The 143,786-nt window shown below is 52.0% G+C and overlaps 2 protein-coding genes and 1 long non-coding RNA gene across 5 annotated transcripts in view; all 3 read left to right on the top strand.

Annotated features, from left to right (window-relative positions):
• The window catches only part of LOC140393616 (coagulation factor X-like), a 31,851-nt gene extending 1,233 nt beyond the window's left edge, over nt 1-30,618 (top strand). Inside the window, exons 2-6 of one of the 3 annotated variants that reach the window (XR_011935696.1) lie at nt 2,907-3,067; nt 3,946-4,041; nt 26,401-26,529; nt 28,804-28,834; nt 30,330-30,618. Coding sequence is in view for 2 of the 3 variants with exons in the window: in XM_072479887.1 (XP_072335988.1) it covers nt 2,907-3,067; nt 26,401-26,529; nt 28,804-28,834; nt 30,330-30,478 (470 nt within the window). In the remaining variant the exon portion in view is untranslated. The remainder of the gene's footprint in view (nt 1-2,906; nt 3,068-3,945; nt 4,042-26,400; nt 26,530-28,803; nt 28,835-30,329) is intronic. The other 2 variants (XM_072479887.1, XM_072479888.1) reach the window with 2 other exon arrangements.
• A 15,162-nt stretch (nt 30,619-45,780) lies between these two features.
• Nucleotides 45,781-116,932, top strand: LOC140394546 (uncharacterized). Its single transcript, XM_072481904.1, has 7 exons — nt 45,781-45,989; nt 56,708-56,871; nt 58,057-58,217; nt 61,497-61,521; nt 78,632-78,769; nt 105,653-105,688; nt 116,591-116,932. The coding sequence occupies exons 1-7, from the start codon at nt 45,781-45,783 to the stop codon at nt 116,776-116,778; spliced, it is 921 nt and encodes a 306-aa protein (XP_072338005.1). The 3' UTR covers nt 116,779-116,932.
• A 16,500-nt stretch (nt 116,933-133,432) lies between these two features.
• Nucleotides 133,433-140,885, top strand: LOC140393497 (uncharacterized). The gene is made up of 3 exons (XR_011935625.1): nt 133,433-133,610; nt 137,488-137,648; nt 140,855-140,885. It is a non-coding gene; the product is annotated as an uncharacterized lncRNA (long non-coding RNA).
• The last annotated feature ends 2,901 nt before the right edge of the window (nt 140,886-143,786 follow it).

Below are 143,786 nucleotides of genomic sequence, written 5' to 3'. Positions count from 1 at the left end.
AAAAAGAATAAAGTGAAAATTCCGAACATTCAGCAAATATTACCATGCAGCATAAAATGGAAAAAATGGGTCACAAACCAAACGTCAGAGCTTTATAACAAAGCTTGTATTATAGTTGAACAGATTTAATGAGAGTGGGGATAATTGGCAGGATTGTGAGGGACATAGTTGCTTTGGTCTTTTTTTAATTTGAAACTGTCTCCAAGCTCAGCAAACCGAGAGGAAGGCGCAGAAGGGTGGGTGAGTAAATTTGCAGACGACACTAAAGTCGGTGGTGTTGTCGACAGTGTGGCAGGATGTAGCAGGTTACAGAGGGACATAGATAAGCTGCAGAGCTGGGCTGAGAGGTGGCAAATGGAGTTTAATGTAGAGAAGTGTGAGGTGATTCACTTTGGAAGGAATAACAGGAATGCGGAATATTTGGCTAATGGTAAAGTTCTTGGAAGTGTGGATGAACAGAGGGATCTAGGTGTCCATGTACATAGTACGAAGTCTTACAACACCAGGTTAAAGTCCAACAGGTTTGTTTCGATGTCACTAGCTTTCGGAGCGCTGCTCCTTCCTCAGGTGAATGAAGAGGTCTGTTCCAGAAACACATATGTCCATGTACATAGATCCCTGAAAGTTGCCACCCAGGTTGATAGGGTTGTGAAGAAGGCCTATGGAGTGTTGGCCTTTATTGGTAGAGGGATTGAGTTCCGGAGTCAGGAGGTCATGTTGCAGCTGTACAAAACTCTGGTTCGGCCGCATTTGGAGTATTGCGTACAGTTCTGGTCACCGCATTATAGGAAGGACGTGGAGGCTTTGGAGCGGGTGCAGAGGAGATTTACCAGGATGTTGCCTGATATGGAGGGAAAATCTTATGAGGAAAGGCTGATGGACTTGAGGATGTTTTCGTTGGAGAGAAGAAGGTTAAGAGGAGACTTAATAGAGGCATACAAAATGATCAGGGGGTTAGATAGGGTGGACAGTGAGAGCCTTCTCCCGCGGATGGAAATGGCTGGCACGAGGGGACATAGCTTTAAACTGAGGGTAATAGATATAGGACAGAGGGCAGAGGTAGGTTCTTTACGCAAAGAGTAGTGAGGCCGTGGAATGCCCTACCTGCTACAGTAGTGAACTCGCCAACATTGAGGGCATTTAAAAGTTTATTGGATAAGCATATGGATGATAATGGCATAGTGTAGGTTAGATGGCTTTTGTTTCGGTGCAACATCGTGGGCTGAAGGGCCTGTACTGCGCTGTATTGTTCTATGGTCTATGTTCTATGTAAAGCTGAATCACTAAATAACAACGGGTTTAGTCTGTTTTGCTACGTGAGGCCAAAGTACTCTTGCACCAAAATAACCTTTGAAAGGGACTTTGTACAATTCTTCCCTCGATACTTTGATAGGTTTCCAATGCCAGCCCTACAAATCCAGCTAAATTTACAATGCAGTGTCAGTAAATACAGCGAAATTTAAAATCCATGAGCTGGATTCTCCGATTTTGAGACTATGTGCTGACACCAGCGTGGAAATGGTGGCGTTTTACGACAAAGAATCGGCGCAAACAGCCCCCGACCCTCCCTCTGGTGGAGGGCGAGCAGGCTGGCAGCGCAGAGCCACCGGCATTAGTTGCCGATACGGCCGAAGAATTGCCTGGTCCGTGGTCGCGCATGTGCACTGCGGCGGCCGGGCGTGGCCTGGCCTGCCAAATAGTGCCCCCCCTTTGGCTAGGCCTGCCCGGACCACCCCCAGCAGTCCCCCCCAGCTCATGCCAAAGCCCCCCCTGCCCGCAGATCGGCTCTCTCATGACTGGCGCTGCTGGAATCAGTCCGCACCCGTCACCGAGTTCCTGGAATAGAATGATAGACCCACGCCGCCGGGAACCTGGCCCGTCGGGGGCGGAGCATCGGGGGGTGGGCCGTCCATATTGTGTGCGGCAGACTCCTAGAGTACGCTGTTTTGGAGGGGGCGGAGCATCGCAAAAGCAGCGCCGCCCCCAATTTTGACGCCAACGTGGATTCTTCGGCTGATTGCCGAACGTGATTTCGGCGTCAGAGACCGGAGAGTCCCATCCACATTGGCAGCAAATCCGGTAAAATTTAAAATCCCAGTGTCCGCAAATCCAGTGAAATCCAGGGGCAGCACGGTAGCATTGTGGATAGCACAATTGCTTCACAGCTCCAGGGTCCCAGGTTCGATTCTGGCTTGGGTCATTGTCTGTGCGGAGTCTGCACATCCTCCCCGTGTGTGCGTGGGTTTCCTCCGGGTGCTCCGGTTTCCTCCCACAGTCCAAAGATGTGCGGGTTAGGTGGATTGGCCATGATAAATTGCCCCTTAGTGTCCAAAATTGCTCTTAGTGTTGGGTGTAGTTGCTGGGTTAGGATGGAGGTGTGGATCTTGGGTGGGGTGCTCTTTCTAAGAGCCGGTGCAGACTCGATGGGCCGAATGGCCTCCTTCTGCACTGTAAATTCTATGAAGATTCCAGCCTGCAATCCTGATCTTTCACATACTTTGAAGTAAAGAAAGAATTTTCATTTATATAGCACCTTCCACAACTTCACGATATCACAGAACACCTGACAGTCAATAGTATTACCATCTTACAATATCTGCACATAGGCAAGTGATTTATAATAATATGGATGCATCTTGAGTATTTTTACAGAAAGCAGAGGCTGTGAGCTTCCTGTCTCAATCTCAATTCCACAGATTCTTATGGGCTTGATAGAAGGGAATCTGAGAAAAGAATGTCAGGAAACAACAGTGCTAACTTACTTTGAAGCAAAGTAAGAATTTTCATTTATATAGCGCCTTCCAAAACGTCAGGATACCACAGAACGATTGACAGTTAATAGTATTACCATCTTACAATATATGTACCCAGGCAAGTGATTAATAATAATATGGATGCATCTTGAGTATTTTTACAGAAACCGGAGGCTGTAAGGTTCCTGTCTCGATTCCGCAGAGCTAACTATTTCGCAGAGGAATTTAAAGCTGGCAATCTGGAAAGAGAGTGCTTGGAAGAAACTTGTTCCGAAGAAGAGGTCCAAGAGATTTTTGAAAATGATGTTCAAGCAGTAAGTCCGAAGCTTTAAGACTCATTTTAGTCTTTTATCATTTTCACTGTTTCTTTCTCATTTTCCTTCTTTCTCTGATCACATGACTGAGAGGGTTTCAGCTGCTCAGAATAGTGAGGTGGTTGCAACATGAAACTTGTTGTTGACATTTTTTGTTGTAATGTGAGGCTGTCCCCCCTTATCTTGGCTGGATTGGGAAGATCCCTGAGCTACTGATGAGCTCCCATTTGGCGATTGGTAGAGGTGTCGTTGCTCTGTTTGCACCATCGCCTGGGGATATTTGTCTTCCCACAGTGCCTGGAAGCAGCTCCCTCCTTTACTCATTTGGACAATAAACCCTCTACACCAGGCATTTTCAAAGTGGGGGTCGCGATCTACGGATGGGTCGTGGATGGGCGTCGCTACGGTCGCAGAGCCAGCCATCGCAGCATTCCCGATTACAGGAATTCACGCGCAAGAGCCGCAGCCGGCTTTTAACAATGTCGGCTGCGAGCAGCTTTGAAAATGGCGGCTGCGGCCAGCTAAAAATATGCGGCGCATGCGTGCCCGCTCATCAGTGTGCATGCGACCCAGGAGTGTTGGGACCTGAACCCGAGGTCAAAGTGCGATCACAGCATGGCAGCTGCTGACTGCGTGGTGATCATCGATGATGAACAAGGCTATGATCTCGATCTTTTTTGCATCTCTAAACATTACTGTAATGATCTGGAAAGAGTGTCTTTTCCTCATGGTTTAATCATGGACAGAACTGAACATTTGGCAAGGGGTATAATGAAAGCCACGGGGAATCATCACATCGTCGCCCTCTGTCTACTGAAGGGTGGGTTTAAGTTTTTCGCTGACCTTTTAAACTATATTAAAGCATTGAATCAAAACAGTGACCAGGCAATCCCAATGACGGTGGACTTCATCCGCTTGAAGAGTTACTGTGATGATCAGTCAACAGGGGAGATACTCGGAGTTTACAAACTGAGGTACGAAATCCACCCTCTCCTCCTGTGAATCTGCTGATTTGTTATGTTGTAGGTGTAACATAAGCGGCTTCCTTGTGGTGCACTTGACAAAGGAAGGTTCAGACGTGGAGATAACTTCAACACGTTTATTAAACTATTTACACTTCTATTACTCGGGTTCGACACTACTGCTAATCCTACTATAGCTACCCAGACTGACTAACCAGTTGCTGCAATCCACGTGGTGGGAGTGATATTGAATCAACCCTGTGTCTGTACTCACTGACTGTCTCCACTGGAAAGAGGCAGATCATGTGTGTGGTGTCCTTTATATATGGGTTGGTGTAATGCCCCCTTGTGGTCGTGTCACCTCTGTGTGTATCGTGAATGTCCATTGGTCGTCTCCTATCTAACTGATCTATTGGTTGAGCGTGTGTTTCTGGTGCTCCCTCTAGTGTCTAACTAGCCTACATGTATTTACATTGATGCACATCACCACATCCCCCTTTTTTACATGTTACATATTTTCTGTACACTTTAAGAAAATTGAACAAAAAACAGGTACATAAGTCAAGGTATATACAAGTCATGGGAACAGTGATTAAACAATACGTCCAAATCATTCCAAAAACCATCAATCATCATGGTCAAGTGTCTCTCTTGGTTATGAACGCCATCAACGTCCCTGTGCCACAGGAACCAAAAAGTGGTCAAATCACTTCGCTGTCTGATTTGGAGTCTTTTTCTTTTCCGATGTTTGTGATGGTGCTGTTGGATGGCATCTTGTAGCTGATAAGATGTTGACGTTGAAGAGGTACCATCAACAGTATCATTCGAGGTCATGGATGTGCCATATGTTGAAGTTGGATAAGACTGTACAGACTGGTTCTGGCCACGTGCTGTGCTGGAAGGGTGATCCTGCTGAGAACCGTTGAAGCTTGTCGAATTGGAAACAGAATTGCTGCTCGCATAAATACCTGGTGATGGTGTGAAACTAGAACCTTGCATCTGATAGGAATATGCCGTCTGGCCAGGCTGGGGTGCAGTAAATCCTGGGCTGTAACTAAGGCATTCAGTCTGTAGTGCAGATTGCACTTGCGGTAGTCCTCCTTCGGTCTTGATTCCATTAGTCCGTAGTGCTGGCCTGTTTGAGAATATGCTGCATAGGCTGCTGGCTGCTGCATGCCTGAATACTGGGTTTGTCCAGCATGAGCTGTCATTGGCCGCACTGTCGGTGTGGAAAACATGTGTGGACATAGCTGTGGTGAATACTGGTGTATTCCTCTTGGACTGTAGCCGCTGCTTGTTATTACTGACCCAGTGTAATTGTAAAGTGATCCATCTCCTGTCGTTGTGGCATCTGCTGTCACCCTGAGCATGCCATCACTGAGGGTGCGGCACTCACTATCTGGAGTAAAGTCCGGCTTACGTGAATCAGAGTCGGCGTTTGGTTGCTCCCCATCTGGAGTCTGGTCTGTTTTAACTGAGTCAGTGTTGGTTTGTTGATGCTCCCCGTCCGGAGTCTTAGCAGGTTCACTGGAGTCAGCTGAGATTTCTTGAAGCTGCACGTCTGGAGTCAGAACATGCAGGAATGAATTGACTTGTGGAGAGGTTCGAGCGAATGAGGGTGGAAGTATCATGGTGTCACCGGAGTCACCAGTGGTCTCAGTGATCGTCGAGTGCCTCTGAACACTAGCTGAGGTCTGTCACATTGCACATCTTGCATGGGAAGTGGGATGCTGTCGTCACTCATCTCACATACCGTGGGTAGATCCTCAGTAGCTGCTTGTTGTTCACTTGGGTTGGGTAAATTGTCAGAGTTTTCATCTGGTGGCGCAAACAATGTGGGTGGACTGTCATTGTCTTGCTGTTGTCCTTCCTTTGGGATTGGACTGTCATCGTCGTTTTGTTCTTCACTGTAGCATGATAGACCGTCATGGTCGTCCTGCTGTGCACTGGAGCGTGGTCGACTGTCATAGTCTTCTTGCTGTTTACTTGAGCATGGCAGACTTGCATCGTCTGCCGCTAGTTGGTCAGAGGAGGTTGCTAGACCCTCATGGTCTTGTTCCTGCAAGGACTGCGGGTCGGAGTCTTGCGTTGCTTCTATCGTGGAGTCTGTCCACGAGCTCGCTGTGGCAGCTTGTGACACTGGAGTCGCTTCTTGTTCATGCAAGGACTGCGGTGTGGAATCTTGCGTGTCTTCTTTCTTAGAGTCGGGAACCCGGAGCGGTGCGTGGACCACGCTCTGTGTGGCAGCAGGCCGCTCTCTGTGGGCTTGTACCGCTCTCTGTCTCTTGGTTTCAGGCCGCAGCATAATCCTGCACTCACGAGTCGGGATGTCATATCTGCTGGACTGAAGATCCTCAAATCCGAAGAACTCGTCGTCGGGGTCGTCACTGTGCAACACATCTAGTTGCGGTTCGGATTTGGTAACGGGGTAGCCTCCCAAGGTGAAAGGTTCGTCTGAGTCGGTGTCTTCTAGGACCATATCATCACTGTTTGCGTCGGAGCTGGCATTCGGCTTGCGAGGTCCAGAGAAAATGTAAAGGTCGGTATCGAAGTATTCAAGGTCAGAATCATCGGTTTGGGCGTAGGTAACTGCTTGTTGCAGGGTTCTTCGGAGGTTAACTTCATTTCCTGTTCAATTTGAGGCATTGCTGTCATTCCAGGTGAAGGAAGGTTGCTTTACGGCTTTAAAAGATTTTTTCTTTGATTTGGGACGTTTCCCCTTTAAATGGGCGTGGTCCGGGGCCTCTGACATCATGACACACGTGACGTGGCGCGTAGGAAACAATTGCGCAGATCGCTGTTCCTTTACTTTGGGCCTTTTTCTCATTTGCTTCTCGTGCATGCGCAAACGGACCTTCCCATTCTGTGCGTTTCTCGCGCAACTGCGCAAGTGCAGTCCCTTTAGAAAGATGGCCACCATCAAAACTGTTCTCTGCTCCGGGGTCTCGTGGTGAGTACCGGCGCTTCTCTTACCTTTTCTTGCTGGTTGGATTGTGTTTTCCTCACAGTATTTGCCGAATTTGTCCGGGACTGCCTGGAAGTCGCTCCTGTTTTGCTCTTTGGAGAACTTGAATTTTAAAAAGATTTCTTCTGCTCTGGCACCGGCGATGGTGAGGAGAAGCTCTGTCTTTTCAGCATCGGCCACGTCTTCTAGTTTGGCTGCCAGCAGGAAGATTTCAAACATTTGCCGGAATACCCGCCAGTTCTCGCGGAGATCGCCGTGTCACTGGAGCCGCTGTGGAACCCGGATCTCGAACATCTTGCCTGGGTATCGTTGCTGGTGATCACTGTACGCTGAGGTATGGCTATATGGATTGAAACAGTTCATTTTGGTACCATGATTTGGTATGTTGTAGGTGTAACATAAGCAGCTTCCTTGTGGTGCACTTGACAAAGGAAGGTTCAGACGTGGAGATAACTTCAACACGTTTATTAAACTATTTACACTTCTATTACTCGGGTTCGACACTACTGCTAATCCTACTAAAGCTACCCAGACTGACTAACCAGTCACTGCAATCCACGTGGTGGGTGTAATATTGAATCAACCCTGTGTCTGTACTCACTGACTGTCTCCACTGAAAAGAGGCAGATCATGGGCGCGATTCTCTGTTTCCGCGACTAAGTGCCCACGCCGTCGTGAACGCCGTCGAGGTTCACAACGGCGCGAAACGGCCCCGATCTTGACCGATTCAGGGCCCGAAAATGGGCTAGGATCGGGGCCGCTAGAAACTCGGGGGGCGTGTCGCTAAAGCACGGCAGGCATTGGCGTCGCGTAAAAGTGGCACCGGCACCTAACTGGCATCACCCGCGCATGCGTGGTTGCCGTCCGCCCCGAGGCCGCCCCGCAAGAAGATGTCGGATGGATCTTGCGGGGCGCGGAGGAAAGGAGGTCCTCCTTCAGAGAGGCCGGCCCGCCGATCGGTGGGCACCGATCACGGGCCAGACCCCTTTTGAGCCCTACCCCGGTGAAAGAAACCCCTCGCCCCCCCCCCCACAGGCCGCTCCCCCAGCGTTCCCGCACTATTCCCGCCGGCAGCGACCAAGTGTGGATGGCGCCGGCGGGAAGCAGTCATTTTGGGCAGGCCGCTCGGCCCATCTGGGCCTGAGAATAGCGGGGGTGACGGAGAATCGCCATTTTGGGTGTCTCGGGCGATTCACCGGACTATGCCGCGCAGAACTACAGAGTGCCGATCTCGCAGGTTGGGTGCATCGCGGGAGGGCGTCGGACTGGCGTCGCGGGAAAAAGTGGCGCCCCAGGCGATTCTCCCAAACGGCGCGGCATCGGAGAATCGCGCCCCATGTGTGCAGTGTCCTGATATATGGGTTGGTGTAATGCCCCCCTGTGATATTGCCACCTCTGTGTGTATCATGAATGTCCATTGGTCGTATCCTATCTAACTGATCTATTGGTTGAGTGTGCGTGTGTGATGTTTCTGGTGCTCCCTCTAGTGTCTAGCTAGCCTACATGTATTTACATTGATGCACATCACCACACCTGATTGGAGTGAGATCGTGAGGACCAAGCAGGCTCACTTCTCACATTAAAGGTAACAGAAAATAGCGGATCGCGAAGGTCGGCCGATGTGGGTTGCGAAGGTCGGCCGATGTGGGTTGCGAAGGTCGGCCGATGTGGGTTGCGAAGGTCGGCCGAGGGTTGCGAAGGTCGGCCGAGGGTTGCGAAGGTCGGCCGATGTGGGTTGCGAAGGTCGGCCGATGTGGGTTGCGAAGGTCGGCCGTGGGTTGCGAAGGTCGGCCGAGGGTTGCGAAGGTCGGCCGTGGGTTGCGAAGGTCGGCCGATGTGGGTTGCGAAGGTCGGCCGATGTGGGTTGCGAAGGTCAGCCGAGGGTTGCGAAGGTCGGCCGAGGGTTGCGAAGGTCGGCCGATGTGGGTTGCGAAGGTCGGCCGATGTGGGTTGCGAAGGTCAGCCGAGGGTTGCGAAGGTCGGCCGAGGGTTGCGAAGGTCGGCCGATGTGGGTTGCGAAGGTCGGCCGAGGGTTGCGAAGGTCGGCTGATGTGGGTTGCGAAGGTCAGCCGAGGGTTGCGAAGGTCGGCCGAGGGTTGCGAAGGTCGGCCGATGTGGGTTGCGAAGGTCGGCCGATGTGGGTTGCGAAGGTCGGCCGGCGTGGGTTGCAAAGGTCGGCCGAGGGTTGCGAAGGTCGGCCGAGGGTTGCGAAGGTCGGCCGAGGGTTGCGAAGGTCGGCCGTGGGTTGCGAAGGTCGGCCGAGGGTTGCGAAGGTCGGCCGTGGGTTGCGAAGGTCGGCCGACGTGGGTTGCGAAGGTCGGCCGAGGGTTGCGAAGGTCGGCCGATGTGGGTTGCGAAGGTCGGCCGATGTGGGTTGCGAAGGTCGGCCGGCGTGGGTTGCGAAGGTCGGCCGAGGGTTGCGAAGGTCGGCCGGCGTGGGTTGCGAAGGTCGGCCGATGTGGGTTGCGAAGGTCGGCCGATGTGGGTTGCGAAGGTCGGCGTGGGTTGCGAAGGTCGGCGTGGGTTGCGAAGGTCGGCCGAGGGTTGCGAAGGTCGGCCGATGTGGGTTGCGAAGGTCGGCCGAGGGTTGCGAAGGTCGGCCGATGTGGGTTGCGAAGGTCGGCCGAGGGTTGCGAAGGTCGGCCGATGTGGGTTGCGAAGGTCGGCCGATGTGGGTTGCGAAGGTCGGCCGAGGGTTGCGAAGGTCGGCCGATGTGGGTTGCGAAGGTCGGCCGAGGGTTGCGAAGGTCGGCCGATGTGGGTTGCGAAGGTCGGCCGAGGGTTGCGAAGGTCGGCCGATGTGGGTTGCGAAGGTCGGCCGTGGGTTGCGAAGGTCGGCGTGGGTTGCGAAGGTCGGCCGTGGGTTGCGAAGGTCGGCCGTGGGTTGCGAAGGTCGGCCGAGGGTTGCGAAGGTCGGCCGTGGGTTGCGAAGTTCGGCCGATGTGGGTTGCGAAGGTCGGCCGATGTGGGTTGCGAAGGTCGGCGTGGGTTGCGAAGGTCGGCGTGGGTTGCGAAGGTCGGCCGATGTGGGTTGCGAAGGTCGGCGTGGGTTGCGGAGGTCGGCCGTGGGTTGCGAAGGTCGGCCGATGTGGATTGCGAAGGTCGGCGTGGGTTGCGAAGGTCGGCCGTGGGTTGCGAAGGTCGGCCGATGTGGATTGCGAAGGTCGGCGTGGGTTGCGAAGGTCGGCCGTGGGTTGCGAAGGTCGGCCGTGGGTTGCGAAGGTCGGCCGAGGGTTGCGAAGGTCGGCCGTGGGTTGCGAAGGTCGGCCGATGTGGGTTGCGAAGGTCGGTGTGGGTTGCGAAGGTCGGCCGAGGGTTGCGAAGGTCGGCCGTGGGTTGCGAAGGTCGGCCGAGGGTTGCGAAGGTCGGCCGATGTGGGTTGCGAAGGTCGGCCGATGTGGGTTGCGAAGGTCGGCCGATGTGGGTTGCGAAGGTCGGCCGATGTGGGTTGCGAAGGTCGGTGTGGGTTGCGAAGGTCGGCCGAGGGTTGCGAAGGTCGGCCGATGTGGGTTGCGAAGGTCGGCCGAGGGTTGCGAAGGTCGGCCGATGTGGGTTGCGAAGGTCGGTGTGGGTTGCGAAGGTCGGCCGAGGGTTGCGAAGGTCGGCCGATGTGGGTTGCGAAGGTCGGCCGAGGGTTGCGAAGGTCGGCCGATGTGGGTTGCGAAGGTCGGCCGAGGGTTGCGAAGGTCGGCCGATGTGGGTTGCGAAGGTCGGCCGATGTGGGTTGCGAAGGTCGGCCGATGTGGGTTGCGAAGGTCGGCCGAGGGTTGCGAAGGTCGGCCGATGTGGGTTGCGAAGGTCGGCCGATGTGGGTTGCGAAGGTCGGCCGAGGGTTGCGAAGGTCGGCTGATGTGGGTTGCGAAGGTCGGCCGAGGGTTGCGAAGGTCGGCCGAGGGTTGCGAAGGTCGGCCGATGTGGGTTGCGAAGGTCGGCCGATGTGGGTTGCGAAGGTCGGCCGTGGGTTGCGAAGGTCGGCCGTGGGTTGCGAAGGTCGGCCGATGTGGGTTGCGAAGGTCGGCCGGTGTGGGTTGCGAAGGTCGGCCGAGGGTTGCGAAGGTCGGCCGATGTGGGTTGCGAAGGTCGGTGTGGGTTGCGAAGGTCGGCCGAGGGTTGCGAAGGTCGGCCGATGTGGGTTGCGAAGGTCGGCCGATGTGGGTTGCGAAGGTCGGCCGATGTGGGTTGCGAAGGTCGGCTGATGTGGGTTGCGAAGGTCGGCCGTGGGTTGCGAAGGTCGGCCGAGGGTTGCGAAGGTCGGCCGTGGGTTGCGAAGGTCGGCCGATGTGGGTTGCGAAGGTCGGCCGATGTGGGTTGCGAAGGTCGGCCGAGGGTTGCGAAGGTCGGCCGATGTGGGTTGCGAAGGTCGGCCGGCGTGGGTTGCAAAGGTCGGCCGAGGGTTGCGAAGGTCGGCCGTGGGTTGCGAAGGTCGGCCGAGGGTTGCGAAGGTCGGCCGTGGGTTGCGAAGGTCGGCCGACGTGGGTTGCGAAGGTCGGCCGAGGGTTGCGAAGGTCGGCCGATGTGGGTTCAGAAGGTCGGCCGATGTGGGTTGCGAAGGTCGGCCGAGGGTTGCGAAGGTCGGCCGGCGTGGGTTGCGAAGGTCGGCCGATGTGGGTTGCGAAGGTCGGCCGGCGTGGGTTGCGAAGGTCGGCCGAGGGTTGCGAAGGTCGGCCGGCGTGGGTTGCGAAGGTCGGCCGAGGGTTGCGAAGGTCGGCCGATGTGGGTTGCGAAGGTCGGCCGATGTGGGTTGCGGAGGTCGGCGTGGGTTGCGAAGGTCGGCCGATGTGGGTTGCGAAGGTCGGCCGAGGGTTGCGAAGGTCGGCCGATGTGGGTTGCGGAGGTCGGCCGAGGGTTGCGAAGGTCGGCCGATGTGGGTTGCGAAGGTCGGCCGAGGGTTGCGAAGGTCGGCCGATGTGGGTTCAGAAGGTCGGCCGATGTGGGTTGCGAAGGTCGGCCGAGGGTTGCGAAGGTCGGCCGGCGTGGGTTGCGAAGGTCGGCCGATGTGGGTTGCGAAGGTCGGCCGGCGTGGGTTGCGAAGGTCGGCCGAGGGTTGCGAAGGTCGGCCGGCGTGGGTTGCGAAGGTCGGCCGAGGGTTGCGAAGGTCGGCCGATGTGGGTTGCGAAGGTCGGCCGATGTGGGTTGCGAAGGTCGGCCGATGTGGGTTGCGGAGGTCGGCGTGGGTTGCGAAGGTCGGCCGATGTGGGTTGCGAAGGTCGGCCGAGGGTTGCGAAGGTCGGCCGATGTGGGTTGCGGAGGTCGGCCGAGGGTTGCGAAGGTCGGCCGATGTGGGTTGCGAAGGTCGGCCGAGGGTTGCGAAGGTCGGCCGATGTGGGTTGCGGAGGTCGGCCGAGGGTTGCGAAGGTCGGCCGATGTGGGTTGCGAAGGTCGGCCGATGTGGGTTGCGGAGGTCGGCCGAGGGTTGCGAAGGTCGGCCGATGTGGGTTGCGAAGGTCGGCCGATGTGGGTTGCGAAGGTCGGCGTGGGTTGCGAAGGTCGGCGTGGGTTGCGAAGGTCGGCCGGCGTGGGTTGCGGAGGTCGGCCGATGTGGGTTGCGAAGGTCGGCGTGGGTTGCGAAGGTCGGCCGAGGGTTGCGAAGGTCGGCCGTGGGTTGCGAAGGTCGGCCGATGTGGGTTGCGAAGGTCGGCCGTGGGTTGCGAAGGTCGGCCGATGTGGGTTGCGAAGGTCGGTGTGGGTTGCGAAGGTCGGCCGATGTGGGTTGCGAAGGTCGGCCGATGTGGGTTGCGAAGGTCGGCCGAGGGTTGCGAAGGTCGGCCGATGTGGGTTGCGAAGGTCGGCCGATGTGGGTTGCGAAGGTCGGCCGAGGGTTGCGAAGGTCGGCCGATGTGGGTTGCGAAGGTCGGCCGATGTGGGTTGCGAAGGTCGGCGTGGATTGCGAAGGTCGGCAGGCGTGGGTTGCGAAGGTCGGCGTGGATTGCGAAGGTCGGCCGATGTGGGTTGCGAAGGTCGGCCGATGTGGGTTGCGAAGGTCGGCCGATGTGGGTCGCGAAGGTCGGCCGATGTGGGTTGCGAAGGTCGGCGTGGATTGCGAAGGTCGGCAGGCGTGGGTTGCGAAGGTCGGCCGAGGGTTGCGAAGGTCGGCCGATGTGGGTTGCGAAGGTCGGCCGATGTGGGTTGCGAAGGTCGGCCGAGGGTTGCGAAGGTCGGCCGATGTGGGTTGCGAAGGTCGGCCGATGTGGGTTGCGAAGGTCGGCCATGGGTTGCGAAGGTCGGCCGGGGGTTGCGAAGGTCGGCCGATGTGGGTTCAGAAGGTCGGCCGATGTGGGTTGCGAAGGTCGGCCGAGGGTTGCGAAGGTCGGCCGGCGTGGGTTGCGAAGGTCGGCCGAGGGTTGCGAAGGTCGGCCGAGGGTTGCGAAGGTCGGCCGAGGGTTGCGAAGGTCGGCCGGTGTGGGTTGCGAAGGTCGGCTGATATGGGTTGCGGAGGTCGGCTGGCGTGGATTGCGAAGGTCGTCCGATGTGGGTTGCGAAGGTCGGCCGATGTGGGTTGCGAAGGTCGGCCGAGGGTTGCGAAGGTCGGCCGAGGGTTGCGAAGGTCGGCCGAGGGTTGCGAAGGTCGGCCGAGGGTTGCGAAGGTCGGCCGGTGTGGGTTGCGAAGGTCGGCTGATATGGGTTGCGGAGGTCGGCTGGCGTGGATTGCGAAGGTCGTCCGATGTGGGTTGCGAAGGTCGGCCGATGTGGGTTGCGAAGGTCGGCCGAGGGTTGCGAAGGTCGGCCGAGGGTTGCGAAGGTCGGCCGAGGGTTGCGAAGGTCGGCCGGTGTGGGTTGCGGAGGTCGGCTGGCGTGGATTGCGAAGGTCGGCCGTGGGTTGCGAAGGTCGGCCGTGGGTTGCGAAGGTCGGCCGGCGTGGGTTGCGAAGGTCGGCCGTGGGTTGCGAAGGTCGGTTGGGTCGCTGGAAGGTTTGAAAAACACTGCCCTCCGCTGAATTCCGAAAGCTTCCTGTTCCATTACAACACTGATAGTGTTGCTCACCGTTTTTAAGGTAACCCACCTCTTCAATGAGCTGAAGCAGTTTCCTGAGGCAAGCCCCCAATGATAGTCATAGCAAAGTCCTGCAGATGCTGCAAATCTGAAATAAAAATAGAAAGTGCTGCCAATATTCAGCGCGTGGGACAGCACGCTGAGAGGAAATGCGGATTAATGTCCGGAATCTGCCCCTCATTTTGGACGTAAGTGATGTTCAGCTGGTGGCCCTGACTTGATCCTGAATTCGAGGTGAGTGTGATATCCAAAACCACTCAGAACGCCAGTGAGACATGACACTGATGAGAGTATAGGTCAGACCTGCTCGCTGTCTTCTCCCATACTCTGAGAGAGCTGGAGGTGAAACACCAACACGGTGACTGGGGGATTGTTAAGGAAGACAGAGTCACGGGGTAAAATGGACAGTGGGGTTAGAGGGTGGGGGTGAGGGGGGAGAAGGAGGAAGGAAACAGGAGCAGTTGGTGGGGGTTGGAGGCAAACATGGTTGAATGGAATGGAAGCACAGTAGGGGGTGTAAGTGAATGAAACTGTATGAATGGGAGGAGATTCATATAGACTCTGGAATACGATGGGGTTTATGTGCGGCAAAAGAATCACGTGTTGCACAAAGACTCATGGAGGTGAGGTAGAGGGACACCGATGTGGCCAGGAGTAAAATCATCAAGAAGGCTACTGGAATGTTCGCCTTTATCATAGAATCCCTGAAGTGCAGAAGGAGGCCATTCAGCCTATTGAGTCCACTCTGACCTCGAAAAGAGCACTTTACCCATGTGCGCTCCGCCCTATCCCCCAAACCCCATGACCTAACCTGCACATCCCAGGACACTTAAGTGCAATCCACCTAACCTGCACATCTTTCGGGACTGTGGTAGGAAACCGGAGCACCCGGAGGAAACCCACGCAGACACGAGAAAGTGCAAACTCCACACAGTCACGCGAGGCTGGAGTCGAAGCCTCGGAAAGGGAGCCCTGGAGCTGTGAGGCAGCAGTGCTAACCACTGTGCCACCATGTCGCTCTATATCTAGAGAACTGGAGTATAAACACACCGGGGTTATGCTGCAGCTTTACAAAACCCTGGCTAGGCCCCACTCGGAGTCACGGGGAGCCGTTCTGGGCACCACACCTTGGGAAGGATATTTTGGCCTTGGAGGGATGACGTAGGTTTATAAAAATGAGACCTGAATTACAGGAGGTAAGTCACGAGGAGAGATGACACAAATTACACCTGTTTTCACTATGATTTAGAAAGTTAAGGGATGATCTGATCAAAGTATTCAAGATATGAACAGAGGCGGGATTCCCCGTTGGCTGACACCGAAATCACGGGACGCGATTGGGCGGAGAATCGGTTCCAACGGCAAAATCGCGGCGGGCACCGATTTGACGCCAAATCATAATTCTCCGTCACCTCAAGCAGTAGCGTCAATGTGTTCTGGAATGCACATACAGTAAACACGTTTGCGTGTCATTAGTGGGCCTGACCCTGTATTCTCCGGGGCCTCCGCGATTCTCCCCCTCCTGGGGCGCGTTCCCCACGCCGCAGTTCATTTCTGATTTTAAAATTCGTGAAACTGGTGTCGTGGCTGCTGAAGGAGAGAGAGATCCAACATCACCACAGTGTTCTGCCAGTCATGCCGCTGGCCGGGGGGGGGGGGGGGGGGGGGGGGGGGGGGGGGGCTTCTGCCAGGGCCTGGGGCGGGGGCGGAGGGGGGGGAGTAGCAGGGGGTAACGAGGAGGTGGGCTGTGGGGTCGGGGTGGATGGGTATGGAACACCATTGCCGCAGCCGGCAAGGCATCATGAGGCTGCACACCCCGCTAACAGCCCGCTGGGAACTGAGGGCCTCAGGTGTCCACTCCAGACCACACACCCCTCCCCCAGGCCACCCCCCAGGTGCCTTCTGGCCCCAGCTTACCCATCAGCTGTATGGGCGCACTCCAGCGCACCCAGTGCCATTGTGTTGTCAGGGATGAGTGTGTGTGGGGAGTGGAGCCGGGGGGAGTGTGTGTGGGGAGTGGAGCCGGGGGGAGTGTGTGTGGGGAGTGGAGCCGGGGGGAGTGTGTGTGGGGAGTGGAGCCGGGGGGAGTGTGTGTGGGGAGTGGAGCCGGGGGGAGTGTGTGTGGGGAGTGGAGCCGGGGGGAGTGTGTGTGGGGAGTGGAGCCGGGGGGAGTGTGTGTGGGGAGTGGAGCCGGGGGGAGTGTGTGTGGGGAGTGTAATGTGTTTGTGCGGCTGCAGCTTGTCAGCCTCCCGAGTGTCAATCACGGACCCGGCGAATCCGGCCCCGTGGGTGGGATTCTCTGTTGCCCGCATCGTAATCTGCGATCGGGCGGAGAACCGATTCCGATGCTGGATTTGGGTCCGGCGCCAGTTTGACGCGGGTTTGCGATTCCCCGGCCCCTCCGGTGTCATCGCAATGCTGTTGACGCGTCCTCGTCCAGCGCACCCACGATACTCCGCCCTGATGGGCCCAGTTCCCGACGGTGCGGGACTTGTGGTCTGAGCCGGCGTGCCAGCTACAGACTGTGTCCAGCACCGCCCGCACTGGCCAGGAGCCGTGCTGCTGACTGGGGCAACTTCTGCTCGGGCCGGGGGGACTGGTGGGGGCTGGCCAGGGGGCTGCACGGGGGTCGTGGATTGCGGGTTGGGTTCGCGCACGGCCGGCGCCATAACCTCTGCAGGTCACCAGACTGTGGGCAGACCGGGACCCGGCCACTCTCCGGCCCTCACTGCTAGCCCCTAACCGGCCCCGGAATCGGTGAGGGTTTCACGCCAATTGTTCGGTCGTAAAAGACCACACGCTCCGCTGGTACCGGCACATAGCCGCTGGAACGGAGAATTTTTTTAAGAGAAGGTGTTGTGGGATACGGACTGAAGCAGATATATGGAGCGGGATTCCCCGTCGGTCGACGGTGAAATCGGGAAACGAGATTGGCCGGCGAATAGCCTCCGATGCCAATATCGCAGTTGGCGCCAAATCGTGATTTTCTGGCACCCCGAAAATGTCTTCAATGAGACGTGTGCTGCGTGGTGTTTAAACGCCGTTTGCATATCATTAGTGGGACTGACCCTGTATTCCCCGGGGCGTCCGCGGTTCACCGCCTCCAGTGGGCCGAGTTCCCGACAGCGCGCTTCACTTGTGGTTTCTGGCTGCAGAGCGAGAGAGTGGAGGTGGGAAATGGAGTGGACTGGCTGCTGGCCTGGACACCGGCCATGCTGACTGGGATGGGGAGGTGGGAGGGGAACCGGACATGTGGCCGGGGTGACCACCCCATGATACTGGGGTGATGATCAGACACCGAATGTCATTACGGCGGCATCTTGCTGAGCACCCACTGATCACCCGGCCCCTGGTTCTACAGAGTGACACCTGCCGTATGGGTACGATCACCACCCACCCCCCCCATACCCTCCGACCCCAAACACACCGCCCAACCAGCTGCCACCCACCGGGGGACCACCCGGGGTCACACCCATGGCAGGCCCCAGTAAGTGCAGTCCCTGCCCAGTGCCCCTGGCAGCAGGGACGGGCGCCCCCACAGTGCCAGATACCGACAGGGCAGGGGTGAGTGTGTGTGGGGGGGAGCATGCCTGGTCAGAGCCCGCAGTGCCAATGGGGCCACCGTGTGGCCCAGGAAACCTTGCTGGGCACAGGGGTATGCGTCATGCTAACATGTTGGCCTTCCAACCTCTGCAGTGAATGGCGTTTGTTGTTCAACCAGCAACGGTGGCCAGCGTGGCAATGGTCGCAGCTCTGCGAGATGTCCTGTAGCCCCGTGAGCGGGGGCCACTCGGAGAGGGGGGGAAGCTGTAGCAGTGGAGCGGGCAGCAGCGGAACGGCCAACAGAGGACCGGGCTGCAGAGGACCGGGCCGCAGAAGCGTAGGCGGCAGCCGCACAGGCTGGAGGGCCGGCCGCCCAACAGGCCGAGGAGGAGGAGGTGCCAAGGAGGTGCCGCACGAGGCCTCGTGTGTACTGGTGCCACCTGTCACTCGAGGACCTGCTGGACCGGGCATGCCGTCGAAGACTCCGAGCAGGTGGACAGTGTGACAGATGGCACACCTGTCACCGCGGGGGAATGGGGGAGGTCACCCGCTCCCGGTGGCCGTCAAGGTGACGGTCGCCCTGAACGTTTACGCGACAGGGTCCTTCCAGGCACTGAGTGGGGACCTGTCCGGGATCTCACAGACCTCGGTGCACAGGTACATCCGCGCCGTCACGGAGGCCCGAGATGCCCAGGCGGCTCAATACATCCAGTTCCATGTGGACCGAGCCCACCTGGCTGCCCGGGCAGTGGGTTCGCCGCCATCGCCGGGATGTCCCGAGTCCAAGGGGGTGATTGACGGGATTCATGTCCCCCTATGGGCACCTGTAGATGACAGGCCGCTCTACACAAACCGAAAGGGGTTCCACTCGATGAACATGCAGCTGGGGTGTGACCATCAGCTGCACATCGTGCACGTCTGCGCCTGATACCCGGGCAGTGTGCACGACACCTTCACCCCAGCACACACAACGGTCCCTGACATGTTCGAGGGGTACCCCCCTCCCGGCTGAGGGGTTGGCTATTGGGTGACAGGGGTTACCCGCTGTGGTGGTTGCTGGTGACGCCTATGCGAAGGCCACAGACCAACGCAGAGACCTGCTACAACGTCGCCCATACAGAGACCAGGAGTGTGATCGGGCGGAGCTTCGGCCTCCTGAAGATGTGGTTCAGGTGCCAGGACCGCTCTGGAGGGGCCTCCAGTGTGATGCTGAGAGGGTCGCCCGCGTTGTGGTGGCCTGCTGCGTCCTCCACAACATCGCGCAGCAGAGGGGCGACGTGCTGGAGGAGGAGGAGGAGGAAGGGCAGGCCTCATCCGACGAGGAGGATATGGGGGAGGGTTGAGGGCGGGACATGGGGCCCGGGCAGGCACAGGAGGCCGCATTTCGCCATTGCCAGGGTCAGCACGCATGAGACGTTCTGATCGCGCCACGGTTCACCGACAAGGGGGGTGGGGCTGGGGCGGCGCGTTGATGACAACCCGCTCTGCGATGAGCTCTGGTGCTCTGTATCGTTTGACAATGTCTGATTCATGGCAACTGTGGCACTTTCCCACCGTCCACCTGGGCGATCCCTGCTTGCGAGCTGGCCAGTCCATCACACGGTCCCTGAGAATCCCTGGGGTGGGGGTTCTGCGGACGGTCTGGGGAGGAGGGGGCTGCACGGTCCTCCCACAGGGCCTGCAACATTCCACCTCACTCCCCCGGCCAACCCTGACCAGCCCACCCCCACACACAGCAGACAGAGCACAGAGGCAATTTCTTACGGTGTTAACGGGTATTTATTGTGCAGAACGAGATGAAAATGAAATGAAATGAAAATCGCTTCTTGTCACAAGTAGGCTTCAAATGAAGTTACTGTGAAAAGCCCCTAGTCGCCACATTCCGGCGCCTGTTCGGGGAGGCTGTTACGGGAATTGAACCGTGCTGCTGGCCTGCCAGGGTCTGCTTTCAAAGCCAGCGATTTAGCCCTGTGCTAAACAGCCCCTATATGCACAGTCTGTGCCCTAATCCCTATAACTAAACTGTGCCACGGGCCCTGACACCACATCTCTGTGCTTTCCCAGACATACAGCAGGAGTGCAGGCGGCCGGCTGCGATTCCTGCCCTGCGACGAGGGTGCCCGTTGGCGCGCGTCTCCTGGGGCGACCTGGCCTGAATGGGCTCGGCTGCTGCCCGGGCGTATCGGGTGGTGTGGTGCTGTCCTGTTCTGCCCGCTGCCCACCAGATGCACCAGGGACAGGAGGGGGGAGTCGCTGGCATGGGCCCCATCACCTCCTCCTCCCTCAGTGTGATGGTTACTGCCTTATCATCATGTAAGGTGATGTCCCCTTTAAGACCAGGCTTGGAACCCTGGGGACTCCGCCTCTGGCTCCGCCCATCTGGGAGCGATACATAAAGGCCTGCCTCATGGTCTGTATAGCAGTCAGCTCTCGTCCAAATCTGTAGCATAGTTATTAGCCTAATAAAGCCTTCTTTACAGTTTAATCTCTAAGCATCATTATTGAGGGTACCTCAATTTATTAGGCTAAACTAGATTCAGGATGGACGCAGGCCTAAAACCAGAGAAGCTCAATCTGGAAGCACGAACGCCGGAGGCAAAGGAAATTTTTAAATACTGGCTGCGGTGCTTCGAGGCCTACCTGGACTCCGCAGAGACTCCCATCCTGGGGCCACGCAAGCTGCGTCTACTCCACGCCCGGGTGAGTCACAGAATCTCCGCCACGCTCGAAAAGGCAATGACTTATGAGGAAGCGATTGAGTTGCTCCGCAAGCGGTTTGTCAGACCCGTCAGTGAGGTGCACGCCCGGCATCTGCTCTCTACCTGCCGGCAGCGCTCGGGGGAATCGCTCGACGAGTTTGTTGAGAAACTCACCGCGCTGGCCAGGGACTGTGACCATCAGGATGTGACAGGGGAAGTCCATATGAACCTGCACATCAGAGATTCTTTCGTGTCCGGCATCCGCTCGACCTACATCCGGCAGCGACTACTCGAAAACGGGGCAAAAGACCTCCAGGAGACGCTAACGCTCGCCTCCTCGCTGGAGGTGGCCCGACACAACTTGGGTACGTATCCCGCGGACTCTGCCAGCCCCCCCGGACTTCCTCAGACTCGCCCGTATTACAGGCCTGCGCCACGCGGCGACCCGCTCACCATGGGGGCACACCTTGCTACTTCTGCGGGCAGGGCCAGCACCCACACCCACGCTGCCCAGCCCGCTCCACGATCTGCAGCGACTGCGGGAAGAAAGGGCACTTTGCGAGGGTCTGCCTGGCCAGACCCAGGGGCCAGAAAAACAAAGAACAGCCGGCCTGAAAATCAGGCTTCAGGCCCGCAGGCCTCGCAATGCTGCTGCGCACCGACCCGACACGTCCTCTTCTGATGCGTCATCAGCCTCGTGCGAATCATGGGAGCGGCCATCTGGTCGGCGGCCATCTTCTCGACCCAACACGTGCGACCAACGGCAGCAGCCATTTTACGACTCCGACTACCCGCGACTGGGTGCGATCACCCTCGATCAAACTCGGCCAAAACATCTGCAGAACTCCATGATGCAGGTCCAGGTCAACGGGCACGACACTGCATGCCTCTTCGACTCCGGGAGCACGGAGAGCTTTATCCACCCTGAAACGGTAAGGCGCTGCTCCCTACGCACCCATCCCGCATCCCAAACCATAGCCCTCGCATCCGGGTCCCACTCGGTACAAATCACGGGGTACTGTATGGCGGATCTCTCGATCCAGGGTGCCAAATACACCCGTTTCAAATTTTATATCCTCCCTCACCTCTGTGCCCCCCTGCTGCTCGGACTGGATTTCCAGTGCAGCCACCGAAGCCTGACACTGAAGTTCGGCGGACCCTTGCCCCCCCTCACGGTGTGCTGCCTTGCGACACTGAAAGTCGCACCCCCCTCGCTATTCGCTAACCTCACTCCCGACTGTAAGCCCGTCGCCACCAGGAGCCGGCGCTACAGTGCCCAAGATATGGCTTTTATCAAGTCAGAGGTCCAGCGTTTACTGGGAGAGGGGGTCATCGAGGCTAGCAACAGCCCTTGGAGAGCGCAAGTGGTGGTAGTCCGGTCCGGGGAGAAGAAAAGGATGGTCGTGGATTATAGCCAGACCATAAACCGATTCACGCAGCTTGATGCGTACCCCCTTCCTCGCATCGCGGAAATGGTAAATCGGATCGCCCAATACCGAGTCTTTTCCACGGTCGACCTCAAATCTGCCTACCACCAGCTCCCCATCCGACCAAAAGACCGCCCCTATACTGCCTTCGAAGCAGCCGGCCGGCTCTTCCACTTCCTCAGGGTCCCCTTTGGTGTCACAAATGGGGTCTCCGTCTTTCAAAGGGCGATGGACCAAATGGTGGACCAGTACGGTTTGCGGGCTACATACCCGTACTTGGACAATGTCACCATCTGCGGCCATGATCAGCAGGACCATGACGCTAACCTCAAAAAGTTCCTCCAGACCGCCCGAGCCCTTAACCTGACCTATAACGAGGGCAAATGCGTTTTCCACACCACCCGGCTGGCCATCCTCGGCTATGTCGTGGAAGACGGGGTCCTAGGTCCCTTAAGGAACTCCCTCTCCCCCGCAGCCTCAAGGCCCTCAAACGGTGCTTGGGGCTTTTCTCCTATTACGCCCAGTGGGTCCCCAAGTATGCGGACAAAGCCCGCCCACTCCTAAAGACCACCACTTTTCCCCTCTCGGCTGAGGCTCAATTGGCCTTCAACCGCATTAAGGCCGATATCATCAAGGCCGCCATGCACGCGGTGGACGAAACCATCCCTTTCCAGGTAGAGAGCGATGCATCAGACATCGCCCTGGCTGCTACCCTCAATCAAGGAGGCAGACCAGTAGCGTTCTTCTCCCGAACCCTCACCGCCTCCGAGATTCGACACTCTGCAGTCGAAAAGGAGGCACAAGCCATTGTGGAGGCTGTGCGGCGCTAGAGACACTACCTAGCCGGTAGGAGGTTTACCCTCGCCTATATGTTCGATAACACGCAACGGGGCAAAATAAAAAACGATAAAATTTTGAGGTGGAGGATCGAACTCTCCACCTACTCGTACGATATCAAGTATCGTCCAGGGGAGCTCAACGAGCCCCCAGATGCCCTGTCCCGCGGCATATGCGCCAACGCGCAGGAGGACCGCCTGCAAGCCATCCACAATGACCTCTGCCACCTGGGGGTTACCCGGCTTGTCCATTTCATCAAGTCCCGCAACCTACCTTACTCAACCAAGGAGGTCAAGGCCATGGTCAGGGCCTGCCAGGTCTGTGCGGTGATTAAGGCACTGCACAGCATCTTCACCCTGTTCGGTTTCCCTGCTTATATCCACAGCGACCGGGGTACATCGTTCATGAGCGATGAACTGCGTCAGTATCTGCTCAGCAAAGGCATCGCCTCGAGCAGAACGACCAGTTATAACCAGCAGGGAAACGGGCAGGTGGAGAGGGAGAACGCGACCGTGTGGAAGGCTGTCCTTCTGGCCCTGCGGTCGAGAAATCTCCCAACCACCCGCTGGCAGGAGGTCCTACCCGATGCCCTACACTCCATTAGGTCACTCCTCTGCACGGCCACAAATGAGACCCCTCATGACCGATTGTTTCTCTTCCCCAGGAGGTCTACCTCCGGGGTCTCGCTTCCACCTTGGCTGACGGCTCCGGGACCTGTTCTTCTCCGGAGGCACGCGAAGAGCCATAAAACGGACCCCCTAGTTGAAAAGGTCCGACTGCTCCACGCCAACCCCAGTTACGCCTACGTGGAGTACTCCGACGGCAGGCAAGATACGGTTTCCCTCCGGGATCTGGCACCCGCTGGATCCCCCACCACAGACGCCCCTTCCCGTGCCGCTCCCCTGCAGGACCCGTCGCCCCCTAAAACACCCCCCCTTCTGGCCCTACCACGCGTTGGTGAGCTCCTACTGTGCGCCCCCTTTACACACCCCTTTACACACCCCGCCGGCGCCGGCTCCGCTACCCCCGGCCCTGCCTAGTTCCTCTGCCCCGACCCGGACCGAAGCTCCGACCGCTGTGCTCCCGGATGTGCCCTCAACCGGGACGTCCGTGTCCGCCGCACCACCGCCCGAATTGAGGAGATCGAGGAGGATGATCCGGCCGCCGAGACGGATGGACCTATGATGGCACTTCACCCCCGCCGGACTCCTTTTTAAACAGGGGGTGAATGTGATGAACGGTTACTGCCTTATCATCATTTAAGGTGATGTCCCTTTTAAGAACAGGCTTGGAACCCTGGGGACTCCGCCTCTGGCTCCGCCTATCTGGGAGCCATACATAAAGGCCTGCCTCATGGTCTGTATACCAGTCAGCTCTCGTCCATAGCTGTAGCATAGTTATTAGCCTAATAAAGCCTTCTTTACAGTTTAATCTCTAAGCATCATTATTGAGGGTACCTTACTCAGGGTGCCCGGTAGCCCCCGGGACACTCCATGGGACGGCGGTGCAAGTGGAGCCACCCGCTGAGGCTCCAGTCCTGGAGGGTTGCTCTGGTCTCGCCCAGGGTCTGCACGCTCGAGGCCATGGAGCACAGAGAGTGGACCATCTCCGTCTGCATCTGTGTCACATCGGCCAGTGATTGGGACACCTCCCTCAGCGTCTGGACCACGCCAGCCATAGCCTGGGCAATGCCGCCGCCGCTCTCAGCCATGGCCTGCTGTGACTGGGCCACACTGAGGGGCACCGCTGCGATGTCCAGGTGGTTCTGGCACGTGGCTGCCTGTGAGAAGGGAGCCTTGTCCCCGGCCTCGGACCCCCCCTACACAGAGTGCTCCAGGCCTGGGACACTCAGAAACCGTATCTGAAACCGGCGCCCACAATTCCCCAGTCTGGGCGGCAGCTGGTTCCTGGGGCCGGGCTGCCCTCTGACCGTCAGACCCCTCGGCTGCTCCTACCTCCACCTGCTATACCGAACCGACTGTGTGGTGCTCACAAGATAGTGTCCCAGGAGCCTCTTCAATAATTTGCCCAACCGAGGTGATAGTCTCTGAGATGGGGGAGAATGTTGGAGACAGCTGTGATGAAAAGCCCATGTCCTCCTCTCACCTGAGCTCCGGGGTGTCCGGAGTCTCGGGCGGGAGGGCTGGTGTTCCGGCTGCTCCCCCCGTCAGTGCTCGGCTGCCTGGAGGGCACCGGCTGTGGAACTAGCTGGGGGCGGGGGCTCCGGATGGACCAGCCCCATCTCCGGCAGGTCCTGTTAGACACAAGACAACATGACTAGACTGTGGGCTGGGAGGAGTGGGGGTGGGCATGGGGGTGGGGGTGGGGGGGGGGGGAGTTGCGGTGGAGGTTGAGGGAGGTGTGGGGGTGGGGGTGGGGTGAGGGTGGGGTGGGGTGAGGGAGGTGTGGGGGTGGGGTGGGGTGAGGGTGGGTGGGGAGTGGAGCCGGGGTGAGTGTAGCCTGGGTGCCACGCAGTGTTGGCATCCTCTCCTGAGCCTGAATCCTTTGGGGCTCCTCCAATCGGCTGCGCAGTCACAGGAATATCACTGATGTCCCCTCCTGGATCTCACTGCTCTGTGTTAACAGCCTGGGCTCGCGCACGGTCAATTCCTGCCCCACTCATCCCGGAGACACAAAACAAGTGAATTAACCAATAATTCTTATAAAAACACCCAAAGTCTTTAGCCCTTGTCTGCCCAATAATTACAGTCACCTGATTTGTAAATTTAAACACAATTACTGTTTATTTATAATTAGAACAAATATGTAATACCCAGTAATTACCGCTGCTTACCAAAACACTAACACCTGACCCCCCTGTTAACTTCCCCACCCTTTACCCACACACAAGACAGACAAACACTGAGAGGGGGGGAGGGATAATAATAAGGAATCAAGTCAAAAGATAAGAATCCTTGATTTCAGATGATGAGTTCTTCAGTGCTCTTCCTTCACAGTATGAGTATGGTTCACAGTTTCTGGTTTACACTCTGTAACAATCTTCCTCTCAGTTAGCAACATCTTACTCACAGCTTTTCCAGGAGAGACCCCTGGCTTCACATCAGCCTGTTCTGCAGAGAGAGCTGGTTCCCATTGATGTGTTGGGTGTTCTGGATCGCAAACAGGTCACCAACACTGGAAGTGGTGCAACTCTATTTTATTATAAGGTTAACTATATTAACATACTTGAACTGTGGGTAAATGCAATACCAGCTTTAACTGTTGCCCCTTGCCTAGTCCTAACCAGGTGATGCACTCAGCACATGGTGAATGTCTGTGTTGCAGGCTGTGAGCTCTGTGCTCCGAGATGGCTGCTACTAGAAGCCGCGGGAACTCTCCTGTCCCCTGTCTTTATAGTGCGTGTGCTCTCACTGGTGGTTGGCTGTGGTGTTGTGTGTGTTGATTGGTCCCACTGTGTGTCCATCAGTGTGTGTGTCTGCACCATGATATACTGGTGTATATTATGACACTCATGGTGGTGTTTTGGTGAGAATCAGCTGGTGGGAAGAGAGAGGTTTTCTGTCTTAGCTGCCAAAGCGAAACTGAAAGCTCCTTCGGTCTCTGAACCGTTTCAGTGAGAACAGAACCAATCACCAGCTGTTACCGGGCAGAACACAGCCTTTTTGGCCAATTCACTGGCCATCAGCCAAATCAATCAAACCGAGACTCAGCCAATCTCTGTCCTTGGTGCTGGTAACTGCAGTCCAAACCAGCACAGGCATCTGCTTGAATTAAAGGCACAGGCCACTGCTTCCTCCTGTTTGAAGTAAAGATATGGGCAACCTTAAAGACACAACTCCATTAATCATTCATGGTTCAAAAATGTAATTGCAAAAATAAAAGAAAGGGGGGAAAATGGGATAAACAGGAAGGATCCTTATATCTGGTCTATCATCTGCATCCGCTCTAGGGAGAACCTTGTCCAGAGGCTCAATATCTGGATGGGACCCTGCTGAGTCCTGGATCCAGCAGACCCCTGATTGCTGTCTCCCTTGGATGCTCTGCCTCAGAAACCTGTCTGCTAATTTTACCCACCAAGGTGTGTGTCTCTGAGATGGTGGAGGGTGCAGGTGATAACTGTGATACATTGTCAATGTTCTCCTTGGAGCTCTCTTCTGAGGTTGTCTCTTGGGTGGCAGGGGAGAGCAGCGACTCCAGGTGGCCTGGCCTCATCAGATGGTGATCCTGAAAGACAATGGGCATGGGTTCAGTGAAAGGGAAGGACAATTGTCTGGATATCAACAACGTATTTGAGACATTATCTGGATGAAGGGGCAGTGGCTTCTATGGCACAGGTCAACCTCGCTGTTGATCACTACTCTCTCCTCGGGCAACCTCGCGATCTCCAGGGCTAGTTCCTCATTGGGAGTGAGGACTTACAACTCTGGAATTCTGACCCCGATTCTCTCCCTTTCCTTCTTATTATGGGCTATCTTCTCCTGTGGGGACAAAGAGAGGAGATTGGGAGCCAAATGTCTTATGGGTCAGGTGGTCTATAGCAGGTAGCATGTGTGGGCACCTCATGTGGATATTAACGTGCTGATGTGTGTTGAGAATTCTGAGGAACAAGCTTGGAGATTGAATGTTGGGAGGGTGCGAGGTGCCAGCCAGTTGATTGGGAGGGGGGGGGAGGGTTTGGGAATTGAAAGCTGGTAAACAGGACTGGTGCCAGGAGAGAGGTGGTGACTTACTCTGGCAGCTCAGAAGGAGGTAATTCACCTTCATCCTACATTGGGTGGCGATCTACCTGGTCATGCTGCCCGCACTCACTGCAGCTGCCACTGCCTCCCAAGCGGCATTGATCACCGTGTTGCTGGTCCTCTGACTCCCTCGGGGGTACAGGGTGCCCCGCCTCTCACCCACAGTGTCCAGAAGCCTTGTGTGGTCGGCATCCACAAATCGAGGAAAAGTTCTCCACGCCGCTCTTCTGGGAATGACTGCTGAGGGACCATTTAAATGCTGCCCCCTTGTTAACTGGAACAGCTGAGGTGTGAGTCAGGGAAACAGAGTCTGGGGCCTCGGGTACTGTGTTTTCAAATGGGGCCTCGTGTTTTGCATTTAGTGTGGGTGAATATCGATGTGGATCGTACCCATAAACCCAGCACAAATCACCCGTGAACCCACCCAAATTGACACTGAGGGCAGGATGTATCCACCACCCCGCCGTCTGTTTTTCGACAGTGGAGGTGGTCCGCCAGTGGAATTTACTGGTCCCGCGTTATCAACAGGACTTCCCAGTGACTGCACCCCTCGCCATTGGGAAACCTGTGCTCCGTCGTGGGACTGGAATATCCCGCCGGGATGAACAGCTGCTAAATCCCGGCCTTAATCATTTATTGGGAGAATCTCACCCAACGTATTTCATTGAAAAAGGTCAGAAAAGCAGCCTCAGCAGGTTGAAGGATTTTGAAAATTGTGAAATAACAATGACAGAAACATCGGCCAAAATGACACAGCGACATCAAATCGAAATTGTCCAAGTAAATCGGAAGAACCAACCCTAAAAACTGAGCAACTTTAAAGTGAAACAACTTAAAGTTGTTAACTTAAAATTAAGGACGGCACAGTAACACAGTGGTTAGCACTGTTGCTTCACAGTGCCAGGGTCCCAGGTTCGATTCCTGCCTGGGTCACTGTCTGTGCGGACTCTGCACGTTCTCCCCGTGTCTGCGTGGGTTTCCTCCGGGTACTCCGGTTTCCTCCCACAAGTCCCGATAGACGTGCTGTTAGGTGAATTGGATATTCTGAATTCTCCCTCCGTGTACCCGAACAGGCGCTGGAATGTGGCAACTGGGGGACTTTCACAGTAACTTCATTGCAGTGTTAATGTCAGCCTACTTGTGACAATAAAGATTATTATTAAGTGGGGTGACTAAAATGGGGGCTTACTCTATATAGGGGATGATTCTGTGATCAATGCTGTTCAGGGGACGAGCAATGCTCAGAGTTCGTGAATCTCACTAAGTCATCAGTGTGCAGCACCTGATGCTGCACAGGCTTAATTTAACGGGTAGAAGATGACGGGCTGTAAAATTGCGGCTCGCAAATCTTTACAACAAATTGAACAGTTAATCCCTTTGGAATTGTGTCTCCCACTGTCTTCACCCTTTGAAGTCCTCTCTCCTTCTAAATATATCTAATCCTTCTTCGACTTGGCATCATTTTGTGGACACTGAAATTCTTTCAGATGATTTTTGGCCTTAAAGAATTGATATAAATGTATATTGCTGATATCATGATTGTTAAAATTGTTTATTGGTATGGTTTATACCCTTATAGCTCTGAATCTTACATCTATCTTTTTCATTTGTAGGGCATTTTCTTGGATATACTTTCCAATAGAAGTACGTATGAGAGTCTTTGGTTTAATAACATAACTAAGGAAAAGTTGACTGTAGCTGCGGTCGAGAACATGTGCTTTCCCATAAATACACTTAATTTTGAAATAATTCCAGAATGATTTAATTTCCAAAGAGTGTGTTCAATGGGTCTTGCTTCTAAATAAAACTTGAAAAAGAGGGAATAATAAAACTGTCCGGAAATACTCGGTTGCTGTTCAGATTAATAATGTTAACTATGGTGGAATTCTCTGTTTGAGACTAAGGGTGGGATTCTCAATTTCAGCGGCTAAGTGCGGCGCCAGGAGAGCTTGTGGTCTTTTATGACCAAAAAAATCGGCGGCGACCCTCACCGATTCGGGGGCCATTGAAGGGCTCGCTCCGGTGCCGACTGAATCCCGCCCTTAGTGTTGATGCCAACACAGAATCCATGGACAGTTACGACAGAAAAACCGGCGCCAATCTGGACTGATTTCGCTACTGTTGAGGGGCTAACACTGGTGCCGCTTAAAGATTGTTATTATTGTTAGGCAGGATTGATGTGCATCAGTTCTGGTTCTATGCACAATGGGTTTTGCAATATTTCCTGTTCGCCAGTTAGGTAAATAACTGCAAAGTTTATTTACCACAATGCAGAGGCTCACAGCCTCGTGGCTGCGAATCAGCTTCCAGGATCAAACTGAACCAGAAACCCACGCTTGTTGGGGTCATCCCCCACCCTGGTCCCTGATTGGTTACCCAGGTAAAAGACTCTCGTCAGATTGGCCCTTTAAGGGGAAAACACCTTAGGCTCATAGCTCAGATCATTGGACGATCACCCTGAGGATTGCTGAGATCCCCTTACTAAATTCATCCTGGGATTAAAGCATCTTTCTTAGAGCTTACGACTGGGAGAGCTGTAAACGGTCTCTTAGTTTTAGTGTTTAAAGTCCATACACCAGAAATATTTTTTCAGTTGTGTGTGGGATGTTTGAAATTTGAATGCACATGCTCAGACTTAACACAGTGAAACTGTGACGAGAAAGTGAACAAGGTGCATTGGGTGGTTTGGGAGAAGCCATTTGGTGTCAGACAATTCATTCTACCTTCCAACTGGCAGTTATTCTGGTGTCGGAATCACCATCACTGTGAGAACCATTTGAGTTTGGGGAATGATGGTTGGCTTTGGATAGTTTATGAAGGTGGTTATTTGACTGGGGTAGTCTTCACTGTAGCAGGAATAGCAAGAAACATAGGTCTAACTTTGAGCGTGTTAACTGTGGTGAGATACCAAGACTACAAGGTTGTCATTTTGAGTGTGGGTCGATGCAGATTTGGGTCGATGCGGATTTACTTCAGCATCTGCATCTATCTCTTTACCTAGAGACCAATTTATTTGACATCACAGCTAAATTACTGTCATATAAAATTCAATAAAATCTTTACACCATTACTGTAAATTTATTCAAGAGTAATTTGCCCTTGGTCTGAGCAATGTTCTAATTTGATTTTCTAAATCCAGCTTCCTTAATGACAACTGTAAAGAGGATTGAAGAAGAACAAAGAGAAATAGATAATATTGAAAAGAAGCTGATGGAAATTGAAATGAAAATCAAAACCTGTGAAATTTCGTTATTTACAAAGTTAAAAGATTGTATCGATGGTAAATAATATGAAATGCTTTTTATTTTCACCATTGCAGTCTGTTAAATCTGTATCAAACTGTTGTGCTCATGTTAATTTTGTTCTGCAAAGTTTTACAGATCAATAAAATTTCAATGAACTCTGAGCAATACAGCTCACAATAGGAATGTGCTTTGGGTCGATTTCATTTGTGTCTTTAGAAGCTGTAGCTTGAAATGTTGGTGCAGTGTGAAGCCATAGATTTCATTGGTGGAGTTTTTAAAGATTCTGTATTGGTGGATGTGTAAAAAACATCAACCCGAAAATGATTTTTTACTCCCACCTTTGCTTGAGGTTTCTCGTCTGAGTGACGTATAAATAATAATTTACTTGTGCATGATCACAACATTTACTACTGACCCCTCTATGCCTGACAGAGCTTGGCAGCTCTGGTACTCAGGAGTTCCTCAGGGGTGCCATTGGCAGCTGCAGAACAAAACCTACTGGAGCCCCAGGATTGGAGAGTAACACAGGCCACTGGTATTTAATGTGCACGGCGGCGGGGTGGGAATGGCTACAATGGATCCCCCATCCAGAATTTAATTCTGGCAGAGGTGGGAAGGCAGAGGCAATCTGATATGCCCCTTCCTGCCTAAGTACATGCCTTTCCTGCTTTTGAGACTCATCTCCAGTGGGTTCACGAGATTCTGTCCATTTTACAGTTTGAATAGTTGTTGTTTTTATCTAAAGACTTCCTTTATGAAGTCGATATGCAATATATGTTCAGAGCATTCTTCAAGCATAAATCCATCCACTCTCAAAATTTCTACAATTATCTATGAGATCAATGTATCCATTTTCACCCCCAAAAAACACTTTTCAAACAGTTGTCGTGTTTATTCCTTGATGAGTGTGTCAGCCTTGCCTCAGTGATAATACTCTCACCCCGAGTCAGAACACTGGACATTGAAACTCTACTGGAGACCGGCCAAAGGATAGAATCTCGGCTCGTGCAGTATTGAGGGAATGCTGTGCTCAAAGGTGCGTATTTTGAATGAAACATGAAGATGAGATCTCGTCTGTCTGACTATGTGCATAAAAGATTCCATGACATCATTCAGAGAGGCATGATGTGGAGATGCCGGCGTTGGACTGGGGTGAGCACAGCACAAAGTCTTACAACACCAGGTTAAAGTCCAACAGGTTTGTTTCGATGTCACTAGTGATTCCAAACAAACCTGTTGGACTTTAACCTGGTGTTGTAAAACTTTGTGCTGGCATCATTCAGAGAGGATCAGGGAGTTCTGCCCTAAGTAATATTTTATCCTTCATTCAAGCTCCTTAAAACAGATAAATCCAGTCATTAAATCAGGCCATTCGAGGAACTTTGCTGTTTGCAAAATGGTTGCCATATTTCCGACATTAGATCAATCAACACATTATAGAACATAGAACATAGAACATTACAGCGCAGTACAGGCTTTTCGGCCCTCGATGTTGCGCCGACCTGTGAAACCACTCTAAAGCCCATCCACACTATTCCCTTATCGTCCATATGTCTATCCAATGACCATTTGAATGTCCTTAGTGTTGGTGAGTCCTGGGGACTTATCTATCTTCATGTTTTTTCAAGACCACCAATGCCTCCTCCTTTATGAACTCAACATGACCCAAACTATCTACACACCCTTCCCCAGACTCATCATCTACCAAGTCCTTCTCTTTGTGGTGAATACTGATGCAAAGTATTCATTTAATACCTCGCCCATTTCCTCTGGCTCCACACATAGATTCCCGCCCCTGTCCTTGAGTGGGCCAACCTCTCCCTGGCTACCCTCTTGCTTTTTATGTATGTATAAAAAGCCTTGTAATGTTCCTTAATCCTGCTGGCCAATGACTTTTTGTGACTCCTTTTAGCCCTCCTGACTCCTTGCTCAAGTTTCTTTCTACTTTCCTTGTATTCCACACTTGCTTTGTGTGTTCCCAGCCTCCTGGCCTTGATAAATGCTTCCCTTTTCTTTTTGACTCGGTTCACAATATCTCTCGTTATCCTTGGTTCCCGAAACTTGCCGTATTTATCCTTCATCCTTACAGGAACGCACCGGTCCTGATTCCTATTAACTTACACTTGAAAGCCTCCCACAATTCAGATGTTAATTTGCCCTCAAACATCTGCCCCCAGTCTACATTCTTCAGTTCCTGTCTAATATTGTTGTAATTAGCCTCACCCAATTTAGCACCTTCACCTGAGGACTACTCTTATCTTTATCCATCAGTTACTGAATTGTGGTCACTGTTCCCAAACTGCTCCCCTAATAAAACGGCGACAACCTGGCCAGGCTCATTCCCAAATACCAGGTCCAGTACGGCCCCTTCCCTAGTTGGACTATCTACATACTGTTTCAAGAAGCCCTCCTGGATGCTCCTAACAAACTCTGCTCCATCCACGCCTGGCACTAAGTGAGTCCCAGTCAATATAGAGGAAGTTAAAATCACCCACCACAACAACCTTGTTACTTTTGCACCCTGCCAAAATCAGCCTTCATATCTGTTCCTCTATCTCCCGCTGGCTGTTAGGAGGCCCATAGTAAACCCCCAATATTGTGACTGCACCCTTCTTATTCCTGAGCTCTACCCATATTGCCTCGCTACCTGAACCCTCCGAGATGTCCTCTCGCAGTACAGCTGTGATATTCTCCCTAACCAGTAGCGCAACTCCTCCACCCCTTTTACATCCCCCTCTATCCCACCTGAAACATCTAAATCATGTCCTTCCCTCAACCAGGTCTCTGTAATGGCAACAACATCATAGTTCCAAGTACTAATCCAAGCTCTAAGTTCATCTGCCTTACCTGTTACACTCCTCACATTGAAACAAATGCACTTCAGACCATCTGACCCTCTTTGATCGGCAACCACACCCTTCCTGATCTTCCTCGGAGTCTAACTGGCCCTACTCTCTAGTTCCCCTTCAGTTAATTCACCTTTGCTCTGGTTCCTATCCACCCCTGCCAAACTAGTTTAAATCCTCCCGAGTTACACTAGCAAACTTCCTGGCCAGGATATTTATGCCCCGCCAGTTTAGATGGAACCCATCCTTCTTATACAGGTCTCAACTGCCCTGGACGAGCTCCCAATGGTCCAGATATCTGAAACCCTCCCTCCTGCACCAGCTGTTTAGCCACGTGTTGAGCTGTCCTCTATTCCTATTTCTAGCCTCACTTTCTACCTAACTCCCTAAACTGCTGCTGCAGGACCTCATCATTCTACCTGCCTATGTCGTTAGTACCAATATTTACCACGACCTCTGGCTGTCCAGCCTCTCCCTTCAGAATGCTCTCTGCCCGACATCCTGGACCCTGGCACCAGAGAGGCAACATACTATCCTGGAGTCTCTTTCACGTCCACAGAAGCACCTATCTTTGCCCCTGACTATAAAGTCCCCTATAACTATTGCTCTAGTGCTCTTTGTCCCACCCTGTTTAACAACAGAGCCTCTGTCAATAGCCCCCCAGCCGCACCGCGTAATCCGCACATGAGTGATTCTCGATCTTTGGAATTCATGCCTATATGAGCATCACTATTTTTTTGTTTCACACATACCATGGAATTTACCCCATTGGTAGGTTCTTTGATCTTCAAGTCAGACGATCCTGACCTATACAAGAAATCCAGGTACGACCTCCGCAAAGCCATCAGAGATGCCAAGAGAGAATATCAAACCAAGCTGGAGTCACAGACAGACTCTCGGCGGTTGTGGCAAGGACTAAACAACATAACGGGCTACAAAGCGAAGCCGAACAGTATCTCTGGCAGCAGCGCACCCCTCCCCGATGAACTCAATGCAGTCTATGCTCTGTTCGAGCAGGTAACCAACAATCTGCTGTCGAATGCCCCAGCAGCCCGGACACACCCATACCCACCATCACAGCTTCCAAAGTCAGATTGGCCTTCCTGAAAGTGAACCCTCGGAAGGCGACGGGCCCGGACGGGATCCCTGGTCGTGCACTCAGAGCCTGCGCGGACCAGCTGGCAGAGGTATTCGTGGACATCTTTAACCTGTCCCTACTCCACTCCGAGGTCCCCACCTGCTTCAAGAAGACCACCATCATACCGGTACCAAAGAAGAACCAGGCAACGTGCCTCAATGACTACCGTCCAGTAGCCCTGACTTCAGTCGTAATGAAGTGCTTCGAGAGGTTGATCATGAAGCGTATCACCTCCATACTCCCAGAACGCCTTGATCCACTGCAATTCGCATACCGCTGCAACCGGTCCACATCAGACGACATTTCCCTGGCCCTACACTCATCCCTAGAGCATCTCAAAAACAAGGACTCCTACATCAGACTCCTATTTATTGACTACAGCTCCGCCTTCAACACCATAATCCCAGCTAAGCTCATATCAAAGCTCCAAAACCTAGGACTTGGCTCCCCACTCTGCAACTGGATCCTCGATTTTCTGACCAACAGACCACAATCAGTAAGAATGAACAACAACACCTCCTCCACAATAGTCCTCAACACCGGCGCCCCGCAAGGCTGCGTACTTAGCCCCCTACTCTACTCCCTGTACACACACGACTGCGTTTCAAAACTTGGTTCCAACTCCATCTACAAGTTTGCTGACGATACGACCATAGTGGGCCGGATCTCGAATAACGATGAATCCGAATACAGGCGGGAGATAGAGAACCTAGTGGAGTGGTGCAGCGACAACAATCTCTCCCTCAATTCCAGCAAAACTAAAGAGCTGGTAATTGACTTCAGGAAGCAAAGTACTGTACACACCCCTGTCAGCATCAACGAGGCCGAGGTGGAGATGGTTAGCAGTTTCAAATTCCTAGGGGTGCACATCTCCAAAAACCTGTCCTGGTCCACCCACGTCGACGCTACCACCAAGAAAGCACAACAGCGCCTTTAGTTCCTCAGGAAACTAAGGAAATTCGGCATGTCCACATTAACCCTTACCAACTTTTACAGATGCACCATAGAAAGCATCCTATCAGGCTGCATCACAGCCTGGTATGGCAACTGCTCGGCCCAGGACCGCAAGAAACTTCAGAGAGTCGTGAACACCGCCCAGTCCATCACACGGACCTGCCTCCCATCCATTGACTCCATCTACACCTCCCGCTGCCTGGGGAAAGCGGGCAGTATAATCAAAGATCCCTCCCACCCGGCTTACTCACTCTTCCAACTTCTTCCATCGGGCAGGAGATACAGAAGTCTGAGAACACGCGCGAACAGACTGAAAAACAGCTTCTTCCCCACTGTCACCAGACTCATAAATGACCCTCTTATGGACTGACCTCATTAACACTACACCCTGTATGCTTCATCCGATGCCGGTGCTTATGTAGTTACATTGTATACCTTGTGTTGCCCTATTATGTATTTTCTTTCATTCACTTTTCTTCACATGTATTTAATGATCTGTTGAGCTGCTCGCAGAAAAATACTTTTCACTGTACCTCTGTACACGTGACAATAAACAAATCCAATCCAATCCAATCCAATCTTCTTGATAAACTGTGGTTTTGTATCTGATAGAGGACTTTAAACTAGCAAGTTGGGGGGAAGGGAAGTGTAAAGCTATGGACAGTATATGGTTAATGGAGATCAAGGCAGCAGGTTACGTGACAGGTTATTATGTAGAGATATGGGTTCAAAGACAAGGAAATTAGGAGAAAGGGTAAGAGGAAAAATAAATTGCGAAAAGTTACTGATCAAGGTGTTAGGATTCATAACAAAGACATAAAAAACAGCATAAGTGTACTTTACCTGAATGCTCGTAATATACGAAATAAGGTAAATGAGTTGATGGCGCAAATCATCGTGAATGACTATGATTTAGTGGCCATTACTGAAACATGGTTAAAAGATGGTCACGACTGGGAGTTAAATATCCAAGGGTATCAGACTATACAAAAGGATAGAATGGACGGTAAGGGCGGTGGTGTAGCTTTGTTGTTTAAGGATGGCATCCGGGCAATAGTAAGGGATGATATTGGTGCTATGGAGGACAAGGTTGAATCAATTTGGGTGGAAATCAGGAATAGTAAGGCGAAAAGGTCACTGATAGCAGTAGTCTATAGGCTACCAAATAGTAACAGGATGGTAGGGCAGGCAATAAGCAAAGAAATAACGGATGCATGTAGAAATGGTACAGCGGTTATCATGGGGGATTTTAATCTGCATATCGATTGGTTTAACCAGGTTGGTAAAGGCAGCCTTGAGGAGGAGTTTATAGAATGTGCCCGGGATAATTTCCTGGAACAGTATGTAATGGAACCTACAAGGGAACAAGCGGTCCTAGATCTGGTCCTGTGTAATGAGGCAGGATTGATTAATGATCTCATAGTTCGGGATCCTCTTGGAAGGAGCGACCACAATATGATGGAATTTTAAAATACAGTTGGAGAATGACAAGGTAAAATCAAACACCAGTGTTTTGTGCTTAAACAAAGGCGATTACAATGGGATCAGAGAAGAACTAGCTAAGGTAGACTGGGAGCAAAGACTTCATGGTGAAGCAGTTGAGGAATAGTGGAGAACCTTCCGAGCGATCTCTCACAGTGTTCAGAAAAGGTTCATACCGACTAAAAAGAAAGACGGTAGAAAGGGGAAAAATCGACCGTGGATATCTAAGGAGGTGAGGGAGAGTATCAAATTGAAGGAAAAAACATACAAAGTGGCAAAAATTAGTGGGAGACTAGAGGACTGGGAAGTCTTTAGGGGACAACAGAAAGCTACTAAAAAAGCCATAAAGAAGAGTAAGGTAGACTATGAAAGTAAACTGGCTCAGAACATAAAAGCAGATAGTAAAAGCTTCTACAAATATATAAGACAAAAAAGAGTGGCTAAGGTAAATATTGGTCCTTTGGAAGATGAGAAGGGAGATTTAATAATAGGAAACGGGGAAATGGCTGAGGAGCTGAACAGGTTTTTTGGGTCAGTCTTCACAGTGGAGGACACAAATAACATGCCAGTGACTGATAGAAATAAGGATATGATAGGTGAGGACCTTGAAATGATTGTAATCACTAAGGAGGCAGTATTGGGCAAGCTAATGGGGCTAAAGGTAGACAAGTCTCCTGGCCCTGATGGGATGCATCCCAGAGTGTTAAAAGAGATGGCTAGGGAAATTGTAAACGCACTAGTGATAATTTATCAAAATTCACTAGACTCTGGGGTGGTCCCAGAGGATTGGAAAGTAGCAAACGTGACACCACTGTTTAAAAAAGGAGGTCGGCAGAAAGCGGGTAATTATAGGCCGGTAAGCTTAACTTCGGTTGTAGGGAAAATGCTGGAATCTATCATTAAGGAGGAAATAGCGGGGCACCTGGAGGGAAATTGTCCCATTGGGCAGACGCAGCATGGGTTCACAAAGGGTAGGTCGTGTCTGACTAATTTGGTAGAATTTTTTGAGGACGTTACCAGTGCAGTAGATAATGGGGAGCCAATGGATGTGGTATATCTGGATTTCCAGAAAGCTTTTGACAAGGTGCCACACAAAAGGTGGCTGCATAAACTAAAGATGCATGGCATTGAGGGTAAAGTGGTAGCATGGGTAGAGGATTGGTTAACTAACAGAAAGCAGAGAGTGGGGATAAATGGGTGTTTCTCTGGTTGGCAACCTGTAACTAGTGGGGTCCCTCAAGGATCAGTGTTGGGCCCGCAGTTGTTCACAATTTACATAGACGATTTCGAGTTGGGGACCAAGTGCAATGTGTCAAAGTTTGCAGACGACACTAAGATGAGCGGTAAAGCAAAAAGTGCAGAGGATACCGGAAGTCTGTAGAAGGATTTGGATAGGTTAGGTGAATGGGCGAGGGTCTTGCAGATGGAATTCAATGTTGCCAAGTGTGAGGCTATCCATTTTGGGAGGAATAACAGCAGAATGGATTATTATTTAAACGGTAAGATATTAAAACATGCTGCTGTGCAGAGGGACCTGGGTGTGCTGGTGCACGAGTCGCAAAAAGTTGGTGTGCAGGTGCAACAGGTGATTAAGAAGGCTAATCGAGTTTTGTCTTTCATTGCTAGAGGGATGGAGTTCAAGACTAGGGAGGTTATGCTGTAATTGTATAAGGTGTTGGTGAGGCCGCATCTGGAGTATTGTGTTCAGTTTTGGTCTCCTTGCCTGAGAAAGGACATATTGGCACTGGAGGGAGTGCAGAGGAGATTCACTAGGTTGATCCCAGAGTTAAGGGGATTAGATTATGACGAGAGGTTGAGTAGACTGGGACTGTACTCATTGGAGTTTAGAAGGATGCGGGGGGGATCTTATTGTGACATATAAAATTATGAAGGGAATAGATAGGATAGATGCGGGCAGGTTGTTTCCACTGGTCGGGGAAAGCAGAACTATGGGGCATATCCTCAAAATAAGGGGAGGTAGATTTAGGACGGAGTGTCGGAGGAACTTCTTCACCCAAAGGGTTGTGAATCTCTGGAATTCCTTGCCCAGTGAAGCAGTTTAGGCTCCTTCTTTAAACGTTTTAAAGAAAAAGATAGATGCCTTTCTAAAGAATAAAGGGATTCGGGGATATGGTGTACGGGCCGGAGAGTGGAGCTGAGTCCACAAAGATCAGCCATGATCTCATTAAATGGCGGAGCAGGCTCGAGGGGCCAGATGGCCTACTCCTGTTCCTAATTCTTATGTTCTTATGTTCTTATATGGGAGGTAGAGTAGAAATAAAATTGACATGGAGATCTACATCTTCAGCAATTTCACTACTAATAGTTTGTTTCGGTGCTTTAGATAATGCATCTTCTTTAAATTGTATCTCGTTGGCGAATAGTAGTGCACTAAAATCAGTGAACACATCGCCGAATTTGCTGATAATGTTCTCAGAATCGTCGGAGTGTTGAACCAGTCCATTGAGGATGCGATATACCAACTGCACTAGACCTAGTTCTTCACAGGACTGATCACCTAATAATGAATCCAAGCCCTTGGATACAATACAAAATGGGACGGAATAAACTGTGTTCTTCACAACCACACTCGGGTCACAAGCATCATAACATTTAATGCTTGAACCATTATAATCTCTCAGGGATATTTTGTGATTTCTTCAATTCGGCTGCTTAAATTGGCTTTGGCACCAGTGTCTAACATTCACTTCAAGTGGTAGCAGCCATTTGTTCTCATCAACCACATTTATTTTAAATGGAGTATCAGTTTGCATTTTTTTAAGTGCTGGAGAATTTTTGATGTCTCCAAAAAATTCTTCTTCTTTATTATTACTCCAACAAACAATTAATTTCATCACTGGAGACTGTGTCTTCCACTGTGCTGACTGATCTGGGGTTGAGCTTTGAGTAACAATTCTGAGCAAAGTGACTTTTTTCTTTTGCATCTAGAATAAAACTTGCTAAACGCTGGACACTGCCTTAATTTGTGCCCTTGACCACATCTTTAACACAGAAATATTTTGTCCTGATCTTTAGCCTGTTTGTTGGTGTGAGAGGAGCTGCAGGAACTTTCCTGCCTTTTTTTGGAAGTTTCCCACCTTGTTGGATAAAGGACGGCAGCCGGAGTGCTTTCCTCCCAGAAGACGCCGCCATTACTGAGAAACATTTTAGAATGCTCTTCTGCTAGCTCGTTAGCCTGACATATCTTAACTGTTTGTTCCAAAGATTCCCTCAGCAATGTTCCCTCAGCAACCGCTCCCTCAGCTTATTTTCATTCACACCAATTGATCCCGCAGAAAATGACAGATTTTAGCTTTTAACTTTAAATCAGTGATGAAATGATCTATGGAATCTTTTATAAACACATAGTGTTCATAAATTTCATTCTTTCTGGGGGTGCAACGTGCATCAAATCTTCGAATTACTTCGTAAATTTTTTTACTATCTTCATTGTTTGCAAATTTAAACATATTAAACACAGAAATTACTTCAGGCCCTGCCACAGTTCGGAGCATCACTGCTTACGCAAATCTGATTGTTCTCCTAAATTAGTAAGGAACAGATTAAATTGTTGTTTAAACACACACCAGCTGCTGTCCACATTACCGTGAAATCTGAGACTCATTGGTGGCTTCAACGCCTCCATGTTGTTAATTCCTGCAGTCTGCAAAATCTTCAAATCTCTGTGGACCTCATGGCAGGCTTATTTTTTCTCAGTGTTTAATACCATCCGGCCCTGGTACCATGTAACGTTCTTGTCGGATGGCCTGATTTATATTACAAGAACACTTGTAGCTGAAGGAATAAATGATTTATTGACATTAACTGTAGGTCAAATATATACAAAATGGTAGCATGTAGCACAAGTGGATAGCACTGTGACTTCACAGCGCCAGGGTCCCAGGTTCAATTCTCCGCTGGGTCACTGTCTGTGTGGAGTCTGCACGCTCTCCCCGTGTCTGCGTGGGTTTCCTCCGGGTGCTCCGGATTCCTCCCACAGTCCAAAGATGTGCAGGTTAGGTGGATTGGCCATGCTAAATTGCCCGTAGTGAGCAAAATGTTTAGGAGGGGTTATTGGGTTACAGGGATGGGGTGGAAGTGAGGTCTTAAGTGGGTCAGTGCAGACTCGATGGGCCGAACAGCCTCCTTCTGCACTGTATGTTCTATGTTCTATAAAACAGATGAATAACAGTATGAACATGCACAAGCAACTTCTCTCTTCCAGCTCTCCAGTCAATCTGCGGTCACCTGACTCCAACATTCACTTATATACTAATGAGACTCCTAGTGGTCAGCTAGTGAATTACAACATAACCATGATATCACTACAACAATGAAGAAACAGAGGTTCCAAGTCAAGAGAATGTTTAGTTTGGTGGGAACGTCCAGATGGTAGTATTCCCAAGCATCTATAAGAATATAAAAACATAAGAACTAGGAGCAGGAGTCGACCATCTGGCCCCTCGAGCCTGCGCCACCATTCAATGAGATCATGGCTGATCTTTTTGTGGACTCAGCTCCACTTACCTGCCCACTCACTGTAACCCTTAATTCCTTTACTGTTCAAAACTCTATCTATCTTTGCCTTAAAAACATTTAATGAAAGAGCCTTGACTGCTTCACTGGGCAGGGAATTCCACAGATTCAGATTTGGATTAAGAGATTCCTCCTCAACTCAGTCCTAAATCTGCACCCCTTTATTTTGAGGCTATGTCCCCTAATTCTTATTTCACCCGCCAGTGGAAACAACCTCCCTGTTTCTATCCGATCTATTCCCTTCATAATTTTATATGTTTCTATGTGATCCCCCCTCATTTTTCTAAATTCCAATGAGTATAGTCCCAGTCTCCTTAGTCTCTCCTCAAGCTAATCCTCTCAACTCCGGAATCAACCTAGTGAATCTCCTCTGCACCAAAACTGTACACAGTACTCCAGGTGTGGCCTCACCAGCATCCTATACAGCTGCAATATAACATCCCTGCTTTTAAACTCCATCCCTCTAGCATTGAAGGACAAAATTCCATTTACCTTCCTAATTACTTGCTGCACCTGCAAACCAACTTTTTGCGATTCATGCACAAGGACACCCAGGTCCCTCTGCATAGCAGCATGCTGCAATTTTTACCATTTAAATAATAGTCTATTTTGCTGTTATTCCTACCAAAATGGATGACCTCACATTTACCAACATTGTATTCCATTTTTGGACCCTTGCCCACTCATTTAAACTATCTATATCCCTCTGCAGACTTTCAGTGTCCTCTCCACACTTTACTCTACCACTCATCTTAGTGTCATCTGCGGACTTTGACACACTACACTTGGTCCCCAACTCCAGATCAGTTATGTAAATTGTAAACAATTATGGTCCCAACACTGATCCCTGGGGAACAGGGTAGTTGTTATGGGGGACTTTAACTTTCCAAATATTGACTGGAAATGCTACAGTTCGAGTACTTTAGATGGGTCCGCTTTTGTCCAATGTGTGCAGGAGGGTTTCCTGACACAGTATGTAGATAGGCCAACGAGAGGCGAGGCCGTATTGGATTTGGTACTGGGTAATGAACCAGGACAGGTGTTCGATTTGGAGGTAGGTGAGCACTTTGGTGATAGTGACCACAATTCGATTACGTTTACTTTAGTGATGGAAAGGGATAGGTATATACCACAGGGCAAGAGTTACATCTGGAGGAAAGGCAATTATGATGCGATGAGGCAAGACTTAGGATGCATCGGATGGAGAGGAAAACTGCAGGGGATGGGCACAATGGAAATGTGGAGCTTATTCAAGGAACAGTTACTGCGTGTCCTTGATAAGTATGTACCTGTCAGGCAGAGAGGAAGTGGTCGAGCAAGTCAACCGTGGTTTACTAAAGCAGTCGAAACACTTGTCAAGAGGAAGAAGGGGGCTTATGTAAAGATGAGACATGAAGGTTCAGTTAGGGTGCTCGAGAGTTACAAGTTAGCTAGGAAGGACCTAAAGAGAGAGCTAAGAAGAGCCAGGAGGCGACAAGAGAAGTCTTTGGCAGGTAGGATCAAGGATAACCCTAAAGCTTTCTATAGATATGTCAGGAATAAAAGAATGACTAGGGTAAGAGTAGGGCCAGTCAAGGACAGTAGTGGGAAGTTGTGCGTGGAGTCCGAGGAGATAGGAGAGGTGCTAAATGAATATTCTTTGTCAGTATTCACACAGGAAAAAGACAATGTTGTCGAGGAGAATACTGAGATTCAGGCTACTCGACTAGAAGGGCTTGAGGTTCATAAGGAGGAGGTGTTAGAAATTCTGGAAAGTGTGCAAATAGATAAGTCCACTGGGCCGGATGGGATTTATCCTAGGATTCTCTGGGAAGCTAGGGAGGAGATTGCTGAGCCTTTGGCTTTGATCTTTAAGTCATCTTTGTCTACAGGAATAGTGCCAGAAGACTGGAGGATAGCAAATGTTGTCCCCTTGTTCAAGAAGGGGAGTAGAGGCAACCCCGATAACTAGAGACCAATGAGCCTTACTTCTGTTGTCGGCAAAATCTTGGAAAGGTTTATAAGAGATAGGATGTATAATCATCTGGAAAGGAATAATTTGATTAGAGATAGTCAACATGGTTTTATGAAGGGTAGGTCGTGCCTCACAAACCTTATTGAGTTCTTTGAGAAGGTGACCAAACAGGTGGATGAGGGTAAAGCAGTTGATGTGGTGTATATGGATTTCAGTAAAGCGTTTGATAAGGTTCCCCACGGTAGGCTACTGCAGAAAATACGGAGGCATGGGATTCAGGGTGATTTAGCAGTTTGGATGAGAAATTGGCTAGCTGGAAGAAGGCAAAGGGTGGTGGTTGATGGGAAGTGTACCACAAGGATCTGTTTTGGGGCCACTGCTGTTTGTCGTTTTTATAAATGACCTGGAGGAGGGCGTAGAAGGATGGGTGAGTAAATTTGCAGATGACACTCAAGTCGGTGGAGTTGTGGACAGTGCGGAAGGATGTTACAAGTTACAGAGGGACATAGATAAGCTGCAGCGCTGGGCTGAGAGGTGGCAAATGGAGTTTAATGCAGAAAAGTGTGAGGTGATTCATTTTGGAAGGAATAACAGGAAGACAGAGTACTGGGCTAATGGTAAGATTCTTGGCAGTGTGGATGAGAAGAGAGATCTCGGTGTCCATGTACATAGATCCCTGAAAGTTGCCACCCAGGTTGAGAGGGTTGTTAAGAAGGCGTACGGTGTGTTAGCTTTTATTGGTAGAGGGATTGAGTTTCAGAGCCATGAGGTCATGTTGCAGCTGTACAAAACTCTGGTGCAGCCGCATTTGGAGTATTGCGTGCAATTCTGGTCGCCGCATTATAGGAAGGATGTGGAAGCATTGGAAAGGGTGCAGAGGAGATTTACCAGAATGTTGCCTGGTATGGAGGGACGATCTTATGAGGAAAGGCTGAGGGACTTGAGGCTGTTTTCGTTAGAGAGAAGAAGGTTAAGAGGTGACTTAATTGAGGCATACAAGATGATCAGAGGATTGGATAGGGGGGACAGTGAGAGCCTTTTTCCTCGGATGGTGATGTCTAGCAAGAGGGGACATAGCTTTAAATTGAGGGGCGATAGATATAGGACAGATGTCAGAGGTAGGTCCTTTACTCGGAGAGTAGTAAGGGCGTGGAATGCCCTGCCTGCAACAGTAGTGGACTCGCCAACACTAAGGGCATTCAAATGGTCATTGGATAGTTGCTATAGTTCATCTAGTATATGGTACACACTGCTGCTGTACATGGTGCACACGCTGCCGCTGTACACAGTGCACACGCTGCTGCTGTACATGGTGCACACGCTGCTGCTGTACACGGTGCACACGCTGCTGCTGTACACGGTGCACACGCTGCTGCTGTACACGGTGCACACGCTGCTGCTGTACACGGTGCACACGCTGCTGCTGTACACAGTGCACACACTGCTGCTGTACACGGTGCACACGCTGCTGCTGTACATGGTACACACGTTGCTGCTGTACACGGTGCACACGCTGCTGCTGTACACGGTGCACACGCTGCTGCTGTACACGGTGCACACGCTGCTGCTGTACACGGTGCACACGCTGCTGCTGTACACGGTGCACACGCTGCTGCTGTGCATGGTGCACACGCAGCTGTTGTACATGGTACACACTGCTGCTGCTGTACATGGTGCACACGTAGCTGTTGTACATGGTACACACTGCTGTTGTACACGGTGCACACGCTGCTGCTGTACACGGTGCACACGCTGCTGCTGTACACGGTGCACACGATGCTGTACACGGTACACACTGCTGCTGCTGTACATGGTGCACACGCTGCTGCTGTACATGGTGCACACGATGCTGCTGTACACGGTGCACACGCTGCTGCTGTACACAGTGCACACGCTGCTGCTGTACACGGTGCACACGCTGCTGCTGTACACGGTGCACACGATGCTGCTGTACACGGTGCACACGCTGCTGCTGTACACGGTGCACACGCTGCTGCTGTACACGGTGCACACGCTGCTGCTGTACGTGGTGCACACGATGCTGCTGTACACGGTGCACACGCTGCTGCTGTACACGGTGCACACGCTGCTGCTGTACACGGTGCACACGCTGCTGCTGTACACGGTGCACACGCTGCTGCTGTACACGGTGCACACGCTGCTGCTGTACATGGTGCACACGCTGCTGCTGTACATGGTGCACACGATGCTGCTGTACACGGTGCACACGCTGCTGCTGTACACGGTGCACACGCTGCTGCTGTACACGGTGCACACGCTGCTGCTGTACGTGGTGCACACGCAGCTGCTGTACACGGTGCACACGCTGCTGCTGTACATGGTGCACACGCTGCTGCTGTACACGGTGCACACGCTGCTGCTGTACATGGTACACACTGCTGCTGCTGTACACGGTGCACACGCTGCTGCTGTACATGGTACACACTGCTGCTGCTGTACACGGTGCACACGCTGCTGCTGTACACGGTGCACACGCTGTGCTGTACACGGTGCACATGCTGCTGTACATGGTGCACACGCTGCTGCTGTACATGGTGCACACGCAGCTGCTGTACACGGCGCACACGCTGCTGCTGTACACGGTGCACACGCTGCTGCTGTACACGGTGCACACGCTGTTGCTGTACATGGTACACACGCTGCTGCTGTACATGGTGCACACACTGCTGCTGTACATGGTGCACACACTGCTGTACATGGTGCACACGCTGCTGCTGTACACGGTGCACACGCAGCTGCTGTACACGGTGCACACGCTGCTGCTGTACACGGTGCACACGCTGTTGCTGTACATGGTACACACGCTGCTGCTGTACATGGTGCACACACTGCTGTACATGGTGCACACGCTGCTGCTGTACACGGTGCACACGCAGCTGCTGTACACGGCGCACACGCTGCTGCTGTACATGGTGCACACGCTGCTGCTGTACACGGTGCACACGCAGCTGCTGTACATGGTGGAGGGAGTGAATGTTTAAGTTGTAGGATCGCCTTCAGATGAGGCTGGGCCGTCCACAGTCACAACACTGCACCCAGACCCTCAGGACACCCTGGAGCAGCACTCCGGGGAGGAGACCAACGTCTCGGCGCTACTGTCACCTGCACCCTCGCAGAGGCTATCACCTCGATGGTGGTGATCCTGGGAATGTGTAGGATGCTGCAAGCAGAAGTGGAGATCAGGAATAGAGGTCCAGGGAGCAAAATCTGAGGATTCTGGGCCTTCCTGGAGGCCGTGGAGGGAATGAATGCACCGGACTGGCCAGGTTGCTGGGCAAGAACGTGCTGGACAAGGCCCCGGAGATGGATAGGGCCCATAGGTCCCTGAGGTAGTGACCGAGCGTGGAGGAGCTGCCGGGAGTGGTGGTTGTGTGTATGCACAAGTTCCAGGACAAGGAAAAGATTCTGAGGTGGACCACGGGCGAAATTCTCCCCCAACGGCGCGATGTCCACTGACTGGCGCCCAAAACGGTGCCAATCAGACGGGCATCGCGCCGCCCCAAAGGCGCGGAATGCTCAGCATCTTTGGGGGCCGAGCCCCAACATTGAGGGGCTAGGCCGACGCTGGAGGGATTTCCGCCCCGCCAGCTGGCGGAAACGGCGTTTGTTGCCCCGCCAGCTGGCGCGGAAATGACATCTCGGGGCGGCGCATGCGCGGGAGCGTCAGCGGCCGCCGACAGTTTCCCGCGCATGCGCAGTGGGGAGAGTCTCTTCCGCCTCCGCCATGGTGGAGGCCGTGGCGGAGGCGGAAGGGAAAGAGTGCCCCCACGGCACAGGCCCGCCCGCGGATCGGTGGGCCCCGATCGCGGGCCAGGCCACCGTGGGTGCACCCCCCGGGGCCAGATCGCCCCGCGCCCCCCCCAGGACCCCAGAGCCCGCCCACGCCGCCTGGTCCCGCCGGTAAATAGCTACTCTAATTTACGCCGGCGGGACAGGCAATTTATTGGCGGGACTTCGGCCCATCCGGGCCGGAGAATCGAGCGGGGGGTCCCGCCAACCGGCGCGGCCCGATTCCCGCCCCCGCCCAATCTCCGGTACTGGAGACTTCGGCAACCGGCGGGGGCGGGATTCACGGCGGCCAACGGCCATTCTCCGACCCGCTGGGGGGTCGGAGAATGACGCCCCATGTCTCCGTAATCCCAATTACATCATACCCATTTATGTCTATTTGCGCGATTCGTTCATCTGCTTTATAACATAACATAGAAAATACAGCACAGAACAGGCCCTTCGGCCCACGATGTTGTGCCGAACCTTTGTCCTAGATTAATCATAGATTATCATTGAATTTACAGTGCAGAAGGAGGCCATTCGGCCCTTTGAGTCTGCACCAGCTCTTGGAAAGAGCACCCTACCCAAACTCAACACCTCCACCCAACACCAAGGGCAATTTTGGACATTAAGGGCAATTTATCATTGGCCAATTCACCTAACCTGCACATCTTTGGACTGTGGGAGGAAACCGGAGCACCCGGAGGAAACCCACGCAGATACGGGGAGGACGTGCAGACTCCGCACAGACAGTGACCCAAGCCGGAATCGAACCTGGGACCCTGGAGCTGTGAAGCATTGTGCTATCCACAATGCTACCATGCTGCCCTTAAGAACAAATAAATCTACACTATATCATTTTACCGTAATCCATGTACCTATCCAATAGCTGCTTGAAGGTCCCTAATGTTTCCGACTCAACTACTTCCACAGGCAGTGCATTCCATGCCCCCACTACTCTCTGGGTAAAGAACCTACCTCTGATATCCCTCCTATATCTTCCACCTTTCACCTTAAATTTATGTCCCCTTGTAATGGTTTGTTCCACCCGGGGAAAAAGTCTCTGACTGTCTACTCTATCTATTCCCCTGATCATCTTATAAACCTCTATCAAGTCGCCCCTCATCCTTCTCCGTTCCAATGAGAAAAGGCCTAGCACCCTCAACCTTTCCTCGTAAGACCTACTCTCCATTCCAGGCAACATCCTGGTAAATCTTCTTTGCACCTTTTCCAAAGCTTCCACATCCTTCCTAAAATGAGGCGACCAGAACTGTACACAGTACTCCAAATGTGGCCTTACCAAAGTTTTGTACAGCTGCATCATCACCTCACGGCTCTTAAATTCAATCCCTCTGTTAATGAACGCGAGCACACCATAGGCCTTCTTCACAGCTCTATCCACTTGAGTGGCAACTTTCAAAGATGTATGAACATAGACCCCAAGATCTCTCTGCTCCTCCACATTGCCAAGAACTCTACCGTTAACCCTGTATTCCGCATTCATATTTGTCCTTCCAAAATGGACAACCTCACACTTTTCAGGGTTAAACTCCATCTGCCACTTCTCAGCCCAGCTCTGCATCCTATCTATGTCTCTTTGCAGCCGACAACAGCCCTCCTTACTATCCACAACTCCACCAATCTTTGTATCGTCTGCAAATTTACTGACCCACCCTTCAACTCCCTCATCCAAGTCATTAATGAAAATCACAAACAGCAGAGGACCCAGAACTGATCCCTGCGGAACGCCACTGGTAACTGGGATCCAGGCTGAATATTTACCATCCACCACCACTCTCTGACTTCTATCGGTTAGCCAGTTCGTTATCCAACTGGCCAAATTTCCCACTATCCCATGCCTCCTTACTTTCTGCATAAGCCTACCATGGGGAACCTTATCAAATGCCTTACTAAAATCTATGTACACTACATCCACTGCTTTACCTTCATCCACATGCTTGGTCACCTCCTCAAAGAATTCAATAAGACTTGTAAGGCAAGACCTAACCCTCACAAATCCGTGCTGACTATCCCTAATCAAGCAGTGCCTTTCCAGATGCTCAGAAATCCTATCCTTCAGTACCCTTTCCATTACTTTGCCTACCACCGAAGTAAGACTAACTGGTCTGTAATTCCCAGGGTTATCCCTAGTCCCTTTTTTGAACAGGGGCATGACATTCGCCACTCTCCAATCCCCTGGTACCACCCCTGTTGACAGTGAGGACGAAAAGATCATTGCCAACGGCTCTGCAATTTCATCTCTTGCTTCCCATAGAATCCTTGGATATATGCCGTCAGGCCCGGGGGACTTGTCTATCCTCAAGTTTTTCAAAATGCCCAACACATCTTCCTTCCTAACAAGTATTTCCTCGAGCTTACCAATCTGTTTCACACTGTCCTCTCCAACAATATCGCCCCTCTCATTTGTAAATACAGAAGAAAAGTACTCGTTCAAGACCTCTCCTATCTTTTCAGACTCAATACACAGTCTCCCGCTACTGTCCTTGATCGGACCTACCCTCGCTCTAGTCATTCTCATATTTCTCACATATGTGTAAAAGGCCTTGGGGTTTTCCTTGATCCTACCCGCCAAAGATTGTTCATGCCCTCTCTTAGCTCTCCTAATCCCTTTCTTCAGTTCCCTCCTGGCTATCTTGTATCCCTCCAATGCCCTGTCTGAACCTTGTTTCCTCAGCCTTACATAAGTCTCATTTTTCCTCTTAACAAGACATTCAACCTCTCTTGTCAACCATGGTTCCCTCACTCGACCATCTCTTCCCTGCCTGACAGGGACATACATATCAAGGACACGTAGCACCTGTTCCTTGAACAAGTTCCACATTTCACTTGTGTCCTTCCCTGCCAGCCTATGTTCCCAACTTATGCACTTCAATTCTTGTCTGACAACATCGTATTTACCCTTCCCCCAATTGTAAACCTTGCCCTGTTGCACGTACCTATCCCTCTCCATTACTAAAGTGAAAGTCACAGAATTGTGGTCACTATCTCCAAAATGCTCCCCCACTAACAAATCTATCACTTGCCCTGGTTCATTACCCAGTACTAAATCCAATATTGCCCCTCCTCTGGTCGGACAAGCTACATACTGTGTTAGAAAAGCTTCCTGGACACACTGCACAAACACCACCCCATCCAAACTATTTGATCTAAAGAGTTTCCACTCAATATTTGGGAAGTTAAAGTCGCCCATGACTACTACCCTATGACTTCTGCACCTTTCCAAAATCTGTTTCCCAATCTGTTCCTCCACATCTCTGCTACTATTGGGGGGCCTATAGAAAACTCCTAACAAGGTGACTGCTCCTTTCCTATTTCTGACTTCAACCCATACTACCTCAATAGGGTGATACTCCTCGAACTGCCTTTCTGCAGCTGTTATACTATCTCTAATTAATAATGCCACCCCCCCCACCTCTTTTACCACCCTCCCTAATCTTATTGAAACATCTATAACCAGGGACCTCCAACAACCATTTCTGCCCCTCTTCTATCCAAGTTTCCGTGATGGCCACCACATCGTAGTCCCAAGTACCGATCCATGCCTTAAGTTCACCCACCTTATTCCTGATGCTTCTTGCGTTGAAGTATACACACTTCAACCCATCTCCGTGCCTGCAAGTACTCTCCTTTGTCAGTGTTCCCTTCCCCACTGCCTCACTACATGCTTTGGCGTCCTGAATATCGGCTACCTTAGTTGCTGGACTACAAATCCGGTTCCCATTCCCCTGCCAAATTAGTTTAAACCCTCCCGAAGTGTACTAGAAAACCTCCCTCCCAGGATATTGGTGCCCCTCTGGTTCAGATGCAACCCGTCCTGCTTGTACAGGTCCCACCTTCCCCAGAATGCGCTCCAATTATCCAAATACCTGAAGCCCTCCCTCCTACACCATTCCTGCAGCCACGTGTTCAACTGCACTCTCTCCCTATTCCTAGCCTCGCTATCACGTGGCACCGGCAACAAACCAGAGATGACAACTCTGTCTGTCCTGGCTTTTAACTTCCAGCCTAACTCCCTAAACTTGTTTATTACCTCCACACCCCTTTTCCTACCTATGTCGTTGGTACCAATGTGCACCACGACTTCTGGCTGCTCCCCCTCCCCCTTAAGGATCCTGAAGACACGATCCGAGACATCCCTGGCCCTGGCACCCGGGAGGCAACATACCTTCCGGGAGTCTCGCTCGCGACCACAGAATCTCCTATCTATTCCCCTAACCATTGAATCTCCTACAACTATTGCTTTTCCATTCTCCCCCCTTCCCTTCTGAGCCCCAGAGCCAGACTCAGTGCCAGAGACCTGGCCGCTAGGGCCTTCCCCCAGTAGGTCATCCCCCCCAACAGCATCCAAAACGGTATACTTGTTTTGAAGGGGAACGGCCACGAGGGATCCCTGCACTGTCTGGCTGTTTGTTTTTCTCCCCCTGACTGTAACCCAGCTATTCTTGTCCTGTACCTTGGGTGTGGTTACCTCCTTGTAACTCTTCTCAATCACCCCCTCTGCCTCCCGAAGTTCATCCAGCTTCAGCTCCAGTTCCCTAACACGGTCTTTGAGGAGCTGAAGTTGGGTGCACTTCCTGCAGGTATAGTCAGCGGGGACACCGGTGGTATCCCTCACCACCCACATCCTACAGGAGGAGCATACAACTGGCCTAGCCTCCATCCCTTCTTACCTGACAGAATATAGCTGCCCTGTGGACTAACTAGATCTCCGCCCTCCGACTCTGCTCCCAGTCAGCTACACTTTCTGTAAACTCCTGGCTCTCTTCGCACTCTTTGCGGAAATGTCGGAAACAAAATGAAAGGAGCACTTTACTCCCTCCTCACCTAACTCCCTCGGTCACCAAACTCTTACTATAGCACTCAAAAAGCACCAAATTCAGCACTCAGTGCAAACAAAGTCTGCACTGTAGGGGATCACTTTTAGACTGTGAATCTCGCCTCTGAAAACTGGCCTAATCCAATTAACTAATTAACAAGCTCCAGCTGCAAGTGCCTAGAAGTAGAAGCCTGTTTAAAGCTTATTGAAAATTCACCTTCTTCTAAACCAAACAGCAACTTTTAAGTTAATTAACTAAATAAAAGAAAGACTAAACTTTAGGTAAAAATGAAGCCTTATACTCCCTCAGTCACCAAACTCTTACTATAGCACTCAAAAAGCACCAAATTCAGCACTGAGTGCAAACATTTATTATGAATGTTCCGCGTGTAAAGGCACAAAGCCGTGAAGCTTGTCCTTTTAACATTACTTGTCTCGCTCCCAATATTTTTCTCTGACTCTCTTTGAACCTGGCCCTTGGTTTCTCTGCCAATCACTTTTCTTATTCCCCTTTCTGTTTTTTGTTCTACATTTGAGTGTCCCGGGTTACAGGCAGATTTAGACAGGATGGTCAAATGGGCGGATAAGTGACAGATGGACTTTAACCCTGAAAAGTGTGAGTTGATACTCTTTGGAAGGAGCAATGTGACAAGGAAATATTCAGTGAACGGCCTGACATTGGGAAGTTCTGAGGAACAGAGGGACCCTGGCGTGTTTGTCCACAGATCTCTGAAGGCAGAGAGCAGGTTAATGGGGAGGTGAAAAAGGCAGATGGGACACTCGCCCTTATCAAGCATGGCATAGATTACAAAAGCAGGGAGGTCATGTTGGAGTTGAAAAGAACTTTGGTGTGGCCACAGCTGGAGCACTGTGTGCAATTCTGGTCGCCACATCATAGGAAGGATGTGATTGCACTGGAGGGGGTGCAGAGGAGATTCACCAGGATGTTGCTGGGATGGAATATTTCAGTTATGAAGAGAGGTTGGATATGCTGGGGTTGTTTTCTCTGGAGCAGAGAAGACTGAGGGGTGACCTGATCGAGGTGGACAAGATTATGAGGGGCATGGACAGGGTGGATAGGGAGCTGTTCCCCTTAGTTGAAGGGTCAGTTACGAGGGGGACACAGGTTCAAGGTGAAGGGCAGGAGGTTCAGGTGGGATTTGAGGAAGAACCTTTTTAGAGGGTGGTGAGGGTCTGGAACGCACGGCCTGGGAGGGGGGTCGAGGCGGGTTGCCTCACATCCTTTAAAAAGTACCTGGATGAACACTTTGCATGTCATAACATTCAAGGCTATGGACCAAGTGCTGGAAATGGGATTAGGTCGGCAGGTCAGGTGTTTTCATGTGGTGGTGCGGACTGGATGGGCCGAAGGGCCTCTTCTGCACTGTGTGATTCTGCGATTGAAAACTGTTACTGAGAATTTATTGCGACTTAATTTAACATAGACATAGAATTTACATTGCAGAAGGAGGCCATTCGGCCCAACGAGTCTGCACCGGCTCTTGGAAAGAGCACCCTACCCAAGGTCAACACCTCAACCCTATCCCCATAACCAAGCAACCCCACCCAACACTAAGGGCAATTTTGGACACTAAGGGCAATTTATCATGGCCAATCCACCTAACCTGCACATCTTTGGACTGTGGGAGGAAACCGGAGCACCCGGAGGAAACCCACGCACACACGGGGAGAACGTGCAGATTCCGCACAGACAGTGACCCAAGCCGGAATCGAACCTGGGACCCTGGAGCTGTGAAGCAACTGTGCTAACCGCTGTGCTACCGTGCTGCCCTTAACCTGCATAGACAGTGGCCTCCCTCTGGCACTGCCAACCTGTACCATGCCACTGCCACCCTGACATTGCAAGGTGTCTGGGTGGCACTACCAGGCTGGCAGGGTCATGTCCATGGTGCCTGGGTGGCAGTGCCAAGGGTCTGGGCCTGACAGGAGGTCATGTCCATGAGAGGGGAACAATGGGTTGTGAAGGGTGGGTGGGGGTCTCCCTGTCAAGGAGCTCACTGGATTGGTCCCCCTATTTAGGGGGTCTATTGGGGTGTCTCCAGTTTTAGGATGTCTCTGAGCGGTGCTGTGGGGGGGGGGGTCTGTTAGGTGAAGGGACAGGTTATGCATTGCGGGGGGGGGGGGGAGGGTGATCCTTGGATGGATTTTGGGAACACCTCCTTAAGGGGTTATCCCCTTGTCCCACCTTGACGTCCACCACGTCAGGCTCAGGTTTGGTGAGACCTGTTGTGATTCCCGCCCACGTGATTCCCGGCCCAGAGGACTGGGGAATCACTGAGGGCTGGAGAATAGGGTGCCAGGCTAACTAACTGAATGCAAATGGGTCATTCATACCAATTTGAATTAATTTACATCTTGCCGCTCTCACGTGGGCTATTCTCTGTCCCATCGGGAAATGCGCCACCTGAGATGGACAATTCACCCATTCATAGTTGAAGAAAAATTTCAGCTATTAATTAATAATCAACAATTCATCATTTCTAAGAGCATTCGGTCTGTGTTAGCATTGCATGGTGCCAAAGCACAAATATTGATCTAGTAAATATTTTGTACATTGGGGTGGATTCTCCAGGGCCACTAGCCCCAGGCGGGAATTGCGATGTCCCCTGAATCAGGCGTGAGGGCCAAAGTGGGATTCCTCCCGGTTTCCCGGTCCACTCCGCCAGCCCCAATCAGGTTCCCTTCAAATAAACGGCAATGTGGGTGTAATAATCCACAGGAGGCAGGGGTACCGACCACACCAGTATTTATTTGCAATAACTATACCCAAGAGCAGCTCCAAACAGTGCTGCTAGCATTTCAGTCAACTTAAGACTGCCTCACAAAGCCTACACAGGTGCTTATATGGCCCCCCTCCATGAGCTATCATTGAGGGAGTTCATACTCCAATTGGCCAACCAATAATGCCAATTGGAGGTCATTACAGTGGGGAAGATCCCAATGGGAAAGCTGCCTGTTTCTCTGAGGAGAAACCTGCTGGCTTTCTGATTCAACCTGACTTTGCCATTTTGGGGGAAACTTCCGCCCATTTAGATCCTTCTATGCCTTGGACAGAATTTTCCCAAATTTCGGCAATGGCCGATTGCGGGCAGGAAAGTTGAAGGTTTGTTATATCGTTGGGAACATTGCAAGGAGCAGATCCCGTGACATCACATTGGTGACGGGCCCTGAGTTAGCCCACCTTGCCAACAACTTTGTTTTTAAATGCATAAAGGGCAGCACGGTAGCACGGTGGTTAGCACTGTGGCTTCACAGCACCAGGGTCCCAGGTTCGATTCCCGGCTGGGTCATTGTCTGTGCGGAGTCTGCACGTTCTCGCCGTGTCTGCGTGGGTTTCCTCCGGGTGCTCCGGTTTCCTCCCACAGTCCAAAGACGTGCAGGTTAGGTGGATTGGCCATGATAAATTGCCCTTAGTGTCCAAAAAGGTTAGGAGGGGTCATTGGGTTCCGGGGATAGGATGGAAGTGAGGGCTTAAGTGGGTCGGTGCAGACTCGATGGGCCGATTGGCCTCCTTCTGCTCTGTATGTTCTATGTTCTAAAGATCGGGGCACTTTCTGAAAGGCTGCCCCAGTGATTAAGAGTTCATATGGAAAGCCCCCAGCCCCCCTCTGCCCCCCCCCCCCAAACCCCCAAGGACCTCCCCAACACTGCCTGGGCACCACCCATGGTCACTGCTCGCTGGCACTGCCCCAGATAGTACAACAGGGGCGGGTTTGTGGGGGTGGGGTGATATCCATATGAACTCTTATCTACTTTGGCGACCTTTAAAAATGGTGCCCTGATCTCAGTGAATCTTATAAAATCTGAATAAATGTAACTGCCTGTAAAATTGTTTGTTTTTCACCAATAGGTCAGTCTGGTGGTGTGCTATTTTCTACCTGAGGCCTGACAATTCACAGGACATACAAACATTCAGAATGATCAGAAGACTGCTGCTCCTAACTAGCCTTCATCGGACGGGGTATTGAGTACAAGAGTCGGCAGGTCATGTTCCAGTTGTATAGGACTTTGGTTAGGCCACATTTGGAATACTGCGTGCAGTTCTGGTCGCCACATTACCAGAAGGATGTGCATGCTTTAGAGAGGGTGCAGAGGAGGTTCACCAGGATGTTGCCTGGTATGGAGGGCGCTAGCTATGAAGAAAGGTTGAGTAGATTAGGATTGTTTTCGTTGGAAAGACGGAGGTTGAGGGGGGACCTGATTGAGGTCTACAAAATTATCAGAGGTATGGACAGGGTGGATAGCAACAAGCTTTTTCCAAGAGTGGGGGTGTCAATTACAAGGGGTCACGATTTCAAGGTGAGAGGGGGAAAGTTTAAGGGAGATGTTCGTGGAAAGTTTTTTACGCAAAGAGTGGTGGTGGGTGCCTGGAACGTTTTGCCAGCGGAGGTGGTAGAGGCGGGCACGATAGCATCATTCAAGTTGCATCTAGACAGATATATGAACGGGCGGGGAACAGAGGGAAGTAGATCCTTGGAAAATAGAAGACAGGTTTAGATAAAGGATCTGGATCGGCGCAGGCTGGGAGGGCGAAGGGCCTGTTCCTGTGCTGTAATTTTCTTTGTTCTTTGTAACCCTTAGCCCTAAATCACACAAGGAAAACAGGAAGTGGGTTGCTGATGTCCATAACATTGAAGAGGATTTACCAGAATTAGGATTTTGGCAATTTAAGCCAAAGTGACCTTACAAAATACTGGTTATTTATTAACTAGATATTTACAAAAAGTAAAAACTGTGAGCGACATTGCAAATAATCAAACAACTGTCAGAATTGTGCAAAATCTTCTTGTTTCTCAGTATTTGTCAGTTTATGAAATTGACATGAAGTACGAAGAAACCTTTTTGCTCCTTTTCTGTTGTTCTCAGGTGAACTGCTGTAAGTATAATTCCAATCGTGACTTATCAACAGTTAATGAGACCGAGGAAGAGGTTACATTTGCGAGTAATTGATTAATTAAGGCTATGGTTGAAAGTAATTTTTGGTGTTGGAGAGCAGAATGTGGAGCTTTTAATTTCAGTCACCTTACGTAGAGCTGGAGCATGTGCCGTCTGGTTAGCAGGACAGAAACTGAAGGCTGATTACAAAGTACATTTTTTGTTGAGAGTCAATTAAATTTAGCCAAGTGACGTGAGACCATCTTGGAGAAGTAATCTCACCACATTGGCAGTTATATTGAAGCAAGACAATGTTTACAAAGTTCTCAGGTGGTCCTGAGAACTTACTAATATCAGGAAAAAGATTCTTGTTGACATCTATTTAGAAAAGGTATTCAACTCCATTTCCCATTACTGGAGAATGATTGTAAATAACTTGGGTCTAACACCCCTCTCTTTAAGTAGGTACTGGCCTCAAACTGGTACCTTGTACTATGACAAACACCCTTAAAAATCTTTGTTATCTGATCAGGATTTGAGCAAAAAAGTGAGATGAAATGAGTTGCTTGGATATTTTTGAAGCTTTGTTTTGCCAGTCAGAACTGAATACAGATGTTTAAATGGCAATATTTACATTGCCATCAGAATCTGCCTCCAGAAGCATCTGGGAAATTATCTTTTTTGGTGTTCTCTGATTTTCTGAAGTCAAAAGTCACATCTGATCTATGTGATGATAACTTTTCCATCAGCGCAGCAAATGCACTATGACCTGTTCAGTCATGGTATAGTGGGACTTGGGTCTCTGCTCACATTATCTCACACGCAGATTTTCTTATGTTGGTCAGGCAAAATACTGGAATCGAGGTTGAAGATCAGTCATCATCTATTTCACTGTGGAATGGTCTTAAGGGGCAGTAGAACCGACCCTTGTTCCTATTTCTTATGTTCTCATGAAGGAAAATGCAGGGCAGATTAGTGGCTAATGGGTTCATTTCAAATTCTTCATCTGCTACTCCTCCTGGCTCGGTGCAGAATAACTTTGGAATAGCTCACCGCAGTTCAGCAGAGAATTATTTTTACAGTTATGTTTCTGCTGGAGACATCAAAAAGAAGACTTCTTCACATATATAGTGACAATGTTGTTGGTTATTGTGACCTGAGGAATGCTTACCCTATTATTATTCAGTGTTTTTGCAGAAATCACTTGCCAGTAGCTACTTGTCCAGGATCCGAAGGGCGAATGATGGCCTGGAGGAGGTGTTAGCTGATAACCTGGAAAGGGAGTGCAATGAGGAAACGTGTTCTGTAGAAGAACGACAAGAGGTTCTGAGAAATAATCCAGAAACTGTAAGGATTCCTACTGAAAAGGTTCTACTGCAACATTTTCTCCCTAGAGTAAACATAAAACACATGAAACTAGAAATTTGTGATGAAACTTCCATTTCTCATGTATTAATGTCAGGCTGCAAAATACCATCGCAGGGTGTTCTCAGTGAAACCCACCTTACCAAGAAGAGCAAAAACTAACCTGCCCATGGTAGCGCCGCCCAATCCCACATGAAAGCACCGAGCCATTCCTCACTACCTCTCCTTCACCCATACGCTGCCCTGATTGCCCTGACTAGATCTATGGGCCAGATCTGTCTCAAAAACCTACAAAAACCTACGTGCCTGATAGATGTGCTATTTCCGGTTTCTTCCCACAGTCCAAGGATGTGCAGTTTAAGTGGGTTAGTGATGCTAAATTTCCCCTTAGATGTGTAGGATTGGTTCCAGGATCATGGGGATGCGGTGTTGGCCCAGGTAGGGTACTCTGTGGGAGAGTCAGTGCAGGCTGAGAGGATTGAATGGCCTCTTTCTGCACTGTAAGGATTCTATGATTCTATGTAATTGTGTAACACATATGAACCCCCACAGGCCGGTGGCATGTTCAATATGCCACAAATTCACCATTGACTTTATCATTGCATCTCCTGCCTAATTACATCGCCCCTCACTGGGCAAGATCCAGATCAACATATTTAAATGATCCATTCGGCTCATTCAAATATGCGCTCACTGTATTTTCCCAGGAGAACTAACCGCCTCCCCAGCAAGGCATCAACCAGGCGCCATTTAGTGGACCAGGCGTAACGGCACCTGGGGTCGCCACCCAGGCCATTAGAGATCCCTGGGTGATCAGGGGCAGGACAGGGTGACCCTGGATGTTCCTCTGACACCCAGGCACTTTGGACTGCCAGCCTGACTCTGCCAAGGTCCCTGGGTGGCAGTGTCAGGCTGGAAGGGGTACTTCCAGGGTGCCAGTGAAAGGGTGCCCAGATTACAGGGTGGCAGTGCCAAGGGTGTGTGCCTGAGAGGGGACTTGTCCATGAAGGGGGGAAGAGGGGGCTATGAAGGGAGGGGGGATTAAGGGTGGGGTTTTTGAAAGAGGATGGGGGGCCTGAAAGGGGGAGTGGGGAGACATGAAAAGGGGGACTGTCAGCAACCACATAGAGGGGTGTCCTTACTTGGGCGGTCTGGGATAATGCCATGTGTGTGGGGAGTGACATTGTCCATGGGTTGGGGGGGGGGGGGTTTGGGACCCTCAAACACACTTAGAGATCAGGGAACCCTTTCAAAATGGCAACCCGATCTCTGAGGAGCCGGTCTCGCCAGTGATGAAAACTTTTCTAATTATGGGCTTGACTGGAGTAAACTAGCCAAGGTCGCCAAAACATGATTAAAAATGTGGGTGAACACCAAGAAGCACAAACAAACCTGCACAAGGTACCCCGCCCAATCCCACATGAAAACACCCAGTCTCTCCTCACTACCTCTCCTCACTACCTCTCCTCACTACCTCTCCTCACTACCTCTCCTCACTACCTCTCCTCACTACCTCTCCTCACTACCTCTCCTCACTACCTCTCCTCACTACCTCTCCTTCATCCCATATCCTGCCCTGACCAGATTTGTCTCAAAAACTGACAAAACCTACATGCCTTTTTTAAAAATAACTTTAGTGTACCCAATTCATTTGTTTCCAATTAAGGGGCAATTTAGCGTGGCCAATCCACCTGCCCTGCACATCTTTGGGTTGTGGGGGCGAAACCCACGCAGACACGGGGAGAATGTGCAAACTCCACACGGACAGTGACCCAGAGCCGGGATCGAACCTGGGACCTCGGCGCAGTGAGGCAGCAGTGCTAACCACTAGGCCACTGTGCTGCCCCAAAACCTACATGCCTGACAGCTGTTGTGCTGTTAGCAACGACCCAATTTTTTTCATTGCACGTCACTGGTTTATGACATTCAAGGAAGGCTCAGGTCACAATCACTGTAACGAGATTCGTGAAGTGGGTCTTTCCATCCCCCAGTACTCCGGAATTTCTGGGCAATAAGCAAAGGAAGATGGAGAGTTCCAGTCAGTTTAATAATATTTTAATGTGTAAAACCTACTGTTATTGATATTAGTGAACAAATGCATGGCATCTTGGTATTAATCCCTTTCGATTTTATTTTGGCCAAGGCATAAACCATTTAAAACAGATTATTCTTAAATTGAGGTAGTAACGGGCAGATTATACGCCTGTTAACATCATTAGGATTTCATTATAGGATAACCATGAATATTACCATATTGCCACTATTTTCCCAACATCTTCTGACTATTATGTGTTCTGATGCTGATGGGTGGCATTAATTGTCATTTGTTACAGAAGCTTGTTACTGACCTCGCAGATAGGTACATTGAACCTGTTAATAAGAGGGGTCTCCCGTGTGTAAAGGGACCATCTGAATGCAGGGAGCTATGCCCATTGGCCACGCATACGGGGAGATCATGGCCGGGAAACTCCGAAACCCCAGGCACGTGCTGACGCCGGCGTCAAAACCGGCGCGAGCGACACCGGCGTCAACGGGCCTCCAGGCCCAGGTATTCTCCCCATCCTCGGGGGCTAGAACGGCACTGGAGTGCTGTGCGCTGCTCCCGCACTGAACGCCAGCCCGCCACAGCCGGCACGGGTCCGCACATCCGCGCCACCGCCATCTCCGCGCCGGCCCGTGGGCACCATGGCAGAGCCCGGGCCCGGCGCGGAGGAACATAGGCCCTCCCCAGAAATAATGCGCCCGCCGATCGGTTGCCTCCGATCACGGGCCTGGCCACCGTGGCAGCCCCCCCTGGCGTCGGCTCCTCCTGCCCCCCCCTCCCACCAGGACGGCCCCCGCAGCCAGAACGCGAGGTCCCGCCGGGTAGGACCATACGTAACCCACTGCGGTCGAACTCGGTGGGCACTCGGCCCGTCGAGCGTGCAAAATCGGCGCGGGGGCTGCTTTCAACCCCTCCCCCGACCGGCACCACGGCGACCGCGCCGGCGCGATTGCCACCGATTCGCCGGTCACCGGAGAATCGATGGTCCGGCCCAGAGCGGTGTGGCGGGATTCGCTGCCCCCCCAGCAATTCTCCAAACCGGTACGGGCTCGGAGAATCCCAGCCCATGGAGGGAAAATCACTGACGGTGAACTGATAGGCCGCTAATACAGAGGAGGAGTGGGTAGCGATACCGCACATTTGTAACATCGCTGCTAAAATATTAAGAAGCTTCCATTTGTGTGCTGCACATATTAAATTAACATCTTCTTTTGCAGGAACAGCTTTCGCCATCGCAAAATGGTTTGTGCTTTTTTCTTTATTAATTCCACATATAGGTCAGACATTGGTTATATTTATTATTTGAAATCCTTTGCTAAAATAACAGTCAGAAATTCACACAAACACATTCACAAACCTTCCTCAACACAGGGGTGGTGCAGGAGGGTGGGAGATGTGTGAACATCACACCCTTCTTCACAACAAAATGCAAAGATAAAGCCATCAACAACTGACCAATCAGTTTGACTTCAGTGGTAGAGAAACTTCTGGAAGCTCTAGTTCAGGACAAAGTGGGGGTCACTCTGGGGCCACTAGCCAGAGACGAGGATTGCGATGGCCTGTTGAATCAGCGTGAGGCTAAAAATGGGATTGACGTGCACATCAAACCTGTTGCGAGTCTCCTGGTCTGCCAAGGAGCCCCGGCAAGGCTTTGTTATTTACAGCACAGAAGGATGCCATTCGGCCCATCATTAATACTGTGAGCAATTTTGGGCCCCACACCTCAGGAAGGACATACTGGCACTGGAGCGGGTCCAGCGGAGATTCACACGGATGAACCCAGGAATGGTAGGCCTAACATACGATGAACGTCTGAGGATCCTGGGACTATATTCATTGGAGTTTAGGAGGTTGAGGGGAGATTTAATAGAAACTTACAAGATAATGAATGGCTTAGATAGGGTGGATGTAGGGAAGTTGTTTCCATTAACAGGGGAGACTAGGACCCGGGGGCACAGCCTTAGAATAAAAGGGAGTCACTTTAGAACAGAGATGAGGAGAAATTTCTTCAGCTAGAGAGTGGTGGGTCTGTGGAATTCATTGCCACAGAGGGCGGTGGAGGCCGGGACGTTGAGTGTCTTTAAGACAGAAGTTGATAAATTCTTGATTTCGCGAGGAAGTAAGGGCTATGGAGAGAGAGCGGGTAAATGGAGTTGAAATCAGCCATGATTGAATGGTGGAGTGGACTCGATGGGCCGAATGGCCTTACTTCCACTCCTATGCCTTATGGTCTTGTGGTCTTATGTCTGCACCGGCTCCCGAAACAGTTACCCAGCTAGTCCCATTCCCCAGCCCCATCTCCGAAGCCTCTAAATTAACCCCTTTCAAATATATATCCAGCTCTCTTTTGAAACCTCCTATGGAATCCACCTCCACCACTCTCCCAGGCAGCGCATTCCAAACCCCAACAACTCTCTGGGTAAAGAAGTTTCTCCTCATCTCACTCCGAACTGTCTTAGTGACGATCCTGAAATTGTGAGCCCTGGTCATACATCATATGTCATTTTTTTCTTCCTTATTTTATCATCGATATCCTCAGTGCTCCAGGTTACTCTAACTTTGGATACCCCGTATTTATTTCTCATGGGTACGTACCTAGCTTGCACCTTATTCATCTCTCCTTTGAAAGTTTCCCATTTTTCATCCACTGTTTTATCCACCAAAATTATTATTATTATATTATTATTAAATGTGTTTCCAATCAACCTGCTCCAGTTCAACTTTTAGACCCCTAAAGTTTGCCCTTTTCCGGTCTGGGATCTTAATCCATGACTGACTTTTATCCTTTCACTACTTAATATTGAATCATATTATATTATGATCGCTACTTCCCAATGGCTCCCGCACTCTGCCATTCTCCACCAGCGCTGCCTCATTTCCTGGGACCAGATCCTGCTCAGCTTGCTCCCTGGTAGGACTGCAAATGTACTATTCCAGAAAGTTCTCCTGCACACACTGCAGGAATTTCTCCATTTCTGTGCCCCACACCCTTTTCCCAGTCCACCGTAGGATAATTGAAATTCTCAACTATCACAACCCTACTTCCCCTACAGGTTTCCATAATCTGCCTACTTCTACATAATCTGCTCTCTTCCACTTCCTCCCCACTATTTGGAGGTCTATAGTAAATACCAAACAAAGTCACTGCTCCCTTCCTGTTTCTCACCTCCAACCATCGAGATTCTAATTCAGGAACTGCATCTCATCCAAGAGCTCTGATACTATCTCTGAGTGAGACTGCTCCACCTCCCCCCTTTTTACCCACCCTGTTCCTGCTAAAAACCTGATAACCCGGGATGTTCAGTACCCAGTCCTGTTCTGGCTTGAGCCACGTTTCTGTCAATGTCATATCCCCCAGAGCAATCTCTGCTTCCAGTTCTCCAATGTTGATCACTATATTCCGTGCATTTATTTTTTTTAAAATTCCAATTAAGAGGCAATTTATCCCCCAATCCACCGAACCTGCACATCTTTGAATTGTGGGGGTGAGACCGACGAAGACACGGGAAGAATGTGCAAATTCCACACAGACAGTGACCCGGGGCACGGTTCGAACCTGGATTCTTGATGGCGTTTGCCAGCAGTGCTAACCACTGTGCCACAGTGTCACCCTTACTCAATGCATTTACATACATACAATTTAACCCTGCCCTTATCTCTTTCTTGCCCTTTGGGAGGCGACTATTTCTTTGTTCACAGTCAACACTCGAGCCTTTCTCACTTCCTTTTCCCTATTCCCCATTTGGGCTGCATAGTAACACAGAGGTTAGCACTGATGCCTCCCGATTCCCGGCTTGGGTCACTGTCTGTGTGGAGTCTGAACATTCTCCCCGTGTCTGCGTGGGTTTCCTCCGGGTGCTCTGGTTTCCTCCCACAGGTCCTGAAAGACGTGCTGTTAGGTGAATTGGACAATCTGAATTCTCCCTCTGTGTACCCGAACAGGCGCCAGAGTGTGGCGACTAGGGGCTTTTCACAGTAACTTCATTGCAGTGTTAATGTAAGCCTGCTTGTGACAATAATAAAGATTATTATTATCTTCTCTCTTTTGCCCTCACTGGTGCTTCTAAAACTAGGCCCATTAGTCACCCCCCCACAAGTTTAAATCCGCCCCCACTACACTATCTACTCTCTCCGCCAGGAGATTGGTTCCATTTCAGCTCAGACGAAGCCCATCTCGTCTAAACAGCTTTCTCCTTTCCCAAAACTGATCCCAATGTCCCACAAATCTAACCCCCTCCCTTCGACACCACCTCTCAAGCCACGCATTTACCTTCCTGATTGGCCTTTGTCTAAATGGTGAAGCCCGGGGCACAGGTAGTATTTCTGAGATTCCCACCCTGGGGTCCCGCGTTCCAACCTACTCCCCAACTCCTGAAACTGGGCCTGCAGGATCTGGAAACTGTCCCTCCCTGTATTATTGCTTCCCACATGAACCAAAACCGCTGGCCGTTTACCCTTCCTTTCCAGAGGTTTGTCCAGCCGATCTGTTATGTCCCGAGCCCTTTCACCCGGGAGGCAACAGGCCAAACGGGACTCACTATCTCGGCTGCAAACTAAACTGTCTATCCCTCAAAATATTGAGTCACCCACTACTACCACCTTTCTAACCTGCCGACCAGCCTCCCTCTCTTTTCCCAGAGTAGCCACAGGCACCACGGTACTGTGGTTTTCCTCGAGTCATCTCGGCCTGATTCAGTCATGTTACTAACGTCATCGGTATCTAAACTTTCATAACTGTTAGACAGCTCCTAGGGCTCCTGGGTTTCCTGCACCTGCTGTCTCTCTTCCTTTGGCCGAATGGTCACCCACTCTCCTGCCATCCCTACACTCCTCCTTGCCTGCCTATCACTGCGGAGTGCCCACCCTCGGGTATGACTGTTCCAGAAGCTTCTCTCCCTCTTGTACAGTGCGCAGTGAAGAGAGTCGCTGATCTAAATCAGCCACATGTTGTTCAAGAACCGTTATCCTCTGGCACTACTTGCAGATATGACAGTCCCGGATATCTTGTGGATCCAAAACCTCCCACATCTTGCAGGCAACACACATCACAAACTTTCCCAGAGTCCCTGCCACCTTTGCCGATCAAGATGCTGCACATTGCTGAGATTCTGCTGTTTCTAAACCACAAACAATTATCTAACAGCCTCTCTCTCTCTCTCTTTGGTTTGAGGAGGAGGGACAGATGGAAACACTGCAGCAATGTGATGTTTGGGGCTTTATTGTTCTTTGACACCGGCTCCTCCTCCGTGACCCCCTTCTTAGTCACGGTGAACGAGCTGACTTCTCCCAGAATCCTCCTCAGTCACTTCTTCACTCCTGCCCTCTGTTGGTTGTGCGCAGTTTTGGGCCACGTATCTAAGGAAGGATGTGCTGGCCTTGGAAAGGGTCCAGAGGAGGTTCACAAGAATGATCCCTGGAATGAAGAACTTGTCGTATGAGGAACATTTGCGGACTCTGGGTCTGTACTCATTGGTGTTTAGAAGGGTGAGAGGGGATCTTATTGAAACTTACAGGGTACTGCGAGGCCTGGATAGAGTGGACGTGGAGAGGATGTTTCCACTTGTATTAAAAACTAGAAGCAGAGGACACCATCTCAGACTAAAGGGACGATCCTTTAAAACAGAGATGAGGAGGAATTTCTTCAGCCAGATGGTGGTGAATCTGTGGAACTCTTTGCCGCAGAAGGCTGTGGAGGCCAAATCACTGAGTGTCTTTAAGACAGAGATAGATAGGCTCTTGATTAATAAGGGGATCAGGGGTTATGGGGAGAAGGCAGGAGAATGGGGATGAGAAACATATCAGCCATGATTGAATGGCGGAGCAGACTCGATGGGCCGAGTAGCCTGATTCTGCTCCTTTGTCTTATGATCTTATGGTTCCTGCCGAGAGCCAGCGGGAACCTGTAAACAACGACTTAAAGCTGATTTAAATATCACTATCGGGCAGGAAGCCCGATTCACTGGCTTCCTGGGATGCTCCAGCTATCCCCCAGTCAGGTGAACCCCGGCGTGGATTTGTGCAAATCCTGACAATCGTGGACCTGGCACCTTGCATGCTGAGGGAGGGCAAGGCGGTGAGTATCCTCCCTACACTTGCCTCCAGGGTGCTGAGGTGTGTTCTTTGGGGAGGTAGGGGGAGCTTGGGCTGTGCTGTAGGAGCTCAGGTTGGGGGTTATGAACAGGGTCCCAATTTGGGAATGTTCTGTCTGAGTGTTGCCCCAGCACCTTGCCTTTCTCAGAAGCTGGGCAGCACGGTAGCATTGTGGTTAGCACAATTGCTTCACAGCTCCAGGGTCCCAGGTTCGATTCCGGCTTGGGTCACTGTCTGTGCGGAGTCTGCACATCCTCCCCATGTGTGCGTGGGTTTCCTCCGGGTGCTCCGGTTTCCTCCCACAGTCCAAAGATGTGCAGGTTAGGTGGATTGGCCGTGATAAATTGACCTTAGTGTCCAAAATTGCCCTTAGTGTTGGGTGGAGTTACTGCGTTATGGGGATAGGGTGGAGGTGTTGACCTTGGGTAGGGTGCTCTTTCCAAGAGCCGGTGCAGACTCGATGGGCCGAATGGCCTCCTTCAGCACTGTAAATTCTATGAGATTTATGAACCTCTTTTAAAAATAACTGTGGTCAGAAAGAGGCTCGAAAAAGGATGTACTTTAGAGTTAATGGACCCCTGTCAAGATCCATAAATAAACAACAGTAATGCTTCCTTTGAAATTGCCTGGACCTATCAATCAAGAGGCTTGGAAATGGCAATGGATCATGAAATTGAATGTAAACAATGCAGTTCAAAGCTTTTAAGCTTCCAAGCATGCACATGGGCTTGAAAATGTTAAAAGGTAATGAAATTAACTGCTATAAAAGCACTTCAAAGGTTTCCACCACATGAATGGGAAGACTTTTACCTTCATCTCACGGATTGTTGAACTTGATGTGATGGGAGAGAGTTTAAAAGTTGAAGGGCGACAGACAAAAGACTTTGGCTTTGTTCTCACAGATCATTCATCTTGACATGCTGAAGGACAGTTTACTGATTTTCAAGGTGAAGAATAGGAAGACCTGCCAATGACCCCCATCCTGGGAAAGGCCCCCACCTGAGCCCCTCCAGCCCAACCCAAGTCCTCCCAACCCCCAGCTCCCTTGAAGGAACCCTCTTGGCACACAGCAAGGAAGAGGCCAGGCTCGGAGTCTGAGGTGCCAGGTTGGTGCAAAGGAGTGAGGCCTGAAGAAGGACTGAAGGGGAGGGCGGGGGGCGGGGGGGGGGGGGTTGCTGAAACGGGTAGGCATTCCAAAGGTGGAGCTGTTATACACAGTGTATGACTGTGTGATGTTTGATGTGTGTCCATTATGTGCTGCTCCCACTTGTTAGCGAGGAGCTGCCGAGCAAAGGTCCACACGAATCAGCGGAACAGTCGATTCCACGGAGAAACACATGTGGAATCATTTGTGGCTCTAATTAACGTTAGATCCGTCAAGGGGCTCGCGGGATTCCTCACTCAACACAGCACTTAGAACCTGTCCCATTAAATCATGTCCTCAACTTATTAAATTTTTGCTGCAGCCGGAATCGGGAAAGGCGATTTAGGGGAGAATCGGATTTGAACCCGAAATCGCGGCGGGCGGTCGGTTTACGGCAAATCGCAATCCTCCATCGCCTTGACAGAGGCGTCAATGTGTTCCACTCCGCATGTACAATAAACACCGTTTGCAGACCATTAGCGATCCTGACCCGCTATTCTCCGGGGCCTCCGCGATTCTCCCAGTCCGGTGGGCCGAGTTCCCGACGGCGAGGTTCATTTGTGCTTTAAAAAAATTGTGAAGCCAGCGTGGTGGCTGCTGAGGGAGAGAGAGGGGCTACGGAAATTGTCCAACATCGTCATAGTTTGCTGTCTATTCTGCTGCTGGCCGGGGGGCTTCTGCCAGGGCCGGGGGGAGTAGTAGGGGGTGGCCAGAGATGGGCATGTGGGATTGGAGTGGATGACTTGAGGAATAATGGATTCCAAGTATTGGGCAATTTAAGAATTAAAAGCCTGGGGTTAGGGTGTGTTTGATGGCAGTGGACATGTTGTTTTAAAAATAATTCTGTTTTGCAGGGCCTGGGTGCCTTTCGCAGCCAGAAGGTGAAATTGACAAAGGAATATGTTTTTCAGTCTGGGCTAATGGACTGTGGTTTGCCTGGGGAAGTCCCTGGGGAGTTAATGTGCTTTGCAGCCTGCAGAGATCATTTGTTTTCCAGTTCGGGGAAATTAGGTTGTTGCTGGGTGGAGCTAAGGAATTCTGAGAGGTATTTTGAAAGCTTTAGAGAGGTAGTTTTTGGAGACAGTTTTGGAGAGAGGAGTTGAATTCTGATCTGCCTGACGCTGAGCCCACACTTCTCCCACAGTAAGATAGATTGATAGCTGGATCTTTCCTTGTTTTTAAATGGGAAATTGAGATTAGTGTTTACGGAGTAATTGTAAACTGTTATTTTCAGGTGTAGAATTAAAAAGTTTAATGTTATATTCATAATAAAGTTTTATTTTAAAAATTCTCAGGCCCTATTTTTTCATGCAAACTCTCCTGGAGCCAATCAGACTTTCTGCACAGTCTTACAAATAAACTAAAATATTGGGGTTTGGGTCCAGTGCCCTCGCCACGGGGGTCTGTCTGGGATCATACTAAAGGGCAACACAGCAGAGTAATAGATTATCATAGAATTTACAGTGTAGAAGGAGGCCATTTGGCCCATCGAGCCTGCACCGGCTCTTGGGAAGAGCACCCTACCCAAGGTCAACACCTCCACCCTATCCCCATAACCCAGTAACCCCACCCAACACTAAGGGCAATTTTGGACACTAAGGGCAATTTACCATGGCTAATCCACCTAACCTCCACATCTTTGGACTGTGAGAGGAAACCGGAGCACCCGGAGGAAACCCACGCACACACGGGGAGGATGTGCAGACTCCACACAGACAGTGACCCAAGCCGGAATCGAACCTGGGACCCTGGAGCTGTGAAGCAATTGTGCTATCCACAGTGCTACCGTGCTGCCCAGTTCTCCCAGGCAGACATATTTTAGAACTAGTTCTATATTTAGAACTACTATCTGATGGAGGAATTGGATTTTTTTCCAAAACAGCAGAGAGTTATTGTGATCAAACTTTTTTCTTTCATGCAGAAGCTTGCAAAAAGAAAAAGGGATTTTTATACCAAGAATTTTTAATAAAAACTGTTTATAAAAGTTCATCTACAGTAGAAATGTTATCAATTTAAGCTTTAAAATGCTAAGTTGTCTAGGTCTTCGCATGATTAGAAAAATTTGACATTTGAAATCAAGTATTGACCATTCTAGTCTTTGTTGCTCTGTATGACATCAAGTAATAGTATATTGAGAAGATTAAGAACATGGGGGCCCTAGTGAGGTCATATTTATCCATTCATCTTGTGAATTTGGACAAGCAGAACTGGGAAAGGTTTTACGTAATCTGATGTGAGTGACTCAATCAACTGCGTTTGGATCACATGAGGGTTATATGTTTAAAGAAATGGTTATAATTTTAAAATTCTTGCCAGATTTAGGTCTAGCCCACTGTGCTTGAGCCAGGATAGGTTCGGTGTCACTTGGTTTTAAAGTCCAGTTTGTTTCTTGCCGTGACTCAAAGAAATGACAAGATTCTATCCTTGCTTTGAAAGCTTGAGAAGACGACAAATACAGCGTATGCTTTTCATAACTTCCTAGAATTCAGTTTAAGATGTGTAGTGCAAATAAACCCTCTTGCAGACTTAGCACAGGTTATCAATTAAAGCTAACTATATTTCATCTAGGTTTTTGAGTCCAATATGGATGTTGTGTTCATCCATTTTGTTCATGATAGCTGACTGTAACTTCATACTCGTAAATAAATCTGTGCTGAAAAAAAAAGCTTCCATTGTTCAGCGGTAGCAGCGAGAGCAGTAGCCAGGGGTCTGTCGGGAAGGTAAGTTTCCCGCTTTAAAAACTTACCGTTCAGGAGAAGCGGCCTTTGTTTTTTTAACGATTTTTTTTTTTTCGGAGTTGTGTTTTTTGTTTTGTTGTTTGTTTCAGAGCAGCAGGAAACCGGAAGTCGAATGGGGATTTCTGGGAAGGTGTGTAGTACCTGTATATAAGTTGGGCGGTTGCTAAACCCGAGACACTACACTCGTAGTGTCCCCCACCATTCCACCTCCTCTAACCTAAGGTGTTGAGTGAATATCAGGTAAGCTCTTTCTTTCTTTTTCTTGTTTTATCCAGAGGGGATGGCAGGGAAGGCAGTGCAATGTTTCTCCTGCAGAATGTTTGAGGTGAGGGCCGCCGTCAGTGTCCCTGCTGATTTCATCTGTGGGAAGTGCACCCATCTCCAGCTCCTCAGAAACCGCATTACGGAACTGGAGCTGGAGTTGGATGAACTTCGGATCATTCGGGAGGCAGAGGTGGTCATAGATAGAAGCTTCAGAGATGTAGTTACTCCGAAGAATGAAGATAGATGGGTGACGGTGAGAGGGGCTGGGAGGAAGCAGTCAGTACAGGGATTCCCTGTGGTCATTCCCCTTAGTAACAAGTATACCGCTTTGGATACTGTTGGGGGGGACAACTTACCAGGGGTAAGCCATGGGGTACAGGTCTCTGGCACAGAGTCTGTCCCTGTTACTCAGAAGGGAAGGGCGGATAAGGGTTGAGCATTAGCCATTGGAGACTCCATAGTTAGGGGGATAGATAGGAGATTCTGTGGGAACGAGAGAGACTCGCGGTTGGTGTGTTGCCTCCCAGGTGCCAGGGTGCGTGATGTCTCGGATTGTGTTTTCGAGATCCTTAAGGGGTAGGGGGAGCAGCCCCAAGTCGTGGTCCACATAGGCACCAACGACATAGGTAGGAAAAGGAATAGGGATGTAAGGCAGGAATTCAGGGAGATAGGGTGGAAACTTAGAGCGAGAACAAACAGAGTTATTATCTCTGGGTTGTTACCCGTGCCACGTGCTAGCGAGATGAGGAATAGGGATAGAGAGCAGTTGAACACGTGGCTACAGGGATGGTGCACGAGGGAGGGTTTCAGATACCTGGATAATTAGGGCTCATTCTGGGGTAGGTGGGACCTCTACAAACAGGATGGTGTACACCTGGATCAGAGGGGTACCAATATCCTGGGGGGAAAATTTGCTAATGTTCTTCGGGAGGGTTTAAACTAATTCAGCAGGGGGTTGGGAACCTGAATTGTAGCTCCAGTATACAGGAGGTTGAGTGTAGTGAGGTCATGAGTAAGGTTTCAAAGTTGCAGGAGTGTACCGGCAGGCAGGAAGGTGGTTTAAAGTGTGTCTTCTTCAATGCCAGGAGCATCCGGAATAAGGTGGGTGAACTTGCAGCATGGGTTGGTACCTTGGACTTCGATGTTGTGGCCATTTCGGAGACATGGATAGAGCAGGGACAGGAATGGTTGTTGCAGGTTCCGGGATTTAGATATTTCAGTAAGCTCAGGGAAGGTGGTAAAAGAGGGGGAGGGGTGGCATTGTTAGTCAACGACAGTATTACAGTGGCAGAAAGGACGTTTGATGAGGACTCGTCTACTGAGATAGGATGGGCTGAGGTTAGAAACAGGAAAGTAGAGGTCACCCTGTTGGGAGTTTTCTATAGGCCTCCGAAAAGTTCCAGAGATTATCATAGATTATCATAGAATTTACAGTGCAGAAGGAGGCCATTCGGCCCATCAAGTCTGCACCGGCTCTTGGAAAGAGCACCCTACCCAAAGTCAACACCTACACCCTATCCCCATAACCCAGTAACCCCACCCAACACTAAGGGCAATTTTGGACACTAAGGGCAATTTAGCACGGCCAATCCACCTAACCTGCACATCTTTCGACTGTGGGAGGAAACCGGAGCACCCGGAGGAAACCCATGGACACACGGGGAAGATGTGCAGACTCCGCACAGACAGTGACCCAAGCCGGAATCGAACCTGGGACGCTGTAGCTGCGAAGCAATTGTGCTATTCACAATGCTACCGTGCTGCCCAGTTCTCCCAGGCAGACATATTTTAGAACTAGTTCTATATTTAGAACTACTATCTGATGGAGGAATTGGATTTTTTTCCAAAACAGCAGAGAGTTATTGTGATCAAACTTTTTTCTTTCATGCAGAAGCTTGCAAAAAGAAAAAGGGATTTTTATACCAAGAATTTTTAATAAAAACTGTTTATAAAAGTTCATCTACAGTAGAAATGTTATCAATTTAAGCTTTAAAATGCTAAGTTGTCTAGGTCTTCGCATGATTAGAAAAATTTGACATTTGAAATCAAGTATTGACCATTCTAGTCTTTGTTGCTCTGTATGACATCAAGTAATAGTATATTGAGAAGATTAAGAACATGGGGGCCCTAGTGAGGTCATATTTATCCATTCATCTTGTGAATTTGGACAAGCAGAACTGGGAAAGGTTTTACGTAATCTGATGTGAGTGACTCAATCAACTGCGTTTGGATCACATGAGGGTTATATGTTTAAAGAAATGGTTATAATTTTAAAATTCTTGCCAGATTTAGGTCTAGCCCACTGTGCTTGAGCCAGGATAGGTTCGGTGTCACTTGGTTTTAAAGTCCAGTTTGTTTCTTGCCGTGACTCAAAGAAATGACAAGATTCTATACTTGCTTTGAAAGCTTGAGAAGACGACAAATACAGCGTATGCTTTTCATAACTTCCTAGAATTCAGTTTAAGATGTGTAGTGCAAATAAACCCTCTTGCAGACTTAGCACAGGTTATCAATTAAAGCTAACTATATTTCATCTAGGTTTTTGAGTCCAATATGGATGTTGTGTTCATCCATTTTGTTCATGATAGCTGACTGTAACTTCATACTCGTAAATAAATCTGTGCTGAAAAAAAAAGCTTCCATTGTTCAGCGGTAGCAGCGAGAGCAGTAGCCAGGGGTCTGTCGGGAAGGTAAGTTTCCCGCTTTAAAAACTTACCGTTCAGGAGAAGCGGCCTTTGTTTTTTTAACGATTTTTTTTTTTTCGGAGTTGTGTTTTTTGTTTTGTTGTTTGTTTCAGAGCAGCAGGAAACCGGAAGTCGAATGGGGATTTCTGGGAAGGTGTGTAGTACCTGTATATAAGTTGGGCGGTTGCTAAACCCGAGACACTACACTCGTAGTGTCCCCCACCATTCCACCTCCTCTAACCTAAGGTGTTGAGTGAATATCAGGTAAGCTCTTTCTTTCTTTTTCTTGTTTTATCCAGAGGGGATGGCAGGGAAGGCAGTGCAATGTTTCTCCTGCAGAATGTTTGAGGTGAGGGCCGCCGTCAGTGTCCCTGCTGATTTCATCTGTGGGAAGTGCACCCATCTCCAACTCCTCAGAAACCGCATTACGGAACTGGAGCTGGAGTTGGATGAACTTCGGATCATTCGGGAGGCAGAGGTGGTCATAGATAGAAGCTTCAGAGATGTAGTTACTCCGAAGAATGAAGATAGATGGGTGACGGTGAGAGGGGCTGGGAGGAAGCAGTCAGTACAGGGATTCCCTGTGGTCATTCCCCTTAGTAACAAGTATACCGCTTTGGATACTGTTGGGGGGGACAACTTACCAGGGGTAAGCCATGGGGTACAGGTCTCTGGCACAGAGTCTGTCCCTGTTACTCAGAAGGGAAGGGCGGATAAGGGTTGAGCATTAGCCATTGGAGACTCCATAGTTAGGGGGATAGATAGGAGATTCTGTGGGAACGAGAGAGACTCGCGGTTGGTGTGTTGCCTCCCAGGTGCCAGGGTGCGTGATGTCTCGGATTGTGTTTTCGAGATCCTTAAGGGGTAGGGGGAGCAGCCCCAAGTCGTGGTCCACATAGGCACCAACGACATAGGTAGGAAAAGGAATAGGGATGTAAGGCAGGAATTCAGGGAGATAGGGTGGAAACTTAGAGCGAGAACAAACAGAGTTATTATCTCTGGGTTGTTACCCGTGCCACGTGCTAGCGAGATGAGGAATAGGGATAGAGAGCAGTTGAACACGTGGCTACAGGGATGGTGCACGAGGGAGGGTTTCAGATACCTGGATAATTAGGGCTCATTCTGGGGTAGGTGGGACCTCTACAAACAGGATGGTGTACACCTGGATCAGAGGGGTACCAATATCCTGGGGGGAAAATTTGCTAATGTTCTTCGGGAGGGTTTAAACTAATTCAGCAGGGGGTTGGGAACCTGAATTGTAGCTCCAGTATACAGGAGGTTGAGTGTAGTGAGGTCATGAGTAAGGTTTCAAAGTTGCAGGAGTGTACCGGCAGGCAGGAAGGTGGTTTAAAGTGTGTCTTCTTCAATGCCAGGAGCATCCGGAATAAGGTGGGTGAACTTGCAGCATGGGTTGGTACCTTGGACTTCGATGTTGTGGCCATTTCGGAGACATGGATAGAGCAGGGACAGGAATGGTTGTTGCAGGTTCCGGGATTTAGATATTTCAGTAAGCTCAGGGAAGGTGGTAAAAGAGGGGGAGGGGTGGCATTGTTAGTCAACGACAGTATTACAGTGGCAGAAAGGACGTTTGATGAGGACTCGTCTACTGAGATAGGATGGGCTGAGGTTAGAAACAGGAAAGTAGAGGTCACCCTGTTGGGAGTTTTCTATAGGCCTCCGAAAAGTTCCAGAGATTATCATAGATTATCATAGAATTTACAGTGCAGAAGGAGGCCATTCGGCCCATCAAGTCTGCACCGGCTCTTGGAAAGAGCACCCTACCCAAAGTCAACACCTACACCCTATCCCCATAACCCAGTAACCCCACCCAACACTAAGGGCAATTTTGGACACTAAGGGCAATTTAGCACGGCCAATCCACCTAACCTGCACATCTTTCGACTGTGGGAGGAAACCGGAGCACCCGGAGGAAACCCATGGACACACGGGGAAGATGTGCAGACTCCGCACAGACAGTGACCCAAGCCGGAATCGAACCTGGGACGCTGTAGCTGCGAAGCAATTGTGCTATTCACAATGCTACCGTGCTGCCCTGTAGAGGATGTAGAGGAAAGGATTGCAAAGATGATTCTGGATAGGAGCGAAAGTAACAGGGTAGTTGTTATGGGGGTCTTTAACTTTCCAAATATTGACTGGAAATGCTATAGTTCGAGTACTTTAGATGGGTCCGTTTTTGTCCAATGTGTGCAGGAGGGTTTCCTGACACAGTATGTAGGTAGGCCAACGAGAGGCGAGGCCATATTGGATTTGGTACTGGGTAATGAACCAGGACAGGTGTTAGATTTGGAGGTAGGTGAGCACTTTGGTGATAGTGACCACAATTCAGTTACGTTTACTTTAGCGATGGAAAGGGATAGGTATATACCGCAGGGCAAGAGTTATAGCTGGGGGAAAGGCAATTATGATGCGATGAGGCAAGACTTGGCATGCATAGGATGGGGAAGGAAACTGCAGGGGAAGGACACAATTGAAATGTGGAGCTTGTTAAAGGAACAGCTACTGCGTGTCCTTGGTACATATGTACCTGTCTGGCAGGGAGGAAGTGGTTGAGCGAGGGAACCGTTGTTTACTAAAGTTGTTGAATCACTTGTCAAGAGGAAGAAGGAGGCTTATGTAAAGATGAGACGTGAAGGTTCATTTAGGGCGCTCGAGAGTTGCAAGTTAGCTAGGAAGGACCTAAAGAGAGAGCTAAGAAGAGCCAGGAGGGGACATGAGAAGTCTTTGGCAGGTAGGATCAAGGATAACCCTAAAGCTTTCTATAGGTATGTCAGGAATAAAAGAATGAATTGGGTAAGAGTAGGGCCAGTCATGGACAGTAATGGGAAGTTGTGTGTGGAGTCAGAGGAGATAGGAGAGGTGCTAAATGAATATTTTTCGTCAATATTCACGCAAGAAAAAGACAATGTTGTCGAGGAGAATACTGAGATACAGGCTACTAGACTAGACTAGAAGGGCTTGAGGTTCATAAGGGGGAGGTGTTAACAATTCTGGAAAGTGTGAAAATAGATAAGTCCCCTGGGCCGGATGGGATTTACCTAGGATTCTCTGGGAAGCTAGGGAGGAGATTGCTGAGCCTTTGGCGTGGATCTTTATGTCGTCATTGTCCACAGGAATAGAGCCAGAAGACTGGAGGATAGCAAATGTTGTCCCCTTGTTCAAGAAGGGGAGTAGAGACAACCCCGGTAACTATAGACCAGTGAGCCTTACTTCTGTTGTGGGCAAAATCTTGGTAAGAGATAGGATTTATAATCATCTAGAAAGGAATAATTTGATTAGGGATAGTCAACACGGTTTTGTGAAGGGTAGGTCGTGCCTCACAAACCTTAATGAGTTCTTTGAGAAGGTGACCAAACAGATGGATGAGGGTAAAGCAGTTGATGTGGTGTATATGGATTTCAGTAAAGCGTTTGATAAGGTTCCCCATGGCTACTGCTGAAAATACGGAGGCATGGGATTCAGGGTGATTTAGCAGTTTGGATCAGAAAAGAGATGGCTGTAAGAAGACAGTGGGTGGTGGTTGATGGGAAATGTTCAGCCTGGAGTTCAGTTACTAGTGGTGTACCACAAGGATCTGTTTTGGGGCCACTGCTGTTTGTCATTTTTATAAATGACCTGGAGGAGGGCGTAGAAGGATGGGTGAGTAAATTTGAAGATGACACTAAAGTCGGTGGAGTTGTGGAATGTGTGGAAGGATGTTACAAGTTACAGAGGGACATAGATAAGCTGCAGCGCTGGGCTGAGAGGTGGCAAATGGAGTTTAATGCAGAAAAGTGTGAGGTGATTCATTTTGGAAGAAGTAACAGGAAGACAGAGTACTGGGCTAATGGTAAGATTCTTGGCAGTGTGGATGAGCAGAGAGATCTCGGTGTCCATGTACATAGATCCCTGAAAGTTGCCACCCAGGTTGATAGAGTTGTTAAGAAGGCGTGCGGTGTGTTAGCTTTTATTGGTAGAGGGATTGAGTTTCGGAGCCATGAGGTCATGTTGCAGCTGTACTAAACTCTGGTGCGGCCGCATTTGGAGTATTGCGTGCAATTCTGGTCGCCGCATTATAGGAAGGATGTGGCAGCATTGGAAAGGGTGCAGAGGAGATTTACCAGAATGTTGCCTGGTATGGAGGGAAGATCTTATGAGTAAAGGCTGAGGGACTTAAGGCTGTTTTCGTTAGAGAGAAGAAGGTTAAGAGGTGACTTAATTGAGACATACAAGACGCTCAGAGGATTAGATAGGGTGGACAGTGAGAGCCTTTTTCCTCGGATGGTGATGTCTAGCACGAGGGGACATAGCTTTAAATTGAGGGGAGATAGATGTAGGACAGATGTCAGAGGTAGGTTCTTTACTCAGAGAGTAGTAAGGGCATGGAATGCCCTGCCTGCAACAGTCGTGGACTCGCCAACATTAAGGGCATTTAAATGGTCATTGGATAAACATATGGACGATAAGGGAATAGTGTAGATGGGCTTTAGAGTGGTTTCACAGGTCGGCGCAACATCGAGGGCCGAAGGGCCTGTACTGCGCTGTAATGTTCTATGTTCTAGTTGCAAACATGCAGCTTCTCTGCACAACTTGGTTTCTAAACAAGTCTCTGAAAGTGCATCATAACAAATATCTCCTCCAAAATCTTCCTGGTGGTCATGGTAGCTGAGAGGGCCTGGAGAGATATGCTTTTCCCAAAAGCAAAATAAATCTGATGCCATAATTAAGAGAATGTGGCAACTTGGAAGTTACCAGTGTATTGTTATTCCAATGCTTGAATTCAATGCAGAAAACATCCATAAACTCACTGGCCAGGACAGATCAATGCAGGTCCTTCAGTACCACCTCTTGAAATGTCAGATGTTTGCTCCATCTTGACCCGCCTATCAATTCTTTCCCCATCACCATGGGCACAAGGACACACTTTACCAGCTCTTGTCCTCACTTCTAACACTGAGCACCTCTCACTTCCTCCCGTCACTACTGCCACCCACACCCCCATCCTCATCTTTTATCTTCCATATTGTTCAACCTCCACCTGCTCTCAGTAAATCAACACAATTCACACAGACAGCCAATTCCCGCCAATGCAGGACCATTCAAATCTGCCTGAATCTCCCTTTCAGCTTATGTACTGCGTCTTGACCCTTGCTAACTGCCGAGAGGGCTCATTTCCTCAAAACAGACTAAGGGATGTCAGGGAGAGAGTCAGAACAAATGGAGGGCCACAGGTTTATGAAAGTGTGGCTGGCTGCAAGATTGACCCGAGGTAAAGCAGCATCCAATGACTGATTTTAGCTTAGACTCATTTTCCACAACCAAATGCACCTTCAGCCAGTTTCAACACCCCAGACATTATGGTCAAGTAATTCATGTTCAAATTTACGACGGTTTATCGTCATCAATAAGTCTTCACCCCTTTTTCTTTTCTACAGATACTTCACATGTTGAGCCAAGTTCTCTGCCTGTAGAGGGAGAAGATGCATCGAAGGTACTCTTAACATCTAAGAACACACATGTTACATCCAGTGCCGACGCCATGATAAACAATGACACATTGCTTGTGTTTGATGGTGAGTTTCACAGCACACGTGTGGGGAGTGATGGTGAGGACATTGCCTACTTGCATCATAGGACAAGAATCTGTATTTTCCTCATGAGCTTCTCTCCTGTCTGCAGACAGATGGGTAATCACCCGGGCACATTGGTTAGCACTGCTGCCTCACAGTGCCAGGGACCCGGCTTAACAATGCTGTCTCACAGTGCCAGGGACCCGGGTTAACACTGCTGTCTCACAGTGCCAGGGACCCGGGTTAACACTGCTGTCTCACAGTGCCAGGGACCCGGGTTAACACTGCTGTCTCACAGTGCCAGGGACCCGGGTTAACACTGCTGTCTCACAGTGCCAGGGACCCGGGTTAACACTGCTGTCTCACAGTGCCAGGGACCCGGGTTAACACTGCTGTCTCACAGTGCCAGGGACCCGGGTTAACACTGCTGTCTCACAGTGCCAGGGACCCGGGTTAACACTGCTGTCTCACAGAGCCAGGGACCCGGGTTAACACTGCTGTCTCACAGTGCCAGGGACCCGGCTTAACACTGCTGCCTCACAGTGCCAGGGACCCGGGTTAACACTGCTGTCTCACAGTGCCAGGGACCCAAGTTAACACTGCTGTCTCACGGTACCAGGGACCCGGGTTAACACTGCTGTCTCACAGTGCCAGGGACCCGGGTTAACACTGCTGTCTCACAGTGCCAGGGACCCGGGTTAACACTGCTGTCTCACTGAGCCAGGGACCCGGGTTAACACTGCTGTCTCACAGTGCCAGGTTCTCGGGTTAACACTGCTGTCTCACAGTGCCAGGTTCTCGGGTTAACACTGCTGTCTCACAGTGCCAGGGACCCGGGTTAACACTGCTGCCTCACAGAGCCAGGGACCCGGGTTAACACTGCTGTCTCACAGTGCCAGGGACCCGGGTTAACACTGCTGTCTCACAGTGCCAGGGACCCGGGTTAACACTGCTGTCTCACAGTGCCAGGGACCCGGGTTAACACTGCTGTCTCACAGTGCCAGGTTCTCGGGTTAACACTGCTGTCTCACAGTGCCAGGGACCAGGGTTAACGCTGCTGCCTCACAGAGCCAGGGACCCGGGTTAACACTGCTGTCTCACAGTGCCAGGGATCCGGGTTAACACTGCTGTCTCACAGTGCCAGGGACCCGGGTTAACACTGCTGTCTCACAGTGCCAGGGACCCGGGTTAACACTGCTGTCTCACAGTGCCAGGTTCTCGGGTTAACACTGCTGTCTCACAGTGCCAGGGACCAGGGTTAACACTGCTGCCTCACAGAGCCAGGGACCCGGGTTAACACTGCTGTCTCACAGTGCCAGGGACCCGGGTTAACACTGCTGTCTCACAGTGCCAGGGACCCGGGTTAACACTGCTGTCTCACAGTGCCAGGGACCCGGGTTAACACTGCTGTCTCACAGTGCCAGGGACCCGGGTTAACACTGCTGTCTCACAGTGCCAGGGACCCGGGTTAACACTGCTGTCTCACAGAGCCAGGGACCTGGGTTAACACTGCTGTCTCACAGTGCCAGGGACGTGGGTTCAATTCCGGCCTCGGGTCATTGTCTGTGTGGAGTTTATTCGCTCTCCCCGTGTCTGCGTCACCTTCCGGTGTGCACGTCACACAGGCTGCAGCACACCGGGTGGAGGCAGGGACTCAGAGGGAGCGGGCATTTGGAGGGCTGCCAGATCCCAGGAAACAGCTGTAGTCCAGACAGGTGTTGCGCTTCGGAAGAAATGATCCCATCACTGGAGGAGAAGCAGACACAGAGCCAGGATTTACAGGAGGGGGGGTGTCAGTAACTTTCCAGTGCAGCTAGAGGAGTCCAACCACCTTCAGGCACTGGGGATGGTGCCAACAATGTGTGGTCCCCAGGCCAATACTGAACAGGTGGCACCTCCGTGGAACGACTGGGGCAAGAAGTCAGAACCATGGGTCCAGACATCAAGAGTTGGAGCACACTGTGCAGTCAATGGCTGAGGCAGGACAGGGATCCCGATCACAGGCAGGCATGTACCGGATGCAGATAGATATTGCAGCAGCGCTCCAGAGCTTGGCCCAGGCACAAGCGTCATGGCTGAGTGTGTCGAGAGCATTGAGCGGGCGCTAACTGACCTGTCCAGTCACAGAGGGACATATCACAGACTCAAGGAGGGACATGAGTGAGACAGTGAGGGGCACGTTTCACTCGCTGAATGGTATGACCCAGTCTCAGACGAGGGCATTGAGACCATGGCTCCGATGAGGGCAGGCCTCCAGGACTAGCAGTGCCAGGTGATGTTGATGCCTCTGGAGCTTACTCTGGACTCCCCTCCATCCCATGGAGTAGACCTGAGGCCAGTGAGCACTCTGAAAGAGGAGGAGGTGATAGGGGCCATACTGGTGCCTCCCTCATGGGAGGTTCTGGAACATCTCAGCAATTCCAAATCTCTCCCCACCTGACACAGGCCAATCTCATGGGCAGCGGGAAGAACATGCTGATACGTCACCACGTGTGATACCTGAAAGTCAGCCTGGTCCATCCAGTCCCAGGCCCCCCAGAGGACGGCTGCCAAGGGCACCTCAGGTCAAAGGACGAGGCACGCACCACTTCTGATGCGCTGTCTGGGGTTACACCTGGAAGGAGTGGGAGAGCATGTAAGATAAGAAAGTTAGATAACACCTGAGTCGGCGCTGGTGTAGCACATATACAGCAGTTATGGGCTAGGGCACAACAATGTATACACTCACCTTTAAACACATTTGCACAAACACTCCAACCTGCCTCTAACCCAGTCTGATGGATGTTAGGGATAGAATGAGCCTGGGCATGGAGGATTAACTCGGTGGGGGGTTTGGAGGATGGGGCGGGGCAGGGCTCCCATGACACATGCATGTCTTACATGGTATCACGCTCACGCTGCGCGTTCTCCCCGTGTCTGCGTGGGTTTCCTCCGGGTGCTCCGGTTTCCTCCCACAAGTTCCGAAAGACATGTTGTTAGGTGAATTGGACATTCTGAATTCTCCCTCTGTGTACCCAATACTCCCTCTGTGTACCGGAATGTGGCGACGAGGGGATTTTCACAGTAACATCACTGCAGTGTTAATGTCAGCCTGCTTGTGACAATAAAGATTACTTTCAAAAAATTAAAGTCTATGGCGAAGGTGAAGTGAAGGATTGAGGGAGAGGGAACTGGTGCGTGGTTATGGGAACATAGAAACACCCATGGCCACCCCTTCAAGCCTGCCCCACCAGTCAGTGAGATCATGGCTGACCTGTGACCTAACTCCAAGTACCTGCCTGTGGGCCATATCCCTTAATATCTTTGCTGAACAAAAATCTCTCTCTCTCAGATTTAAAATTAACAACTGTTCCACTTTGCCTGCTGTGTGTGAGAGAGAATTCCAAACCTCTCCCACTCTCTGAGTGAAGAAGCTCTTCCCAACATCTCTCCTGAACGGTCCAGCCCTAATTTTTACACTATGCCCCCGAGTTTTAGAATCTTCAACCAATGGAAATAGTTTATCTTTATCTACCCTGTCCTCCCCTGTTAATGTCTTGAATACTTTGATCAGATCAGCCCTTAGCCTTCTAAATTCTAGTGAAAACAGGTCTAATTTGTGTAATCTCTCCTCATAACTTAACTCCTGTAATTCAGGTCTCATTTTTATAAACCTACGTCGCCCTCCCTCCAAGGCCAAGGTTGGTGCCGAGAACGACTCCCAGTGACGACGAGTGGGGTCTAACCAGGGTTTTGTAAAGCTGCAGCAGGGGAATTCTGATGGAGGTTGGGGGCTGGGGGGCTGGGGGGCTGGAGAGGTGGAGAGGTGGGGATGTGGGGCTGGGTGGGTGGGGGGCTGGGGGGTGGGGGGGTGGGACAGGGCGGTAGGGTTGCCAATGGCCAGCTCAGGCCTCCTAGTTGAGAAATCGGGAGGTGATGAGATTGTCCCATGTGCAGACTGTGCTGCCACCTCCGGCTCCACATCCCTATCCTCCTGCACACCCTCCTCATCGTCCTCGTGAGATGAGGCCTGCCTTCTTCCTTCACCTCCAGCATGCCCCCCCTCTGCTGAGGCAGGATGTCGTCATGGTGCTGGATATTGAACCACCCCACCAGACCGGTCCAGGCATCGGACGTGCACCTTGAAGATGCTGGCACACAGTCTGCCAATCCTGTTTGCAGCATGGGCGTCGTTATGATGTGTCTCCACCTCGGTTGGGGCCTCCGCTGGCAAAGCGTTCCAGGCACCCACCACCCTCTGCGTAAAAAACTTTCCACGCACATCTCCCTTAAACTTTCCCCCTCTCACCTTGAAATCGTGACCCTCTTGTAATTGACACCCCCACTCTTGGAAAAAGCTTGTTGCTATCCACCCTGTCCATACCTCTCATAATTTTGTAGACCTCAATCAGGTCCCCCCTCAACCTCCGTCTTTTCAACAAAATCCTAATCTACTCAACCTTTCTTCATAGCTATCACCCTCCATACCAGGAAACATCCTGGTGAACCTCCTCTGCACCCTCTCTAAAGCATGCACATCCTTCTGGTAATGTGGTGACCAGAACTGCACGCAGTATTCCAAATGTGGCCTAACCAAAGTCCTATACAACTGTAACATGACCTGCCGACTCTTGTACTCAATACCCCGCCCGATGAAGGCAAGCATGCTGTATGCCTTCTTGACCACTCTATCGACCTGCGTTGCCACCTTCAGGATACAATGGACCTGAACTCCCAGATCTCTCTGTACATCAATTTTCCCCAGGACTCTTCCATTGACCGTATAGTCCGCTCTTGAATTAGATCTTCCAAAATGCATCACCTCGCATTTGCCTGGATTGAACTCCATCTGCCATTTCTCTGCCCAACTCTCGAGTCTATTTACATTTTGTTGTATTCTCTGACAGTCCTCCTCGCTATCTGCAACTCCACCAATCTTAGACTAGTACAAAAGGTGAAGTCACACGGGATCAGGGGTGAACTGGCAAGGTGGATACAGAACTGGCTAGGTCATAGAAGGCAGAGAGTAGCAATGGAAGGATGCTTTTCTAATTGGAGGGCTGTGACCAGTGGTGTTCCACAGGGATCAGTGCTGGGACCTTTGCTGTTTGTCGTATAAATAAATGATTTGGAGGAAAATGTAACTGGTCTGATTAGTAAGTTTGCAGACGACACAAAGGTTGGTGGAATTGCGGATAGCGATGAGGACTGTCAGAGGATACAGCAGGATTTAGATTGTTTGGAGACTTGGGCGGAGAGATGGCAGATGGAGGAGGAGGTGGTGGAAGCAGGGACGATAGTGACATTTAAAGGGCATCTTGACAAATACATGAATAGGATGGGAATAGAGGGATACGGACCCAGGAAATGTAGAAGATTGTAATTTAGTCGGGCAGCATGGTCGGCACGGGCTTGGAGGGCCGAAGGGCCTATTCCCGGGCTGTACATTTCTTTGTTCTTTGTTCTTTGTTCTTAGTATCATCTGCAAACTTGCTAATCAGACCACCTATACCTTCGTCCAGATCATTTATGTATAATCACAAACAACAGTGGTCCGAACACGGATCCCTGTGGAACACCACTAGTCACCTTTCTCCATTTTGAGACACTCCCTTCCACCACTACTCTCTGTCTCCTGTTACCCAGCCAGTTCTTTATCCATCTAACTAGTACACCCTGAACCCCATGAGACTTCACTTTTTCCATCAACCTGCCATGGGAAACTTTGTCAAACGCCTTTCTGAAGTCCATGTATATGACATCTACAGCCCTTCCCTCATCAATTAACTTTGTCACTTCCTCAAAGAATTCTATTAGGTTTGTAAGACATGACCTTCCCTGGACAAAACCATGCTGCCTATCACTGATAAGTCTATTTTCTTCCAAATGTGAATAGATCCTAACCCTCAGTATCTTCTCCAACAGTTTGCCTACCACAGACGTCAAGCTCACAGGTCTATAATTCCCTGGATTATCCCTGCTACCCTTCTTAAACAAAGGGACAACATTAGCAATTCTCCAGTCCTCTGGGATCTCACCCGTGCTCAAGGATGCTGCAAAGATATCTGTTAAGGCCCCAGCTATTTTGTCCCTCGCTTCCCTCAGTAACCTGGGATAGATCCCATCCGGACCTGGGGACTTGTCCACCTTAATGCCTTTTAGAATACCCAAAACTCCCCCCTTCCTGATGCCGACCTGACCTAGAGTATTTAAACATCCACCCCTAGCCTCAACATCCGTCATGTCCCTCTCCTTGGTGAATACCGATGCAAAGTACTCATTAAGAATCTCACCCATTTCCTCTGACTCCACGCATAAATTCCCTCTTTTGTCTTTGAGTGGGCCAATCCTTTCTCTAGTTACTCTCTTGCTCCTTATATACGAATAAAAGCCTTTGGGATTTTCCTTAGACCTGTTTGCCAAAGATATTTCATGACCCCTTTTAGTCCTCTTTATTGCGCGTTTGAGATTTGTCCTACTTTCCCGATATTCCTCCAAAGCATCATCAGTTTTAAGTCTTATGCATACTTCCTTTTTCATCTTAGCTAGTCTCACAATTCCACCCGTCATCCATGGTTCCCTAATCTTGCCATTTCTATCCTTCATTTTCATAGGGACATGTCTGTCCTGCACTCTAATCAACCTTTCCTTAAAAGATTCCCACATTTCAAATGTGGATTTACCCTGAAACAGCTGCTCCCAATCCACATTCCCTATCTCCTGCCGAATTTTGTTATACTTGGCCTTTCCCCAATTTAGCACTCTTCCTTTAGGACCACTCTCGTCTTTGTCCATGAGTATTCTAAAACTTACGGAATTGTGATCGCTATTCCCAAAGTAATCACCGACTGAAATTTCAACCACCTGGCCGGGATCATTCCCCAATACCAGGTCCAGTATGGCCCCTTCCCGAGTTGGTCTATTTACATACTGCTGTAAAAAACTCTCCTGGGTGCTCCTTCCAAATTCTGCTCCATCTACGCCTCCAACACTACATGAGTCCCATTCAATGTTGGGGAAGTTAAAATCTCCCATCACGACCACCCTATTGCTCCTACATTTTTCTATAATCTGTCTACATATTTGTACCTCTACTTCACGCTCGCTTTTGGGAAGCCTGTAGTAAAGTCCCAACAATGTTACTGCACCCTTCCTATTTCTTAGCTCTACCCATATTGCCTCAGTGCTCGAATACTCCATCGTGCCCTCCTTAATCACAGCTGTGATATCATCTCTGACCAGTAATGCAACTCCTTCACCCCTTTTACCTCCCTCCCTAACCCTCCTGAAGCATCTATACCCTGGGAGATTTAGTTGCCAGTCTTGCCCTTCCCTCAACCAAGTCATATTATCACATTCAGGAGCTGTTTAGCACACTGGACTAAATCTCTGGCTTTGAAAGCAGACCAAGGCAGGCCAGCAGCGCGGTTCAATTCCCGTACCAGCCTCCCCGAACAGGCGCCGGAATGTGGCGACTAGGTGCTTTTCACAGTAACTTCATTGAAGCCTACTTGTGACAATAAGCAATTTTCATTTCATTCCATTTTCATTTTTCATATTCCCAGGTACTAATCCAAGCCCTAAGTTCATCTGCCTTACCTGCTACACTTCTCGCATTGAAACAAATGCACCTCAGACCACCTGTCCTTTTGCGTTCATCATCTCTTCCCTGTCTACTCTTCCCCTTAGTCACATTGAGCTTATTATCTAGTACCTTACTGGCTTTAGTTGCTGCCTCTTTACTGACCTCTAACTTCCTAGCAAAAGCACCCCCTAGGACATTGGTTCCAGTCCTGCCCAGGTGTAGACCATCCAATTTGTAATGGTCTCACCGCCCCCAGAACCGGTTCCAATGTCCCAAAAATCTGAACCCTTCCCTCCTGCACCATCTCTCAAGCCACGTATTCATTCTGACTGTTCTTGAATTTCTGCTCTGACTGTCACGTGGCACTGGTAGCAATGCTGAGATTACTACCTTTGAGGTCCTACTTTTTAACTTATCTCCTAACTCCCTAAATTCTGATTGTAGGACCTCATCCCATTTTTTACCTATATCGTTGGTGCCTATATGCACCACGACAATTGGCTGTTCACCCTCCCCCTTCAGTATGTCCTGCAGCCGATCTGAGACATCCCTGACCCGTGCACCCGGGAGGCAACATACCATTCGGGAGTCTCGTTTTCGACCACAGAAACGCCTGTCTACTCCCCTTACGATTGAATCCCTTATGACTATAGCCCTGCCAGTCTTTTTCCCGCCCTTCTGTGCAGCAGAGCCAGCCACGGTGCCATGAGCCTGGCTGCTACTGCCTTCTCCTGGTGAGTCATCTCCCCCAACAGTATCCAAAACGGTACACCTGTTTTGGAGGGAGATGACCGCAGGGGACACCTGCACTGCCTTCCTGCTCTTTCTCTGCCTTTTGGTCACCCATTCCCTGTCTCCCTCACCAATCCTAATCTGCGGTGTGACCAACTCACTGAACGTGCTATCCACGACCTCCTCAGCATCGCGGATGCTCCAAAGTGAGTCCATCCGCAGCTCCAGAGCCGTCATGCGGTCTAACAGGAGCTGCCGCTGGACACACTTCCCGCACATGAAGGAGTCAGGGGCATCGGCCGCGTCCCTGAACTCCCACATTGAGCTCGAGGAGCATAACACGGGTCTGGGACCTCCTGCCATTTTTACACTTTACCATAACTGATTACAAATATAACATCAAATAATGAATAAGTGCAAGGAATAAAGATTTTACTTACCAATCACAATACTTACCAACACACGAAGTGTTACATTTCTCCAAGCTACTGCTAATTGGAACACTTTCCTCACCAGCCAATCAGGTCACTGCTTTGCTGTGATGTCACTCTTCAAAGAGGAAAAGAGGAAAACTTACCTTCCCGACAGACTTCTGGCCACTGCCCCCGCCGAAAATCTGACGGCCAGTTCTCCGGCAGCTGTGTCCCCGCCGCTCTCCTCGCGCTCTTTCATTGTGTCCCCGCCGCTCTCCTCGCGCTCTTTCACTATGTCCCCGCTGCTCTCCTCGCGCTCTTTTATACTGTGTCCCCGCCGCTCTCCTCACGCTCTTTAATTGTGTCCCCGCTGCTCTCCTCGCGCTCTTTCACAGTGACCCCGCTGCTCTCCTCGTGCTCTTTTATCCTGTGTCCCCGCCGCTCTCCTTACGCTCTTTTATCCTGTGGCCCCGCCGCTCTCCTCGCGCTCTTATATACTGTGTCCCCGCCGCTCTCCTCGTGCTCTTATATCCTGTGTCTGCGCCGCTCTCCTCGTGCTCTTATATCCTAAGCCCCCGCCGCTCTCCTCGTGCTCTTATATCCTGTGTCCCCGCCACTCTCCTCGCGCTCTTTAATCCTGTGGCCCCGCCGCTCTCCTCATGCTCTTATATCCTGTGTCCCCGCCGCTCTCCTCATGCTCTTATATCCTGTGCCCCCGCCGCTCTCCTTGTGCTCTTATATCCTGTGCCACCGCCGCTCTCCTCGTGCTCTTATATCCTGTGTCCCCGCCACTCTCCTCGCGCACTTTTATCCTGTGGCCCTGCTGCTCTCCTCGCGCTATTTTATCCGGTGTCCCCGCCGCTCTCCTCGCGCTCTTCAATCCTGTGTCCCCGCCGCACTCCTCGCGCTCTTTTATCCTGTGCCCCGCCGCTCTCCTCACGCTCTTTCATTGTGTCCCCGCCACTCTCGTCGCGCTCTTTAACTGTGTCCCCGCCGCTCTCCTCACGCTCTTGCACTGTGTCCCCGTCGCTCTATTCGCGCTCTTTTATCCTGTGTTCCCGCCGCTCTCCTCGCGCTCTTTCACTGTGTCCCCGCTGCTCTCCTCACGCTCTTTTATCCTGTGTCCCCGCCGCTCTCCTCGCGCTCTTTCACTGTGTCCCCGCCGCGCTCCTTGCGCTCTTTTATCCTGTGTCCCCGCCGCTCTCCTCGCGCTCTTTCACTGTGTCCCCGCCGCTCTCCTCGCGCTCTTTAACTGTGTCCCCGCCGCTCTCCTCGCGCTCTTTCACTGTGTCCCCACCACTCTCTTCGCGCTCTTTCTCTGTGTCCCTGTCACTCTCCTTGCGATCTTTCACTGTGTCCCCGCCGCTCTCCTCGCTCATTTTCACTGTGTCCCCGCCACTCTCCTCGCGCTCTTTCATTGTGTCCCCGCCACTCTCCACACTCTCTATCACTGTACCCGCGCCGCTCTCCTCGCGCTCTTTCGCTGAGTCCCCACCGCTCTCCTCCCGCTCTTTCACTGTGTCCCCGCCGCGCTCCTTGCCCTCTTTCACTATGCCCCCGCTGCTCTCCTCGCGCTCTTTCACTGTGTTCCCGCCACTCTCCTCGCGCTCTTTCACTGTGTCCCCGCTGCTCTCCTCGCCCTCTTTCACTATGCCCCCGCTGCTCTCCTCGCGCTCTTTCACTGTGTTCCCGCCACTCTCCTCGCGCTCTTTCACTGTGCCCCCGCTGCTCACCTCGCGCTCTTTCACTGTGTCCCCGCGGCTCTCCTCGCTCTCTTTCACTGTGTCTCCGCCGGTCTCCTCGTGCTCTTTCACTGTGCCCCCGCCGCTCTCCTCACGCTCTTTCACTGAGTCTCCGGCGCTCTCCTCGCACTCTTTCACTGTGTCCCCGCCGCCCTCCACGCGCTCTTTCACTGTGTCCCCGCCGGTCTGCTCGCGCTCTTTCACTGTGTCCCCGCCGTTCTCCTCGCGCTCTTTCACTGTGCCCCCGCCGCTCTCCTCGTGCTCTTTCACTGAGTCTCCGGCACTCTCCTCGCGCTCTTTCACTGTGTCCCCTCCGCCCTCCACGCTCTCTCTCACTGTGTCCCCACCGCTCTCCTCGCGCTCTTTCACTGTGTCCCCGCCGCTCTCCTCCCGCTCTTTCTCTATGCCCCCGCTGCTCTCCTCGCGCTCTTTCACTGAGTCTCCGGCGCTCTCCTCGCGCTCTTTCACTGTGTCTCCGCCGGTCTGCTCGCGCTCTTTCACTGTGTCCCCGCCACTCTCTTCGCGCTCTTTCACTGTGTCCCCGCCGCTCCCCTCGCGCTCTTTCACTGTGTCTCCGCCGTTCTCCTCGCGCTCTTTCACTGAGTCTCCGCCGCTCTCCTCGCGCTCTTTCACTGTGTCTCCGCCGGTCTGCTCGCGCTCTTTCACTGTGTCCCCGCCGCTCCCCTCGCGCTCTTTCACTGAGTCTCCGCCGCTCTCCTCGCGCTCTTTCAGTGAGTCTCCGCCGTTCTCCTCGCGCTCTTTCACTGTGTCCCCGCCGCTCTCCTCGCGCTCTTTCACTATGCCCCCGCTGGTCTCCTCGCGCTCTTTCACTGTGTCCCCGCCAGTCTGCTCGCGCTCTTTCACTGTTTCCCTGCCGCACCCCTCGCGCTCTTTCACTGAGTCTCTGCCGCTCTCCTCGCGCTCTTTCAGTAAATCTCCGCCGTTCTCCTCGCGCTCTTTCACTGTGTCCCCGCCGCTCTCCTCGCGCTCTTTCACTGAGTCTCTGCCGCTCTCCTCGCGCTCTTTCAGTGAGTCCCCGCCGCTCTCCTCGCGCTCTTTCACTGAGTCTCCGCTGCTCTCCTCGATCTCTTTCACTGAGTCTCCGCCGCTCTCCTCGCTCTCTTTCGCAGAGTCCCCGCCGCTCTCCTCGCGCTCTTTCACTGAGTCTCCGCCGCTCTCCTCGCTCTCTTTCACTGAGTCTCCGCCTCTCTCCTCGCGCTCTTTCTCTGTGTCTGCGCCGCTCTCCTCGCGCTCTTTCACTGTGTCCCCGCCGCTCTCCTCGCTCTCTTTCACTGTGTCCCCGCCGCTCTCCTCGCGCTCTTTCACTGTGTCCCCGCCGCTCTCCTTGCGCTCTTTCACTGAGTCCCCGCCGCTCACCTCGCGCTCTTTCACTGAGTCTCCGCCTCTCTCCTCGCGCTCTTTCTCTGTATCTGCGCCGCTCTCCTCGCGCTCTTTCACTGTGTCCCCGCCGCTCTCCTCGCTCTCTTTCACTGTGCCCCCGCCGCTCTCCTCGCTCTCTTTCACTGTATCCCCGCCGCTCTCCTCGCTCTCTTTCACTGTGTCCCTGCCGCTCTCCTCGCTCTCTTTCACTGAGTCTCCGCCTCTCTCCTCGCGCTCTTTCTCTGTGTCTGCGCCGCTCTCCTCGCGCTCTTTCACTGTGTCCCCGCCGCTCTCCTCGCTCTCTTTCACTGTGCCCCCGCCGCTCTCCTCGCTCTCTTTCACTGTGTCCCTGCCGCTCTCCTCGCTCTCTTTCACTGAGTCCCCGCCGCTCTCCTCGCGCTCTTTCACTGTAAATACAGGTAAAAATAGACATTTAACCAGCAACCACTGCGCGCCACATGAGAACAGCAATCAGCCGTTATGGGCCTGTGCAAACAATTTAAATCTTTCCTACTTACCCAGCAGTCACTCTGTCCTCATTCCAACGGGATTCAGCTGGAAAAAATTTACTCCCCTTCACAGCAAGCACTCACTCAGCAGCCACTGCGCCCCACACGATAACACCTCAGGGAAAAGAAAAACTACTTACCAGTCACCAGCCAATCACTTATCTGCAGGCTGTGACGTCACGATTCAACTTCTTTCTACTTCTACCTGCCCTCGAGCCTCCCTCTTGATCTTTACTCTGCTGGTATCCTCACAGTGATTGTCTTTTTTTTTGGTTAGAGTTGGAGGTAGGGAGGGGAATACTGAAAAAGTGTTTTGGGTTTAAATGTCATTTGACAACAGCTCCTCCACAAACCTCCTTCAAGATACAGTGACCGCAATGCACTGATGCAAATTTTCCCCGCAACAGTCAATCAGCAGCTCCGCTCTACTGCCCTCTGCTGTATCTTCCATCGATCACCCACTGGACCTGGGGCATGCCAGCGATGGCAGTGAATCCTGCTGCCCGGGCATCTTGGTTTGCCTGGTCCAGGTTGATGGTTACCACCCGGGTGTCTAGGGCACCTGTCACAATGCAGATGCGCGTGTGTGCTGATGTCTATGCGATCCCAGACAGGTCCCTGCTCAGCCCCTGGAAAGAGCCAGAGGCAGAGAGGTTCAAGGCGATCGTCATCTTGTTGGCCACTGGGAGCAGAGGGGTCTTCTCCGTACCCCCACAGTTCCAGGTGCATCACCATCGGGCAGATGTGGTGCACAGCCTCCCCGGTGAGCCGGAGTTGGTGCCGACACAGGCTCCCCGCCAGCTCCTCGAAGGACAGGCGCCGACGGGACACACGGCCCTGATGCGGTGCCTCCTTCGCACCTCCTCCTCGGTCTGTTAGACGGACGGCACTCGAGCATCACCAGCTGGAACCTGCTGCTCGGGGACAGTTCCTATTGGGCAGGGACCTCTCCGAGCTGCTTTGCTCGTCCAGCCTCCTTGCATCAGCAAAGGCAGCAGCGGCCAAGTAGACAGCGAGATTTCTGGCTGTGCAGAGAAATTAATTCTTTGCAGAGGGGGCAAGAGACAGAGAATTAGGGTTAGGGTTAGAGTATCCCCTTCACCATCCAAAGCTATCAGGTTACACGGTCTCGTTGGGTTGTACTGCAGCATGACACCCCCCCCCCCCCCCCCCCCCCGCCCAAATCCCCTCCCCTCTCTCTGCCCGTTCGATATGCTGCTGACCGAAATGCACCCCTGTCCCCATCAGTGAGCAGGCACCTGGCCTGTGGGGAGCCTCTATCCTGTCACAAGGGTACCGGTGGCTGCTGTAACCCGTGTCAGCAATAGGCTCTGTGGCCCCTATCCTATTTCCCCCAGTGGGGTTACTGTGGGTCTCCACACTGGGTGGGCTGTGTGTTATCCCACCAGCAGGGTGGCACCTGGTTGTGCAGTGGAGGAGGTCACCGTGTGCCACCAATTGCCTCCGTGCTCAGAGGCTTGTGTGCGGGCAGGTCCTGCAGCTGGGGGTGAGGCAGGGAAGTGTGTGTCTGCTGGGAGCGTAGCTGCCGTGTGATGTGGGTCCTGGGTGTGACACACAGGTTGTGACAACCTGTCCGGGGGCTGGGTGGGTGGGAGCAGGGGCGCGGTGGGCAGGCAGGGCTTGGAGACAGCTGGGGCTAGCTGGGAGTGTGACTGGTGAGGTCTCTGCGCTGAGAGGGGCAGTGTGCCAGGGAGGGTGCCAATGGCCACGGAGCAGGGGTCCTGTGTTTGGGGTGAGCTCCCCTGCTTCCCCATGCAGCAACCAGGAGGGCCACTGAGCGGCGCATCCGCTCAAAATGTGCTTCCAATGCCTCGAGCTGAGCTTCTGAGTGGCAGCACCTGATTGGCCACTGATTGAGCTTGGCCACGCCCACCCCAGTGATGGCTACACCCACCCCAGTGATGGCCACGCCCATCCCAGTGATGGCCACGCCCACCCCGGTGCTGGGTCAACCGGGGTCGGAGGGTTTCCAGAGGGGTGCCTGGGGGGGGCTCCCGAATGACCAGAGGCTCTGTGAACATTTACAGGACACCGTGAGCAGGCAGCAGAGTGAGCAGCAAATCCTGAGCAATGGGGGCCTGATCCCGAGGGAGAGACACCCCCATCCCGAGGGAGAGACACCCCGATCCCGAGGGAGAGACACCGATCCCGAGGGAGAGACACCCCGATCCCGAGGGAGAGACACCGATCCCGAGGGAGAGACACCCCGATCCCGAGGGAGAGACACCGATCCCGAGGGAGAGACTCCCCATCCCGAGGGAGACACCCCCATCCCGAGGGAGACACCCCCATCCCGAGGGAGAGACACCCCCATCCCGAGGGAGAGACACCCCGATCCCGAGAGAGAGACACCCCGATCCCGAGGGAGAGACACCCCGATCCCGAGGGAGACACCCCGATCCCGAGGGAGACACACCCCGATCCCGAGGGAGAGACACCCCGATCCCGAGGGAGAGACACCCCGATCCCGAGGGGGGACACCCCGATCCCGAGGAAGCGACACCCCGATCCCGAGGGAGAGACACCCCGATCCCGAGGGAGAGACACCCCGATCCCGAGGGGGGACACCCCGATCCCGAGGGGGGACACCCCCATCCCGAGGGAGAGACACCCCGATCCCGAGGGAGAGACACCCCGATCCCGAGGGGGGACACCCCCATCCCGAGGGAGAGACACCCCGATCCCGAGGGAGAGACACCCCGATCCCGAGGGGAACACCCCGATCCCGAGGGAGAGACACCCCGATCCCGAGGGAGAGACACCGATCCCGAGGGAGAGACACCGATCCCGAGGGAGAGACACCCCGATCCTGAGGGAGAGACACCGATCCCGAGGGAGAGACACCCCGATTCCGAGGGAGAGACACCCCGATCCCGAGGGGGGACACCCCGATCCCGAGGGAGAGACACCGATCCCGAGGGAGAGACACCCCGATCCCGAGGGGGAGACACCCCGATCCCGAGGGGGAGACACCCTGATCCCGAGGGGGGACACCCCGATCCCGAGGGAGAGACACCGATCCCGAGGGAGACACCCCGATCCCGAGGGGGGACACCCCCATCCCGAGGGAGAGACACCCCGATCCCGAGGGAGAGACACCCCGATCCCGAGGGGGGACACCCCGATCCCGAGGGAAACACCCCGATCCCGAGGGAGAGACACCCCGATCCCGAGGGAGAGACACCCCGATCCCGAGGGGGGACACCCCCATCCCGAGGGGGGACACCCCGATCCCGAGGGGGGACACCCCCATCCCGAGGGAGAGACACCCCGATCCCGAGGGAGAGACACCCCGATCCCGAGGGGGGACACCCCCATCCCGAGGGAGAGACACCCCGATCCCGAGGGAGAGACACCCCGATCCCGAGGGGGGACACCCCGATCCCGAGGGGGGACACCCCGATCCCGAGGGAGAGACACCCCGATCCCGAGGGAGACAACCCGATCCCGAGGGAGACACCCCGATCCCGATGGAGAGACACCCCGATCCCGAGGGAGAGACACCCCGATCCCGAGGGAGAGACACCCCGATCCCGAGGGAGAGACACCCCGATCCCGAGGGAGAGACACCCCGATCCCGAGGGAGAGATACCCCGATCCCGAGGGGGGACACCCCCATCCCGAGGGAGAGACACCCCGATCCCGAGGGGGGGACACCCCGATCCCGAGGGAGAGACACCCCGATCCCGAGGGAGAGACACCCCGATCCCGAGGGAGACACCCCGATCCCGAGGGAGAGACACCCCGATCCCGAGGGAGAGACACCCCGATCCCGAGGGAGAGACACCCCGATCCCGAGGGGGGACACCCCCATCCCGAGGGAGAGACACCCCGATCCCGAGGGAGAGACACCCCGATCCCGAGGGGGGACACCCCCATCCCGAGGGAGAGACACCCCGATCCCGAGGGAGAGACACCCCGATCCCGAGGGAGAGACACCGATCCCGAGGGAGAGACACCCCGATCCCGAGGGAGAGACACCCCGATCCCGAGGGAGAGACACCCCAATCCCGAGGGGGGACACCCCCATCCGAGGGAGAGACACCCCGATCCCGAGGGGGGGACACCCCGATCCCGAGGGAGAGACACCCCGATCCCGAGGGAGAGACACCCCGATCCCGAGGGAGACACCCCGATCCCGAGGGAGAGACACCCCGATCCCGAGGGAGAGACACCCCGATCCCGAGGGGGGACACCCCGATCCCGAGGAAGCGACACCCCGATCCCGAGGGAGAGACACCCCGATCCCGAGGGAGAGACACCGATCCCGAGGGGAACAACCCGATCCCGAGGGAGACACTCCGATCCCGAGGGAGAGACACCCCGATCCCGAGGGAGAGACACCGATCCCGAGGGGAACAACCCGATCCCGAGGGAGACACCCCGATCCCGAGGGAGACACCCCGATCCCGAGGGGGAACCTCCGATCCCGAGGGGGGACACCCCCATCCCGAGGGGGGGGGCGCCCCGATCCCGAGGGAAACACCCCGATCCCGAGGGGGAACCTCCGATCCCGAGGGAGACACCCCGATCCCGAGGGAAACACCCCGATCCCGAGGGGGAACCTCCGATCCCGAGGGGGACACCCCGATCCCGAGGGAGACACCCCGATCCCGAGGGGTGGGGCGCCCCGATCCCGAGGGAAACACCCCGATCCCGAGGGGGAACCTCCGATCCCGAGGGGGGAACCTCCAATCCCGAGGGAGACACCCCGATCCCGAGGGGGACATCCCGAGTGCATGGACTTGACACCGAGTCGTTCCCCGCGACACCTCCGGCCAAAGCAGCCAACCCCCTGCAAGCCGAACAGCTTTACAGAGATTTTTACCTCGCCGCTCTCCTCGCTCTCTTTCACTGTATCCCCGCCGCTCTCCTCGCTCTCTTTCACTGTGTCCCTGCCGCTCTCCTCGCTCTCTTTCACTGAGTCTCCGCCTCTCTCCTCGCGCTCTTTCTCTGTGTCTGCGCCGCTCTCCTCGCGCTCTTTCACTGTGTCCCCGCCGCTCTCCTCGCTCTCTTTCACTGTGCCCCCGCCGCTCTCCTCGCTCTCTTTCACTGTGTCCCTGCCGCTCTCCTCGCTCTCTTTCACTGAGTCCCCGCCGCTCTCCTCGCGCTCTTTCACTGTAAATACAGGTAAAAATAGACATTTAACCAGCAACCACTGCGCGCCACATGAGAACAGCAATCAGCCGTTATGGGCCTGTGCAAACAATTTAAATCTTTCCTACTTACCCAGCAGTCACTCTGTCCTCATTCCAACGGGATTCAGCTGGAAAAAATTTACTCCCCTTCACAGCAAGCACTCACTCAGCAGCCACTGCGCCCCACACGATAACACCTCAGGGAAAAGAAAAACTACTTACCAGTCACCAGCCAATCACTTATCTGCAGGCTGTGACGTCACGATTCAACTTCTTTCTACTTCTACCTGCCCTCGAGCCTCCCTCTTGATCTTTACTCTGCTGGTATCCTCACAGTGATTGTCTTTTTTTTTGGTTAGAGTTGGAGGTAGGGAGGGGAATACTGAAAAAGTGTTTTGGGTTTAAATGTCATTTGACAACAGCTCCTCCACAAACCTCCTTCAAGATACAGTGACCGCAATGCACTGATGCAAATTTTCCCCGCAACAGTCAATCAGCAGCTCCGCTCTACTGCCCTCTGCTGTATCTTCCATCGATCACCCACTGGACCTGGGGCATGCCAGCGATGGCAGTGAATCCTGCTGCCCGGGCATCTTGGTTTGCCTGGTCCAGGTTGATGGTTACCACCCGGGTGTCTAGGGCACCTGTCACAATGCAGATGCGCGTGTGTGCTGATGTCTATGCGATCCCAGACAGGTCCCTGCTCAGCCCCTGGAAAGAGCCAGAGGCAGAGAGGTTCAAGGCGATCGTCATCTTGTTGGCCACTGGGAGCAGAGGGGTCTTCTCCGTACCCCCACAGTTCCAGGTGCATCACCATCGGGCAGATGTGGTGCACAGCCTCCCCGGTGAGCCGGAGTTGGTGCCGACACAGGCTCCCCGCCAGCTCCTCGAAGGACAGGCGCCGACGGGACACACGGCCCTGATGCGGTGCCTCCTTCGCACCTCCTCCTCGGTCTGTTAGACGGACGGCACTCGAGCATCACCAGCTGGAACCTGCTGCTCGGGGACAGTTCCTATTGGGCAGGGACCTCTCCGAGCTGCTTTGCTCGTCCAGCCTCCTTGCATCAGCAAAGGCAGCAGCGGCCAAGTAGACAGCGAGATTTCTGGCTGTGCAGAGAAATTAATTCTTTGCAGAGGGGGCAAGAGACAGAGAATTAGGGTTAGGGTTAGAGTATCCCCTTCACCATCCAAAGCTATCAGGTTACACGGTCTCGTTGGGTTGTACTGCAGCATGACACCCCCCCCCCCCCCCCCCCCCCCCGCCCAAATCCCCTCCCCTCTCTCTGCCCGTTCGATATGCTGCTGACCGAAATGCACCCCTGTCCCCATCAGTGAGCAGGCACCTGGCCTGTGGGGAGCCTCTATCCTGTCACAAGGGTACCGGTGGCTGCTGTAACCCGTGTCAGCAATAGGCTCTGTGGCCCCTATCCTATTTCCCCCAGTGGGGTTACTGTGGGTCTCCACACTGGGTGGGCTGTGTGTTATCCCACCAGCAGGGTGGCACCTGGTTGTGCAGTGGAGGAGGTCACCGTGTGCCACCAATTGCCTCCGTGCTCAGAGGCTTGTGTGCGGGCAGGTCCTGCAGCTGGGGGTGAGGCAGGGAAGTGTGTGTCTGCTGGGAGCGTAGCTGCCGTGTGATGTGGGTCCTGGGTGTGACACACAGGTTGTGACAACCTGTCCGGGGGCTGGGTGGGTGGGAGCAGGGGCGCGGTGGGCAGGCAGGGCTTGGAGACAGCTGGGGCTAGCTGGGAGTGTGACTGGTGAGGTCTCTGCGCTGAGAGGGGCAGTGTGCCAGGGAGGGTGCCAATGGCCACGGAGCAGGGGTCCTGTGTTTGGGGTGAGCTCCCCTGCTTCCCCATGCAGCAACCAGGAGGGCCACTGAGCGGCGCATCCGCTCAAAATGTGCTTCCAATGCCTCGAGCTGAGCTTCTGAGTGGCAGCACCTGATTGGCCACTGATTGAGCTTGGCCACGCCCACCCCAGTGATGGCTACACCCACCCCAGTGATGGCCACGCCCATCCCAGTGATGGCCACGCCCACCCCGGTGCTGGGTCAACCGGGGTCGGAGGGTTTCCAGAGGGGTGCCTGGGGGGGGCTCCCGAATGACCAGAGGCTCTGTGAACATTTACAGGACACCGTGAGCAGGCAGCAGAGTGAGCAGCAAATCCTGAGCAATGGGGGCCTGATCCCGAGGGAGAGACACCCCCATCCCGAGGGAGAGACACCCCGATCCCGAGGGAGAGACACCGATCCCGAGGGAGAGACACCCCGATCCCGAGGGAGAGACACCGATCCCGAGGGAGAGACACCCCGATCCCGAGGGAGAGACACCGATCCCGAGGGAGAGACTCCCCATCCCGAGGGAGACACCCCCATCCCGAGGGAGACACCCCCATCCCGAGGGAGAGACACCCCCATCCCGAGGGAGAGACACCCCGATCCCGAGAGAGAGACACCCCGATCCCGAGGGAGAGACACCCCGATCCCGAGGGAGACACCCCGATCCCGAGGGAGACACACCCCGATCCCGAGGGAGAGACACCCCGATCCCGAGGGAGAGACACCCCGATCCCGAGGGGGGACACCCCGATCCCGAGGAAGCGACACCCCGATCCCGAGGGAGAGACACCCCGATCCCGAGGGAGAGACACCCCGATCCCGAGGGGGGACACCCCGATCCCGAGGGGGGACACCCCCATCCCGAGGGAGAGACACCCCGATCCCGAGGGAGAGACACCCCGATCCCGAGGGGGGACACCCCCATCCCGAGGGAGAGACACCCCGATCCCGAGGGAGAGACACCCCGATCCCGAGGGGAACACCCCGATCCCGAGGGAGAGACACCCCGATCCCGAGGGAGAGACACCGATCCCGAGGGAGAGACACCGATCCCGAGGGAGAGACACCCCGATCCTGAGGGAGAGACACCGATCCCGAGGGAGAGACACCCCGATTCCGAGGGAGAGACACCCCGATCCCGAGGGGGGACACCCCGATCCCGAGGGAGAGACACCGATCCCGAGGGAGAGACACCCCGATCCCGAGGGGGAGACACCCCGATCCCGAGGGGGAGACACCCTGATCCCGAGGGGGGACACCCCGATCCCGAGGGAGAGACACCGATCCCGAGGGAGACACCCCGATCCCGAGGGGGGACACCCCCATCCCGAGGGAGAGACACCCCGATCCCGAGGGAGAGACACCCCGATCCCGAGGGGGGACACCCCGATCCCGAGGGAAACACCCCGATCCCGAGGGAGAGACACCCCGATCCCGAGGGAGAGACACCCCGATCCCGAGGGGGGACACCCCCATCCCGAGGGGGGACACCCCGATCCCGAGGGGGGACACCCCCATCCCGAGGGAGAGACACCCCGATCCCGAGGGAGAGACACCCCGATCCCGAGGGGGGACACCCCCATCCCGAGGGAGAGACACCCCGATCCCGAGGGAGAGACACCCCGATCCCGAGGGGGGACACCCCGATCCCGAGGGGGGACACCCCGATCCCGAGGGAGAGACACCCCGATCCCGAGGGAGACAACCCGATCCCGAGGGAGACACCCCGATCCCGATGGAGAGACACCCCGATCCCGAGGGAGAGACACCCCGATCCCGAGGGAGAGACACCCCGATCCCGAGGGAGAGACACCCCGATCCCGAGGGAGAGATACCCCGATCCCGAGGGGGGACACCCCCATCCCGAGGGAGAGACACCCCGATCCCGAGGGGGGGACACCCCGATCCCGAGGGAGAGACACCCCGATCCCGAGGGAGAGACACCCCGATCCCGAGGGAGACACCCCGATCCCGAGGGAGAGACACCCCGATCCCGAGGGAGAGACACCCCGATCCCGAGGGAGAGACACCCCGATCCCGAGGGGGGACACCCCCATCCCGAGGGAGAGACACCCCGATCCCGAGGGAGAGACACCCCGATCCCGAGGGGGGACACCCCCATCCCGAGGGAGAGACACCCCGATCCCGAGGGAGAGACACCCCGATCCCGAGGGAGAGACACCGATCCCGAGGGAGAGACACCCCGATCCCGAGGGAGAGACACCCCGATCCCGAGGGAGAGACACCCCAATCCCGAGGGGGGACACCCCCATCCGAGGGAGAGACACCCCGATCCCGAGGGGGGGACACCCCGATCCCGAGGGAGAGACACCCCGATCCCGAGGGAGAGACACCCCGATCCCGAGGGAGACACCCCGATCCCGAGGGAGAGACACCCCGATCCCGAGGGAGAGACACCCCGATCCCGAGGGGGGACACCCCGATCCCGAGGAAGCGACACCCCGATCCCGAGGGAGAGACACCCCGATCCCGAGGGAGAGACACCGATCCCGAGGGGAACAACCCGATCCCGAGGGAGACACTCCGATCCCGAGGGAGAGACACCCCGATCCCGAGGGAGAGACACCGATCCCGAGGGGAACAACCCGATCCCGAGGGAGACACCCCGATCCCGAGGGAGACACCCCGATCCCGAGGGGGAACCTCCGATCCCGAGGGGGGACACCCCCATCCCGAGGGGGGGGGCGCCCCGATCCCGAGGGAAACACCCCGATCCCGAGGGGGAACCTCCGATCCCGAGGGAGACACCCCGATCCCGAGGGAAACACCCCGATCCCGAGGGGGAACCTCCGATCCCGAGGGGGACACCCCGATCCCGAGGGAGACACCCCGATCCCGAGGGGTGGGGCGCCCCGATCCCGAGGGAAACACCCCGATCCCGAGGGGGAACCTCCGATCCCGAGGGGGGAACCTCCAATCCCGAGGGAGACACCCCGATCCCGAGGGGGACATCCCGAGTGCATGGACTTGACACCGAGTCGTTCCCCGCGACACCTCCGGCCAAAGCAGCCAACCCCCTGCAAGCCGAACAGCTTTACAGAGATTTTTACCTTCTCGCTCCAGCTCAACTGCCAGGCCCCTCTTGTAAATACTTGCACCAATTCACACCCACGTGACCCTCATCTGAGAGAGGTGGAGCATTGCGTAGGGTGGAGCATCGCAGGGGGTGGAGCACCGCGGAGGATGGGGCATCGTGGATGGTGAGGTGTTGGGTGCTGTGAGGTACAGATGAACCAACACGGTTGCGATTGGTACAACGCAGTTTTATTCCAACTTGTTATTTACAGACCTGTCTTGTTACTCAGCACGTGGTGACTGTGTGAGTGTCTTGTTAATCAGGTCCTGTCCTTGTCTCCAGATGGCCTGTCCAGCAGGTGTCGTGTTTCTTGTCTTATACTGTGTCTGCTCTTGTCTGTGATTGGCTGTCGTGTTATGTGTGCTAATTGGTCTGTGAGTCTATCTATCATGATGTGTGTGTTTGAATATCATGACAGATGGGTGGGGCATCGCAGTGGGTGGTGCATCGCAGGGGGTGGAGCATCGTGGAGGGGTGGGGCATTGAAGGGGGTGGGGCATCGCAGAGGGGGTGGGGCATTGTGGAGGGGTGGGGCATCGCAGCGTGGGGGTGTGGCATCATGGAGGGGTGGGGCATTGAAGGGGTGGAGCATCGCAGGGGTGGTTGGGGGATCGCAGAGCGCGGAGAATTGCAGAGGGTGGAGCATCGCAGGGGGTGGGGCATCGCAGAGAGGGTGGGGCATCACGGAGGGGGTGGGGCATCATGGAGGGGTGGGGCATCGCAGCGTGGGGGTGTGGCATCATGGAGGGGTGGGGCATTGAAGGGGTGGAGCATCGCAGGGGTGGTTGGGGCATCGCAGAGCGCGGAGAATTGCAGAGGGTGGAGCATCGCAGGGGGTGGGGCATCGCAGAGAGGGTGGGGCATCACGGAGGGGTGGGGCATCGCAGGGGGTGGGGCATCGCAGAGAGGGTGGGGCATGGGCTCTCCAGCATCGGGCTGATGGCATCAGTGGGGAACAGGAACATTGCAACGGAATCGGCGGCGGGCACATTTTTGGAATAGCTGCAAATCTCCACCCGACTGCAATTGTGTCTGCAGGAGCTGGGAGGCGGAAATCCAGCCCATTGTCGATACTCACAACCCCATCGCAACACTGAGTTACCCACTTAAAAACTAATTCTTGGCTTAAAAGTTGGATGTTCCTTTATATTTGTTCAGAGACAGAAGGTGTATCCTGTTGGCGAATCCCTTTGGATATTCAGCTTTCCCAACTGAAGAAATCAATGCTGAGCCAATCCCTTTTCAATTATATTGTAGGAATAGTTAGTACAATAATGGCAGTTACAATATTGATGTTACTGACTGATTTCGGAGCCCCTCCCAGAGTTCAAATCAGGTCTGCATCATATTCGTTTTCCAGAATGTTAAAATTTTTAATATGAGCAAACATTTCAATGTGCCAGATGTTGGCAATTTTGAAGATTATTATTGACTGTGGTTCATTGGAGTAACATATGAACGGGAGCATTAGGGGGTGAGGTGAGAGTGACTGCCCTGTGCATCAGGGCAGCATTTGGCCGAGTGCGGCATCAAGGAGCCCGAGCTAAACTGGAGCCAATGGGAATCAGGGAAAACTCTCCCCTGGTTGGAGTCGTACCCGGCACAAAGGAAGATGGTTGTGGTGGTTGGAGGTCAATCATCTCAGCTCCAGGACATCACTGCAGGAGTTCCTCAGGGTCGTGGCTGGGCCCAACCATCTTCAGCTGCTTCACCTTCCATCATAAGGTCAGAAGTGGGGATGTTTGCGGGTGACTGCACCATGTTCAGCACCATTCGCCACTCCTCAGACACTGAAGCAGTCCCTGTCCAAATGCAGCGAAACCCGGACAGTATCCAGGCTTGGGCTGACAAGTTGCAAGTTACATTTGCGCCACACAAGTGCCAGGCAATGACCATAGAAGCATAGAAAATAGAAGCAGGAGGAGGCCATTCGGCCCTTCAAACCTGATCCACCATTCATGATCATGGCTGATCTACAAGTGCAATACTCTGATCCCACCGTCCCCCCATATCCCTTGATCTCTTTATCTCAAGAGCTATATCTAATTCCTTCTTGAAATTACACAGTAGTTTCGCCTCAACTACTTTCTGTGGCAGCGAATTCCACAAATTCACCACTCTCCGGGTGAAGAAAATTCTCCTCACCTCAGTCCGAAAGGATTTCCCTCTTATTCTCAAACTGTGACTCCTAGTTCAGTACTCCCCCACCATCAGGAACAATCTGTCCTGCAGCACGATAGCACAGTGGTTAGCTCTGTCGCTTCTCAGTGTGAGGGACCCAGGTTCGATTCCGGCTTGGGTCACTGTCTGTGCGGAGCCTGCACGTTCTCCCGTGTCTGTGTGGGTTTCCTCCGGGTTTTCCGGTTTCCACCCACAAGTTCCGGAAGACGTGCTTGTTAGGTGAATTGGACATTCTGAATTCTCCCTCAATGTACCCGAGCAGGCGCCAAAAGGGATTTTCACAGTAACTTCATTGCAGTGTTAATGGAAGCCTACTTATGACACTAGTAAAAATTATATCATGTTGCATGAGGACGCCAAGGTCTCGCTGAGTATCCACCTCTCCCAATTTACATCCATTCAAATAATAATCTGCCTTCTTATTTTTGCTACCAAAGTAGATAACCTCACAGTTATCCACATTATACTGGGTCTGCCACGCATGTGCCCACTCGCTCAGCCTGTCAAACTCCATCAAGAGAGGATCTAACCACCACGTCTTGACATTCAATGGCATTACCATCGCTGAATCCCCCACAATCAACATCCTGGGGGTTACCCTTGATCAGAAACTGAACTGGACCCAGCCACATTAATACTGTGGCTACCAGGGCAGGTCAGAGGCTAGGAATCCTGCGGAGAGTAACTCACCTCCTGATCCCCTAAAGCCTGTCCACCATTGTGAGTTCTGGGTATTATTTGAACTCAAATTCAATTTTGTTCATTGTAGCACCGTCAATATGACGCGAGGCAGGTTGAGGTAATGTCAATTGAAGGCTTTATTAAGCAGAACTTTATCCCCAGCAGCGTGGTTACAGAATGCAGCTGCTGAGGGAAATGGAGGGTAAACTGGGTTCTTATACCAGCATTTCTGGGTGGAGTCCAGTAGGTGGCAGATCCTATCAGGACCTGGCATCCCTCCACCAATAGCCTGTCGACACGTGGTGTACCGTATTACCCCTAATACATACCACCACATTCATTTAAGACTTTAACCAAAAAAGGAAACAGGAGCCAGCCGGTGAAGTAATTCAGGAAACTTAAGATATGAATTAATATTTACCAAAGTAGGGCAGCGAATTGGAATATGTATCACGCCTCTTGCTTTGTGGTTTGGTTTAGGATGCGAGGTGACATTCTGCTTCCGTCCCCTCCCCATAACCTCGGCGAGTCGCCTGCTTCCCTGTGCACAGCAAACTTCACTTTCAAACTTGGTGTGTTTTGCTCACTGAAAGCTTTTATTCATGAACCCTTTCTAAGTCACAGCCCGCATCATGATCAATGATGTTACTGTTTTCTGATAGGCCTGAATGAGGCAACACTAATTCTCAGTTGGCTTAAGGGGTGTGTGATCGATCTGTGATTGGTCTAGGCGGGCATGATTAATTTCCAATTGGTTTCCCGAGTGTGATGCTGATCTATAGATCCTTTCCCATAGACCTCTGACTGGCTCTCTAAAGTCTCAATTATTTGTGGGACCAGCCCTCTCATTAAATTTGTTTGTCTTCTCTTGCGAAGATCAATGGATGTTTCATGGTTGCTCATTTGTTCAGATGTGGGGATGTATGCTGCCTTATCCTTATGAATCGTGCCTTGATCACGTCATCTCGGGATTTGCTTACAAACTCCTCATTAAATCAAATCCTGATCAATGACAGTTTGAGAGGCCCTGTCCTTCTCTCTGTAGGTGTTGGGTTTGGACTGAGTCACTTCAATGTTAGAACAAAGACCAAAGAGGTAAAGTTGCTAACAACTTAAAATTAAGTATATATAATACAGAATGGGCAGCACGGTAGCATTGTGGATAGCACAATTGCTTCACAGCTCCAGGGTCCCAGGTTCGATTCCCGGCTTGGGTCACTGTCTGTGCGGAGTCTGCACGTTCTCCCCGTGTGTGCGTGGGTTTCCTCCGGGTGCTCCGGTTTCCTCCCACAGTCCAAAGATGTGCAGGTGAGATGGATTGGCCATGATAAATTGCCCCTTAGTGTCCAAAATTGCTCTTAGTGTTGGGTGGGGTTACTGGGTTATGGGGATAGGGTGGATGCATGGGCTTAGATAGGGTGCTATTTCCAAGAACCGGTGCAAACCCGATGGGCCGAATGGCCTCCTTCAGCACTGTAAATTCTATGATTTGTATGTTTTTTCAGTTGAAGTAAAAATAAAATCTATTTTTTAATGAATAAATTGAAATGCTAACGTCCCTTTAATATCACATTTTGTTTTTGTACAGGTTGCACTGTACCTCTGCTCTGTTCACTGAACCAACGTAAGTTTGCTGAGGAATTTGTCAATCTATTTCCATGCAGGAAGCATTTTAAATCCAAATGAAAGGCTTTGTTATTGGAATGTACTTTGCAATAATATTAGAGTTAAAAATAATACATGTCTTAAAATGACAGCAAACAATTACTCAGTCAGGATGCTTCCGTAAAAGTGATTAAGATTAGCTTACGGGGGCAGCACGGGTGGCGCAGTGGGTTAGCACTGCTGCCTCACGGCGCCGAGGTCCCAGGTTCGATCCCGGCTCTGGGTCACTGTCCATGTGGAGTTTGCACATTCTCCCCGTGTTTGCGGGGGTTTCGCCCCCACAACCCAAAGATGTGCAGGGTAGGTGGATTGGGCACGCTAAATTGCCCCTTCATTGGAAAAAATGAATTGGGCACACTAAAATTAAAAAAAAAGATCAGGGGCGCGATTCTCCGACCCCCCACCTGGTCGGAGAATCACCGGGGGCCGGTGTGAATCCCGCCCCCGCCGTGTCCCGAATTCTCCGCCACCGGAGATTCGGCGGGGGCGGGAATCGCTCCGTGCCGGTCAGCAGAAATCCCCCGGCGATTCTCCGGTCCGCGATGGGCCGAAGTCCTGCCGCTGTCAACCCACGCCAGCCAGCGTGGATTGAACCACCTTTTGAACAGCGGGACAAGGCGGCGCGGGTGGGCTCCGGGGTCCTGGGGGGTGCGGGGCGATCTGGCCCCGGAGGGTGGTCCCACGGTGGCCTGGCCCGCGATTGGGGCCCACCGATCCGCGGGTGGGCCTGTGCCGTGGGGGCACTCTTTTCCTTCCGCCTTCGCCACGGTCTCCACTATGGCGGAAGCGGAAGAGACACCCTCCACTGCGCATGCGCGGGGATGCCGTGAGCGGCCGCTGACACTCCCACACATGCACCGCACGGCAAAGTCATTTCCGCACCAGCCGGCGGGGCGGAAATCAGTCCGGCGCGGGTCTAGCCCCTCAAGGTGAGATGGCCCCAGTAAATGCAGCGGTGTCCAGGCATGGACCACCATTGCCTTGGCCCGCAAGGCAGCCATCTTGCTGCTCACCCCACTGACCACCCACTTTTGCCCATGGTTCTGCAGAGTGCCACCAGCTATATGGGTGCCCCCCAACCGTCCACCCCACCACCCCTGAACACAACCCCCATCCCCGCTCCCCACCCACCGTCAACTGGCCACCACCCACCGGCGGGGCATCACAGGGACCACCCAAGGCCAACGGCCACAGTAGCCCCTACAGCGGGGAAGCTGGACAGGGGCCACACAGAATGCCACTGGCAAGTCCAGTGCCAGCCGGCGATACCCATGGCAGAAGGGATGTGTGCCAGCGCCCGAGACCCCCACGTGTCAAGAACCAATGGGGCCAGGGGTGTGGGGATGGGAAACATGCGAAGGCATAGTCTGCAGTGCCATCCGGGACCACTATGTAGCTCGGTGGACCTGTTTGGTCATGGGATTGCAATGGATATTGGAATACAACCAGCAATGGTGGTCTTCCTGTTGATCGCCACAGCCCTGGGGGATGCCCTGCGGCTGTACGAGCGGGCGTTGCTCGAGGAGGAGCATAACCCAGAGGAACAGGAGGCAGTCGACCAGGATTGAGAGCCGGCTGCCCAACAGGCCGAGGAGGTGGAGGTGCCAAGGAGGCGCTACATGAGGCCTCGTGTGTACCAGCAGCGCCCGCCATTCAAGGACCTGCCAGACGGGCATACCGTCGAAGATTCCGGCTGAGCAGAGATACTGTGTGGCATTGTGCTGGTGGACAAGGATAAGAGTGGTCCTAGGGTGAATGTGCTAAATTGGGGGAAGGCTAATTAGAACAATATTAGGCGGGAACTGAAGAACCTAGATTGGGGGCGGATGTTTGGGGGTAAATCAACTTCTGACATGTGGGAGGCTTTCAAATATCAGTTGAAAGGAATTCAGGACCGGCATGTTCCTGTGAGGAAGAAGGATAAATACGGCAAATTTCGGGAACCTTGCAGAACGAGAGATAAAGAAAAAGGAGGCATTTGTCAGGGCTAAAAGGCTGGGAACAGACAAAGCCTGTGTGGAATATAAGGAAAGTACGAAGGAACTTAAGCAAGGAGTCAGGAGGGCTAGAAGGGGTCACGGAAAGTCATTGGCAAATAGGGTTAAGGAAAATCCCAAGGCTTTTTACACGTACATAAAAAGCAAGAGGGTAGCCAGGGAAAGGGTTGGCCCACTGAAGGATAGGCAAGGGAATCTATGTGTGGAGCCAGAGGAAATGGGCGAGGTACTAAATGAATACTTTGCATCAGTATTCACCAAAGAGAAGAAATTGGTAGATGTTGAGTCTGGAGAAGGGTGTGTAGATAGCCTGGGTCACATTGAGATCCAAAAAGACGAGGTGTTGGATGTCTCAAAAAATATTAAGGTAGATAAGTCCCCAGGGCCTGATGGGATCTACCCCAGAATACTGAAGGAGGCTAGAGAGGAAATTGCTGAGGCCTTTACAGAAATCTTTAGATCCTCACTGTCTTCAGGTGATGTCCCGGAGGACTGGAGAATAGCCAATGTTGTTCCTCTGTTTAAGAAGGGTAGCAAGGATAATCCAGGGAACTACAGGCCAGTGAGCTTTACTTCAGTGGTAGGGAAATTACTGGAGAGAATTCTTCACCCAAAGGGTTGTGAATCTATGGAATTCCTTGCCCAGTGAAGCAGTAGAGGCTCCTTCATTAAATGTTCTTAAGATAAAGATAGATAGTTTTTTGAAGAATAAAGGGATTAAGGGTTATGGTGTTCGGGCCGGAAAGTGGAGCTGAGTTCACAAAAGATCAGCCATGATCTCATTGAATGGTGGAGCAGGCTCGAGGGGCCAGATGGCCTACTCCTGCTCCTAGTTCTTATGTTCTTATGAGTCAGGATCTACTTCCTTTTGGAAGCAAATAGACGTATTAGTGAGAGGCAGCACGGTTTTGTGAAGGGAAAGTCGTGTCTCACTAACTTGACAAAGTTTTTCAAGGAGGTCACAAGGATAATTGATGCACGTAGGGCAGTGGATGTTGTCTATATGGACTTCAGTAAGGCCTTTGACAAGTTCCTTCATGGCAGACTGGTACAGAAGGTGAAGTCACACGGGATCAGAGGTGAGCTGGCAAGATGGATACAGAACTGGCTTGGTCATAGGTGGCAGAGAGTAGCAATGGAAGGGTGCTTTTCTGATTGGAGGGCTGTGACCAGTGGTTTTCCGCAGGATTCAGTGCTGGGACCTTTGCTGATCGAAGTATACATTAAAAAATTTGGAGGAAAATGTAACTGGTCTGATCAGTAAGTTTGTGGGTGACACAAAGGTTAGTGGAATTGTGGATAGCGATGAGGACTGTCAGAGGATACAGCAGGATTTAGATCGTTTGGAGACTTGGGCAGAGAGATGGCAGATGGAGTTTAATCCGGACAAATGTGAGGTAATGCATTTTGGAAGGTCTAATGCAGGTAGGGAATATACAATGAATGGTAGAACCCTCAAGAGTATTGAAAGTCAAAGAGATCTAGGTGTACAGGTCCACAGTGATGTGCAATCAATTACTCTCAAGACAAGGTGAGTCATAACTAATAGGCTTTAATCTGCTAGAACTCTTCCCCAGCAGCTTCGATACAGAAAGTGAAGGTTGCTGGGATGGCATCGGTTCTTATACTCCGCCTCTCAGGGCGGAGCTATGTACATCAGCCAATGGTAGACTCCTGGGTCCAGGCAATGGTCATCCACCTCTCAGGTACCGCAATACCTGGTATTACCACATTCACCCCCTGTTAATAAAGCCCGGCGGGGTGATGGCCAGCGTTAATGTCGCCTTTCGCATGGTAGGACCAGGTATTGAGGTGCCGTGATGTCGAGGGTAATAGCAAAGTGTTCATGGTGCAGCAATCAGTCGATCGGGTGACCTGGTCGTCCGTCTGGAGCGTCTGGGCTTCGGTTGTGATCCTGATGGGGGTCCCAGCGGTTGCGATTCCGGGAACGCGGTGTCATCCTCCCAGGCAGCTTCGTCATCCCTTGGTGGCGCTGTTGGGGCAAAGAGTGGGCAGGACGGGGGGGGCGCCTGTAGGGGGCGTCAGTGCTTGTTAGGGCCGAGGCAGGGGCGGCGGGAGTACTGACCCTCCGGTCAGGTGTTGCGGGGAGGGTGGGGGTGGGGGTACTGGTGCGGGTGCACGTGGGGCTCCTGCGGGCGCCAGGTCCCGAAGGGAGACCATGTCTTGGCGGCCGTCCGGGAATGCTACAGAGGCTTACTGGGGGTTGGCGTGCAGCAGGTGGACCCTCTCGACCAACGGGTCCGACTTGTGCGCCCTCGCATGTTTCCGAAGCAGGATGGGTCCGGGTGTCGCTAGCCAGGTTGGGAGCGAGGTCCCGGAGGAGGACTTCCTGGGGAAAACAAAGAGACGTTCATGAGGTGTCTGGTTTGTGGTAGTACAGAGCAGCGACCGGATTGAGTGAAGGGCATCCGAGAGGACTTCCGGCCAGCGGGAGACTGTGAAATTCCTGGACCACAGGGCCAGCAGGACAGTCTTCCAGACCGTGCCGTTCTCCCTCTCAACCTGCCCATTTCCCCGGGGGTTGTAACTGGTCGTCCTGCTGGAGGCGATGCCCTTGCTAAGCAGGAATTGACGCAGCTCATCGCTCATGAAGGAGGACCCCCTATCACTGTGTCTGTACGCGGGAAAACCGAACAATTTAATAATACCCTGGAGGGCCTTGATGACGGTGGTGGCGGTCATGTCTGGGCAGGGGATGGCGAATGGGAACCGGGAGTACTCGTCAATCACGTTCAGGAAGTACGTGTTGCGGTCGGTGGAGGGGAGGGGGCCTTTGAAGTCCATGCTGAGGCGTTCAAAGGGATGGGAAACCTTTATCAGGTGCGCCCTCTCTGGGCAGTAGAAGTGCGGTTTGCACTCCGCGCAGATTTGGCAGTCCCTGGTGACAGTCCTGACCTCCTCGATGGAGTAGGGCAGGTTGCGGGTCTCAATAAAATGCCAGAGACGAGTGAACCCCGGGTGGTAGAGGTCCTTGTGGAGGGATCGGAGGCGGTCCACTTGTGCGGTGGCACAAGTGCCGCGGGACAGGGCATCAGGAGTCTCTTTCAGCTTCCCCGGACGGTACAAGATCTCGCAATTGTAGGTGGAGAGTTCGATCCTCCACCGCAAGATCTTGTTATTCTTAATCTTGCCCCGCTGCGCATTATCGAACATGAAGGCAACCGACCGTTGGTCCGTGAGGAGAGTGAATCTCCTGCCGGCCAGGTAATGCCTCCAATGTCGCACAGCTTCTACTATGGCCTGGGCCTCCTTTTTGACCGAGGAGTGGCGGATTTCAGAAGCATGGAGGGTACGGGAGAAGAAAGCCACGGGCCTGCCTGCTTGACTTAGGGTGGCCGCCAGAGCTACGTCGGACGCATCGCTCTCGACCTGGAAGGGGAGGGACCCGTCGATGGCGCTCATCGTGGCTTTAGCAATGTCTGCTTTGATGCGGCAGAAGGCCTGGCGGGCCTCCGTCGACAGGGGGAAGGTTGTGGATTGGATTCGGGGTCGAGCTTTGTCTGCGTAATTAGGGACCCATTGTGCATAATAGCTAAAGAAGCCGAGGCAGCGTTTCAGGGCCTTGGAGCAGTGAGGGAGGGGGAACTCCATGAGGGGGCGCATGCGTTCGGGGTCGGGGCCTATGACTCCACTTCGCACCACGTAGCCTAGAATGGGTAGCCGGTCGGTGCTAAACACGCATTTCTCCTTATTGTAGGTCAGATTCAGGAGGTACGCGGTCTGGAGAAATTTTCGGAGGTTGGTGTCGTGGTCCTGCTGGTCATGGCCGCAGATGGTGACGTTATCAAGATACGGGAACGTTGCACGGAAGCCGTACCGGTCAACCATTCGGTCCATCTCTCGTTGGAAGACCGAGACCCCGTTCGTGACACCGAAGGGAACCCTTAAAAAGTGATAGAGCCGGCCATCTGCTTCGAAGGCAGTGTACTGGCGATCACCATTACGGAGGGGTAGCTGGTGGTAGGCAGAATTGAGATCCACCATGGAGAAAACCTTGTATTGCGCGATCCTGTTCACCAGGTCGGCTATACGGGGGAGAGGGTTCGCGTCCAGCTGCGTAAACCTGTTGATGGTCTGGCTGTAGTCGATGACCATCCTGTGTTTCTCCCCGGTCTTTACCACCACTACTTGAGCTCTCCAGGGGCTGTTGCTCACTTCGATGACCCCTTCCCTCAGCAGCCTTTGGACCTCTGACCTGATGAAGATCCGGTCCTGGGCACTGTAGCGTCTGCTCCTGGTGGCGACGGGTTTGCAATCCGGGGAGAGGTTCGCAAACAGGGAGGGCGGGTCGACCTTAAGGATCGCGAGGCCGCAGACAGTAAGTGGGGGTATAGGGCTGCCAAATTTAAAGGTCAGGCTTTGCAGATGGCACTGGAAATCCAGTCCAAGGAGGGTGGCTGCGCAGAGGTGCGGCAGGACGTACAGGCGGAAATTGTGGAATTCCCTGCCTTGGACAGTGAGGTTCGCGAGGCAGAACCCTTTAGGCCAGGGAGATCCTCTGGTTTACGGGATGGGTGACAAGAGAACAGCGCCTTACCGTGTCGGGGTGAACAAAGCTCTCCGTGCTCCCGGAGTCGATCAAGCACGACGTCACGTGGCCGTTGATGGAGATCGTCGTTGTAGCTTTCGCAAGCGTCAGGGGCTGACTCTGGTCCAGAATCACCAAGGCCAGCTGCAGTAATGGAGAGTTCGAGTTCTGGTCGGGCAGCGTGTAGTCGACCGAGCCGGGGGCCTGAGGCTCCATCCAAGATGGCGTGAGCCATGGGTCGCACATGGAGTCCGGGGACAAAGAAGATGGCGGTGGCGAGGGACAAAATGGCGGCGCCCACCCGTCCAGCGTGGTGGCCGGGGGGCAAAATGGCCGCGGGCGCAGATCGCACGCGGCCTGAGGATAGGGGGGGTGGCGGTGGGCACTGGACGGCCGGAGCCTGAAAGGGGGGCTGCCGATAGTCGCTGGAGACCGCGGCCATGGCGCGGGCCTGGCAGACCCCGACATAGTGGCCCTTCTTGCCGCACCCTTTGCAGTTGGCGGTGCGGGCCAGGCAGCGCGGGCGGAGATGATTCGCCTGCCCGCAGAAGAAACAGCGGTGTCCGGCGGTGGTAGCGGGTCGTCTCGCCGTGCAGGCTTGCGGGGTCAGGGGGAAGGTCTGAGGGGCTGCCGCAGAGGGGTGCCACGCAGCCCAGGTGGCCGCCGCGCGATTGGGAGCAAAGGACAGCGTGTTTTTATACGCAACGTCCATGGACCCCGCCAGGGCCCGTGCCTCAGTCAGTCCAAGAGTGTCCTTTTCTAGGAGCCTTCGGCAGATATCGGGGGAGGTCATACCTGCCACAAAAGCATCCCTGATCAAAAGTTCCGTGTGCTCGTTCCCCGAAACTGGCGGGAGCCACAGTTTCGGCCCAGCACCAGCAGCGCCCGGTAGCAGTTTTCCAACGTTTCCTCGGGGCTTTGCCTCCTAGTCGCCAGCATGTGACGAGTGTAGACCTGGTTCACAGGGGGATATAGTGTCCTTCTAGCAGCTCAATCGCTGCAGCATAATTCTCCGCCTCCTCGATCAGAGGGTAGATCCCAGGGCTGACCCGCGAGCGTAGAGGGTGCATTTTTTGTCTTTCCGTGGGGGTGTCGGCGGCCGTGTCGAGGTAGCCCTTAAAGCACGCCAGCCAATGTTTGAAGATAGCAGCAGTGTTGTCCGCGTGGGGGCTGAGCTGAAGGCACTCCGGTTTGAGACGGAGATCCATCCTTTCACTGAAGTTGTAGCAGATTAAATTGATGCGCAATCAATTACTCTCGAGACAAGGCGAGTCATAACTAATAGGCTTTAATCTGCTAGAACTCTTCCCCAGCAGCTTCGATACAGAAAGTGAAGGCTGCTGGGATGGCATCGGTTCTTATACTCCACCTCTCAGGGCGGAGCTATGTACATCAGCCAATGGTAGACTCCTGGGTCTAGCCAATGGTCATCCACCTCTCAGGTACCGCAATACCTGGTATTACCACACACAGGTCACTGAAAGGGGCAACACAGGTGGAGAGGGTAGTCAAGAAGGCATACGGCATGCTTGCCTTCATTGGCCGGGGCATTGAGTATAAGAATTGGCAAGTCATGTTGCAGCTGTATAGAACCTTAGTTAGGCCACACTTGGAGTATAGTGTTCAATTCTGGTCGCCACACTACCAGAAGGATGTGGAGGCTTTAGAGAGGGTGCAGAAGAGATTTACTAGGATGTTGCCTGGTATGGAGGGCATTAGCTATGAGGAGCTGTTGAATAAACTCGGTTTGTTCTCACTGGAACGGCGGAGGTTGGGGGCGACCTGATAGAGGTCTACAAAATTATGAGGGGCATAGACAGAATGGATAGTCAGAGGCTTTTCCCCAGGGTAGAGAGGTCAATTACTAGGGGGTATAGGTTTAAGGTGAGAGGGGCAAGGTTTAGAGTAGATGTACGAGGCAAGTGTTTTACACAGAGGGTAGTGGGTGCCTGGAACCCGCTACCGGAGGAGGTAGTGTAAGCAGGGACGATAGTGACATTTAAGGGGCATCTTGACAAATATATGAATAGGATGGGAATAGAGGGATATGGACCCAGGAAGTGTCGAGGATTGTAGTTTAGTCGGGCAGCATGGTCGGCACGGGCTTGGAGGGCCGAAGGGCCTGTTCCTGTGCTGTACATTTCTTTGTTCTTTGCCACATCTGCCAGGTGATGGCACACCCGGCACCGCGGAGCAATGGGGAAGGACACCAGCTCCCGGTGACCGTCAAGGTGATAGTTGCCCTGAATTTCTACACCATGGGGCCCTTCCTGGTGCTGAGTGGGGACTTGCCCGAGATCTCACAGAATTCGGTGCACAGGTGCCCCGTCGGGACGCTGTGATCACTTCCAGGTTCACCAACTCAGGGAACAGGTGCACGGACATCGCATCACACTCCTCAAACACCCCCCGCCCTGCAACCCCTTCCGTGATACCTACCTGCCGTACTACAGGGTGGGGGCCCTGGATTGGCAGTAACAGAGGGTCTGGTCCATGGGATGGTGGATCCCCAAATGGTACATCAGGAGTGGAGGTGGCCTGCTGTGATTCCCACCCTGCGACCTGGGTCCTTTTTGGCTGGCGTCTTCTACTTGGGTGTCCCAGGTGGCGTGGTGCACCCTGTTCTGACCGCTGCGCATATGATGCATAACACTGCAGTGAAGTTACTGTGAAAATCCCCTCGTCGCCACACTCCGGCGCCTGTTCGGGTACACTGAGGGAGAATTCAGAATGTCCAATTCACCTAACAGCACGTCTTTCAGGACTTGTGGGAGGGAACCGGAGCACCCGGAGGAAACCCACGCAGACACGGGGAGAACGTGCAGACTCCACACAGACAGTGACCTGAGACAAGATTTGAACCTGGGTCCCTGCCGCTGTGAAGCAACAGTGCTAACCACTGTGCTACCATGCTGCCCATGAGGAGGCAGCGCTTTGGTGGACGAGCTGCCTTACTGAGCACCAAAGTGACCAAAGCACCAAATGGAGGGAAAGCACGTGATTCATTGGGACATGGATTCAGGGCTGGATGCCCCTCGGTGTAAAAAATGTTCAACATGTAAAAAAATATTGACTTCTTCCCACTTTGGAACCTGTTAGCTTGTGCACTAACGCATACCTGAGTATACGGATTGAATATTTGTTCCTGGCCCTCCTTGGCCATGATAATAAATGGTCAAGGAGCAAATGGACTGCTAATTAGAGGATAGTGGGTTCCCGCTGCCACCTCCCATCCTCCCTTTGAAAACTGCATTGTGTCCCAGAGGTAGCGAGGTCCATGTGCCGTCCTCTGGCAATGAGATTTCAAATCGCACCAATGCCCCTTCCCCTCCTCACTGCCAATTGAAAATTTTGGCCCAAATTTCCACTGAAAATCAAAGAACATAGAACATAGAACAGTACAGCACAGTACAGGCCCTTCAGCCCACGATGTTGTGGCCGGCCATTTATCCTAATCTAAGATCAACCTAACCTACACCCCTTCAATTTACTGCTGTCCATGTGCCTGTCTAAGAGTCGCTTAAATGTCCCTAATGACTCTGACTCCACCACCTCCGCTGGCCGTGCATTCCACACACCCACCACTCTCTGTGTAAAGAACCTACCTCTGACACCTCCCCAATACCTTCCTCCAATCACCTTAAAATTATGTCCCCTCATGACAGCCATTTCCACCCTGGGGAAAAGTCTCTGGCTATCTACTCTATCCATGCCTCTCATCACCTTGTTCACCTCTATTAAGAGTATTGAGGGTGGGAGTTCTGCCCAGGTCCCTCTCTCTGCACGACTCCAACTGCTGGTCAGCTGACTCAGTGTAGAACAGCGTTCAAACTCAGGACCGGTGTGACTTTTTCTCACTCGTGTGGAGGCGATTATTTTCACCGACATCCAGTGCATAATCTGGGGCCTTGCCGATTCCTTTGACGAGCTCCAGAGCATATTTCAAGAAACCCTCCACCCTTGTTACATTTGCCTTTGACAATCACCTATTGTTTATGATTTAATTTGCAAATATATTCAAATTTTAATTGTTCAAACAGTGTACGATTGGTAATTGTAAATAAGTGATTTTTAAAAAATGTATTAATTTGTAGGACATGAGCCAATATTTATTGTCCATCTCTCATTGGCCTTGAGAAGGTGGTGATATTTACAAGCAGAGAATAATACTTCCTGGTCAAGGAATATATGGGTAGGAATATAATTGAAATATAAATTTTAATATTGTGAACTTGAATTAGTTTGAAACTTGCCGTATGTTGTAATCCTGCAGTTTAAGTGGCATTGTCGTCTAAACTCTTTTTTCTGAATTCAGCATGTGTCTTCAGCAAGAATAATCTGAGCACCATTCTTACGACAGCTGGAGAAATCCTTAAAATGCAGACCAAAGCTCTTGAATATCGCCAGAAACTCCTCAGACACAACCAACATCTTCTGGAGCAGATGGTGGATCTGCTTGAAACAGTTAAGCGATTCGCTGTACCAAGGATTTATAATTCTTAAACAATTGCTGAATTGCTTATTTTGAACACAAACACATCACCATTGTGAATGCCAAATAATCTTTTGGAAAGCATTGCAATCTCACCTTAATTACTCTTTGCTGTCACTGGGTTTCAGGAATTTACTGTAAAACAAGAATAAAATCCTGGCAATACTGTGTGTAAAGCATGTTTTTGCTGCAGAGATTGAACCAAAATAGTCTCTGGAGTGTTTTACATAGATTTATGCACCCACCTGGCCCATGTCAATGTATGTTCCACATAATAATAATAATCTTTATTGTCACAAGTTGCCTTACATTAACACTGTAATGAAGTTATTGTGAAAAGCCCCTCGACTCCACACTCTGGCGCCTGTTCGGGTTCACAGGGAGAATTCAGAATGTTCAAATTACCCAACAGCACGTCTTTCGGGACTTGTGAGAGGAAACTGGAGCACCCGGAGGAAACTCACGCAGACACGGGGAGAACGTGCAGACTCCGCACAGACAGTGACCCAAGCTGGGAATCGAACCTGGGACCCTGGCGCTGTGAAGCAACAGTGCTAACCACTGTGCTACCTTGCTGCATCACCCTCCTCCCACCACATTTCATTGAATCTTATTAGCATAATAATAATTAATTACATTTAAATCACTCTTTCAATGTAGCAAAACCTCCCAAGGTGCTTCACAGCAAGATTATCAAACAAACTGTGATACCAAGCTATGGAGCCAAATATTTGTTTACAAAAGGAACATCTTCAAAGTGAGATGGGAAGTAGGAAATGCTTAGAAATCTAGGTGGGGAATTCCAAGGTTGAGGCTGCGGAGTGAGCAAAATTAAGGGTGTCAAGGATGCAGGAATTGGAGGAGTGCAGATGTCTTGGAGGACTGTCGGGTGGGGGATGTTACAGAAATATGGGGAAGGCCACAGACCACCTGTCTCTGCTGGAGAGGTAGCCTTATAGAAATGTAAATACAATGCATTTCAGTAGATCCATTTACAGGGGTTTGTGACATTCTTAGTTGTGAAATTTCAGAAAAGGATGCATGTTTAAAATGCAGTCCATACTGGAACTTTCCAGAAATAGTCACTGGCAATACCAGATGCCAGGTGACTCATGGCATCCATCTTTAGTCAGTGTCTATTCTTGTCTTGAGTACATGATCAGCTGGTAAAATTACAGGTCAATATCACTCAGGTATGTATCACATCACTGTGGCAGGAGTGATGTGATTTTACAACCTGTAACATCAGGAATTGGTGTTGTTTACTGGTTTGAAAGTCGATGCCAAATTCAACCAAGCGAGGGAAAGAATAACTCAGGATCAAGGAATTGGAGATTAGTGAGCTCAGGAACTGGGGAATAGGGTGTTGTGGAAGAGATCACAAAGGCAGTGTAAGACTTTAGCTGCAGATAGACATGGGGCTGGGGAAGAAGTAAATTCAAGCATTCAACAGTGGGTGGTGGATTTCGGGGGAGGGGGGGCTGTTAAACAAATGGGGAGATGCTAGAAGAAATTAAGAGACTGAATGTGGGGGTGACATTGTTATTACCGCAAGAAATGGAGTGTCTAGTGTTATGGGCCAGGGTTTAGAAAACTCCAAAGTATATTATGGAGTTCACCTGACCTAAAACTGTTTCTAGATTTTGGCTGGGATGAGCAGAAGTTCCTGTCCTTCAGGTGTTATTCAATAGAGTTCTTAGGTGCTTTTAATCAAAAAAACAAGCTTTATTCTAAGAATTTAGTTAACATTTGTATAAACACACACAGTAAGGATTATTATCAACTACATATATAAAGACCCCACACAGCTACCGTAATCTATGTATAACCCTTAATGAATTCCCCCTTAACTGTTCCAATTCAATAACGAGGTCCCATAAACCAAAAACCCCTTTTTACCAAAATAGTCAGTAACTATAATCATTGGGTTTCTTCCTTGTAATAACTCTTTAAAATTGAAAATAGAGAGACAGGCCAAGACACTTCTCTGTCTGAGTCTACAGCAGCCAAAATGTGAAAACAAAAGTAAAAACTCACAAACCAGCTCCAAAACTCAAAGCGAAAGTAAAACCAACTCCCAAAGCCACAGCCCAGCTCCACCCACACAATGACATCACTGAAGCCATGTGATAAGACAAAAACATGTCTTAAAGGGACACCCCCATGACACTGGCAATTCAGAGAGAGGTGTCCTCGTGAATAATATTGAGGGTGCGATTCTCCGGCCTCATTACGCTCTCGCTCAAGCAAAACGAGGCTGGTGAATAGCGGGAGAGACCAAAAACGAGAACTGCGGCAGGCGCCAAACAGTTTGCGATGCAACCGGCATGCTCCCATAGGTGAAGTCGGGATCTCGCTGTAGCATGGCAAGAAAGCAATTTTCACCACTTAAGCTGAAGGCTATTGCAAATCGGGAATTGGCAATCGTGGTTAAGTGAGTACTTCACACAACCCAAGTGGATTCCCGTTGGTGGGCGGGCCATTAGCATGTTGAGTCATTGCCCAGCATCCCAATCAGGCCGTGATACCTGGACACTGCGGGACGCAACATCACACACGCAGCACCAACATCAGAACACCCAGGGGATGGGTCACAGCTCCGGGGACATGTCCATGGCCGGGGGCTGGGTGAGCACCACGGGGAGGGGAGGTTACCTGGAGAGATGGCCCAAGGGTTTGGAGGCCAGTCCGCATTGCCAAAGAAAGTGAGATTCAGAGGGCAATGTCAGCGTCACTCCAGCGGGTCCACAGCCAATTAGAGGAGTCCCAGAGGCTGCGGGCGCAGGAGATGGTGCCGGCAATGCGTGGCACCGAGGCCAACACTGCCAGGGTGGCGACCGCAGTGGAGAAGAAAGTGAGAGAGGCATCATAATTGTTGTGCACAAGTGTGTTCAATGTGTAATACAACTCCCTACTCTCCCGGGGTGCCACCCTCCCAACCCTCACCTCCTTCCCCACCCCCTCTCACCCCCTCCCCCGGTGCCCTCAGTGATCCTCGATTTGCTTGCTTCTTGCAGCTCTACCGCTTGTTTAGGCGTGTCCCCAGGATGCACATCTAAGTGGAGGCAGCCAGCTGCTGACCAAGGCGTCGCAGAGTCGTTGACCGTCATGACTGAAGATCTCGGCAGAATGTCCGCCCCGCTGAGGGATGTGACCTTTGATGCCCCTGTTGGGCATCCTCTGGGGGCTCTGAGGCCGAAGGGCCGCGGCTGACCTGCCGATGCGCAGGGATAGCCATGCCGCCCTGTCCCATGCGCTGACCCTGAGACAAAGAACAATACAGCACGGGAACAGGCCCTTCGGCCCTCCAAGCCTGTGCCGGTCATGACACCAACCTTGGCCAAAACCCTCAGCACTTCCCTGTGCCGTATCCTCTATACCCGTCCTATCCATGTGTTTGTCAATATGCCTCTTGAACTCCGTTAATGTATCTACTTCCACAGCCTCCCCTGGCAATGTGTTCCAGGCTCTCACCCTGACCTCATCAGAGGGGTGGAACTCTGTGGAGCTGGTGGCCACCATCACCACTCCATGGGACAAGTCCGGGTTGGCACCCAGCGCCCCCTCCTCCCGGTCGGTGCCCACAGGACCCTGGGTTTCAGCTCAGAATGGAAGGGCAGATGGTTTGAGCCCCAGCTGCCTCTGCATCATCTGGCTCTGCCAGCTCTGGCGGTTCCCCATGGTCTGCACCATCGTGTCAACTCCCATGGTGCGAGGAGAGTGGGACATGTCCTGCAGAACCTCATCACGATCGAACTGGAATTGGGTCACATCTCCCAGTGAGGCGGACATTCTGCCGAGATCCTCAGAAATGGACGTCACTGACTCCGATGCCTTGGACACCTTCACTAATGGTGGCGACATTGTGCACCAGTTCTCCACTGCGGTCGCCACCCTCGCAATGTTGGCATCAGTGCATTGTTGGCGACACCTCCTGCACCCGTAGCCTTTGGGGCTCCTCCAAGCGGCTATGGACCTGCTGGAGTGACGCTGACACCTCCCCCTGAATGTCCCGGCCGCTCCCTATCGTCTCCATCAGCTCCGGGTAACCCCGTTCCAGAGGCTCAGCACCAGGCTAGGACCCAGCTGGGTCCTGGGATCCGGCAGCCCACCGACTGCTGCCTCGCCCGGGGGGGTTTCTGCCTCCACCTGATGCACATCAGCAGCAGTGTGGTGCTCACCAGATTGTCCACTAACATGTCCCACCGAGGTGTCTGTATCTGCGCTGGGGGAGGGTGGGGTGACAGCTGTGTTGCGACTATTATCGTGGCATCCTCGGAGCGATCCTCCGATGTGTTCTCCCTGGAGTCAGGAGAGGGGGCCGCCCAGGATGGGCCGTGCCGTCAGTGGAGGACCTGCGGGAGAATGGACACGTGGTCAGTGGGAGGGATGGGTCAGTCTGTAAGGCAGTAATACCTCACGTGGGACAGGTCCTCCGGGTGGAGATCGGTGGATCCTCACCTCTGCGGCGTCCGCCAGCCTCCGTGTGGGTGACCGCCCTGTCCTCAACCACACCGGTCACTCCAGGGCCCGCTCCTCAAAGTAGGTGAGGATTCTTATGTCCGGCACCCAATGCCAGATTGCGCGCTCTCCTGAGATTGTGGGAGAGCTTTTCCTGAGGAGACACAGAGAGGGGATCGTTATCCACACGCGTGGTTCAATATGGTTGTTGGGGGGGGGGGTAACGAAGGGAGGGTTGGAGGTTAGGGTTAGGGGGGTTGAAGGGGGGGTGGATAGAGGGTTGGGGGCCGCATGGACAGTTGGGGGGTGGATGCTCCCGTGTGGGCGGACAGGTTTCGGTAGGGGAGGGAAGGGGGTGGTTGGTGTCTATTCACTCGTTCTGCCCGATGTTGGTCGTTGACCTGTTTTCCAGCACTGACCAGTCCTCCTGGTCACCCTCCCCCAGCTGACAGCTGCTGCCACCTCATCCCAGGCAGCACTGGCTGCCCTAAGGCTCACCCTCCGGGACCCTCGGAGGAACAGGCCATCCCTCCTGACCTCCACCACGTCCAGGAGCCTCCCCAGGTCGGCGTCCCCAAATCTTGGGGCCGGTCTCCTGGGTGCCATTGCCGCGAGCTGGCTGGGGTTGGCGGAGCAAGTGCAGCTTAAATGCTGCTCTACCTTGTTAGTGGGGGGCTGGCGAGCGCGGTCCCGGCAAATCAGCTGGCAAGCCGGCATTCGGGGCGAGATGCCTGTGAGGCCTCGTTAAGTGGGCTAATTAACGTTGAATTGCGTTACCGGCCTCATTGGGTTGAGCGCCGGGAAGCTTGTGGCAATTCCCGCTCGCGACTGCATTTAGAAATATTTCCGGAAAAGCACGCTCTGAGTTTAGACATGGAAATGACAGGGATTCCTGTTAGATCCTGAAAGAGCCCCCATGGAAAGGTGGTACCCTTGGATTACTGAGGTTCACCCCACCTACCTGCCTATCCTTTACTTAAGACTTTCAGCAGTTCCACAACACATGTTCATTCTTTTAATGTTCATCATTTTATTTCCTTTAACATTCAGCATTTTCCTCTCCTTCATTCACAAATTTTAACCGTTAGCTGTGCACCTTATGGAGGAGCACCGCCTCACTTGCAGTAATTTCTAGATTTCCAAGGTGTCATTTGTCAGATCTGAATTGCCAAAGCTGCTGTTCATTTCAGAGATATCATGACAGAGAGCCCGGGGTTACTCCGCAGTGCCAGTGATGAAGGAAAATGACCTCTTATTCAACCAAGTTCTACTGCGAGCCTGCTGATTTCACCTGGTCTCTGGAGCAGCAATATCTTATTTCAATGTGTATGTGCAGCCATTGTAGTAATACACACATATAGCCTTTTTCACATGGGTTAATGCATTAACTGTGAAATCATGTGGAACGAGAATAAGGATACTTAACCCATGCACCTGAAATGTCCATTATTCCAGAAGAGACAGTAACCTGTTAATTTAAATAACCTGTCGGGACTTCCGGTTGCGGCTATGCCTGGGTAGGTCGCAAGTTTGGCAGCTCCCGCCAAGAACGGACTTTTGGGCTCTTTTGAGGAGCCCCAGCGGCACTTGGACGACGATTCCCGGTGTGGGAAAGCAGCAAAAGAACAAAGAACAAAGAAATGTACAGCACAGGAACAGGCCCTTCGGCCCTCCAAGCCCGTGCCGACCATGCTGCCCGACTAAACTACAATCTTCTACACAAAGTCAGGTTCCCCCAGCATTGTATAGAGTGGACCAGGAGTGGAGCGATTAAAAAAGTGGTTTTGGAGCAGAGAGGAGAGCGGGTGCGGAAAAGTAAGATGCCGGCGGGTGGAGACCTGGCAGTGTGGGCGCAATGGTCGCGGGAGCAGCAGGAGTTCCTGAAAAGCTGCTTTGCGGAGCTGAAAGCAGAGATGCTGGCGCCAATGAGGCATTGATAGAAAAGTTGGTGGAGACCCAGAAGGCCCAAGGGGCAGCGATTCGAGAGGTGCAGCAGAAAGCCTCTGAAAAAGAGGATGAGATTCTGGGCCTGGCGGTGAAAGTGGAGGCGCACGAGGCGCTGCACAAGAGGTGGCAGGACCTGGAGAATAGGTCGAGGAGGAAGAATCTCCGGATTCTGGGTCTCCCTGAAGGGGTAGAGGGGTCCGACGTGGGGGCATATGTACCCACAATGCTGAACACATTAATGGGCGCGGGAGCCTTCCCGCGGCCCTTGAAGCTGGATGAGGCTCACAGAGTCCTGGCAAGGAGGCCTAAAGCCAATGAGCCGCCGAGGGCCATAGTGGTGAGGTTTCACCACTTCATGGACAGGGAGTGCGTCCTGAGATGGGCGAAGAAGGAACGGAGCAGCAGGTGGGAGAATACGGAGATCCGTATTTATCAAGACTGGAGTGCAGAGCTGGCGAGGAAGAGGATTCAACCGGGCCAAGGCGGAGCTCCACTGAAAGGGGGTGAAGTTCGGGCTGTTGCAGCCAGCGCGATTGTGGGTCACTTTTCAAGATCGCCACCATTATTTTGATTCGCCGGATGAGGCGTGGACCTTTATACAAAACGAGAAGTTGGACTCGAACTAAGGGTTTGATGTGGGATTGGGTTTGTTTTTTCCCTGTTGTGTGGGAAAGCTGGGGATTGGGAAGGGGTGAGTGGATGTGATATGTGGGTTTTGTGGGTTTGTGGGCATCGGTACTGTTTTGCAGGGGCCGGTTCCCGTGTGCGAAGGGGGCCCGGCGGGGGGGGGGGGGCAGGAGGCCCTGGGTCGTGGGGAACTGGGGTGAAGTTGTAGGCAAAACGAGCTGCGCCGTAGGGGGCGGGGCCGGCCTTGGTGGGAAACGTGGGCTTTTTCCTGCGCTGAGGAAGGGGGGGCGGGGCCTGGGGGAGGGGCAGGGTTGGAGGGGTGCTTACATCGGCCTGAAGGGGGGTTGGGATGGGGATTCCACATGGGGGGCCGTTGGCAAAGGCGGGAGCGGCCGGGGTCAGCAGGAGTCAGCTGACTTACGGGAGTGCAATGGGGGGAGCAAAGGGGCTAGACGGTGGTATAGCTGGGGGGGGAGTGGGGGGAGGGGGGAACTGAGTTGCTGCTGTACTGACCGAAGGGGAGCTGGAGGTAAAAGGGAGAGTAGGGGCGGGGGTTCGCCACCTGGGGGACTGGAGTGTGCAGGAGGCGTGGGCACGTGGCTGGCCTAAGAAAGGGGATGGCTAGTCGGCAGTGGGGGGGGGGGGGGGGGCGATGAGTAGCCCCCTGATCTGGCTGATAACATGGAATGTGAGGGGCCTACATGGGCTGGTCAAGAGGGCCCAGGTGTTCACGCACTTAAAGGGACTGAAGGCAGATGTGGTTATGCTTCAGGAGACGCACTTGAAGGTGGCAGATCAGGTCAGGCGGAGAAAGGGATGGGTAGGGCAGGTCTTTCATTTAGGGCTGGATGCGAAGAACAGAGGGGTTGCAATACTGGTGGGGAAGCGGGTGTCGTTCGAGGCGCTGAATATTGTGGCGGATAATGGGGGTCGATATGTGATGGTGAGGGGTAGGTTGCAGGGGACCCCGGTGGTGAATGTGTATGCCCTGAATTGGGACGATGTAGGGTTTATGAAGCGTCTGTTGAGTTGGATCCCGGATCTGGAAGCGGGGAGCTTGATAATGGGGGGGGGGGGGCTTTAATACAGTGCTGGACCCAGCATTGGACCGATCCAGGTCAAGGACGGGTAAGAGGACAGCTGCGGCCAAGGTGCTAAGGGGTTTTATGGACCAGATGGGGGGAGTGGATCCGTGGAGGTTTGCCAGGCCGGGGGCCAGAGAGTTCTCTTTTTTCTCTCATGTACATAAGGCTTATTCACGGATAGACTTCTTTGTGATGAGTAGGGCACTGATCCCAAGAGTGGAGGGAACGGAATATTCGGCTTTAGCGATTTCGGACCACGCCCCGCACTGGGTGGAGTTGGGGTTTTTAGGGATTTCTATGGGGACCTGTACAAGTCAGAGCCCCCGGAGGGTGGGGGGGAGGGGATGCGGTGGTTCTTAGATCAACTGAGGTTCCCGAGGGTGGAGGAAGAGCAGGTGGCTGGCCTGGGGGCCCCGATGGGGCTGGAGGGGCTGGTTAAGGGATTGGGGAGCATGCAGGCGGGCAAGGCCCTGGGACCGGATGGGTTCCCGGTTGGATTTTATAGGAAGTATGTGGATCTGTTGGGCCCGTTGCTGGTGAGAACCTTCAATGAGGCGAGGGAGGAAGGGACTCTGCCCCCGACAATGTCTCGGGCGCTGATCTCGCTGATTCTCAAGCGGCACAAGGACCCACTGCAGTGCGGTTCGTATCGGCCGATCTCGCTCCTGAACTTAGATGCCAAGTTGCTGGTGAAGGTCCTCGCTACGAGGATTGAGGATTGTGTCCCGGGAGTAATACATGAGGACCAGACGGGGTTCGTGAAGGGCAGGCAGTTAAATGCGAATGTGCGGAGGCTCCTGAACGTGATTATGATGCCCTCGGTGGGAGGGGAAGCGGAGGTGGTGGCGGCTATGGACGCGGAGAAGGCCTTTGATCGGGTGGAGTGGGAGTACCTATGGGAATTGCTTAGCAGGTTTGGGGAAGGGTTCATAGGGTGGGTCAGGTTGTTATCCAGGGCCCCGGTGGCGAGCGTGTCTACGATCCGGCAGAGATCGGAATATTTCAGATTGTACCGGGGGACGAGACAGGGGTGGCCCCTGTCCCCTTTGCTGTTCGTGCTGGCAATTGAGCTGTTGGCCATGGCATTAAGGGAGTCTAGGAACTGGAGGGGGTTGGTCCGTGGAGGGGAGGAAAGTGGGGATGAGTGAGGTCTTTGTAGTGCATGCGGGGGGCCAGGAAAAGGGGCTAGAGGAGCTGCCGTTGAAGAGGGCGGAGAGGAGCTTTCGATACCTGGGTATCCAGGTCGCTAGGAGCTGGGGTGCCCTGCATAAGCTTCATTTGACACGGTTGGTGGACCAGATGGGGGAAGACTTTAGGAGATGGGATGTGTTGCCACTTTCCCTGGCGGGTAGGGTGCAGTCGGTCAAGATGACGGTCCTCCCAAGGTTCTTGTTCGTGTTCCAGTGCCTGCCCATCCGAATCCCCAAGGCTTTTTTCAAGCGGGTAAGCAGGAGTATTATGGGGTTTGTGTGGGCGAGCAAGACCCCGAGGGTGATGAGGGTGTTTCTGGAGCGCAGTTGGGACAGGGGCAGGCTGGTGCTGCAAAATCTGTGTGGTTATTATTGGGCTGCTAATGTGGCGATGATCCGTAAATGGGTAATGGAGGGGGAGGGGGTGGCGTGGAAGAGGCTAGAGGCAGCGTCTTGTGTGGGTACTAGCTTGGGGGCGCTGGTGACGGCACCGTTGCCACCGACGTGGTTCACCACGAGACCGGTGGTGGCGGCGACATTGAAGATCTGGGGGCAGTGGAGTCAACATAGGGGTGAGGTGGGGGCCTCAATTTGGTCCCCGATACGGGATAATCATAGGTTTGTGCCGGGCAGGATGGATGGGGGTTCCTAAGTTGGCATCGGGCAGGAATTAAAAGGATGGGGGACCTGTTTATAGACGGGACTCTTGCGAGCCTGGGGGTGCTGGAGGAGAAATTTGGGTTGCCTCCCGGAAATGCTTTTAGATATATGCAAGTGAGGCCATTTGTGAGACGGCAGGTGAGGGAATTTCCGCTACTTCCAGCACGAAGGATCAGGACAGGGTGATTTTGGGTGTATGGGTTGGAGAAGGCAAGGTCTCGGCGATTTATCAGGAGCTGCAGGAAACGGAGGAGGCCTCGGTGGAGGAGTGAAGGGCAAGTGGGAGGAGGTGTTTGGGGAGGACCTGGATGAGGGTCTGTGGGCTGATACCCTGGGCAGGGTCAATTCCTCCTCCTCTTGCGCCAGGCTCAGTCTAATACAGTTCAAAGTAGTACATAGGGCGCATATGACAGGGGCGAGGACGAGTAGGTTTTTTGGGGTGGAGGACAGATGTGTGAGATGTTCGGGGAGTCCAGCGAATCACGGCCAGGTGTTCTGGACATGCCCGGCGCTGGAGGGGTTCTGGAGGGGCTTTGCGAGGACCATGTCCAAAGTTCTGAACACCCGGGCCAAGCCGAGCTGGGGGATAGCACTATTTGGGGTATCGGACGAGCCGGGAGTGCAGGAGGCGAAAGAGGCCGGTGTTCTGGCCTTTGCGTCCCTGGTAGCCCGGCGGAGGATCCTACTAATGTGGAATGTGGCGACTAGGGGCTTTTCACAGTAACTTCATTTGAAGCCTACTTGTGACAATAAGCGATTTTCATTTCATTTCATTTCAGATCACCTCTCATTCCTCTAAATTCCGATGAATGGAGTCCCAACCTGTTTAACCTTTGCTCTGTGTGGAGATGCCGGTGTTGGACTGGGGTGAGCACAGTAAGAAGTCTGACAACACCAAGTTTGTTGTGTTATGCTTATTCGTGTAGCATAAACTGCTTCCTTGATGTATGCTTTGACAAAGGAAGGTCCAGACTTTGTAATGAGTTCAATATGTTTATTGAACTATTAACTCAGTTCTTAAATGAGTTCGACTCTCCTGCTAATCCAACTGTAGTAACTCAGTCTAACTAAACCAGTCTGCTCTAAGCCACGTGCTGGGTGTGATGCTTCTGATCAACCCTGATGTACTCTCTAGATGTCTGTCTGTGGAAAGAGGCAGAGCATGTGTGCCCTGTCCTTTTATATGGGTTGTGTAATGCCCCCTTGTGGTAATGCCACCTCTGGGTGTCTTGACTGCTCATTGGTTGTGTCCCATTCTAAGTGTTCATTAGCTGCATGTTTGCATATCATGACACCTCCGGTGCTCCCTCTAGTGTTTATTTAGTTGTAGTGTATTTACATTAACCCTTTGTGTATATACAGTGATGCATATCACCACAAGGTTAAAGTTCAACAGGTTTGTTTCGAATCACTAGCTTTTGGACCACTGCTCCTTCCTCGGGTGAATCTCCTTCCAAACCGGGGATCAATCCCAGTGAACCTACTCTGAACCCCCTCCAGTGAAATAATATCTTTCCTTCAATAAGGGGCAAAAACTGTTGCCAGTGCTCCAGATGTGGTCCTACCAGTACCTTGTACAGTTGCAGCAAGACTTCCCGGCTCTTATACTACAACCCCCTTGAAATAAGGGCCAACATTCCATTAGCCTTCCTGATTACCTGTGCCCTGTGTGCTAGCTTTCTGTGTTCCATACACAAGTCCCCCCAAGTCCTTTTGTGCTGCAGCTTTCTGCAATTTTTCTCCATTTAAATAATATTTTCTTCTCCCTTCCAAAATAAACAACTTCACATTTTCCCACATTATACTCCACGTGCCAACTGACTTAACCTAGAAATATCTGTTTACAAACTGCGTGAAGCCCTCTTGCACCTTGCCTTTCCATTTTTTTGTGTCATCTGCAAATTTGGCTACAGTACATTCACTTCCTTCCTCCAAGTCATTAATAGGAATTGTAAACAGTGTCGGTCCCAGCACTGACCCCTGTGGAACCCACTGGTTGCAGGTCACCAACCTGAAAAAGATCCCCTCATCCCCACTCGCTGTTTCCTGCCCGGTAGCCAATCCTCTGCCCATGCTAATGTGCTGCCTCTGACACCGTGGGCTCTTATCTTATGGTGTTTTGGATAGGATGTCACATTTGCAGTTTTCCAAGATTCCGATACTTCTCTCGAATCCCTTCCAAAATAAACTTCACATTTTCCCATATTTTTAGAAAAGTACCACCAACTATCTCTGTCACTACTTCTTTTAGGATCCTAGGATGCAAACCATCAGGGCCAAGGGTCTTAAATACTACTTCTCTAATAATGGTGATGGTATTTAATACCCTCTCCCCGTATTCTTTAGTATTAATGGGATGTTCAAAGTATCTCCCACAGTAAAGACTGATGTAAAATATCTGTTAACTCCTCTGCCATTTCCTTGTTCCCCATAATGATCTCCACAGATTCATTCTCTAAGGCTTATGTTCACTTTGACTCCTCTCTTTTTAGTTCTCCTTTGCTGTGCTCTGAATTTATCAGTCGGTGAGGGGTCGGTGCAGATTTTCGGGTCGTAAAACGCCTGCGAATTCTCCATTTGAGCCAGCACTTAGCCGCTGAAACGGAGAATCCCGCACATTGTGTTCCAGGTACATCACTGATATATTCTGGTTGTGGATGGGAGTCTCATTAAAAAACAATTTTATTGTGTAGTTAAAGGAACGTTCTCCTGTAAAACGTGACAGGCAAATATTTTTTGTAACCTGATCTTAAGGAACCCAGAAAGAGGATAAGCGCCAGGTCCCATGATTCCTCTCCCGGGCCCTGGTCACTCTGGGCCTAGACAGCTAATTTGTGATGCAGAACCAGGCCAGCAGCGTGGGTTCAAGTCCTGTACCGGCTGAGGTTATTTATGAAGGCCCCGCCTTCTCAACCTTGCCCCTCGCCTGAGGTGTGGTGACCCTCAGGTTAAATCACCACCGGTCAGCTCTCCCCCTCAAAGGGGAAGCGGCCTATGGCCATCTGGGACTGTGACGCCTTTTGTATGTGTAATTCCCTTTTGCAGAAAGATACAGCTAGGATTTTATGGCTGCTCCACAGAACTGGCGGAGTTCTCAGTTTCTGAGATTAAGTGTTGATGCCGGGGAAAGATTTGTGGAATTCTGCAACAGCAAAACTGATGCTGGACCGGGTCCGATTCAGTGACCGTTAAGGGGCTAGCACTGGCACCACGTGGAACACAATCGATTCCAATGGGAAACGATGACGGATTCGCGATTGACACTTACACATTACACTCCCGCCGCACACCATCCCAGCCAACAAGATGGTAGCGAGGAGGGCGGCTCCCCGTTTCACAGATGCCGAGCTTGAGATCCTGCTGGAGGCCATGGAGGAGAGGGAGGCAATCCTGTACCCCGGTCCGGGAAGGAGGCCGCAAATTGCCATGCCTGGGCGCAGAAGGCAGAGGCGGTCAGCGCCGTGGGCAACATCGTCCGGACTGGTCAGCAGTGCCGTAGGAAACTGCACGAACTCCTCAGGGCGGCCAGGGTGAGTAGGCAGCGCTGTGCCCCTGGCACCAACCCCCGTCCTACATACTTGGAACCATATCTCCCCCCACGCCCCCACCCGGAGGGCAGTCAGACCCCCACCCTGCACCACATGCCGGTACCCAAACCGGCCGCCATGGCCAGGTGCCCTGGCCAATGAAGCCACCAGCTACCCACCCCCTGACACCCCCCCCCCTCCACCCAGGAGAAGGCCGCCCATAACAGCTGGGAGTGGGAGAAGACTGGAAATAGACCACCGGACCTGCAGCCCCTCACCGCGGCAGAGCAGAGGGCCCTGGACGTGGTCAGTGGGCCAGAGGAAAGGGCAGTCGCCGGGGTGGAGGTCAGCCACAGGTGAGGAAGTGAGAACACGCTGAGTTGAGGTTCCCTGTGCCATATGTGTCACCACCCCCCCCCAAACACCACTGCTACACCACCCTCAAACCCACCCTCACACCCACTCTACCCCCACCCCACACCCCTTCTCCACCACCACCCAAAAACACCTCCCCTCCCCCTCCTGAATACACCACACCACCCCAACTCCCCCCCACGCGGTCTGACCATGCGGCTTACCTTGTGCCTTGCAGGAGCTGATGATGATGGGGGGGCCCGTCTGGTGTCCCCCGCCCCCGACACCAGCCACAGCCAGAACCCCAGGTGCTGGGCAGTGACAAGGGCGACACCGACATGTACGGGAGCCCTCGATTACCAGGACACCCCATAGCTCGAGAACGAGGCCAACACAGATTTCCCATCACAACTTCTCCAACACCCTCCACCATCCCAGAGACACTCACCTCGGTTGGGCATGTTGATGAAGAGGCTGCTGGGACGCTATCTGGTGCACCCCACACAGCTGCTCTGGTACAGCAGAAGGAGGTAGGAACTCCCGAGGGGGCGGATAATCAGAGGGTGGCCCGACCCCAGGGATTAGCTACCGTCCAGATGGGTTTCAGGCTTCTGGAGTGAACGATTGTGATGATGCAATCGCACAGCCAAGGACTGCATGAGGGGTTGTCGGCGAGCATCCAGCACCTGAAGTTGCTGTTGGAGGAGTCCAACCGCGTGCAGCAGCTGGAGATGGTGCCAGCCGTGTGTGCCACCCAGGCCAACACCACACGAGCGGCGTCTGATGTGGAGGCCTTGGGGATGAGGGTTTTGGCTATGGATCAACATCTTTGTGGTAAAAGATATCATGGTTGTGTTGGAAGTCACTGACTGACTACTATTCACTTAATGGGATTCCTAGTAGAGTCAGGTGACCTGAGACTGACTGGAGAGCTGGAAGCGAGAGGTTGCTTGTGCATGGTCATGCTGTTATTCATCTGTATATATATGACTTATAATTAATGTAATAAATTATTCATAGCTTTAACTACTACTGTTCTTGAAATATAAATCAGGCCATCCAAGAACATTACACGGTACCAGGGCCGGATGGTATTAAACACTGAAAATCAAACTATCAGCCTGCCACGAGGTCCACAGAGATTTGAAGATTTTGAAGACTGCAGGAATTAACAGCATGGAGTCGTTGAAGCCACCAATGAGTCTCAGATTTCATGTAATGTGGACAGCAACTGGCGTGTGTTTAAACAAGAATTTAATCTGTTTCCTACTGCAGTAAATTTAGGATTCACAGACTAATGATGTCACATGTAAATATACTGATGATAATGAATTTATTCCTTCAAAGGAAAGGGGATGTAGCGATATCAATGTTGTGCCAATTCCCCGACTGACCACTAGGAGTCTCACTAGTATATAAGTGAATGTTAGAGTCAGGTGACCTCAGACTGACTAGGGAGCTGGGAGAGAGGTTGCTTGTGCATGTTCATACTGTTATTCATCTGTTGTTTTGTATATAGTTGACCCACAGTTAATGTTAATAAATTGTTTATAAATTTAGCTACAGGTGTTCTTGGAATATAAGTCAGGCCATCCGACAAGAACATTACAATGTCCAAGGCCTGGGGCATTCTGTTCAGGCGGTGGCCGAGGCCCAGGACAGGGCTGTCCTCTCACAGGCAGCCATGTGCCAAAGCCACCTGGACATAAGAACATAAGAACTAGGAGCAGGAGTCGGCCATCTGGCCCCTCGAGCCTGCTCCGCCATTTAATGAGATCATGGCTGATCTTTGTGGACTCAGCTCCACTCTCCGGCCCGTACACCATATCCCCGAATCCCTTTATTCTTTAGAAAGGCATCTATCTTTTTCTTAAAAATGTTTAAAGAAGGAGCCTCAACTGCTTCACTGGGCAAGGAATTCCAGAGATTCACAACCCTTTGGGTGAAGAAGTTCCTCCTACACTCCGTCCTAAATCTACCTCCCCTTATTTTGAGGCTATGCCCCCTAGTTCTGCTTTCCCCGACCAGTGGAAACAACCTGTCCGCATCTATCCTATCTATTCCCTTCACAATTTTATATGCCTCAATAAGATCCCCCCCGCATCCTTCTAAACTCCAATGAGTACAGTCCCAGTCTACTCAACCTCTCATCATAATCTAATCCCCTCAACTCTGGGATCAACCTAGTGAATCTCCTCTGCACTCCCTCCAGTGCCAATATCATAGAATTTACAGAGCAGAAGGAGGCCATTCGGCCCATCGAGTCTTCACCGGCACTTGGAAAGAGCACCCTACCCAAGCCCACACTTCCACCTTATCCCCATACCCAGTAACCCCACCCAACACTAAGGGCAATTTTGGACACTAAGGGCAATTTATCATGGCCAATCCACCTAACCTGCACATCTTTGGACTGTGGGAGGAAACCGGAGCACCCGGAGGAAACCCACGCAGACACGGGGAGAACGTGCAGACTCCGCTCAGACAGTGACCCAGCTGGGGAATCGAACCTGGGACCCTGGAGCTGTGAAGCAATTGTGCTACTGTGCTGCCCTTGATTCCAGGTGGCTTCCTAATATTTTACCGGCTCCCCGCCTCCTCCTGCCCCCCCCACCTCCCCCCCCCACCCCCCCCCCCCCCCCCAGCCTCCCCATGCCTCCCAATCTGCCTACCAAGGGCAAGTAAGTTCCCACCCTGTGTGGTGTAGTTACAATGCACATCTACGCAAGATATATTCTTTGCTGTAATCAATGATACTGATCTATGAAACCTTGTGATAACCTTTCAAAATAATCGGTTATTTATTAACTAAAGCATTTCAACTCCAAACCACCCACTAACTAGAAACAGTGGAACATCAGTTTGAGTGAGGAAGAATTATCGTTGACGATACTGCATCTTGATTGTCTTGCGATGATAAATTTGAACATGGCAATCATTTTGAGCTGTGGGATGATATCATTGCTTCTCTTTGAGTGTCAGGCAAATGACTGTAAGTATCAACACTTTCATAACATTTCTTCAGGCAATCTGTCTCCCGCTGTGTTGTCCCTCGCTCCCTCCGTTACTCCCACGTGTGGTATGGAGTCAGTCCCTGGTTGAGGATAGATTGGTGATCTGATTCTTTCTCTGCCACGTTGATGTCTGTACCCAGCGTCCGTTAACCATTGCCAATTAGCAACTGTCAGCTTTACAATCTCTGTCATGAACTTTGCATCACTCCCCCTGAGGCAGAGCTGGGTCACGGAACAAGATAACAATTTTGTTCCTTCAAACCAATTCTTTTGTCAATGATTCCAAAATTGTCATCTAGCCTTTGCTGCCTTTGTGTGATATTCGAGTGATGGTATTTGGAATGATTTCCACCAGGGTAATTAAACAATTGGAAAAAGGCATTTCGGTGAGAAGAATGTCAATTTTAGCCCAACCTTCTCAGTGGAAACTGCATTTGTGTTTGAAATGCTCCTGATTACTTCCCCATCCCAGAATTGCCCCTGATTCTGCCTATCGAAGGGCAGCTGAGACAGCCATGCAAAGCAGTCAGTGTCCTCATTGACATATAAGATATAGGAGCAGAATTAGGCCATTTGGCCCATCGAGTCTGCTCCGCCATTCGATCATGGCTGATATGTTTATCAGCCCCATTCTCCTGCATTTTCCCCGTAACCCCTGATATGGAGAATAAATAAGAACTAGGAGCAGGAGTAGGCCATCTGGCCCCTCGAGCCTGCTCCGCCATTCAATGAGATCGTGGCTGATCTTTTGTGGACTCAGCTCCACTTTCCGGCCCGAACACCATAACCCTTAATCCCTTTATTCTTCAAAAAACTATCTATCTTTATCTTAAAAACATTTAATGAAGGAGCCTCTACTGCTTCACTGGGCAAGGAATTCCATAGATTCACAACCCTTTGGGTGAAGAAGTTCCTCCTAAACTCAGTCCTAAATCTACTTCCCCTTATTTTGAGGCTATGCCCCCTAGTTCTGTTTTCACCCGCCAGTGGAAACAACCTGCCCGCATCTATCCTATCTAGTCCCTTCATAATCTTATATGTTTCTATAAGATCCCCCCTCATCCTTCTAAATTCCAACGAGTATAGTCCCATCCTACTCAACCTCTCCTTGTATTCCAACCCCTTCAGCTCTGGGATTAACCTAGTGAATCTCCTCTGCACACCCTCCAGTGCCAGTATGTCCTTTCTCAAGTAAGGAGACCAAAACTGAACACAATACTCCAGCTGTGGCCTCACTAACACCTTATACAATTGCAGCAGAACCTCGCTAGTCTTAAACTCCATCCCTCTAGCAATGAAGGACAAAATTCCATTTACCTTCTTAATCACCTGTTGCACCTGTAAACCAACTTTTTGCGACTCATGCACTAGCACACCCAGGTCTCTCCGCACAGCAGCATGTTTTAATATTTTATCATTTAAATAATAATCCCTTTTGCTGTTATTCCTACCAAAATGGATAACCTCACATTTATCAACATTGTATTCCATCTGCCAGACCCTAGCCCATTCACTTAGCCTATCCAAATCCCTCTGCAGACTTCCAGTATCCTCTGCACTTTTTGCTTTACCACTTATCTTAGTGTCGTCTGCAAACTTGGACACATTGCCCTTGGTCCCCAACTCCAAATCATCTATGTAAATTGTGAACAGTTGTGGGCCCAACACTGATCCCTGAGGGACACCACTAGCTACTGATTGCCAACCAGAGAAACACCCATTAATCCCCACTCTTTGCTTTCTATTAATTAACCAATCCTCTATCCATGCTACTACTTTACCCTTAATGCCATGCATCTTTATCTTATGCAACAACCTTTTGTGTGGCACTTTGTCAAAGGCTTTCTAGAAATCCAGATATACCACATCCATTGGCTCCCCATTATCTACCGCACTGGTAATGTCCTCAAAAAATGGGGAGTAATGAAGTCAACCAGTTATAACTGTTAATTTACCACAGGCCTGTGTGTGAAAATGCTGTGGCTTTTTTGCCAGGTAAAGTAAAGGGAGAAGGGGATCCTAGACCAGGTGAGACAATTTAAGATAAATTCTTTAATTTTCCCTATGATGTTGAAGGAGTCAAATGTTCCCCTGAGCGCAAGGAAAATTGAGGCCATTGCAGCTCCAGGCTGCCTCCTGTTTCCCTCCTGGCAGATGCTCCCTGAATCGTCCTTGTCACATTTACTTGAGTGTGAATGAACAACCATCAGCCACTTGCTTTTTTATGTAAACCAGTGGGAAGTGAATTTGCAACGTGTAAATGAGTTAAACTTGGCAACGGGTTAATGAGTTAAACTTGCTTCAACCTGATTTTTGCTGCTGCAGGTTTTTATCTTTCCCAGCTCCCCACCAACGAGGAACTCACATGGGTCAAAATCAGGGCTGGAACATTCTGCCTATCAGGCACCAAACTGATACCAGCACATCTGTAGGAATCAAACTTTCATTCTGTTAAAAAGAGAGGTATAAAAGTGAAAATTCCCTGCACACGGCAAAAATTAACACACGGCGTAAGATCAAATAAAAGGTCACAACCGTTTCAGGAGCTTTATAAGTGTGTGTTATAACTGAACAGATTATAATGAAAGTGGTTTTAATTGAAAGGATTGTGAGGAAGCTGGTTACTTGTGTCTTTTTTTATTTGAAACTATCTCTGCAGCTAACCAAAACAGAAAATAAATAACAAGCGGTTTAGTCATTTTATTGATTGAAACGTAAGGGGCCAAAGTACTCCTGCACCAAAGTAACTTTTGAAAGGGATTTTAAACAATTCTTCCCTTGATATTTTGATAGGTTTACAATGCCAGCCCTACATCCAGGATCATCAAACCCAGTGAAATTTAAAATCCAGTGTCAGTGACTCCCCGTTTGCAACGGAATTGGGGGGGGGGGCGCCGCTTTTGCGATGCGCCACCCCCTCCAAAACGTGTACTCACAAAGTACGCTGCATGCTGTATGAACGGCCTCAGGAAGTTACCTGAGGCCCTCCCCCTGATGCTCCGCCCCCAACAGTACGAGTTCCCAACGGCGTGGGACTCTCATAATATTTTTTGTCGGGAACGCAGTGTGGCGGCTGCGGACTCAGTCCAGCGCCACCACAGTCGGGAGAGAGCCGATCTGCGGGCAGGGGGGCACGATTCCGCAGGCCGGGTCCGTGCCTGGCCGGCACCATGATGCGCGGCCACGGACCCGGCAATTCTCTGGCCGTATCGGCAGCGAGAGCCAGGGCTTCCACGCTGCCTTCCTGCTAGCCCCACACCAAACGGAGGACCGGTGGCCGTTTGTTACGATTTTTCAGTCGTAAAGCATCCCCGTTCCCAAGCCGATGTCAGGACATAGCCTGAAAATCGGGGAATCCAGCCCCTGATCTTTGACATTGAATCATAGAATCATAGAATTTACAGTGCAGAAGGAGGCCATTCGGCCCATCAAGTCTACACTGGCCCTTGGAAAGGGCACCCTACTTAAGCCCACGACTCCACCCTAACCCCATAACCCAGTAACTCCACCTAATCTTTTTGGACACTAAGGGGTAATTTAGCATGTCCAATCCACCTAACCTGCACATCTTTGGACTATGGGAGGAAACCGGAGCACCCGGAGGAAACCCACGCACACATGGGGAGGATGTGCAGACTCCGCACAGACAGTCACCTGAGGCCGGAATTGAACCTGGGTCCCTGGCGCTGTGAAGCCACAGTGCTGACTTACTTTGAAGCAAAGTAAGAATTTACATTTATATAGGGCCTTCCAAAACGTCAGGATACCACAGAACGATTGACAGTTAATAGTATTACCATCTTACAATATATGTACCCAGGCAAGTGATTAATAATAATATGGATGCATCTTGAGTATTTTTACAGAAACCGGAGGCTGTAAGGTTCCTGTCTCGATTCCGCAGAGCTAACCATTTCGCAGAGGAATTTAAAGCTGGCAATCTGGAAAGAGAGTGCTTGGAAGAAACTTGTTCCAAAGAAGAGGTCCGAGAGATTTTTGAAGATGATGTTCAAACAGTAAGTCCGAAGCTTTAAGACTCATTTTAGTCTTTTATCATTTTCACTGTTTCTTTCTCATTTTCTTTCTTTCTCTGATCACATGACTGAGAGGGTTTCAGCTGCTCAGAATAATGAGGTTACCCCTGTGGGACAGAGCTGAATAATGAGGTTACCCCTGTGGGACAGAGCTGGTACAGCACCCCCGCTTCCCCTCCTAGACAGATGTTTTACGTTTATTGATAACTCAAGAACACAAAAGAATCAGCAACATACTAAAAACAGTCACAAAATTCAGTATTATGCAAAAAACATTTACAAGACACCAAAAACAAATAAAATCACTGTAGTGATCTGTACATCTGTACATACATCTGCACATACACCAGGGACTGCAGCACAGATGTAACAGCCACAGCATCACTAGAGGGCATCAGAGACGGGTGTAAAGGGTCGAGCCCAAGGTAGGATCTGCCTCTTTCTGAAGCACAGGGCTAGTGAGCAGCAGCAGACAGAGACAGCTCAGCATAGGCAGCTTACCTTAGCTTCACTGGTCATACCTCTTGACTGTATTACATCTGGTTAAGCTCTGGAAACAGAACAAACCCATTGAATAGTGTATTGTGTTAACTGGAAGTCTACAATCTTTATTCAGACTTAGAGAATAACATAATCACCTGCTCTCAAGCCAGCACATACTCACCAACCCTGCCCCCCACCCCCCACCCCTACCTGGAGGCCCCAACGGTACCCTCACATCAGCGGAAAGGCAGCACATACCCACTGGAAAAGGACACACCGTCGCCCTGCCCTAGTCCCACATTGGTGGAAAGGTGCCCAAATGGGCAGTGCAGACCATCAGAAAAGGATACACCAATACGGGGCACAGTGTGAGACAGAGAGAGAGAGAGAGAAAGAGAGACAGAGAGAGAGAGACAGAGAGAGAGAGAGACAGAGAGAGACAGAGAGAGAGCGAGAGAGACAGAGAGAGAGAGAGAGACAGAGAGAGAGAGAGAGACAGAGAGAGAGAGACAGACAGAGAGAGAGAGACAGAGAGAGAGAGAATTCCCTTTACAAAGAAAACACAAAATACCACAAGAAACACAACAAAACACAGGCAGAGAGATGATGCTGAACACATTAATGATCTCAGGCTAAATTTTTCCTACAAGTGAAAACATTCTCTCCACGTCCACTCTATCCAGGCCATGCAGTATCCTGTAAGTTTCAATGAGATCCACCCTCATCCTTCTAAACTCCAACAAGTACAGACTCAGATTCCTCAACCGTTCCTCATACGACAAGTTCTTCATTCCAGGGATCATTCTTGTGAACCTCCTCTGGACCCTTCCAAGGCCAGAACATCCTTCCTTAGATACGGGGCCCCAAACTGCTCATAATACTCCAATTGGAGCCTTATTTAGCTCCTGATCTTGTATTCCAGCCCTCTCGGCATGAATGCTAACATTGCATTTGCCTTCCTAACTGCCGACTGAACCTGCACGTTAACCTTAAGAGAATCGTGAACAAGGACTCCCAAGTCCCTTTGTGCTTCTGATTTCCTAAGCATCTTCCCATTTAGAAAATAGTCTATGCCTCCATTCCTCCTTCCAAAGTGCATAACCTCACACTTTTCCACATTGTATTCTATCTGCCACTTCTTTGCCCACTCTCCTAGCCTGTCCAAGTCCTACTGCAGCCCCCTCTGCTTCCTCAATACTACCTGCCCCTCTACAGATCTTTGTATCATCTGCAAACTTAGCAACAGTGTCTTCAGTTCCTTCTTCCAGATCGTTAATGTGTTCAGCATCATCTCCCTGCCTGCTCTTCCTCTCAGTCTTACTGACCCTACTCTCTTGTTCCCCCGCAGTTATTTCTCCTGCTGACCTATTCCTTTGAATCCCACTCTCTGCCACACAAGTTTAAACTCTCCTGAATGACACTAGTAAACCCCCCAGCCAGGATATCGGTGCCCCTCCAGTTTAGATGCATCCCATCCTTCTTGTACAGATCCCACCTGCCTCGGACGAGATCCCAATGATCCAGATGATCCAAGTCCTACACCAGCTTTTTAGCCACATGTTTAGCTGCACTATCCTCCTATTTCTAGCCTCACTGGCACGTGGCACAGGGAATAATCCCGAGATTACAACCCTTGAGGCCCTGCTTTTAAAATTTACGACCTAACTCCCTGAAGCCCCCCTGCAGGACCTCATCACTCTTCCTGCCTATCTCGTTACTACCTATGTGTACTACGACCTCTGGCTGTTCACCGCCCCCCTTAGAAAGCCTCCATGCCCATTCAGAGACATCTTTGACCCTGGCACCAGGGAGACAACATACCATTCTGGAGTCTCTTTCACATCCACAGAAGTGTCTATCTGTGCCCCTTACTACAGAATCCCCGATAACTAGCGCTTCCTGCACTTTGCCCTTCCCTGCTGAGTTGCGGTGCCACTGTTCTGGCTGTTATTGTTTTCCCCTGATAGGCTATCCCCCTCAACCGTATCCAAAACGGTATACTTGTTAGAGAGGGGGACAGCCACAGGGGATTCCTGCACTGACTGCCTGCCCTTTCTAGCGGTCACCCATCTGTCTGCCTGTACCTAGAGTGTGACCCTGTCTCTAAAACTCCTATCTGTGATGCAACCACCTACTGCTTCAACCGATCCATGCAATCTGTGAGGAGCTGCAATTATGTACACATCCTGCAGATGCAGTTGTCCAGAATGCTGGAAGCTTCATGGACCTCCCACAACTCACAGATGAAGCACGTTACCCTGCTGACTGTCATTTCTCGCACTAATTAATGAATTGATATAAAATAAATACTTATCAAATCCTTACTAAGTGTACTTGCCTTTGACCAAAAAAATAATTGGTATGGGATTGAATTTAAACTTTATACAAGAAACATTTTCAAACAAAGTTACATTTTAAGAAGTTGACTGCAGTAAAGAATGGAAACTGAATGTAGTTGTTTGTCTTATTGCTGTTTGGAGTGTGAAGCCTGGCCTCTGTGGTTGCTTGAATAACACACTTAATATTTAAAGTTTTTGTGCAGAGATTTCACTTTGCCACAGACAATCTTAACAGTCCTGGCAATTCTGAACCCTGCAACAATTAAACCCTGATTGGCCTGAGACTGGGTTTAATTCAGATCAACTGGATTGTGACATGAAATTACATGGATTTTAATGATCATTTTTTTCCCCCCTCTCTTCAAGAATTTGTTCTGGGACTTCTACACAGGTACGTGTTCTTTAACCTATCTCAATATCTAACTAGTTGTTTGCTGGAACTGAACTTGAATATTGCTGAAAAAGGACACATCTTGTTGAATCTTTGCTTCTTGCACTCTTCAGGACAATTTGTTAGAATCCAAAATGTTATGGGAGCAATAATTTCTACTGCATGAGAAGAGAGTGATGATTAGTTGACAAGTGGATTCTGATTGGCAGAGGCATTGCCATGGAGAATGCACCAAATAGCTGATGACCAACAGTTAACTGCCAGACTTTGATTCAATTCAAACCAGGCAGATTGATACTGATTGGTCAAGGCATTGCCCTGAGGAATGAACCAGAGAATGGTTGTTGCCAGTCTGCTTGGTTGAAGAAAGGACAATGTGTGTACCTGCTCTATCTGTCTGCAAAGAACAGAGTCCCATGGATTAAAATATGTCACTTCCAGCACGGATAGGTGAGACACACTGTGAGCCTGACCAATAATCTTGAATAGGTTGTCAGTGTAATTCCAGCACGGATCGTTTAGCAAATGTTGTCCAATTGCAAAATTGCATCCAATGTTGGAAATTGTTCTGAGTTTTGAAAACACCACCTGGTTGGGTATAGTTTGTACTTTGCCTGTTGTAAACAACCATAATAACTGTAGTTTAATGCGACCTGCCAGCCTTTGGAAGGTAGGATCTACATAGCGGGCATCACACAAACTTTGAAATTCATAGACCACATTAGTCGTTAGTGTAATAGGCAGAATTGCCACAATTCTCTGCTTTGCAGAGATTGGCCTCAAGTGTAGGAGCTGGTGTTGGCATTGCCTGGCACCCAGGCCAACACTGCAATGGTGGCGTCCATGGTAGAAAGCCTGGAGCAAGAAGTCCTAGTCATGTCTGAAGACCTCCAAGGCTTGGGTCACACTGCGATGTCCATGGCTGAGGCACACAACAAGAGGGTACACTCATAGATGGACATGTCCCAGGTGCAGATAGACATTGCTGTGACACTCCAGATCTTGGTCCAGTCTCCCAGGACCATGGCTGAGGGCATCAAGAGTATGGGCCATATGCTGAGGGACCTGTAGTAGTCACAGAGGGACATATCTGAGCACTGAGAGACATGGCCCAACCACAGAGAGACATGACCCAGCCACAGAGCTCCTTGACTGAGGGCATCGACACGATGGTTCAGACAATGGTGGGCCTCCAGGATTGGCAGCACCAGATGGTGTTGAGGACTCTGGAGCTCACTCCAGCTGCCCCTCGATCCCATGGAGTAGCCCATGGGCCAGCGAGCACCCTGAGGGAGAAGGAAATAATGGGGCCCATCACAGGGCCTTCCACCAGGGAGACTCTGGAAGCCATCCCCCGCCTAATACCAGTGCATCTCCTGGGCAGCAGGCGAACTAGGTGGCATGTCTCACCTGTGACACCCAGAAGTCTGCTGGGTTCCTCCAGATCCAGGCCCTTCAGAGGATGCCCTCTAAGGGTATCACAGGCCAGAAGGCCCGAAAAGCAGTTGGCCGCCTCCACATCTGATGTGCTGGAGGGACGCCTACACCGAGTGGGAGGCCATGGAAGACCGGACCTCTGAACCTCCCACAGACCCTCCAGCCTGACCCAGAAGTGACAGGCCATCAGAGCACCTGTCTGAGACATCCTGATAAAAGCAACCCCAAACCTCATTCCCTCTCCCACCGCCCTCTCCACCATATCCCAGAAGGAAGTGCTCCCAACGTCCACTCAGGGATGAGCTGGGGGGGTCAGTGGTTTGTCATCAGAACAACAGGAGTCAGATTTTCTCAGATAATGAGGAGCATCAGAGCTCACCTCACAGCAAGTCGTCATCATCCTCCGTCCCTCAGAGGCAACTCAGGCCCATCGACCTGGTCCGATGCTGAGATAACCATGGAGGGGGGCAGGGGGGCGACCTGGTTGTGAGAAGGGGAAAAAGGTGAAGGGAAGGAGGGGAGCAAGGGTGATGGGAGGGAGGGGAAGAGTAATGGGAGGGGGAGGGGAGGGTAATGGGAAGGGGGAGGGTAATGGGAGGGGGAGGGGAGGGTAATGGGAGGGGGAGGGGAGGGTAATGGGAAGGGGAGGGTAACGGGAGGGGAGGGTAACGGGAGGGGGAGGGGAGGGTAACAGGAGGGGGAGGGTAACGGGAGGGAAATGGGAGGGGGGAAGGGGTGAGGAAGAGATCTCCATTCTGCTGAAATCTCATGGTCAGCCTGCATGTGAGGGCTGACCAACCGTCACCATTGCCGCTGCAGGTGCATCGTTGATGAACCATGACAGGAATCTTGCACAGTCGCTTACCCTGCCTCATCTCCCCTATTGTTCGCCCACAGCCTCCGCAGAGTCTGGGTGAGCCCTACCTTCACTCCCCCAGCAATGCTGAGTCTCATGTTGTGGTGAGAGTGGATGGTCCTGAGCGGCCTCATACCTTGTGACTCAGGCCCTGCCTATGACGACCTCTTGCTCTGAAACATGATTGGACATGTTGGGGCAGCACGGTAGCACAAGTGATTAGCACTGTGGCTTCACAGCGCCAGGGTCCCAGGTTCGATTCCCCGCTGGGTCACTGTCTGTGCGGAGTTTGCACGTTCTCCCCGTGCCCGCGTGGGTTTCCTCCGGGTGCTCCGGTTTCCTCCCACAGTCCAAAGACGTGCAGGTTAGGTGGATTGGCCATGATAAATTACCCGTAGTGTCCATAAGGGTTGGGAGGGGTTGTTGGGTTGTGGGGATAAGGTGGAAGTGAGGGATTAATGTGTGTCGGTGCAGACTCGATGGGCCGAATGGCCTCCTTCTGCACTGTATGTTCTATGTATTGAACCTGGAATCTCATTGATGATGGAGAGTTGGTAGGAGGTTGAAGACAGGGATGTGAGAGGGAACAGGTGCTATCAAAGGTGAGTAAGGAC

This window comes from Scyliorhinus torazame, chromosome 17 (assembly GCF_047496885.1).
Source record: "Scyliorhinus torazame isolate Kashiwa2021f chromosome 17, sScyTor2.1, whole genome shotgun sequence".
In the NCBI taxonomy this organism is placed as follows: Eukaryota; Metazoa; Chordata; class Chondrichthyes; order Carcharhiniformes; family Scyliorhinidae; genus Scyliorhinus; species Scyliorhinus torazame.
The sequence above is the reverse complement of the archived record's forward strand: the minus strand, read 5'-3'. Positions and strand labels throughout refer to the sequence as shown.

Bases quoted from the DNA above. Each gene is read 5' to 3' on its own strand.
- LOC140394546 (XM_072481904.1), top strand. From the start codon at position 45,781: ATGGTACACACTGCTGCTGCTGTACACGGTGCACACGCTGCTGCTGTA. The intron at 45,990-56,707 runs GTACATGGTACA...TTTATTAACTAG, and splicing joins ACGGTGCACACGCTGTTGCT to ATATTTACAAAAAGTAAAAA. The intron at 58,218-61,496 runs GTAAGGATTCCT...CTTCTTTTGCAG, and splicing joins TGAGAAATAATCCAGAAACT to GAACAGCTTTCGCCATCGCA.